Genomic DNA, 107,059 nt, shown 5'->3' on the forward strand with positions numbered 1-107,059 from the left:
CTCTAGCAGGGTAGGAAGCGGCACAGGGAGCCTGAGGCAGGTGTCCCCCCCAGCAGGGAGGGCTCCCCACCAGGACTGTGGTGGGGGTCCCGGGCTGGCGTCCGTTCACATCTGTTGCCCTCACTTCCGGTGGAGATGTACAGAGTGGCCCGTCCCAGTGACTAACCCAGCCTAGGTTTGCAAACCCCGCCGGGGGCTGCCAGTGGTCTGCAGGGGAGGCTAGGGCTCCTCTCACCTGCCGCCGGCCCAGCAAGGCCCAGGTGACGCGTTCACAGAAGTGGGTGTTTCAGACCAGAGGTCGATATGTGTGTGTGTGGTCAGCTTTTCCACTGCTGTGGCCAGACTAGCCGGCAGAATAACCTAGAGGAGGAAACGTGTTTCGGAGGTCTGTCCATGGTCAGCTGACACCGTATGCCTGGACTCAGGGTGATGCAGAGCGTCGTGGCACAGGAAGCAGACAGTGCCCTGCTCACCAGGTACAAAAGACCTGCCATGGCAGGACCTGCTCTGGCCAGTACACCTTACCTAAGCGAAGTGGCCACCTGGTTAATCCATGTCAGTGAATTAATCCACTCGTTAGGTCACATCCCTCGTTATCTAATTTCACCTCTGAAACTTCTCGAGTTGCCGCACACATGAACTTTTGGGGGACATCTCATGTCTAAGCCATAACCCTTCAACCCTAGCCCTCCAAAGCTCTTGCCCATCTCACAGTGCAGAACCCATGCAGTGTGTTGCCAAGAGGTTCCCCATATGCTGTTTTTTTTTTTAAATTTTTTATTTTTTTAGTTGTGGTGGACACAATACCTTTATTTATTTACCTATATGTGGTGCTGAGGAGCGAATCCAGGGCCACATGTGCTCTGCGGCTGAGCCCAGCCCAGCCCAAGATTCCCCTTACTCTTAACAGTCTCAGCGTTACCCCAATGTCAAATCCCAAACCTCCTCAGACTCAAACTCTCAGCACGAACCTCTTTAAAAGTTGAAGGACAAGTCACATGTGCCTAATATACAATGGCATAGAGTAAACCTCCATCCCGAAGGGGAGAAGCCAGGCATGGGGGGCTGGGATGGGACGAAGATTGAAACCAGCTGGTAAGCAAGTGTAGGGACAGCTGCACACCAGCCAGCTTCGCACCTGTGACCTGCTCCACTTCTCTCCAAGGTCGTGGGGTTTGTCCCTGTGGCCTTGGTGGTGGCCCATGTGACCTGTTTCCAGGTGGTTCCACAGCTTTGGTTTCCCTCCCACGTGTCCATGCATTGCCCTGTCAGCAGCAGCCACAGGACTCCGGTCCTCTGTGCTCTGCCTGGCCCCAGGCCTTCCTCTGAAGCTTGGTGGGAGCCTCCAGGACCCCTGCATCCAGCACCCTGTTTTCTTGCAGAACCAGCCACATGGTTCTGCAGTAGCCGGGACCCAGCTGCAGTGCCTGAGCACCTGGTGGCTGAGCATTGTGAGACACTTTCCTAGCTGCTCTGCAAGCAGGGCACCCCGCTGGTCTTTTCTCAAAGGAATTTTTACTTTCACACCTTTGAGCTTGAGGTGGATGTAGTCTTGCCACTTTCTGCCTGATGTTTCTGGGTGAAGTGCTCAGCTTCTCTGTAACCCCTCTAATGACCATAACAACTACATCTTCTTCAGCCCAGTTTTACTTGCACTTTTCTGGCCAAACTGCAAGTTTCTAAAACCCTTCTGCTCCTGATGACTGCAGTAAACATGGTTAAAAGTCACCAGCAATATCCAAGCCACCCCCTGAATGCTGGGCTACCTTGAAATTTCCTCTGTTAGTTCATCACTTTCTTTTTTTTTTTTAATACCAAGGATTGAACCCAGGGGCATCCAATCACCTAACCACATCTCCAACCTTTTTTTTTTTTTTTTTTTTTCCATTTAGAGACAGGGTCTTGCTAACTTGCTTAGGGCCCTGCTAAGTTTCTGGGGCTGGCTTTGAATTTGCGATCTTCCTGCCTCAGCCTCCTGAGCCACTGGGATGACAGGTATGTGCCACCACGTGTCAGTCCATCACTTTTAAATTCAATCTCACAGAAAGTTGGACATAAAATGTAGACAACTTATTTGCCAGAACATAATAGAGCTGTCCTCCTCTGAAACCTCATGAGCCCAGTCTTTACTGTCCATAGTCCTGTTGGCATTCTAACTTCTGAGCTTCCACCAGAATCACCCGTTAAGCTCTGTGTATAGCATTCCAAGATGGGACCTAGTGCCTGTGTGACTTTTTTTTCACTGCAACTTCTTCTCTGCTGTAGAATACATTTCTTTTTATTTGACAGTCTTTATTGAATCAGCACTAGGTACAATGAATACTAGAATACCTTAAAAGCAAACCCACCTTTGGAGCATAGCCAGGCTGACCAGGCAGCAGACTGGGCTTTCTGGAATGTTCCATTATGTGTTTCTGGTTGCGATGCAGGAACTTCGTGCTCCTTGCTGTCATTCAAGGTCCAGGGGGAAGGGCTTGAGTCATGGAGAAAGCAAAGACTTCAAAACAAGGTAGATGGACATTGTCCCAGCACGTATGATGAGAAACTTCTGTGCTAGGACTGAGGAGACCCGTGAAGTGCCAGGAAGGGACCTGAAGGAGTCCTTAAGTCTTGCCCACGGCTCCTTTGGTGGAGCATAAAGACAGAGCTGCTGCTGTGTTCCTCCCTCCCCCACACGCCTGCAACTTGATGGCTTCTCCCTCTTTAGTTTGGGGACTTCGCTGTTACATTAGCATGATACAAAAGAAGGTTTTCTAGTACAGTAGAGGCGGGAGGAGCATCAGGTGTATCCACAGTATCAAAGTCACATCTGCTGTCTGTTGCGTCCTCTGGCGTCCCTGAATTTGCTGCGCCCACAGGCCCCAGGCATCCGTCCCGTCCCTCTTGGCTCCCACAGTGCTTGACTTGGGTGGCTGAGCCGACACTTGGCAGTGCTGCTAAGAGGCACTGAGCTGTGGGCAGTCTTCTGCCAGCAAATGGCTTCCAGAGAAGGGCCGCGTGTCCAGCAGAGCCTGGGCCTTACAGGAACTATGTGCCCACCCTTCGCAACCTCCCCAGCTGTTTAACAGGGCAGAGGTGTACACATGTGTCCCCAGCGCAGGTTGTCAGCATTATCCTCAAGTCGTCCCCTGCGAGATGAGAGTCTGACTTATCACTGTATCACAATGTCCCAGAGCCAGAGAGAACAAGATGATGGTTCATTTGTCAGCCGCACCCAGGACAGCATGGCAGGGACGCTGATGGCCTGCCATGGGCCATGGCCATCTCTGCAGTCACCACTAGCCATGAGGTCAGAGCAGGGAGATGGACAGGGATGGCTAAGTGCCAGCTATAAGCGGAGAGGGCCAGGGCTTCCTCTTTGAAAGGCTACCTTCCCGGAAAGCTAGGGACTTTTAAAAACCTTGCCCCACATGACCGCCTGTGGTCAGGCCTTAGGGTGAAGAGAGGCTGCACAGCAGGCGCCGTCTGCTCTGGAGAGGAGGCTGGGAGGCGAGGCTGGTGGCCCTGCAGGCTCAGCCAGGCCGTCCTGGGTGTCTGCCCCCTGGAGGGCCCCCGAGGAGGGCGTGGGGCAGGTTCTGGGCCTGAGCCTGCTCACCACGTTGCCCTTCTTAGGGGTGACCTGTCGTGTGGATGCCCCTCGCCTGCGCTTCAGCCAGCAGGGATGATCTCTTGTACTCCTGAGTCTTGGGCGACTGGAACCGGGCCTTGTGTTCTGATTTGCCAGGTCTGACCATCCTGCTGTCTCCACTGGCAGATGGTCCAGGTCAGGATGACCAGGATGACCGGAAAGGCTGGTTGAGAAGAGCAATTAGGACCACCAAGTGTGGGACCAAGTGCAGGGCACCCCAGGACCTGGTTGGAGGGGAGGTTGGAGGGGAGGTCGGAGGGAGGTCAGAGGGGAGTGGGAAGCAGAACCCCCAGTTCTCTGCCCCCAACTTAAAATGCCAGTGTGAACAGCCTGATTTGGAGCCAGGGGCTGCCATGATGTGGGTAGGCAGAGTGGGCCTCCCCAGGGGTCGTGAGCCTCGACACAGGGCCAGTGAAAGTGGATAGACATCCTCGTGCTTTGAGAAGCGAGTGCCACAGCAGCACATTCCTCCTGGGCTTGGCTATCAGAGTCTCCCTGGGAACCAGGTCTCAGCCCACCCAGACCTACAGATGGGGTCTGCATCTGAGGGGGTCCCCAGCCACTGACACACGGGAACATGGCCGAACGCTCTCCTCAATCACCAATGTCACCAGCTTTCAGAACCAGCTAACCTGGGGACTCGCCTGGCACGTGAGGCCCTGGGTTCGAGCCCCAGCACCACATAAAACTAAATAAATAAAGGTTGCGTCCATCTAAAAATAAAGGCAAACACAACAACTAAGCCACCCAGCAGAGCCTGTGGTCCCGCTACCCACCTCCCGAGCCCTCCCTGTCCCCTGTCCTCCACACCTTAGCTCCTGGGGCCAGGCTGGCCCTGCACTGTGCTGGCATCTGCTGGGGACAAGTCTGACTCAAGGATCTCTGTTAAGAACTGTGAACTGTGCCCTATTTTCTCATGAACAGGTCAAAATGCTACTCGCAGCTGCCTGGCAGCCAATTAGTGACAATTACTGACATCCAGTGTGGAACAAACAGTCACACAACACAGGAACTGACTGAAGCTGGGGGTGGGTGGCGCACACCTGGGATCCCAGTGATTCTGAGGCCGAGGAAGGGGGATCTCAAATTCAAGGCCAGCCTCAGCAACTCAGTGAGACCCCGTCTCAAAATTAAGAAAGGGGGCTGGGGTAGTGGCCCAGTGTGTGGCACTGGGTTCCATCCTTAGCACTACATAAAACTAGCTAAATAAAGGTGCTATGTCCATCTACAACTAAAAATCATCAAAAAGAATTAAGAACAGTCGGGGGAGGTGGCTCAGTGAGAAGCCCCCCCAAACCCACGTTGAGCTTGGAGTTGCTCTTTTCCTCCCTTGCCTCATCATCAGTTCCATCCTGAACTGTCCACAGAAGCGTCCCTGCGCACCAGGGGCTGGGCCTGCCCGTGTTCTCTCTCCACAGCGGTCAGCACAGTCTTGATGACCACGCAGCCCCTGAACTGTTTGGGGACTTTTGCCCCAACCTTCCCAGGCCAGGCACAACCCGCTCCCCTGGACATAGACTGGCCCAATGTAAAGGGGGACTTCTGTCAACCAAGAGAAGGGAGCAGGTGTCACACCAGAGAGGTTGACAAGCCCCAAGGAGGCGTCCCTGCCCCATGGCTGCAGACCCCCGAGGCAGGCATCCCTTCCAGAGGCAGGCACACTGACCACTGTACCACTCAGGCATGGCTGACCCTGGGAGTGAGAGGGTTCTAGAAGAAACTTGACAGGTACCGCTGGGACTTCAGGACACAGCTCACGCGCCCCTCAAGCAGCCGAGCAGGTAGCCTGGCTTCCTGGGGAGTCGGCAAGGGCCACAGGGAACCCGTCCAGGTGGACACACTTCCTCCTCCCAAACAAGGGAAGGGCAGGTGGGTGCTGCCAGGGGAGGCTGGGGGTGGGAAACTGCAGTCACACCAGTTCCTGGGGGACTGAAAGATGTGGCTGTCCTCTCCATCCCCAGAGTTTCTCAAAAGCCCCGCGTGGCTCAGGACGGTCTCAGATTAGCTCCTGCATTAGACCCTATTACGCATTCATTCCCATCTGTATTATTTACATGGTGGGTTTTTTTTTTGGGGGGGGACCTGGAGATTAAATCCAGGGCCCTCAACCCCTACACCTCAGCCCTGTTTTAGATTTGATTTAGAGACAGGGCCTGAGTTGCTTAGGCCTCACTGTTGCTGAGGCTGGCTTTGAACTTGCCATCCTCCTGCCTCAGCCTCCCGAGTCCTGGGGTGACAGGCGTGGGCCACTGTGCCTGGCACTACATGCTGTTTGTTGTCCTTGGTACTGGGGAGAGAACCCCGGGCCCTTTACCACTGAGCTACCACCCAGCCCGTATTCGAGACAGGGGCTGACTAGGCTGCCCAGACTGGCCTACAACCCGCTCTCCTGCCTTGGCCAAGTGGCTGTGATGACAGGTGTGGCCACCATGCCAGCGCAGACAACTGTTATGGGAATGTCACCTTTTTACGTTTGCTGGTTTTTCTGCATCCTGGATGGAGATTTCATGAGCTCTGGACACATGTCCCCTCTCTGCACGGTTCCATGCTGCTTAGATGCCCAGTTTTCTCTCTCAGTAGAGCCTGTGTAGTGAGGGCTGCACAGTGGACAGGGCCCAGCGCCCCTTCCTGAAGGAAGGCCATCCCTCAGCTCACCATGCACACCACAGCCACCAGCAGCCGAGGGGAGGCCAGAGAGGGGCTCGTCAGCTGGCCCAGCATGGGAGAACCTGGGACGCGCTGATGGGAGCTGCTAAATGACGCGGTGCCTGTGTCCACTCACGTGGGAACTGAGGTCACACGGGGAAACCAAGAGGGGACTGGAGGGCAGCAGCACCAAGCTAGAGAACTGGCCTGGGCACTCTGACACCCCAGGCATGAGCTCTCCACGCAAGTGCACGTCTCCACTGCCACCTTCTAAAAGGCAGCTGTGTAGGACACAGTGCAGTGCACAGGGCCGAGTCCTGAGGGAAGAGGGCATCACGGTGGGAATAGCAGGAAGCCTGCACCTCGGATCTCGGCTAAGGGACATCGGGAGGCCCCACTGCGCTCTTGCTCTGATGCCCGCTCTGGGACCCAGTGGGACCCATCTGCTGGTTGGCATTCGCCTGGACGCCCCCCACCCCAAGGCCCATGAAGCAAGAACAAACCAAGGCCGGTCACACGGGAGGCAGCCGGTACCTCCCCACCCCACCCAGGGCCCACTTCCTGGAGTCCCCACCGTGCGTAAGCAGCACCACCACCAGGGAGTGCCGGGCTTTCACCCTGGGCTCGGGGGACGCCAGGTGTACACACGGCACCTTCTAGAAGCACCTATGATGGCCTCCTGTGGGAAGGGCAGGTACTGACCCTACTTTACAGACGAGGCCGAGACGCCCGGGTTAGCATCCTGTTCTGGTCACCTGAGGCTGCGGAGGGAAGCTCAGGAGGCCTGGCCTCTGCCAAGAGGACACCCGAGCAGACAACACAGGCAGAGTCCAGACAGACCACCGCGCTATTTAAAAGACCAATATTTTAATCTAGTTTCCCCATTTATACTAAATCATTAATACAGGTCACAAATTGCATTTATTTGTAGACATCTAGAAAACAATCCAAAGTGTAAACGCCTCTCTGTATAGATCTTATTAATAAACTTTATTTGGACAAGAGAACTTGTGCCTCGACAGTTCCAACAGCATGATTAAGACTGCAGCACTCCCAAGAGTGGTCACAGGTATGTACAGCATGTGAAGAAAAGTCGCCCCTCGGAGCTGACCATGATCAAGTTAAAAACCCCGACGTAACAATATGCGTGCTAAGAAATCTCCTTCAGTCATGACCAGCATGAGAAACTCCAGGACAGAGACATCAGCAAACGTCTGTAAGTGTGCACAGCAATATGCTGCATCTGAGTTAAAATCAGACTCCACTGCAGTGTCAGCCTCAGCCCTTGGGAGACCCGCCCACAGCCTCCTCCTCCTGCGCCCAGCGGGACTCTTGGCCCAGCGGCAGACAGCAATGCTGAAGGTCTTCCGCCTGGGTGCGCATGGCCTCTGGCTCCGAGGATCTCAGTGACCAGGGAGAGAGCAGCGCAGCTCTGGGGGAGCCAGTCCCGGCCACAGGGGAGACGCCTGCGGTTCAAGTGTCGTCAGTCAGGAAGACGAAGGAGTTAAGGCTTCGGTGACAGTTATAATCCTCTGAGAAGTTACTTCCCTTGAAGTCAAGATAGTCGTGTCTACTGGACTGCTCTTGACTCACCCTGCTCTCGGTGTGGGCCAGGCGCCTGCGGTGGAGTCTGCAAGGGGAGGGTCCATCCTCCCTCCCTCTGCCCCGCCCAGGGCGCAGCCTCGGGGAGGCAGGAGGACTCGGGCACCTAGTAGGTCGAGGAGGCTGTGCTCGTGGCGTCTTGGGAGACTTTGGTAGTGGCAGGGTGGGTGCTGGCAAAGTACTTGACGTCGCTGTCCTGGTCCATCTGCAGGGCCATGATGGTCTGCTCCACCGCTTCCTGGTAGCAGCTGGCAGAGGCCAGGAAGTACTCTGCAAGGACAGGCGGGCATCGACAGCCACCGTCAGCAAGGAGGAAGTCCAGCTACCACCAACAGGGCCTGCCTACCAGTGTCGCACAGGCCGTGTGACATGGGGCATCACATGTCCTTATGACATGGAGCATCTCATTTAGAGCAGCTGGGGAGGATGGGGCAGAGAGAAGTGAAGGGAGGGGGTCCAGGGGTAGGAAGGACAGCAGAGTGAATCAGACACTGGCACCTGTGTTCACTGACCACATGACCTGTGTGACTCTACAGCATGTTCCACCACAAGGAGAAGCTATACTCCATGTAGGTACAATGTGTCAAAATGCAGTCTACTGCTGGTTATGACTAATGACAACAAATTAGGGAAAAAAGGAGAAAAAGATCAGCTAAGGAATATGAAAACTAAGAAAGACATGAACACAATATGCCCTTTGTCATCCCAGCAGCTCAGGAGGCTGACGCAGGAGGATCTCAAGTTCAAAGCCAACCTTAGCAAAAGTGAGGCCCTAAACAACTCAGTGAGACCATCTCTAATAAATCAAATCCAAAATAGGGCTGGGGAGGTGGCTCAGGGGTCAAGTGCCCTTGAGTTCAATTCCCTCCCCCACCGCCCCAAAAACTGCTTTTTAGCCATTAAAACACTGCCAACACCCCCCCCCCCCCAACACACACACATTCTCTCTAAAAACCAAGCCAAACCCTTCTTCTCTAGCCATTTTATCCTTTTACATTTTTACGTGTGTGTGTGTGGGGGGCGGGGTGCAGTGTGTGGTACTGGGATTGAACCCAGGGGTGCTCTACACTAAGCTACATTCTCAACCCTTTTTTAAAAATTTTAATTTTTGAGACAGGGCCTGAGTTACTGGAGCTGGCCTCCAACAATGTGCCATCCTGCTGCCTCAGCCTCCTGAGTTGCTGGATTACAGGCGTGCACCACTGCATCCAGCTAGCCTGGCCCCACAGCCACACGGTGTGCACAGGCAGCAACTGGCACACAGCCACATGCCAGCACCCGCCCCCATCACTGTTTTCAGCTGTAAAAATGGTAAGTGCCCAAGATTAAAAATAAAAAAAAAAAAGCACAGAGCACTAATGAGGAGCCCGTTATGGCTGCGCCCCGTGCCCTGCTACCAGAGCACTCCTATACACGTGGGGCTCCTGGCCATCCTGAGCCTGGTGCTCGCTGCACGCTCCAGCCCTCTCCACCTACCCTTCTCCAGCAGAGTCTGTCTCAGGGTCTTGGCGAGCAGCACTCGGACATTGGGGACCCTGTCGTTCGCCAGGGTTAGCAAGTGTGGCATCAGGTGCACAGCAAACTGCTCCATGGGGAGGCAGTCGTCCTCGATGACAGTCTGGAGGAGGGCACAGGAGGGTGTCGGGGCAGGCTCTGGCGCACAGGGCGTGCGGGAGCGCATGGACGTGGGGTGCCCCACGGCGCAACAGCGTGCGTACTGTCACCAGGGAAGGTGCCCAGCTGGAAGTGAGGGAAGGACTGGCAGAGACCAGGAGCCACATAGAGGCCACTGGTGGGCTCTGTCCCCAGCAGTGAGGAGGCAGGGGTGAGGAAGATGGGGGTGGCCAGCCAGGGCGCCAGGCCGATCCCCAGGGGGCACCCCTGGGCCTGCTCACCTGGCAGACGAAGACAAAGGCTTGTCGCCCAGACCACTTGGGGCACCTGCCAAAATTCTCCACCAGCTCATTGATGAGGTCCACGCCGAAGGTCGGGGGTGTGGCCATATGCAGCTTCTTCACCATCTCGCTGACCTGCAGGGAGCACGGACAGTGAGGCCAGCCTCTGCTGAGAGCCGGGGAGCGGAATCTGCCAGGAAGCCAGGGCATGTACCCACCAGCTTGTAGGAGATCCAGCGGACCGAGGAGACCTTGTCCGCGCACAGACTCAGGGCTATGGGACGCAGGTAGTCGTAGACGTCCCGGGGACTGTACAGCTCCAGGAGCAAGGTCAGCTGCCTACAAAGACGGACATCAGGACATCAAGAGCCAGCCAATGTCCAGACACAGACGGCAAGTAAACACAGGCCACTCGTCTCAGACTGCACCACGGGACAGAGCCACGCCAGGGACACAGCAGGCCTCCCCACCCAGACCACCACAGCCTGTGGTCGCCAGGATGCACACTCCGCACCGCGGCTCGAGGTGATGTCTTCCCACAAAATGCCAGGAGCACAAAGCTGTGGAATTCTGGGCCCTCTGTCCTGTGGCTTGTTCCCATAGGTCCACACTGGAAGCATGGCCCCTAAGTGACAGTGATGAGGTGGCGGCACCTCTGGGAGGTGGCGCCAGGGGCAGGTGACCAGATCATGGTGCGCTGCCCCCACCAGTGGAGGCCCAATGTCTCGTGGGAATGGCCAGGTCTCCCTGGCCTGGTGAATTCCCAGAGGGTGGTCATCACAGGAGTGAGCCTGGCCCCTTGGCCTCTGGCTCAAATGGTGGCTCATTCCCTTGCTGTTCAGTGCCACGATGTGACAGAGCCAGGTAGCAGCACCCACCATTTACACTGACCAGCCTCCAGAATTCTGAGCACATAAACTTTCCTTTACACACTGGCCAGCATCCCGTGTTTTGTGACAGCTACACAGGACAGAGTAAGGCACATGAGGACTGAGAAAGCGCAAAGCCCTTCCCGGAGTATTTAGCTGGAGCCTGGCACATTTCCCATAGGATGAGCTGAGAAACCCCGTCAGCAAACACGTGTGCTCAGTAGGAAGTTCAGCAGAACAAGGGGTCTATTGTACTCCTGTCACAACAGGGGGCCACTATGCACCTGTTGGGACTCCAGCAGCCTCCAGGGAGTCCCCCCCGAAACTGCATATCCTGTCTGGGGGAACCTGAGGACCTCTAGGACATCAAAGAGCATTACTTCCCAGAATGACAAATGGGACACACCAATAGTCTGGCCTGCGTAACGTGTGGGTGGAAGAGGTGCCTGCTGCCACAGGTGAGACGAAGCAACCGGAAAGGCAGCCGGCTTCCCAGGCCAGGTGTGGGCTTACACAGTGGCTGGAAGGTGCCGGACACAGGTGCTTGCCTACTTATAAACTGTCGCCCACAGGGTCCTCTCCCCTGGGTCAGGAGGGAGGTCCCTCAGGTGTCAACAACACTGGGTGGCACAGGGCGCTCTGGGGCCTTTTCTCACATGTAGGGAAAGCCCCAGGCCCCTGAGGGAGGCCATGGGCATAGGCTCACAGGAAGCACTAGGGAGGGCAGGCACATGCTGTACCCCAGTGGGGGTGGGAAGCCTTCCTGAGCAAAGGCCCCTGGCTCACATCCAGCCAATGTCGCCTGCTGCAGGGAGAAGCCCCAGTTACCATGGGGTGGGGGTGGCATGCTAGCAAGAGGAGAGGCCAACGCCACGGAAGGGTGACATGCCACAGCGAGCCTGGGGGCCAGGGCGGCTTGCACCTCTCTCACAGCAGATGGAGCCCTGCACCCCAAGAAGTGCCCAAGGAACTGCCAGAGACCTGGCCCTGCTCCAAGCGGGAGAGAGGAGGGCAGCCCGACTTACTCAGCCAGCTCCGCACGGAAGCGCCAGTTCCTGCTGTTGTCGGTCACCAGGAACTCCTGCAGCTGGTACAGGTACTCTCTCCTCTTGTCAATGTGAAGGAGCTGCGCACAAAACACAGCGTCTCACTCACCAGGACGAGGAGAGGTGCTGCCCCTGGCCTGCTGCAGAGTGGACTCGAGTGTGGCTGCCAAGTGCTCTAGAGATGCAGGGCCCGCTGGCACCGTGTAGCAGAGGTCCTCGACTCGATTTCCCAAGTGACCCACTTGGCCTGCAGAGCCACTGTTGCTCTGGAAGAAGTCTTGGCTCCCTCGAGGCTGCAGCAGGCCTGCACTACCCTTGGGCTCCCCTCACATGCACCCCGAAACAGTGACTGCCCCCACATGTGTGACAAGGCCAGTGAACGCCCTGTCTCACAGAGTAGGTGCTTAATGAAGATTTGAGCAAAAAGATAAACGCACCCGACAACTGCTCTGCCCGTGCCTACGGGCCGACCGAGAGCAGACACCCGCCCCACAGGGGCACAGCCGGAGGACCGGTGGAGCCCGAGGAAACGCTGACGACACCTGTGGGCATTGCTAGAGCCCCCTGACCAGGAGTCATTCCCAAACTATCCCACGAGTGTTGTAGGACACGGGAGCGACCAGCTGTCAGCACTGCACAGAATGAGCCTTCACGCCAGCCGAGGAAGTGATGTGGAAGTGGGAGGAGAAGAAGGGCCAGAGCCGGGCCAAGCGGCTCTCCACCACCTTCCACATTTACAAGTACTGGACAATTCACTTCAATTTCAAAAGCAAACTCAATAATTCAGAGCAAAACAACTTCTTGTCTCCTGTCTCCTGAAAAAGCCCGACAGACAGGTGCCCATGCCCAGTGCACGGTGGGCTCGACGCACAGGCCTGCCCATAGACAGTTCCACACTCCAGCCCCCACAGCCCAGGCTCAGACAGACACGGGCCACGAGACGCCAAGTAAGTGAATTCTAAGTCCGCAGCCACACTGGAGAGCGCTTTGAAAGGGAGATGAAAGGACCACGCATCTTTTCTGGGGAAAAAGATGTCAAGACTTCAACAGCATCCGCTCAGCAATTTCTTGCTGATCCCAAGGGTGAAAGGTTCACAATGCAGGAATCGAACAGATGCCATGACCAGACACGTCACCAGCAATACAAGGGCCGACACCATGTCACCCTAAGGCAAAACATGGAAAATAACTGACAACTCACCCAGGAAGACCAGGTAGACATATGCCTGTGAAAGCCCCGGCTTAATCAGAATCAAGCTGCATGGCAACACCTAGACAAATCCAAACCAGGGGGTAACATGCAGAACACCTGGCTGGACTCTCACAAAATGTCAGTGGCACTGAGAAGTCATGTGACCAGGCACAGAGGCACCCGCCTGTCATCCAAGCAGCTTGGGGGGCCAAGGCAAGAGGATTCCAAGTTCAAGATCAGCCTCAGCAATTTAGCAAGGCCCTAAACAATTTCTTAAGACCCTCTCTCAAAATATAAATAAATACATGGCTGGGTTTGTGGCTAAGTGCCCCTGGGTGCAACCCTGGTACCCCACCAAAAAACAAAACAAAACAAAAAAATAGGGAAAATGTTTTGAGGAAGAGCTAAAACATTTAAATTCAACATGTGCTTCCTAGTTGGACTTTGAATTAAAGGGATAAAAGCTATAAAGGACATTATTGAAACAAAAAAATTTCAGTCTGCTCTGTATAAAATAGTCTAACAAAGTCAGTTTTTTTTCCCCAAAAGCAGGATTATAATTTCTTCCATATACAATTACTTTTCTAATTCAAACTACTTTAAGATGGGTGGTGGCAGAGGGGCTGGCCCTGGGTTCCATCCCCAGGACAACTAGTTCAAGGTGACAGTCTGAGAAGCAGGCCATCTATGAACCCAGGCCCCCACCCAGGACAGCAGAGGGCCAGTGTCAAAGGAGCATACACTCCTGGAAGGCCACAGAACACAAGCCCACGGTTCCTAAGAGGTTAAACGTGTATCTTATTCTACAACACCAAAAAAGAAAACGGTACATGTTTGTACACATTTGTTTAAAAATGAATGTTGGCATAAATTTGAATTAAAAAAATTAAATGACACGAGCAAACTTTATCAGAATGAGGCTTTTTTTCCCCCTCAAGTCACATCTTACCACCAACTCAGGGGTGTATTTCCTTATAAAGGAACACACAGAAATCCTGCTGATCACCAAAGACACAAAACATAAAACAAAATTTTAGATTTATATTGAAATTTCATTATGTTTTATGTGAAAAGTTTTAAAGTTACCTTCAGAAAATCATGCAAGTGTTTAAGGACACCTATCCTGACTTCATCAAGGTCTTTTAAAAATCCATTAAAAATTGGAACCAGATCCGCAGCTGTCAACTGATCGCCAAGAATAACCGCAAGTTCATGGATGGAGAATGCTAAGGTTCTTCGGACTTTCCACTGCAGAACAAAAGCTACGTTAGCAAGTTAAATACAAGTGCACAGTACTTTGAATATTAATCTCAAAATATAAGAGCAAACACATAATAGTAGAAATAATGGATGCTAAATTTTAAACGTCTATTATGAGAATTAAAAAATATATATTTTTTTTGCTTTCCATTTCCCTTTCATTTATGAAGAAAATGATGCTTGGGGGAATCCCTAATGGACCAGTTTTGCCACTCTGTGACCATTAGGTCCCTGATTTTCTGATGTCCACAGGACTCAAAGGCTACCTGGCTCCATCCCACTTGAATCTTCAGAAGTTGTTTCAAGTCTTAGATAAAAACCAATAAAATTTGTTTGTATGGAACTGACACCTTAAATACAAGAATAGGAAAATCTTTTGTGTACAGCCCTTGGAAAAGAACTCAACAGAAATCTCATTTGCTAGGAAACTAAGTTAAAAACATCTTTTCCTCCACATGGCCTTAATTTAAAAACTGACACTGTGACTTAAAACTTCACCTACAGAAGCATTTCCACCAACAGCTTCACAGCAGCCCCTACACTTGACTTATACCCATTCGCTCAGGTTCACACATAACAGGTGGAGGCAGAGATGTCTGATGAGGAGAGGGGACAGGCGGGCACAGGAGCCCCGGGAATGTTGTGGAATGGAGACCATCAACTCCAAGGCAGAGGACCTAGTACTCTATGGAGATGGGGCCCCTGTGGTTCCATTCAAATGAAGCCCTGCGATACACTCCAGAGGCCAGACGCTGGAATCCTGATGCAAAACACTCTCTGACATGACCTTTAAGCTCACCCATATAAGATTGACTGAAACAGAAACTCTCTAGGCTTTAAAAGCCAAAAAATGTGGGCCTTGTGTGTACAGGGTGCCTGGTCCCACCTCAGCCTCACCCACCTGCATGTCCGAGGCCAGGGTCTCATAGGTCTCTCGCAGGCAGTGCCAGTTCTGCCGGCCAAGGGTCAGGGCCACGCCCGGGAGGCTGTACGCACAGTGCTTAGCAATCTCAGTGTCAACCGTCTGTGCACGAGAGGGGTCCGTCATAGACAGATACTGATCTAGCAAAGCCTGAGGCACAACATCCTAATGAATAAAGAGGACAGTAACACATTTTGAGCATTTAAATGTACTTTCAGCAGTTTAGATATAAATCAGATAAAAATTACTTATTTTTTTTAAAGTACTTTTTTGGTTGTCAACGGACCTTTATTTTATATGTGGTGTTGAGAATCAAACCTAGGGCCTCACGTGTTAGGCAAGTGTTCTACCACGCCACTTTTAAACACCTGGATTTTAATGTTGAATTTTAGGCTATTAGTAATTGCAAAGAGATAAGAAACACATACTAAGGAAAACGTGTGTGTGTACAAAGCAAAACTAGAGCTAATTAAGATCTTAAACAATAAACAGCATAAAGACCAGTTAGAATTAATTACTAAATTTAAAAGCTAAGTTACAGATAAGGCCACACTGTGGTGGCCTGGGATGATCCTGCTTCTCTTGAGAGGTGAAAAGGGGTACCCGTGTGCTCACAGACCTGTGAAGGTCTGTGAGGGAACCTGGCGGGGATGGCCCTGGGGGAGGTTCCCTGCTGTGTGTCCTCGCCCAGCATGATCCCCCCAATCCCACCCAGCGGGGCTCACCTGCACTTTGGCCCGCCTCTCCTCCTCAGGGCTGAAGCCACTGCTGGTGCTCATGTCCGAGTCGTCATGGGCATAGTGAGGAGTGGAGTCCACGCACTGTTGGGAAACAGACATGCTTAGAGAGCCCTTCTCCTCCAAGTTGTCCTCATTAAAACCATTTTACTAGGCTACTTACCTCTCAAGGCTGCCATACAGATAGGAACACATATCAACTCTTGAGGTTTTTAAGAATCTCTACACATATGGCCTTGGGCTGGGTACAGCTCAGCTCCGTACAGAGCGCTTGCCTCGCACACCCAAGGCCCTGCTTGATCCCCAGCACCATGAGTACACACAAGCCCAGCCCTAGGCCCGTGAGAACCTCCTCTGCTTTAAAAGCAAGCTTGCTAAGAAGCTGCTCAATCTGTGAATGTTCACTCCAGGAAAATGAGAGTGATTAAAAAGTCCATCTGAGGGGCTGGGGCTGGGCTCAGTGGTAGAGCACTCTGCCTAGCTTGTGTGAGGCACTGGGTTCCCTCCTCGGGATCACATTGAAAAAAATCAATAAACAAATAAAATAAAGGTATTGTGTCCATCTACAACTAAAAAAAAAAAATACTTTTTAAAGAAGCAGATTTGAAAATAGTTTTGCAATGGACTAAATATTTTGAATTAGCTCATTCATAAAACAGTACTCCGAGTCTTCTTTCAGTCAACTGTTCGAGAAGCCACTGGGTGTCATATACAGTGTCTCTTCTGTTTGTTCTTGGCTCTTTAATATCTAATTCAGAAACATCTACTTTTAACCACAGAACTCCCCTTCACACAAAGCCAACAAATAAAAAACCATCTAAAATGCAGATATAGCACAGCAGTCAAAACTCCAACAAACAGTTGGCATTTCCCTCCAGAGCACTGGTGTTCTACAGATCTCTGACACACCAGACGTCACCCGACAAACACTAAAGCAAATGCACCAGAGCTCCAAGAACCTGCCGTCCCCAAAGAGTAAGAGCGCGCTTTCCTGAGCTTATCACTTGAGCCACTAGGACCTGGGGCCACTGGATTCTGGCAATGAGTGGCATGTTCCCTCTCTGCCTTTAAACCACCCAGGGAGAAGGGACAGAGCAACTGCCGCTGGCTGCTGGGGCTGTCGTGGGAGACCAGGGAAGGACCATGTGGATTCACAAGAGCGCAGTGACGACGAGGCTCATAACAGTACCCACCCTCACACTCGAGTCCAGACAATGCCACTGGCCCTCCGCAACGTGGCCTCAAGTCCCGATCTTCTCAGAACACTGTGTTGCTTGCTGCAGTGAAATGGTCCGACCAGAAACAAAGCACCTCTCCAAAAAGAAAAGGGAAGAGTTAATTATTCTTAATAAAGGGCTTTGTTTCCAGTAAGACTATTTCACTGCAGTGAGCTACGTTAGCATGAAGCCCACCATATGGCCCCAGGCAGGACTGGGGCACTCCCCAGGCATTCACTACAGCACAGCGTCACAAGGACAGGACGTGGACAGTCGCTTTTACTCTGTGCAAGACGACGTGGTAAACCGGCAGCCCCAGAACGTGCTAACTAGATGTGATTAGCCACAGCCATCCCCACCAAGGCCGCTGAGGCAAACCGCTGTCGCGCGGTCAACACCTCGTGGTTCGTTACCTCAACGGCATCGCAGATTAAAGGCACAGAATCATCTTGAGTTAGTTTACAATTTGGTAGCTCATTTATACCCGGTTCATCTTGCAGGTCACTTCTCTTTTCCACGCTGCCGGTCTCCTCGTGAGCATCCAGACAGGAAGCGCGCAGTGCGGCTGACAGCACTTCCACTTGTGCTGCAGGCAGAAGAGGGAGACAGTGAGCAGGGCGGGCTCTGGCGTGCTCCTCCACGGCACAGCACGTGGCACCATCAAAGGACGGATGCGTTTTTACACCGCATCAAAAAGCTGAAAAAAATGTCTACTATTATAAATCATTAGTCCGTCCAGAGGAGACCACTAATATGCTAATAGGCCTCCACGGGTCAGGCGCGCCACCCGCTACCGCATACCGCTCTGCATACGAGTCTGACATGAAAGGAGTCAGTCGAGAGAGTGGACCACCTCTGGTAGTGCGTGAGCCCACTGGCAGGACAGCAGCCCGCAGACTCTGCCAACGTTACAGCGGGCACTACACAGGCCCCTGCGCATGCTCCTCAGAACATTGAACACCTCTCCCATCTCATTCCGCTTCGCTCTGCTCTAGTTCTTCTTGACAATGAAAAAGCAGCCACATGTCCCAAGACCAGGGACCCTGTAGAAATGCTGTCTTCCTCGCAGCGAACCAAGAGGACAACTCAGCAGCAGTGGTTCTTCAACCTGGCGACCGCAGTGCCTCCCCTCAGCAAGGGATTCACAGCCAAGGAAAAGCATCCTCACTAACCCCCCCCCTCTCGCGAGGGTCAGCAAATGCACTGCTCAGCACCTACTCCAAGTAGCACTCCACTTGAATACAAAGTTCATGTTCAAAAAAATGATCAACAAGCACATGACATGGCCTGCTAGTGGGCTGCAGCACTTGGACAGTGCGCCCTGTCAGTACCTGGCAACGGGGATGCGAGGTGCGCTCAGAGGGAGCCCTGTTCTAGCAGGTTGTCATGGGCTAAGTTAATAAACCGTGGTGCTGACTCCTGCAAGTTCTGCGGGAGCATGCTCTCGCTCATTCTTCTCAGAATCTCAGTGGCAATTTGTAGGCTCTCTTTACAAACGTTTCTGTTCCTCCTGGCGTCTTTCAAGATTCCCCAGCTGAAGCACAACAGCAGCACAGCAGGCCACACCATATACCATTACACGGGTGGCCGCTGCCAAGTGAGGCAGGACATGCCTGGCCATTGCCAGCACCCTGGAAGTGAGTGTGACACCAGCCTCTTATGGAACATCCGACACAGGTCCCTTATCTAAGTGCTCTGCATCCTTCCCATTGTCATGTGCGTGTTGGTGCATTTTGTAAGTTTTTATGTTCATAAAAATGTAAATGAGTTACACTGTGAACTTACCTGTTTCAGAAAACTGAAATGGAACCTAGAGCTGCATCCTCAGAATTGAAGCTTAAATTCTCCAACCAGAGAAAAAGGCAGAATCTTCAGCTTCGCTACTGCTAGGATTTTAGGAGGATCTAAAGGGCCATGGTGAGGAACTTAAGGAGACTTTCACCCAGGCTTGCCTCTCACTCGCAGTGCAGACTGAAACCCCAGGACCCAGAATTAGGGACTCAGAACTAAGAGTCTGTGAGCAACACTGAAATCTATCTGTTGCTTGCTTTACCAAGAGTCTCAGGCTGCTGCTCTGAGAGACAGCTGCTGGAACGGTGTCTCTCCCCCCAGGACTCTGGAGTTACTACAGGGACAGCCGATTCAGTGTTATATGTCACCCACAGCCAACTACTGTCATTCCCAATGGAAATGATCACTCCAGACTATGAGGGTTTAGCTCATCTAACTCCAATGACAAACATAGAGCACTCCGAGAGGGGAACGGGGCCATTTAATCACACGCCCAGCAGGTTTTTAGGTGGCACGAACCATGAATCTATATAGAAACACAATCCCCAGAGACACATCAAAGAGATGGGGACCACCTGAAACCTTCAAACTTTGGTCTTTTCCTGAAGGGACCGGCACAGCTGAGCTAACCCTTCGGGATCTCCCACTCTCCACAACCATGCTGTGATCATTAGAAGTTCCTAAGGCCAACAGTAATTTACTGATTTTAAACAGTGAACAACACAGCTTTTCTGATAAACTCTCAATGGACCTAATTCTTCAGTTGGACCCAAACTAGAAAGAAATCAATAGCTTTGTGAGCAGATCTTATGCAGTGTGTGGACCTCATTGTGGCAGGTCCAGCCAAGGGAGGCATTCTGCTCAGTGGCTGCTCCCTGTTCTACCCTGGATCTGCCTAGCCACCCTTCAAGTCAGGTGTCTCACCATGTGGGATCTACACGGAGATCTTCCCACAAGGATCTATCTGCTCTAACCAATAAAGGGTTCCCACAAAACAGGACTCCCAATGTTATCTAAGAAAACACAGCTAAATGTCATACCCCAAATCCACAAAGCAGCAAAAAATATCCGTGCTCACAGGAAGGTAAGATGGACATCAGCGAGACCGTGAAGTGAAAGCTGCCTTAGAAGAAATCCACTAAATCTTGCTGTCCCCAGAGCACAGCTACAAGGAAAGAGATCAGATGGGACTGAAGCCGAGTGTCCATGAGTGTCCTGAAAGGGCTTCCCCGGCAGACAGTGGACAAGCTCTGTTGTGAGAGCCCCTACAAAGCCCAACAAGAAGAAATCCACGAGGCCACCAACTCCCAGGGTGTGCTCCCTGGTGAGAACTTTGTTTTCAATCTCAGATTAAGTTCTACCTTTGGAACACATCACTGTTTTCTGACAGTTTGAAGGAATGACTGCCCTACAAAGGCATAAGTAGAAAATAAAAAGCACCCCAAATTAACATCCATTCTTTTAAGGCATTATTTAACACAGAGTATATGTGCCCTCAGATCTCAACAAAATCAAGCACTCAAAAATTCTGCAGCCTGGAGTTGGGGTGCAGCTCAGTGGCTGAGCCTCTGTGCACTATCCAGCACACTCAGGCCCCAGTTCTACCCCCAGCACCACACCATCTGCTCCTCTGCCTCAAATCCCAGGATCGCTGTCTGGTTTGCAGCTGCCGTCTCCTAAGTCCTGATACAGTGACCATCTCAACAGGTGCTCGGTCAGTACTACTGAAGGAAGGACCAACCTGCCAAGGAAATATGTGCAGCAATCCTTGCCACAGTGGACAGAACAACATGATAACTGTTAATCTACCAGGTTACAGAGCTGAATTAGATTAGATCACAAGACAGTATCTACACTGAAATCTCTCAGCTGTAGCTTATAAAGTTACAATGTAATGTTAAGTCAAAAAGTACAGTATTAGCCATCTTCAGAAACGCGGGTCATAAGCTAGGCTCAGGAGGCTGAGGCAGGACAGTCACAAGTCCAAAGCCAGCCTCAGCAACTTAGTGAGACCCTGTCTCAAAAAAAAAAAAAAAAAAAGTGGGACAGGCCTGGGGTGTAGATCAGTGGTAGAGCTCCCCTGGGTTCAACCCCTAGGACCAAAAAAGAAAGGAAACAAAGCCATATCCTGGAAGGTGCATTTACCCAAGTCTTTTATTTTATTTTTTAAAAATATTTTCTTAGTTGTAGTTGGATACAATATCTTTATTTATTTTTATGTGGTGCTGAGGATCAAACCCAGTGCCTCACACGTGCGAGGTGGGTGCTCCACCACTGAGCTATAGCCCTAGCCCTTACACAAGTCTTTTATAAAAAGTGAACTATGGAAGAAGCTATTTTATTTGTTGAAAAATTAAAATTCATTCAACACTTCAATTAACAATTTAAAAGTGCCTGCGAGTGTATGAAAGCCAACAGGCACTGTGATAAAACAAGAACTCCCAGGACAGGCTTGAGGACCAGCTGGCAATTTTTTTTCATAAAAATGGAGTTTAAGAAAATGAAATATGAGGTACTGAAGTTTAATACTTTATCAAATTTAAGTGGGTAATTAATAAAAAAAGACAAATGAAAAGCAGGAGAGAGTGAAGGCACTGGTGGCTAGTCTGGGGTCTAATTCTGTGCTTGATTCTCACTGGGGTAGACAGGAAAGGAGGGGGACACAAGTGAGATCTGGGTCAGAATTTGTGTTTGGCAAACAAAATAAAATCCTCAGCCCTTGCTACATGGTGAAACTCCATAGCAGGAGCTGCGACTGAAGAAGGAAGCAAACAAAGTAAAGCTCCAAGGCTTCTGCGGAAATGACCTCCTGGGAGGGAAGACCATAGCACCCTGCTAACATTCAGTCTTCCGCTCATGCCGGTTTCAGAAAATAAGAGGAGTGAACTAGTGACATGCCACAGGGCTGATCCTGGTCAGACTCCAGGGCTCCGTGCCGACTTGGCAGCATTCTGGAAAGGGCAGAGCAGCACCCAGAGGGTGTGGAGGGAGCGAGACTCGCCGGGGTGTGGCGCTACCTGCCTGTGCTTCCCCATCTAACCCCATACAATCAAAAGCATGACTTTTACTGATAGAAATTACACCCCCATAACTCTTATAAAATAAATGTTAAAAAAAAGAAACTGATTACTTTTCAATTAATGTTCAACCACCAAGTTCAGGAGTTAGCCTTTAATCATATTCATTTTTCCCAAGTGTAAAATTATAATAGAAAGTTGCTTAAAAAAATCACAATAAATGAAAGTCAAATAAAGACAATTGCTAACTTGACCATGCCAATGCAATTTTCAAAGTTTGAACATAATGTTTTCTACATTTTAAAAGGATACTGATGCTATCATTTTATCTGCTTCAGAAATGGACATTTCTCAATATTGGGCAAACTGACAGTTTAGAAATTTTAGTTTTTGGAACAAACAGGGAAATAAAAAAATTCAGAAAGTAATATAAGATCCGAAGACTTGTACTTATGGGATCTTCCAAAATCACCTTTTGGTTTAAATAACATTTTGGCTTTCCCCAAAGGGCCCAGGAATCATCAGGAAGGCCATGTCTTCCCAGGGGCAGGGAGCGTGCCTCTTCCCTCACTGGCTGGACCCACTTGCTCCACCCTCTTCCTACATTCCAACAGGCAGGGCAACCGGCAGAGCAACAAACCCTGCATACTCCAATAAAGAACCTGGTGATGAGCCTACCTTACCTGAGAGCTTCGTAACAAAACAAAACAACAACAACAACAAAACCCAAACACATCTATTGATCTTAAAAGGAGGGAATTATTCTAGAAAAAGGTTTTGAAAAGTCACATTTTACATAAAGTTTTAGAATAAAGAAGTAACCTAACACCTGCATACCTTTAACATCTGGATCATCTATATGGGGCTCCAGGTTTTCTATCATTTCTTCAAGTTCCCTCCTGGTGGCCATGGTGATATTTGGAGAACATGACACAGGGACTTCGGGTGCTGCTTCTGGGCTTGGGCTTTTCCCAGAGTCCTGCTCTAGCTCCGTATCAAGGTCTATTTCAGGAAGAGGAGTCCTCCAGAAATGGAAGGAGTTGTACAACTCCTGATCTAAGAGAGTCGAATCCTGCGAGCTGGTGCCAGCCTCTGGCCGGAAGGTGGATTTGTAGTGACCAGGCTTTCTGTCATTCTCATTACTAGCTGCTTCCTGATGAAGTTCTGAGGACAAAGTACAAAGTAAAGAGCTGTCCGCTGGAACACTGATTTCACCTGGAGGTTTCCTGGATATTTCCGCAGCAGGACCTTCCAGCAAGTTTTCCAGGTTAATACTGGAATTAGTGACTCTGAGATCTGAAGGAACATCCTCTGGCCTGATTTGTACATCCTCTAGGACATCTTGATTTCTGATCCTTTTATTGTTTCATTTTGGGGGAAAAAACACAAACAAAAACATGAAAGTATAAATAAAACAATTACTGGAAAACAAATCCAAGAAAGATATTACATATAGCCTTTGACAAGTTAAATATTACAAATTATCATCCATACAGATTGAATTGTTCATGTCCATCACTTAGAATGCTTCTTTTTCCATTAGTTGTTCTTTGTTCAGAGATGTAAACACCTATTAAGCATAATTCTAGCTATTCAAGTACTACTAGTGGGAGAAGGTAACATTAAAGAATCCTGGGCACCAGGCACAGTGGCACACGCCTATAATCCCAGCAGCTTGGGAGGCTGAGACAGGAGGATCACAAGTTCAAAGCCACCCTCAGCAAAAGTGAGGTGGCTAAGCAACTCAGTGAGACCCTGTCTCTAAACAAAATACAAAATAGGCTGGGGATGTGGCTCAGTGGTCCAGTGCCCCCGAGTTCAATCCCTGGTAACCCCCCCAACAAAAAAATAATTCTAGGATTCTACAATACCATACTAATTTCAATAAGCAACTATAGAAATATAGGAAGAGGCAATTCCTACATGCATTTGATGATACACACGACTTTTAATTTATAGGATTTTTGGCATTATGTGTATTGCCACTCTGCTCCAATGACATGCTGAAAGCTGAGAATTAAAAGCTTTTTTGCTTACACAAAAAAAGAAAAAGAGCTTTATATAAATAGTAGAAAATGTACTTATTAACCGTCTCATGAGATATATAAATCTACTTAAGTGCAAACAAAGAATTATTTTTATTTTTTCCATAATTTCCATCTCTACTCCCAAATTTTTCCAAATGGAAGGCAAGATTTAACTGGTAAGCAAAATTAACAGTTTCCCAACTGAAGTCCACTAACTACTGCCATCTGTCATCTAAACCAAAGTGCTATCTTAAGTTTTACTATTTATTGCCTGTTTTATCTGTCTCAATTAAATTTAGTAAGCATTTACTGAGCACCTACTTAGAGTCAGGAAACAAAATGAGTTTTGAGGATCTGAATATTAATGTGATGTAGATCTTGCTCTTGAGATCATAGTTAGAAGCAAATAAAAGAAAGGATCAGCTGGACACTGTGGCAAATGCCTGTAATCCCAGAAGTTCGGGAGGCTGAGATAGGAGGATCTCAAGTTGGAGGCAAACCTCAGCAACTCAGGAAGACCCTGTCTCAAAATGAAAAACAAAAAGGGATGGGAGTGTAGCTCAGTGGTTAGGCATGCCTGGGTTCAATACCCAACACCAGGAAAAAAAAAAAAAGAAAAAAAATTAAAAAGATCAAATAAAGCAACAAGAGCCAGCTGTAAGCGGAGAAGCAGGCACACTTAGCACAGGAAGGGGCAGGGGAGGGCACCAGGAAGCCATGGAGGAAGCGGCAGGAGTACTGAGAAGAGCCAGTCAGTGCTTTTGAGACTAAGGAGGAAACGTCTTCAAAGAAAAACCGGCACACAAAGGCAGGAGCCGAGGAGAGGGGCAACAGCCAGGAAAACCACCAGACGGTTCTGACGTGGAGAGAGGAAACGGCGTTGGCAGGCTGAGGACGAGGACACTATCAGACACGTTCCTCTCCTAAGGCCACTCTCAAAGAAGGAGGTCAGAAGGACACAGTGACTCCAGACCTGCCCCCAAGTGATGATGTGTTCTAAGAAAGGTAGCATCTTTGGGGTGAGGGATGGATTAAACCCTAGGGCGGACTAATGGAGGAGAGCAGGACAGGGTGGATCAATGTGTGTGTGCATTTTTAAAGTGAAAAGGAGGGGGACAATAAGGGCATTTCCTTAGTACATCGTGCGCTTTTAAATACACACAGTGAAAGACATCCCAACAGGAGGCTAAGGGAACCCTGCAAAAGGAGGGTCAACACCACACAAGGTCATAGTTCAACAGCCACCACTAGCGTCCTCGTGAGGTAGTTAAATTCCCTTTCATCATACTGCTCACCAGGTTTTAAAAAACATATTTAAAAACACGACTATTGAAGATTTTTTAAAGAGAAAACAAAAATATATAAACGTTATCTGACCACACACCACACAATGATAGATTTTACATGTGGTATTTCTCTTCTGTTCTGTATCTATAAACAGCATGCACATGGAGCCCAGCTGTGTCACAACTGAAGAACCCGGACTGCCTGTTTTGAGCCGGTGCTGCTAACACATTGACATAAAGCCCCACAAGACTCCTTCCTTACTTCTACTGCATCAGCATGAGGGACCTGCCCAGACGAGCCATGAGATCCTTTCCTTCTCAAAAGAGCTTCTGAAGCTTGTGCTATTATTAAAAAACAAGCATGTGTGCTGAATGTGTTCTTTGGTCATTTTGTTCTTATTAAAATGTGTTTTTTTTTTCCTTTTGTTATTAAGAACTTTAGTAGGATAACTGGTGAAATCTGAATAAAGTCTACAGATTAGGTAATAGTGTTTTGTTAATTTCCTATGTTGGTCACTGAAATTATGTATTAATCGTATGTGTGTTTGTGTGTATTGGTTTTGGGGTTATTTTGGTACTGGGGATTGAACCCAGGGGCACTGAGCCACATCCCCAGCCCTTTTTATTTTGAGGCAGGGTCTCACTAAGTTGCTGAGGCTGGCTTTGAACTTGCGATCCTCCTGCCTAGCCTCCTGAGCCGGTGGGTTTACAAGCTTGTACCACTGTGCCCGGCAATGTGTGTGTTTTGAAAAAATACACAGTAAAGTGTTTAAGAGAAGTAAAAAGAATATCATGTCGAAATGAGTTCTAAAAATAACCAGCAGTAAGGCAAATATGGTAAAACATTAATATCCAGAGAATTTGGATGAAGGATATATGGGATTCTTTGTGGTATTTGTATAATTTTTCTGAAATCATTCAAAACAAATTTTAAAATTTATATTAACAGGATATTTTTCAGCAATTGAGACAGGGAGGAACAAACAGATAAACATAAAAAGCTCCTAATAAAAATGTCATTCAGAATGTGAAACTGTCCTAGGTCTAAAGTTCTCTGATCACTAAGATGAAATTTTAATATTCTCAACAACAAAATCAAATAAGGAACAACGGGCTGAACCATCTACTTGTCTAGCAAATGTAAACTGAACAGTGCATCCTAGAGAGACTAGGAGACACAGGAGTTTTCCCTAGTATTAAATCCTGGGAGGAATTATTGCGAATGCAGTATAAACTCCCTAAATTCCGTTTTTCCTAGCTGGGTAACAAAACCACACTGCTCAACGCCACAATTCTGACACGCTCACTTGCCAGACTTCTACATGCTACTAAACAAAACAAACATGGTTTTGAAAACTGAGGAGACTGCTTCTGCACCATGGAGGGAGGGTCCCAGTTCCCAAGAGACTTGGGTACAAAAGTACCAGAGGGTGGGGCAGGAATCCATCTCTAAAGAATTTTAAAATTTCTTTTCATGCTCATGTAAGTTTGCAAGTGATATCCTTAGAGTTCCTCAGCATGGGATATGGGGCCTGGAAAACTGTGAGACATCTGGTTAAGGAGCACTGGGTCCCACAGAAAGAGGAAGGAGAACACACCCTCCAGAACACACCTTCCAAAGACTGTGCTGTGCATACACTTCACTAACCGGAGTGAGTTCTAACATTAGAGAAATACTCTCAACGGCGCCAACAACAACCCGTCTCACGTTTACACAGCTGATCTTAAGCTAAACCAACACGTGGCAAAAGCAGTTAGGGAAGATTTCTGAGATCAAACCCATGTTTCCTTAGAACAATTCTTTCAAACTTTCCTCTGCACCAAATATGTACCAGCCCAGGGAAGGCACCAGCACAAAGGACAGACCACTCCACTGGAGGCTTGCAGCCACTATATGTAGGCGAACACATAGTTAAGATGCAATTAAAGCTTAGTGCTCCAGCGTACAAGCAGAGATATGGAAATCTGCTCTATAAGTGTGATGGAAAAAAAAATAAAGATGAGTACTCCAACTCCAGTGCTACTAACGGCAGATACACAAAGCTCTGAGTTTCCTGGGAAAGGTCAAAAAGGGGTTCTTGCTGGTTCTGAGCCTGGGGACAGTGTGCATCACGATGCTCACTCTGTTAGAAGAAGGTAAGGGGGACAGACGGTTTCCCACGCAGAGAGCAGCCAGCAAGAAAGCAGGGAGAAGCACCAGGACCCACTTCATTCACAGGACAACGAAACATAAAAGAATCCTGTATTACATACTTTTAAGCGTACATGTAAATGTTTAATTCTGCTCTGGAAGGAGACTTAACAGCACTTTCAGAGAAGCACAAATGCTTCAAAGAAGCCTGATGAGGTGAGTGAAAGACAAAGCCAATGAAGTCACACTTTAGTCATCAATGAGTCTTCACAGTACCATGTGGCAGTGAATGTTTCCAGAGCTACTACACAAAACACATTATTAAAAAAAAAAAAGAAAAAAAAAAAAGAAAAAACAGCATTGGAAAGAGGTCAATACTTCATAAGATGTTGTGTAAGAAATCTGGATTCTTCAAAGCCAGCCTCAGCCACTCAGTGAGGCCCTAAGCAACTTAAAAAAAATATTTAAAAGGGGATGTGGTTCAGTGCCCTTGGGTACAAAAAAAAAAAAAAAAAAGAAAAAGAAAGAAACAAAGAAACAAAGACGTCCGAATTCTCAGTAACCGAGAGAACTAAGTTCTATATTTCCATTTATAGCATGTGGATCACAGTAGGTGCTCAGTTAATATTTGTTTATTAATCTTAACGGCATAACAATTTTAAAAAGGCTTAAAAATAAGCCAGCACAGTATTTAAGGGGAGCAAGCAAGTTAATGGTTCTGAGACTTAATACTTCTCTACAGAGCTAGGAAGTCAAACTATGCAAAAGTATTTACATTATTTGACAGAACTCCCTCCTCAGCCAGGGGAGTCTCTTCTCTCCACCATACCATTACCATAATTTAACATCTAGCAATGCAGTGAAAAGCTGATGCTACAAGTAGTACTGACTTGACGATAAGACGTACCTCATGACAATGGAAGAAGAATCCATGAATTAAACTGTCTTTACATGGCTCTTCCAATAATGCCACATATTAGCAATCAGCAAACATGGCTGTGAGAGGCACAACAGCTGCTTTTATCAGCAAGAGTGCCCTGACACAGCCGAGGCACATGGCTGCAAAGGCAGAGCTGAGCAATGTGATAGGGAAGGACATTTACTAACTGGCCTCTCACAGGAAGTGTGCCCTCCAGCACTGGATGCAGGGGTGCATGCCGGTAATCCCAGCAGCTTGGGAGGCAGAGACAGGAGGATCGAGAGTTCAAAGCCAGCCTCAGCAAAAGCAAAGCACTAAGCAACTCAGTGAGACCCTGTCTATAAACAATAAATACAAAAAATGGGACTGGGGATGTGGCTCAATGGTTGAGCACCCCCAAGTTCAATCCCTACCACCAAAAAAGGAAAAAAAAACAAAGACAAAAAGAAAGAAAAAACAAAAGTGTGTTGTCCCACCCAATTCAATTTTTATAAATGCACACCTGCACTTACTAGACTCCTTCCAGATTTTAAAGTAAATGAAAGCTATGTAACAGTCTTCAGTACATTCAGGTCGACAGTGAGAGAGCTTGCAGTGGACATCTCCACCCCGTCAGTCATTTTGCCACACTCCTCCCAGAAGCTCTTTTCAAAAGAACGAACAGGCTTTGCATGCTAGGAGACAGGTTCAGAGTGATTTTTCTTCCTTTACCTCGGGTTTGTTTGGCTACTCAGCAGGACAGTAGGAGAACGGGCAAGAGGTAAAACAAGGCGGCAGAGAAGAAAGAAGAACTGCCAAAGCAAAACACCAAGAAAGCAACACCACAGTACCAAGACCTATAGAAGAAAAGGCCCGTTAGCACCATGACCAGGAAGACAGACCTGCGGTGACTCGGCCCACTGCAGGACTGCCTCCAGCACACCTCCCAGGCACCAGTGGGGCTGGGCAGCCCCCCAGCATATAGCATGATAAATTCTAAAAACTAAAACTCAATTGAGCTTTATAATGCAAAAAAAAAAAAAATCTTAATAAAAATCAAGAGTTGATTCTTTAAGATTTAAAAAATTGGTTAGCCTATTAGGCTAATACACTTAAAAACTGACAATCTAGTACTAAGTACACTAGTTTAGGATTAATCATTAAAATGCTTTCCCCTCAATTCAGAGTTTATAATTATTGCTCTGTTGTAAGAGAATCCAAGATCCATGAAAGGAAAAATAGTCAGAAATGGACTATATATCTAAAAAAAAAAAAGTATTCTGTATTTTTTTTTTACTTATTAGTTCTGGTTGGTCATATACCTTTATTTTACTTATTTATTTTTATGTGGTGCTGACGATTGAACCCAGCGCCTCGCATGTGCTAGGAGAGTACTCTACTGCTGAGCCACAACCCCAGCCTCAAAACAGATATACTCTTAAATTAGGTTTTACTCCTTGAAAACTCATTAAAAGAAACAAAAAGCAAACTCTTTATACTGCACAAGCATCATGCTATATATTCTAAATATCAACAGTTTACTAAGAAAATTATTTACTAAATAAACTTATTTAAAAATATTAAAATCTACCTTTTAGTTTTCTATGTGCCAGGTAAGCTAAGTGTGATATATACATCTTCTCATTTAATATGTACTAAACTGATGTTTAAATAATATAACAGATACATACACTTGAAATAAAACTATTATTTTTTTAGTAAATGCTCCAAAATGAATGTGTATTATAAAATATTGGAAATGATATTCACAAACAGTAAAACTGGAAAACAAAGTTTTAAAATCATACCTGTTTTTGTCTTCTACTGAAACATCTTCTGAACTTTTGTTTTCTTCTTTAAAATACTGGCCTGAGCTAGATGGATTAGCAAAAGTAGATATGAAAGGTCCCAGGGACTGAAAAGCTGCTTGGCGAACCTAGGAAAGAAACCAGGTGGTGAGCCATAGGAATGAGGAGGAGCTTCTGCCACAGGCACATCTGATGGCCTGCTTTCCCAGAGGATGAACTATAAAAATCACTCTTCAGCTAGGATTCTGAAATTTTGTAAATTAATTTATCCTTTTTACTTCCAGTTTCTTCTTTTCTATTCAAACCAAGATAATCTGAATATGAGAACCTATAAGATATTTGCGTAGAATAAGTCTTTAAAAAGTCTTGTTAAGGGGCTGGGTTGTGGCTCAGAAGTAGCACACTCTTCTGGCATGTGTGAGGCACTGATCCTCAGCACCACATTAAAAAAAAAAAGTAAATAAAGATATTGTATCCATCTACAACTAAAAAAAAATATATTTTTAAAAAGTCTTATTAAATTTTCAACAACAAAAAGAATAAAGAAAACCAAGAGTACCAAAAAAATTATAAAGTAATAACGTCAACAAAATGTAACAAATACATTTAATGTTTTCAGGTAGGAAAGGCTGTATAACTTGTTTACTACAAGGAGGCAGGACAGATGTTCCACAGCTGTATACAGACCCAGTAGAAGACAATACTGGGACACAGTCCACAAAGACCTGAAAGCAAACACTCGTGTTCTTTCACTACACGCTTATCAGTGCATTATGGCTGGGCTCACTCAGACATGACCACACGCGTGAACTTTCCTTTGCTCCAGGTCAGTCCTGGCACCTCCTTTTCCCCTACCCCCATTCCCGTCCGCTACTGTACTACACTTCTTCATGTCACTTGTGTGTGGGGTTACAGAATTTTACCTCATGGATTTCTGCATTATTTTTCAAAATCAGGATTTTTGAAAACACAACATTTGAAAAGAAGAGTTTCATGGGAGGAAGGATGGATGGACACAATCCAACAACGGCAATGCGACAGCAGAGGAGGCGTGTCATACCCTCAATGGCACCACAGACCCAACTCTCTCAGGATGGCATCCTTTTTCTAGAGAGTTTTCCAGAAGGTTTTGCAAGTTTTAAAGTGAGGACTGTATGATTATATGGATTTTACAAAGGCAAATAAATGTAAGGTATTTCTATTAGTATTTACGTACTTGGAGAACCCATACAAGAAAAGGGTTTATCTGGTTTTCCTAAAGGCTGGAATTATATGCTTCATGGGAAAATGTATGTGTATGTGTGTGTGTATGTGTGTGTGTGTGTGTGTGTGTGTGTGTGTGTGTGTGAGAGAGAGAACTCAGTGTGTTCCTCTTTGTAAGACAGTAAGCATTATTTCCATAAAAACATAAGATGTTATTTAAAAAATTATGTCAAGAGTTTACCTTTTCTGGATATTGTGAAATCTCTAAACTTGCTCTCAATAAATGTCACAGAAAATTTATTTAGTAATTTTAAAACTACCTACAAAGAAAAGGCCAGACCCAAAAGGTTTCTCCACCGAATTCTACCAAACATTTAAAGAATTAATACCAACTCTTCACAAACTTTCTGAAACAAAAAACAAACACAGAAGAGGAAGGACCATTTCTCCAACTTAAATTATAATAAAATTAAACAATGACATTATAAGAAACCTACAGACCAGTGTTTTTTTTACAATATGGATACAAAGCCCCTCAACATAACATTAGCAAATGAAATCCAGCAACACATCAAAAGTAGTATATAGCCAGGCATAAGGGTGCATGCCTGTCATCCCAGTGACTCAGTAGGCTGAGACAGGAGGATAGCAAGTTTGAGGCTAGACTCAGCAACTTAGACCCTTGCCTCAAAATTATAGAAAAAACAAAAATTTAAAAACTGGTGGGGGGAGCTGGGGTTGTGGCTCAATGATAGAATGTTCGCCTAGCACATATGAGGCCCTGCACTTGATCCTCAGCACCATATAAAAACAAACAAACAAATAAATAAATAAATAAAGGTATTATGTCCAACTGCAACTAATTAACTAACTACACACACACACACACACACACACACACAAATATATATATAGTTTTTATATATATATATAAACAAAACGGGGATTTAGCTCAGTGGGAAAGCACCCCTGGATTCATTCCCCAGTACAGGAGAAGAGGTGGGTTGTACATGCTACAACCAAGTGGTCATATCTGATCACATTTAACCTATTACTTATAGAACACAAGGTTCTAAAAAACAAAAATCAATGAATGTTATACATCATTGTCAAGTGAATGAAAACCAACATATTTTTATTTGTAAAGAAACACTGTACAGTTAAGAAAAGTGCGTTCTTTTCTTTTTTAAATATTTTTTCATTGTAGATGGATACAATACCTTTATTTTATTTATTTATTTTTATGCGGTGCTGAGGATCGAGCTCAGTGCCCCTCACATGCCAGGCAAGCGCTCTGCCACTGAACCACAGCTCCCGCCTGAAAAGCATATTCTTAATGTAGTAGTATTTTTATTGCCTACTCTTAGAAGTATGAATAACATTATAAATTGTTTCTTAAATTATAAAATCAAGTTTATTTAAAAACAGGCTCAAATATATTTTTTTACCAAAATGATAAAGCCATACCCAACGTGAAGGATCACTGATCAAATTAATAAACAGTGCTGACAATTTGGTCCGTCGGATCTCTTGACAGGTTGCGCAGGACACGGCCATGAAGCACTCGGCACACGCCTTCCGGACGCCCCACACATTGTCAGAGCAAAGCTGGAAAAACCTGGGCAGCTGCGCAAGAAGGGTAGGTTTTAGGCAAACTGAGGAGGGCGCTATGTCACTTTTCTCCCATTTTCTGCTTTCATAGTGTTTTAAACACTGGATTTTCTTAAAAAGTACCAATTTTTTAATATTAGTACTCAGTAGTTTTCAATAAATCACATCTAATTCATAACTGACTATGCAAACCCCAAAACACTCGACAAATGCAGCTATTATCTCAGGGCTTGTTCTGCACGATAGATCCTTCCAGAAATAAGCCACGTGAACCTGGAGCACACACATCTCACATACTACTGTCTAAAACTAATCTGTAGATTTAAGATGCCACCAAAATATTGGAGGACCATAATAAAATTAATTCAACGGAATAAACTAGAATTGATTTACTTCATAGAAATGGGAATGGTAACAATGAATTGAAGACTGTCACATGTATTTAAATTTTTAACAAACTATCCTTACCAAAACACAATTTAAATGCCCAGATTCTAGGAGGGAAGACATCTAAACTCAAAGTCATGATCATCTTCCTGGTTTACATTCATGGGATTGTGTTAATAAAATTTTGGGACAAATGCTTCCATTTCAAGTTTCACATGCTACTCTGTAACACACCATTTACTCTTCTATATTTGTGATACTTACCAACATTTCCTCAGTAGCTTGTTGGCCAACTACACTGCAGATATCTCCAAAATTGGCAGCACAGACCTGACAACAAAAGCATTGGTGACATTTCAATATACCGCAGACAGAGTTCCCTAAAAATAATCCATTAAATTTCACATATCAATATGTTAACCGGTAAAACTATGCATTCTTAAACAGAAAACAACTGACTGTAAAGGTACCTTCCGCACATGGAACATCCTGCAATCACAGCACATCTCACAGAACCTGGGGAGGATGAGACGTTCCGTAATGTCCTTCCCAACCATGGGCGCCATCTTGCACATTATCTATAAAGTAAGAAAAGACACACTGGAAGTATCTATAAAAAGAAAGACTTTCTCAGTTAAGTTTGATAACCAAAAAAAAAGAAATAATGTAAGGAAATATAAAATGATGTGACATCATTATACTGATTACATCATAAAGAATATTCAAAGCAAAAGATAATTCCAACCTATTTATCCAAAAGGAAACAGAAAAACAGGTATTAACCATTATTGATAAAATTAACCAACAAATACTAAATATACAATAATCCCACAGAAAATTTTAAAACTTTAATTTTCATCCATATTACTTCATCATTTGTTATTTAAATACCTAATCATTTTAATCTTTACAAGTGTAAAAAATAAAACACCCTACATTTTCCTAGTAAAAACAAGAGTGACTGTCCAACAGGGAGACTGTCCCGGCAGGACTGGGTGCTAAGCACCTGTGTGTTACTAAGGAAGGCTGAGAGGCAGCTCTCGTGCTGCCAAGCACTGTGTTCACAGAGGCTCCTGGATGCTGGACTCATCATGGTTCTGCAATGTGTGCTTCAAGGAAAGCCAGGACAGTCCCAATATGCATGTTTCAGTTGACACAGAACACCAACCAAAGTGAGGCCTGCTGATTCAAAAATGGGCTTTCTGGGCTGGGGCTGGGGCTCAGTGGTAGGGCGCTTGCCTACCATGTGTGAGGGACTGGGTTCGATCCTCAGCACCACATAAAAAAATAAGTAGATAAAATAACGATTTTTAAAAAAAGAAAGAAAATGAACTTTCCACTATAGAAGTTGACACAGAAAGAAACCTGATGGTCTATCATCATTTAGCAATGAAATCCCCTCTGACACTACAAACATGACAAAAAGTAAAAGGTAGATATTAGAAAGACAGAAAACTCTTTATTCATATGATAGTTGTCATGTATGACAACTATGCACCTCTGCCTAGACGGAAACAAGCACCACTCACACCACTTAAGGCGTGGTTTGTAGGACACATGTCAGAATACAAACATCTATTGTATTTCTTCTACAAATTACAAAGAATGACTGGGCACCTTTAAAACATCATCTTTCACAATGTTAAAAAGACATGAAATCTAACAAAATACAAGATCTTCTGCTGATAACTATATTGACCAGGTCCGATCAAATGCTTCAGTAAATTGACAGATCTATCATATTCATGGATTGTTAGGCTAGCAATTCTTCCCAAACTGATCTATATAAATTAATTCCTGTGTCAAAATCCCAATATCATCAGAACTGGAGATAATGCCTGCGACTCCTAGAGGCCATGGCCAGCTTTGTTTCTCAAACAAGAATCACCAACCCAAACTTTGGATAGAAACCCCAGGTTACACTGTATCACTACTCATCTAGGACAAATGAATTTGTTAGAATGAATCATTCCTAAAAGAGAATAACTGGGAGCCAGGAAATGTAAAACCTGACAACTAAGCAGGAGTGAGTGAGTCTGAAGAGGCCAGCGCAGGATTCCTACCAGTGCTGGAGACAGTCCTCAAATCATAATGATCTCCTGATTCTAGATCCCATCAAAAATCATAACTCAGTACACCCTGCTCATGTGAGCCAACAGTCACACCAAGACTGATGTCCTTCACTGAGGATCTCTGAAGGAAGGAAAAAAATGCTTTGGAATAGGTAGTGGTGGTTGTTGTGTGACACTGCGAATGTACTAAATGCTACTGCATTACACATGTACTAAATGCTACTGGTACTGCATTACATACTTTAAAATGATTGTTATGTGAATAAATATAATTGAGAAAAAATGAGTTCATTATTAGCTGGTGAGTATTTAAAAACAAAATAATGAGATGCAGCAACCACGGCATAGAAGTAGCACTAGCCAGGGATGGCATGCATCCCAGCCAAGGCCCGGGCAGGCTGTCCTTCCCTGAGGGGTAGGAGCCAACCACGTCCTTATAGAGTGCCTGGATAAGGGCTCCCAGCAAGGGAGGGCTCCCTGTGTTTCTTCCTTTACTCCTTTTTCTTTTTTTTTTAATTTAACTGCACTCTGTGATAACCATCTTATTTTCCCATTTGACACAACGAGTTTACGGTAACTTACTGCTTTACTGTATGAAGATACACCTGTTTCCTCAGTCATTATATGTCCCTTAGCAGTTGGCAGCTACTTTAACAATCATGTATTAAATGAGACAAAGCAGCCAAGGTCTGATGGGCACTCTACAGGTACCTCTGCCTAGACGGAAACGAGCACCACTTACAGCCACGGCCTCCGTCTTCACGTCGTCATTGCTGTCTGGGGCAGTCAGCTCTATCAGCACCGGGCATACTCTGGTCTCCACATCAAATCGCTCGATCAGCTCCTGCTCCAGCAGAGCCAGCAGCGCTGCCTGGCTTGTCTTCCTCACCTGGGCAAACCATAAAGACAAACATGTGCCTGATGTGACAAAACTTGACCACTCCACGTTTACAAATGTGAAGACTTCTCATAAACTTAAAGGAAGACATACTCGCAAAAAATTTTTTTAGCTATTTTCTTCAACTATTACAAAGACGATGTGATAGACTATGTTGTAACAGTGGAACACAAAAGCCATCCTTGTAAAGATGTCACAAAGGTGCACTGACAAACACCTGGGAAGGTACCAAGTGAGCACAAGTACTAGGCAGAAGGGCATTCAAGAGACCTAACGCACTTGTCTGACTCTCAACAATGTCTTATCTAAAATAACTGGGCATTTCTGAAACACAAATAATAAAATTAGGAAAAATAATCCAATGAAAACCCAGGCTGGGCTATTCTACATACATTAAGCTACATAAAATTCCTTTAAGATCAAATAAATGGAACTCTTACCTGATTATTCTGATCTGCAAGATATCTGACCACAATAGGTAGTAAGTATTTGGAAAAAGCATATGGTATGGAAGGGCGATTTTCTTGACAAAACAATGCAATATGAGGCACCTGTTCCATCAGCTCTGCTCGCACTGTTGGTTCTGTTGAAATAACAGCAAGGTGAACAAGTGAGCTGTCTTTGCACTTTCATCCTTAGCAAGGAAAGGACTTACAAAATCATCTTTTCACCCTGCAGTCCTCCAACCACCAGCAGGTCCACCGAGAATAAAGGAGGGATCTACCCAGACCCAGGTGCTACACTTCATAGCACGTACCAAGCATACAACAATTCCTTTCTTTTTCAGTACTGGGTATTGAACCCAGTGGTGTTCAAACACTGAGCCACATCCCTAGACCTTTGTATTTTTTATTCTGAGACATGGTCTTCTTGCTAAGTTGCTCAGGGCTTCAATAAATTGCTGAGGCTGGCCTTGAACTTGTGTTCCTCCTGCCTCAGCCTCCTGAGCCACCGGAATGACAGGCATGCGCCACTATGCCTGTTAGATTCCTACTCTTTCTGCACACTACACATAAACTCCAGATGAAATACAAGTTTCAAACCTGGGAGGGAAAAAAACTCAAAGGACTAAAAGATAATATTAGAAGAAACGTACAATCTTAAGGTGGAGAAGCAAACACTACCAAAGAACTAACTAAAAAATCAACTAATTCACTTTATAAAAACTTCATTACAGCCGAGTGCAATGGTACACACCTGTCATCCCAGTGACTTGGGAGGCTGAGGCAGGAGGATTGCAAATTCAAAGCCAGCCTCAGCAACTTAGTGAGGCTTTAAGCAACTAGAAAAGACCCTGATTCAAAATAAAATATTTTTAAAAAGGGCTGGGGATGGATGTGGCTCAGGGTTTAAGCATCCCTGAGTTCAATCCGGTACCCAAACCAACAACAATAAAACAAAGTTTGTTCTCTGTTTCCTAAAATATACAAAAATAAACACTGTATTTACATGATAAATACTGTACATGATAAACATGTCAAAAAGAGTAAATTACATGTGGAATATGAATCTAAGTATCAAAGGCAAAAAAAAAAAAAAGGTAAAGTTTCTGTATTAGATAACATAGGAAAATATTCTCATGACTTTGGAGTCAGGATAAGCTTCTCAAAGAGCACATAAATACAAAGCCCATAAAAAAGAACTTTTTCTTCCCCAGTACCCTGGATTGAACCCCAGGCCTCATGCAGGCGAGGCAAGTGCTCCCTCCACAAGCCTAGGACTTCTCTTCTTTAAGAGGCACCATTTAAGAGTAAAAGGTCAGCCAGAGTAGAAAAGATACCTCTAAGATACATAAATGGCCTAAGGATACATAATGGGTATAAAGAATTTCAGGGCTGGGGATGTGGCTTGTGTTAGAGCACTTGCCTAGCATGTATGAGGCTCTGGGTTCCATTCCCAGCACTGAAGGAAAAAAAAATTCACTTTATAAATCTATAAGGAAAAAATCTATAAGAAAAATCCTGCCAATTTAAATAAAGGGGAAGAGACTTTATATTACAAAAATCAAGGTGTCCAACTAGCCAGTAAGCACATAACCAGCACTCAACTTCACAGGTCACTAAAGAAATGCAAGTTAAAGCATGCCCTCACACACCCGAACTCTGCGCAAACAGGTGATGCTGCAGGCGCAGACGGAACACATGTCCAGGAATCTGTAGACAGCTATGCCACTCTGGAAAACACCAGGGCACTTCCATCAGGGTGAGGCTATGCATGTCTTATGATCCAGTGACTCCGTTTCTATGTACCCACGGAGATGTGTGCCTGTGTTCAAAGCAGCACCAACCTATTCTGGAGGCAACCCACGTGCCCACTCCAACCACAGTGGCACTTAGCTGCAGTGTACTCGCAGAGCACACCACTGGTTAAAAAAAATCCACAACAGTCACAAGCAGCAACATGGAGGAGCTTCAGAAACAGAGGCCAGACACAAAATAATCAATGCCCTTAGTGGTCAGATGGTGTCTACCTTTAGGAAAGTGGGCAAGACAGAAATTAGCAGGATACACTGAGGCAGTTTCTAGGGTACTAACAGTTTTTTTCTTTTGGTAGTGTGTTATTCTCGGTATTGAAAAAAACAACAACAACAAAAATCTGCTCTAAACGTGTTATTTCTAAAACCCTGGGCATGTGCGTTGGACTGGTCTGGATTCCAGATTCATACATGCAGGCACAGAATGAGAACTGCTGCTCCCCACCCAGTATAAACTTACTTATCTCATACACACAACACCACAGAATCAGTGCAGAGTGATTCCTAGCTGCTAAGGACCCTGGGCCTGGCAGCACAGCTCTGAACCACGAGTGACAATGCCACAATGAAGGTCAAACCACAGCACCAGATCCCTACAAAGACCCATTAATGATGAACTCACAATCAGAAACTATAAAAACGAAATGATCCCTCAATGGCAAAGCGATGAAGACACAACAGAAGGATAGTAGCACCAAGCACTGCAGCTACACAAGCAACCTGCAGAGGCCTTCACCATTTCAAACACTCGGCTAACATGATGAAAGGAAGTGTAACTGAAAAGAGAATGTAATCAATAGGACAAGAAAAACAGGGTCCTGAGAAGAAGTACCAAGTATCCTGAAAATGAGAAAATGGAATTAACAGCAATGAAACATTCCAATTGGACAGCAATTGGAAGAGACTCTGCTGAAAGAGTTGTCACAGTGCAGATGGGAGACAAAGGACTAAAAAGTCAAACAGTCAGAACCCATGGGAAAGCACACACTGAACTACGGAGAGTGTTACATCCTCAACCATGTGGAAAACACCTACGCAAACCAGAAATTAAAAACTAAAATCACACACACAAAACTAAGGGAGGCAGCCCGGGAAACACTCCCAGCACTACATCTTTTCTGACCACTTACCCAATTAGTGCTCCCTGCCCCCCACCCTTCCACCAGCTGGGCTCCAACTCCCTCTGAACAGCCTCCCCTGCTGGCTGCAGACTAGCAAGCTCCTCCTTGGGGACCAGGGGCTACCACCTCCACTTCTCAAAACTCTGCACCCCTTCCCCTCTCTGCATCTCAGCTTTCTATCAAAGCCAACACAACCCGTCTCAAAACTATTTCATTTCAGTGAAAATTACAACTAAAAATCACACTTAATGAGAGCCTCCTAACACCACCCTAAGGCAAGCACATAAGAACAATCTATACACAGATTATTAATAAGCTTAAAAATGTTCTTTCCACCCAATAAGACAATTTTTAAAATGTAATACTTATGTAAATAGTTAACATATCCTCATTAAGTAGAGCTCATCTAAAAATTAAAAGATGAGACTTTTAAGACACCAAAAAAGTTTGTCAGAAATTAAAAACGTATGTTGATAGCATAGTTTTTTTTTAAGTTTTAAAATTTACTTTTGGATTGTTTGTAAAATCAAATATAAAAACTACTTAAAACTAAGTATTTACTTAAAATGGTAAGCTTTATGTTATGTATATCTTATCACAATACAAAACATATTTTGAAAAATTTCAGCATCACTATTTTCTAAAGCTCGAATCAAATTCGCCTCTTGTGCAAACTCCTGTCTTTACCGTAAAATACACCAGCCTTAGTTTTACGAAGGGTATTTTACATTTGCCCAAAAATTTTACAGCACCTTCTATCTCTTTTAATTTATTCTAAATTATTTTTTAACATTTCATTAATTTAAAAATATTAAGACATGATGCAAAATAATATTCTTGGGGCTGGGGATGTGGCTCAAGTGGTAGCGCGCTCGCCTGGCATGCGTGCAGCCCGGGTTCGATCCTCAGCACCACATACAAACAAAGATGTTGTGTCCGCTGAAAACTAAAGAATAAATATTAAAAAAATTCTCTCTCTTTCTCAGAAAAAAAAAAAAAAAAGAGATGCACACTCCTGAAAAAAAAAAAATTCTTATTTTGAAAGTTAAGTAAATGGGTCCAGTATGAACTTTAGTAATGGACTTTTTTTCTTGTTACTGGTGGGTTTGATAATTTACTTAGGAAACCTTCTAACGAAATCTCATATCACTTTAACTTTTCCATTAGTTTTAGAAACACAAATTTGGTAAAAGAAACCTTTCTAGATAACCTATGTCTGTTTCCTCTGCATACACAAACATACCTGAGTCGTCAGCTAATCTGTTAATCCTTTCCAAGACAGCAATGCAATCTCTTTCATCATCACACACTTCCCTCAGTGTATCCAGCAGGCTCCGGGCCACCATTTGTCTACACAGAAAAAGAGAAGCACATAGTGTTCAGGCATCAATAGTTATTATTTAGAATCTTAAAAGACAGAATCCGTATGGTTTCAATAAGCAATTTTTTCTTACTACATTTTAAAACATATGAAACCTGTAATTTCCTAAGTGGTAAATACCAGTATTCATTTCATAGATGAGACTGAATATTTCCCAATATTTTTCATCTTTAACAGAATGGCAAATTTCTAAAGTCAACTGAAAATTCACTTCAGCTATCCTTCGATTATCCTAACAATAAGAAAATATATTCAGTCTTCATTACATAAAATAATATCTTTACTAGCATGGATTTTGTACATCTATGTTCAAAAATTTGGACAAGGACTTCTTCATTTCCCAGAAAAGTTTGGCGAAGCGGTCTGGACAGCACAGGTAGACAAAGCAAGTGCAAGAAAGAGTGCTCGCTGGCAGTCAGGGCTGGGCCGGTACCCTGAGTACCAACTGGCACAGAGCAGGCTACATGGTCTGGTGACGCTGACTCCCAGTAAGCAACCTGCAGGATTCCAGAGCATGCCAGCGGCAAGACGGTCTGGTCTTGGCAAAAAGCAAAGCAAGAGCACTGTGTGTGTCCCAGGATCAAGAGTAACACCTACAGCACAGGTCAGGACAATGTGATCGCTGCAGCCTGGTGGCTTGGACTGTGCACATTATACTGCAGGCTGGGTGTGCTGTCCTCCCTGCTGACACAACCCCCCCCCCTCCACTTTCAGGTTAATGGAAAGAAGGTGCACACACCTGTTGAACACGTTCTCACTTGCAGCATACTTGTCCAGTCTCCCCAGTGGCGTCAACATCTCATCTTGTGAGACAAAGTCCAGGGCTGAAGGTATAATAATCACATCAGACTCTGAGCTGTAGTCATCCACACCAACTATCAGAGACATCAGAAATACTCCTTACACACTCGGAAACCACAAGCACCCCTCACCTGTGTGCAGCATGCACACCGCTGGAGTGGTGAGGAGGATCCCAAGGGACCCTCGGCATCAAGCCAGCAGCACCAGGAGCTGAAGGGTGCCCCTTCTTTCTCCAGATGCCATCTCACTACCGCAGCCACAGGGAGCACAAGGCCAACAGCTACAGATCACGGGAGGGAACAGGGACCACAGGTGTAAGGACTTACATGCTCGATGGGAACATGTGTACTTGGAAGTGATACACACACAGTCAAACGGGATATGGTGGATTCCACAACGCCAAAGGTACAGCTGAGGACTTCGCTCACTAGAGGTAAGCTAAAACCAGCAGTGTACTTACTGTCACTAAACAAGTGCTCACTGAACAGCCTATGCCCAGAACCAGGTTTATGCTGAGGAAATGACCATGAAAACACCATAGCTTCTGCCCTCAAGCACTGATGTGCCACTGAGAAGACAACCTACTTTAAAATGCATCACAAAGAAGGCAGGTACTGACTGCAAGGCCAGAAACTGCTTACACTGCCAGAAGAGGAGGGAGAACCAGAAGAGAATGGATGAAACTAGCAGAAGGTAAGGGCTTCAAAGATACCAGGCAGACAGAATCTGAAGGCATGACTAACTGGCACCTCCCCATTGAATATGGTACTGTCACCTATCAGGTGTGATTCTTGTGCTATCAAAGTGGAGGAGCCAGACCACAGTTATGGCTGAGAAAAACAATATACAGAGGAAGACAACCAGCTCAAAAGGTGCCCTGCGGAACTGTAGCTGTAGAACAATTAGCCAGGACACCCAAGGCTCAACGAAGATTACTTTTTATTTTGTTTAGTTTCTAATATTTTAAAAAGAGAAAGATCTGAAACATGCTTATATGATAAAAGTAAATAGTCAACAAATAAATATAAATCCAAGTGCTGGGGAAAAGGGAATATAACTGATGGGAGAATCTTGAGGCTGGAGGAGATGGAAGCTCGAGATTCCAATAAGAGCTCCCAACACCAGGAGGTCAGGCCCTGCCTGAAGCACAAGCACTCCCAGACATCCCCCTCCACGGTGATTAACATCCTCCATTCCTGCCTGTCACCACCTCCGATGTGCTAGCTTGCCTTAACTTTCCGTCTGTCTCTGCAGAGCTAGATATGGGCTCCAGGAGGACAGGAATTTTCACCTTATTCACTGCTTTATCTCCAAGAATATTTCCTGGCACAAAGAAACACTTAAGCTTTTCTGCAACCAATCTGTTCATCACTCACAACCAGATTTTATCTTTGCTCCAGGTCTTTGCTCAGGAAAGCAAAAACACCACAACACGAGAAGCACTACAATGCTGCCACATGAGGAATAGAAAAGGCCTCTCATGTCCCAATTATACCCCACTGTCACTGCTCTGACTGGGTACACCCTCAGTGATGGAGTGCGGCCCATCGGTTCAATCCCCAGTATGGCCCAAAAAAGGCCTCTTTAAAATGTGAGTGAGTCCATGGAATGGGCCCATCTTGTGGCACTGTACTCTGAGCAGTGCACTAAAAGAACTATTCCACCCCCAAGAAAATGCCATCAGAAAGCCACTACAAAAGGCAGTACTGCCACTTCCAACTATTCCAGTTTGCTAAAATGAAGACAGCTTTTGTATTTAAAGAAACACCCAAACATGCTCTTCTACTTCTGACTAAGGTGGATCATCTAGGACCAAATTGACCCTAACACTTTAAATGGTTTAAACAAAACAACAACAACAAAAAAACTAGCCATAAGAAAATAGTTTTTGATATTTTTAATCAACCAGGGAAAAACCTCACTTTATTTATAGAACAAAGAATGACAGATTACTTATTGATAAGCCAGATGGCAGAGCAACAGACAACAGGCCAGGTGCAGTGGCGCACACCTATAATCCTAGCGGTTAGGGAGGCCGGGGCAGGAGGAGCACGGAGTTCAGAGCCAGCCTCAGCAACTTAGGAAGGCCCTAAGCAACTTAGTGAGACCCTGCCTCTAAATAAAATATGAAAAAAGGCTGGGGATGTGGCTCAGTGGTTAAGCACCTCTGGGTTCAATCCCTGATACCAAATATATATATATATAAATTACTAGACAATACCAACTTCCCCATTCTATACCCAACAAACAGAAACCTTTCAAATACAAAACTGACTCTTCTCAGACATGCAAAAGCTGATGTCCTCAATGACAGACATACACCATTAGACACATTTAAATTCTTTAAGCAAAAGGAAAATAATATCACAAGGAAATCTGGATCTACTTAAAGGAACAAAGAGTATCAGAAATGGTTAATATGTGGGTAAATAAAAAGCTTCTTTATTTTTGAAATCTCTTAAATTAAGATAAGCATTTAAGGCAAAAATATGTACTCTCAAGTAAACAGATAGAAATGCCCTGTGGAGCTCAAGGCCAGTGGAGGTAAAGCAGCTCCAGCAGGGGAAGGGCAGCAGGGGGGTGAAGCAGAGCGCCATTCGCCTCTGTGAAGAACAGTGCCCCGGGAAGGCAGACGGGCAAGTTAAGGACCTGTGCCAGTCACAAACTCCAAACAAAATCAACAAAGACAACAGCTAACCAGTCAATAACGACTGTAAAAACTCAACCCAAAAGAAAAAAAAGGATAAAGAAGCAAGAGAGGGACAAACAGGGGAGCAAGATGAGAGATTTAAGCCCAACCTTAGCATTAAGTGCAAATGGTCTAAATACCCCAATGAAAAAACAGTGATTGTCACACTGGGTTATGAATAACCCCTAACTGTGTTCATCATTACTTACGGTAAATTTTACACAGCTTCTGATCTGCAACTCACAGCAAAGTACCAGCATTACGAATCAGAGTTGTAAAGGCCACTCAGACACACTCATTCAGGTAAGTTTCCTCCTTTGTACCTAAGACTGTGGAGCCAGCATGACGTCAAAGGCACCTTTATGCAGGCTCTAGAATTCTATGACTATGACCAAATTGTTTCATCAGAGTCTCACATGTGTTAAAGACAAACATTAATAACACTGATTCTGGTCATAAGCCGGGGGGGGGGGGGGGGTGGCAGTGGGGAAGCCGCCTCCAGCAACCACTGTCAGCATCACTGTGTTTAAATGCAGATTCTGAGACCCACACACTGAGTGTGGCTTCACAATGAGGCCCTGAGCATTTATTTTTAATAAATACCCCATTAAATTCAAATGTGAACTGCTCAACTACATTTGAGAAACACACTCCTAGATGTAACAGAATCGTGCTTTGCTTCAACCTTTTTGTCACAGTCTGTCAATCATGGTTGACCACTCTTCTATACAGGAGCGTTCCACTCTGGCACAGACCCTGGTGACAAAGGTCTACTTCTACTTCCCGATACATTGCCCCTGCCAATATCCACAGAATCACAGAATCACCCTGGCTTGACATCCTTCCTGTCCTAGGTCAAGCTGACTAAGACTATGGACCTCATCCCTATGGAGTCCACAGGCTTTGATCACCACTGCTACAGAATGTACCTGTAAGTCTTACCCAGCCTCAATCAAACATCTGCCCCAGGTTACAAAGAGAAATTCAGAAATAAGCAATTAAAAAACTATCGTCACCACTGAAAAAACTCTGCAGCACACATGCCTTAAGGAAGGAAGGAAGCCCTGTGTAGCACAGAGGGAAGACACCATTTGCAGTAAGGTCCCTGCAGCTTATTCAAAGTACATGTTAATTTCAATGAATTAGAGATGCAGATTGCAATTTTAGGACTAATCTCTAAAACATGCAAGAAGTATAACTAGAAAGCCAACAGAGGAATTAAAATGAATACTGAGTTAGAGAAGGTTTCCAAGTCAAGACAATTCTTGGAAGATACACTAGAGCTTACCAAGCAGGACAGAGGGCAGGAGGAAAACATTCTAAACAGAGAAAGTCCAAGATAGAGTCGAGGAGAACCATTTCATGTTTGAAAAATTACAAGGAATTTGGTATAGATTTTTTTTTCTTTCTTTTTTAACATTCCCTATACAAGTTGGTATAGATTTTTTCTAAGCAACAACTTAACTAATGTCAACCTTTTTTGAGCAATAGACAATTCTGGATAACACATGTATTCAACTAAGATAAAATTTCACTAAAATCATCACTTTTTTCAGTTGCATTATTTTTATTTGTTCTTTTTAGTTACACAAGACAGTAGAATCTATTTTGATACATTAATACAAGCCTGAAGGATCTTGCTTGATATCTTATATCTTATTCTAACTAGGATCCTAGTCTTGTGGATATAAATGATGGTGATCCACTGTGGTGGATTCATATATGTACACAGGAAAGTTATCAGATTGATTCCATTGTCCTTCCTGATCCTAACTCCCCTCCCCTTCCCTTCAGCTCTTATTTTTTAAAAATTAAACAAAGATCATGTATTTTCCAAGCCAGATGACTGTCTTTCCACCACATTCCAAAAGGATTCCAGGCCTCATTTCCCAACACTCCTTTCCAATAGCCCTGCCAAGCAGCAGAGGGCGGAAGGCAGGACCTCAGGAAGGCCTGATTCCCCCACCACCCTCCCACCCCCGCGGAACACACACCATCAGCAGCACCACAGCTCTGCATGAGCCTGCCTCTTTCTCTCCCTTGCCAAACGTGTCCAGATAGATGACAAATTCAAACTGGTGCTATGCTCACTCAGTGAAAAATTTCAATCCACCATTCTTAAATCTTAAGAGTTCTTTTAGAAGATGGTTCCAATCCATTCTGTTAAAAGTGCCCAGAGCTGCGTCAACAAATCCACTTTCCTTCCTACCACACACACACTTTGTGTACTCCACAATGCCAAGTGGGGGAGAAGGGATGCCAGCTACCATGAGAACAAAGGAGAAAATGGGACACTTGCCCCATCTCACTAATAATGGTGCATGTGCTTAGGAGCAAGAGGAGCACGGGTGCCAAAGGGGTCTGCCCTCACAGCTTCAGTCCCTGCAGTCTCCTCATCTGGCATGACAGGCTTTTGTCCAACACTTACGGCTCTTACGTCTCACCTACTTCATCCACTATTTCTGACTCAACTACAGAAACAGTGCTACAGAGGTGACATGAAAAATGGGCACAGCACTCATGAACACTGCCATCTATGCTACACTTGGAGCAACAGAGGGCACGGGGCTTTTTTCTGTCACACTGAACTTATAGCCCAAGCTACTGGTCCTTGAAGCAACTGCGCAAAGGTGCCAAGACAGCTCTACTCTGCCCCGTTCTCTCTTGCTCCTATGTGTGGGTATGTGGGTGGGTGGGAGATGAACCTAAAAGTGCTCTATCTGTGAGCTACATTTTGGGTTGTCTTTTTTTTTGGTACTAAGGATTGAGCCCAGGGGTGCTTAACTGCTGAGCCAAATCTTCAGTCTCCTTTTATGTTTTATTTAGAGACAGGGTCTTGCTTGCGTTGCTAAGGGCCTCACTAAGTTGCTGAGGCTGACCTGAACCCATGATCCTCCTGCTTCAGCCTCCCAAGCTACTGGGATTACAGGAGTGCACCACAGTGCCCAACCTTTCTAAAAATGTTTTGAGACAGGGTCTTGAGAAGTTGCCAAGGCTGGTTCTGAACTTGTAATCCCTCTGTTTTGGCCTCCCAAACTGCTAGGATCCCTCTTATGTGAGTCTCTTCTCAAAATTATTATTCACCAAAGTTAGAAGTTCAAAAAAGCCCTTCCCATTCCCATCACATTATTTATATCAATACAATTTCCCAGTGCTTATAACCCTTAAAATGTGAAGTTAAAAACTGATGCTAAATATTGTCTCATTCTAAACAGTAAATCCTATTCATCTATCAATTCATAATTAATTTTTTAGAAATCTTATCCATTAGATGACTTTTCAATAAAATTTTGCTTTCAACAAAATTATGTGTAATTTGTATATGTTCTGGATGATCAACTTAGTAGTAATGGAAGCTTAATAAAAAGAAATTTTAAGTTCAATAGCTACAAGGACATTCAAATGTTAAATTTTCCTCTGTATACTTATTTTTGGTACAAATAAACATGGTAGGCAGTCACAAATCTCAGCCTAAGCAGATTAGGGTCAGAGTGTGAGTAGGTGGGAAGGGGTCAAGAAGAAAGAGAACAACGGGAGGTGGCAAAGCAGGGAGTGTGCTGGGGACGGTAAACAAGGTAGGCAGAAATGTGCCTGAACCCGCTCTGGAGTTTACATCCCGTTTCAAAGGGACACTACTGTTATTTTTACAATATCAATATTTGAAATACACTGAAAATTACATCCTTTGTGAATATAACCTTGGAAAATCCTGGGTATCAACTTGACAATGTATGTGTGACACAGAGTTTTCAGATGGTTTAGGAAACATGCGGTAATGTTTAGAGACCACTGTCCTAGGACAGCAAGTGCCTGCTCCACCCATCCCCAGGCGCTCCTCATGCCAACCCCACTCACTCCCACATTCCTGCACTCCCCAGCCCTCCATCCCACCCACTGGCCCAGTAGGACAGGCCTCCTCAAGCTCTCTCTCCTGCTGGCGTCAACTGCCTTCTGGCTTTGTGTGGTGTCATCCGTCCTGCTCTGGCTGCTCTAGCCTCTTCTGTTTAAATGTACCTATTACAAATACCTCACAGGACATTCCTACTCCAATTAAGACTTTTCCTCTGGGGCTGGGGATGTGGCTCAAGCGGTAGCGTGCTCGCCTAGCACGCGTGCGGCCGGGGTTCGATCCTCAGCACCACATACAAACAAAGATGTTGTATCTGCCGAAAACTAAAAAATAAATATTAAAATTTCTCTCTCTCTCTCTTTGAAAAAAAAAAAGACTTTCCCTCTGCATTCCTGCAGCCTTGAGAGCCCTTGAGGTTTACTTTGCCAGCCACAGCAGTGTTTAGTTTATTTTCTCTTTTTCTTCTGCCACCACTAACCCACTCCTCAACACAATTCCCTAAAAACCCCCAATTTAATGTTTATTACAAAGGCAGCAGATTCATTTAATATCAATGGAAGATGCCCACAGAGGTGCTGGGAGAGTCAGGGTCTCTCTAACACACTTTAACCCTCCTGTCACTCACAAGTGCATCAGCACATTATGCCTTTGACAAGTACCACACCGAAGGAAACCGAGGAATCTGTACACGTCACTTTCACCATGCTTGATCAGAACACCCTTTTATCCCCCACATAATGGCTGATGATATCCTATCAAACAGGAAAAGGTTGAGGTTCTGTCCTCCCCTTCAATTTTTTTGCCTTGATACTAATAAGACCACAATCAATCCATCAAATGTTCTCTTTCTGAAGTCTTTACAAATAAACACACCAAGAAATGAATAGGGAGGAAGGACAAGCTCTCCTGCAAAGCAGAAGGACTGGGGCAAGATTCACTGTAGGAACAGGGTAGTCCCCAGTGTTGGAACCTTCACAGGGGAGAAGGGTGGCATACATCACCTCAACATCGCCAGTAACAGAGAAGCAGACTTAGTGCCTCTGACCAAGGGAGACTACTGAGAAACAACTACAACACTTATACCTGTGCTGTCAAAAAGTGAAAAGAGGCACAGCCTAAATCAAATCTGGAGGAAACACATAAACCCAGTGGACTTCAAACGTATCAGTATGAGCCAGGCGTGGTGGCACAGGCCCGTCATCAGGCTCCTCAGGAGGCTGATGCAGGGGGACCTTAAGTTCAAGGCCAGCCAGGGCAACTGAGGGAAAACCTAAGACTGGGGATGTACTTCAGTGGAACAGTGCTCACCTAGCAAGCGAGGCCCTGGTGCCAACCCCTGGAACTGCCAAAATAAGTGAATACATTTTTAAAAAATTAAAATTTCATTATTTAAAATTAAGTTTATGGCCTTACCTAATGTGGCCAGAAAAAAACAAGATTCATTGAAGCAAATGTGTACTGAAAGTTCACTGTTTGCCGGGCAATGTGCTGTGGGTAAAATGAAACGCGGAGGCCTGGATTCTCCAGTATAGGGAGAGCAGGTAGATCTCGGACAGCAGGACAGCTGGCCTCCTGTTCTTGTGAATAAAGTCTGACCAGAAGACACGCAGGCTACTCATTTACATACTGCCCAGAGCTGCTCTGGCCATTCGGCAGATCTGAGTAGTTACAACAGAAACCATGTGGCCCACAAAACTGAACTATTCATTCTCTGTCCCTTTATAGAACTTTCCAACGCTGGTCTAGTGTTGTAGCAGAGACCCAATTGAGTCTTTGCTGGGGGAAGAAAAATTAATAGAAAAGACAAAAATGTGAAGACCAGTTCAGTCCTCACCAAACACAGCCTTAAGCAACAGGCATGTCAAATTTAGTTTGTACTTTGGAACAAATAATGTTTACTGGAATTCCTTCCTTCAAATATAAATGCTAAAAGTTACTAAATCCTTAGAAATTATCTTTATAAGTACAAAATTGTCCTTTATGTTCAATCTCACAAGTAAATTTATAGCAGGAATCTTTTTTTTTTTTTTTTTATTGAACTCAGGACACTTAACAACTGAGCCATATCCTTTTTATTTTTTTATTTTGAGACAGGACCTTGCTAAGTTGCTGAGGCTGGTCTTGAACTTGCGATCCTCCTGCCTCTGCCTCACAAAATAGTTTCCTGCGGTATAGTTTACCTCCTTGTCCAGATGTTCTGAAGTATGATTTAGTCAAATATTAAGTCGACCTCAGATCCAAAGTACTAAAAACAAACAAAAAAAAACTGGCCTATGTACTAAACCACACAGATTTCATTATTTCCCAAATAATACAGCCTAACAACTATTTACATAGCATTTACATTGTACTGGGCATCGTAAGTCATCTGGAAATGATTGAAGTCATACAGGAGGATGTGCACAGATAATGGGCAAATCTGGCATTTGATAAAAGGGGCCTGAGCATTCACAGACTTGGTATCCAAGGGGGTCCTGGAAACAATCCTGATAGATTCTGAGGGACAAACATACAATAAGTAAATATAAAGGGCAGTGGCATGTTTATTTTCCAACTGGTTACCAAGGTCATGTTTTCTAAACCTTGTGATACAGAAGTATGCAGCCTATCAAAGGCCTGTACGTGTGGATTTTACAAGCATGTCCTTCGTTCCCTTCAGAGAGAATGGTTTCCTTATAGTCTTAAAAATCCAATCATTTTGGTTACAAAGACTCTTTCTTCTTTACCTTTTTATTATTATTGTTCTGGAGATTGAACCGAGGGCACTTTATCATTGAGCTACATCCCCAGCCCTTTCTATTTTTTATTTTGAGACAGGGTCTTGCTAAGTTGCCAGGCTGGCCTTGAACTTGTGAACCTCCTGCATCAACCTCCCAGGTTTCTGGGGATTACAGGTATGTGCCACCACATAAACCCTTTCTTCCCTAGTAGTTCAAATATAAAATTTGAACTATTCAGGACCAAATTACCATCAATCCCCAATAAATAAAGTCTTGAAAAAAATGAGTTATTTCTACCAAAACAAATTTTATATTTAAAGAAAAGATGATAATGAATCTTAATTTAAATTCAGATCCTAGCAGTAACATTTTGGCATGATCACCCTACCTGCCTCTTCTTTCCCCTGAAAGTTCATGTTTGAGGGCTGAATGAAGCTGCAGCGTTGCGGGGTGGGTATGCACAGGATGCTGTACCTGCTGTGGTGGCTGATGAATAATTAATAATACTTATTCAAAAAGCCACTGTAACTCATCAAACTGAAAAACTAAAAGAGAAAAAAAACCACATCGAATCCTCTTAATAAACATAGAATAAAGTACTCAACAAAATCTAACACCCATTCCTACTTTCCTTAAGCTACAACAAAGTCAGGGAAACTTCTCAGCCTAATAAAGGACCTCTGTGATAAAACAATAAATTAAAACAGAAAACTCAAAACTTCTGCTCTTCTAACTGCACCATTAAAACAATGAAAAGACAAGTCGCAGATATGGAACTTGTCTGAGTATCTGAGAAAGGGCTTGTATCTGGATATATTAACAACTCTAAAACTTGGGAAGGTGTTCCAACAAAACCAGGAGCTAAAGATGTGGAAAGGCACTTTACCAAAGCAACAGACAGCAAATGAGCACATGAGAAGACAGGCATCATTAGCCATTAATGAGAAGCAAATTCAAACCTCAAAGAAACCTTGCACTGAGCAGAAGGGCTGGAATGAAGGCTGCCGGAGAGAGCGGCCAGGGAGGGAGGACCTGCACACACTGCCCTGCGGATGGAACCTGGCGTAACCATCATGGAAACAGTCGGACAACTTCCTAAGATACTCCTGGATACAAACCCAAGAGAAGGAACACACACATCTACGTAAAAAACTGGACATGAAATGTGTACAGCAGCTTGATCTGTAATAGTCAAAAACCAGAGCCAATCCAAAATCCATCAACATTTCATGACATAAAACAGCTGGGGAACATTAAGCACCTTGTTCAGGATTATAAGAGATTACACAGCAGGGCCAGAATGTGACTCCCAGGTCTAAAGGTCTAAAAAGCCAGTGCCTTTTCCTTCCACAGACCCAGACTGCGATAGCGCCACAATTACTGCCTGGAAGACGCTCACCGCCAATCTTGGTATCAATCAGGCCAGCCATCAAGCTTGTTCCCAAGTCCAGGGAGCTAAGAAGCCAAGACACTGAAGACAGCAGAGTCAGGACACGACTGTGGGAGGAAGAACGGTCAGGTAATCAGCCCACTCAAGGACCTCTGCTGAAAGCAGGCAGGTACCAGGCCCTCCTAAGAAGCTATAAGGAATACTGATCTTTCACTGCGCAGGTCCAAAAGCCATGTGTCAACCTCCTTTGTGCGTCCGACATTACATTTGGGTCATTCTCAGATACAAGGGAAAAGCAAAGCAAAATTCTAGCTCAAGCTGAGGGACTTCTAACCCATAGCTGACAGCAAAAATTCTTCACCATCAAGAGAAAAAAAATCCATTTACAGCAATTAAAAAAAAAAAAAAAAAGATGTAGCCAGGTAAGCTGGTACATGCCTGTAACCCTAGCTACCTGGGAGGCTGAGATGGGAAGATCACAATTTAGCAAATCCCTGACTCAAAATAAAAATTAAAAAGGACTGGGGATATGTTGTAGCTCAACAGTAGAGCACCCCTGGGTTCAATTCTCAATACTGCAAAATAAAAGAAAAAAAGAAGAAAGGTTAATGTAAATGTAGATATAAGGTAATATCAGTTTAATTAAAAAAAATACAAATTCTCTGTTTTGATGAAAGACTGAGGCAAAAGAACCAGAAATAATAAACCAGTAACCAAAGAAATGTGGCGACTTCTGAACTTCACCTACAAGATTGATCATTCACAGGTAAGAACAAAAACTCTACGTTTAGTTTCGGTATTTTCTTTGTTGTTTTTGGTTATATAGCTACAAACCCATGTATAGTTATAAAAGTTTCCCCCCCCCACACTTTTTTAAAAATTTTATGTCAGGAATTATTTATTAGCCCTTTAAAGCATCATTAATGATTTTATACACAGATGGCCACCACTAAACCATTTTTAAATTTTTTTTTTAGGTGAAGATGAACCCAATAACTTTATTTATTTTTATGTGGTTCTGAGGAAGGAACCCAGTGCCTCACATGGGAAAGGCAAGTGCTCTACCACTTGAGCCTAGCTCCAGCCCCCACCACCACTAGACCATTTTTAGAGCACTCTTTCCTAGGCCATCAATCATGTTACCTCTAAGACTTCTCCTGTCTCATCTTTTAGCAGCAAACAAAACATGTCACCAAGTCTCATTGCTCACTCTCTCAAATCCCTGCTTAAGAATACCTAAACATCATCATGCTCAAGAGCACCTCTGGGAGTTTTGGTGATTCTCTGGCCACTACTGGACACAGTTACGTTTTTCTACTTCTCAGCTCCCCCAGTGGCAAGGACTGTAGGAAGTTTTTTGGAACTGTTTTCTAAAAGTAGCTGGAGGGCTAGCCAGGCACACTGGCGCAGGCCTGTAATCCCAGGGACTCAGGAGGCTGAGACAGGAGGATCATAAGTTCAAAAGCCAGCCTCAGCAACTTGGCGAGGCCCTAAGCAACTCAGTGAGACCCTGTCTCTAAATAAAATACAAAAAGAGAATGGGATATGACTCTGGTTGAGTGCCCCTGAGTTCAATCCCTGGGGGGGTGCAAGGAGTAGCTAGAGGGCTAAAGACCAGGCACTGGATCAGAGCAGTGACCTTCAGTAATTTGTCATTACTGAAGGTAATGACCACGGGATTTGTCATTCCTGTACTCCAACATTGCCCTCAAACAAGAAAATCAGAGCAATATAAAGAGATTCCAAAACTTCAACAATAAAACAGTCTGTGGGATGGCATGTTCCATAATACAGCTTCAAAAGCTCATCAACATCATGCCTAGTTACTCTAACATAAAAGTTAAGAAGGACTAAATAAGCTGTATTATTCCCAACCTCCATCGACTCTCTTCTCTCTAGGTAACTAAACTAAACCCCACACAGCACCTTGGAATACTTCATAAGGGCCTTTAAAATATGGCCTCAAGCAAACTGCCTATGTGATAGGTTTGGGCTGCTCAATGTTGTAAAATGTGAAACTTGAGAAGAGATAATATTTTAGATACAATATTTAAAATCAGAAGGCCTGGATTACAATCATCGGAATTTAGGAGTTTTGTTCCTTGAGAAAATATTGTAGTCCCTTTGGGTATTAATTGACGTATTTACCAATATTAGAATACCACAGTCTATACATCACAAGATGGCGGGAAAAAATAATCTGTGCTTGAAAGTCTCCATAACTACTAAGTGTTAATACGACCATTCTTCTAAAGTTTTAATTTTAATCAGACTCCTTTAATGAGATTATTTTATAAACATCAGCTCATCAAATCTTACTGTATGTTAAGTCCTAGCTCTATCACTTTAGACATCTAGCAACTTCAATATAAACTGAAATTGAATTTTGAAAAGCTGACAATAGAAATTTGAGTATCTTTTCTTAAAAGTCTATCTACAAATTTGTATTGCTTCCTATTATTCAAGGAACAAAAATCATAAAAATGACATTTTATTCAACATTGAAATTTGCTGAGACATGTACTTAAATGAAGTCTCTGGCCTGCTTTCACTTTGAAATTCAAAGTACATTTCATGATACAGTACTGAAAATAATCACTTTAGGGTTTTGGGTTTTTTGTTTTGTTTTGTTTTGTTTTGTTTTGTTTTGTTTCATTTGTTGTTTTTCTTCGGTGCTAAGAACTGAATACCCAGGGTCTCAAGCATGGTAGGCTAGTGCTCTACCACTGAGCCATACCCTCAGTGAAAAATATCACTTTTCAACTTAAAAAAAACTTAATTTTACTATGCCTAATGATAATATTACTTAACCTTTATGGCTTTTTGGAGGCTGGGGATATAGTTCAGTGGTACAGCATTTGCCTACACCTGTGAGGTGGAGTTCCATTTCCAGTACCACCAAACCACAAAAAAACAAAACAAAACTTCATGGCTTTTTGCTATATAATACAATACATCCATTTTTTGCTTCTTAGGATTGGGGGACTTTTTTCTTCACAGCTATCAACCAAGCCAGTCTTTAACCAACCCTCTTCCCCACTCCAGACTTTAGAGACTTTAGAAACAAATCAAAACACCTGACCTGAGGCTAACTCAGGCCTAGCAATGCTTCCCCTGTCAAGATCTGGACTCCACCATGTCCTTTTGAGATCCACAGCTACAGTGACCTGTACAACAGAAGTGTTCTCTTCCACTTGCATTTAAGGCAGGTGACCAGGCTCTAGAACTGGATCAGACAATCATTTCTTTCCAATTGAAGGGTCAACTTAGACCAGGCCTGGCTGGATGGAAGAGTGAAACACATGCTACCTTGGAGGCTGGCCTCCCCGCTGGCACTGGCGGAGAGAAACTCACCCACGGGCTCGAAGCCAACTCCACTCTCCGCCTCTGCTTTCTATGGCTCCTCTGGGTTCCCAAGCTGTTTTATCCCCTTACCAACCATCGTGCCCTCTATGTAGACACTATGGCCTCTTTCTATCCCTTCACAACAGGAGGCAAGGAGTCCTGTAAACCGCCTTAGGCTCAAAGATCCTCTGCCCCTGAGTATTCTGGGTAAAGGTATTACCTGTAAGAACTTTAGCAACTGAGAAAAATGAGCAATTTCTCTAAAACAATTTTCAACACAATTGTAAATATGCAAATAATTGGTGCCTTCCAACAAATACCTAAATTTTTATCCTGAATTAAAGTGAACATAAAACAGAACCTAAAAAAAGTTCAGTAAAAGCTGTGGCAGCATTTATATCAATTCTGTTAAGTTTGACATCAGTAACTCCTTCTCTGCTTTTCCTCTATGCTAACCTTGCTCTTTACTCAGAATGGCAAACACAAGAGTCGCTATTTACCCAGGTAGTTCTAAGTGCCAAAGGCGTTAAGTCCAGTCCTGTCATGAGGACTCTTACAAAGTAGGGGATATTTATCATGCCCACTTACAAGAGTGAAATCTAAGTACAGTGAGGTTGCCTGAGCTGCCCAGTCTGCCCAAAGTAGCACAGCTCAGACTGCAACAAGGCTGTCCGGCTCTAGTCTGTGTGGTCACTGCACAGCCTCTGGGGCCTTCCTGACAACTGTTTGTAAACCACTAGGGGCTCAGGCCGTGGCCATCCTGTTCAGGGCCCATGTTTCCCAGGACAGCCTTCCCCTCTAGGCCAGGCGGAACTGCACCTCATCCTTCAAAGGGTGCATGACCATGACCCCTGAGGTCAAATGAACACTGGGAAGTTCTCGCTAGTGTCTGTCTTAAATACCTGTTGAATGAATGAATCTTTCACTTATAAGGTTTCAACACGAGACTAAAAAGCCCTGTCTTGAGGCAACATAACGCGGGCCCCCTCTCCAGTCCCCACCTTGCATGATACCTGAGAGCATATCTGCCTGGGCTCACCCGCAGGTGAGTGACCAGGGAGAACAGCACCGGGACGGGTCCCTCCGCTCCCTGTAAGAGGCCATCAGGGAAAGGCCCACCCACCAGCGGCTTAGCACGGGATGTTCGGATAGGATTCCCTTTCTTCAAAAAAAAAAAAAAAAAAAAAAAAAACCAACTCTTTGCTGGGGTCTCTCTAGACCGTAAAGCTCTCCCTTACCGCACTTTGACAACCAGAGACTCAGGAGCCACGGCTAACGGAGGCCAGGGAAGCCCAGGAAGGGCAGGGCCGACCCGGGCACCGAGGGCGCGGCAGGACGGCGACCTCTTTGGCCTCGGTGCGGGCGCGGCCTCGGGGACCCGCACGGCGACGCCGGGCGTCCCCTGGCCCCCATCTGTCGCGGACCTCGACGGCAACTAGAACGCCCTGCGACAGCGCGGCCGGCCCTTCTTTGTCCCCGCTGTCATCAATCCGGACACGTCGCGCGGCTCGGAGAGCAAGAAGGGCGGCGGCGCCCTCGGCCGGCTCCGCCGTGGCCCGGAAGCCGCGTCGGGACCCGGACCCTCCCCACACGGAAAGCCACCCTCAAGCCCGAGCCCTGAGGGGACGGCGACCGGGCCAGGCCGCGCTGCGGGCGACAGGGCCAGGCCGCGCTCCAGGCCCGGCCCAGGCTGAGGCGGCGGCGGCGGGGAGGCGGCGCCGGCCGCGGCGGACGGAAGCGAGCGCGGCGTCTCCCGTCTCCCGCCGCCGCCCCGGCGTCCCAGTCCCCCGCGGTCCCCGCGTCCCCGCCGCCGTCCCCGCCACCCCACGTCCCCCCGCGTCCCCTCCCGCCCGCCGGCCGCCCGCCGCGCTCCCCGTCCCCGCGGGCCGCGCCACTCACACGCGTCCGCGTCCTCCGGCAGGTCCTCCTGGAGCAGCGAGAGGTCTGCGAGGAGAGAGAAGCCGGTCAGCGCCGCCCGCCGCCCGCCCCCGGCCGCGGCCCCGGGACCCGCCCGCCCGCCGGCACGTACCCGCCATCTTGCTCGCTCCGCGGCCGCCCGGGGCCCGCGACGCGGCGGCGCGAGCCGGAGCCGGTGGGCGCGGGCAGCCAGGCGGCGGCGGGGACGGCGCGCGGGGCGGGCTCGGGCTCGGGACGCCGCGCCGCCGCCTCCCGCCCGCTCGCGCTTGTGTGCGCGCTCCCGCTCGCTCGCTCCCGCCGGCGGCGGCGCGCACCCTTGGCCTGGCAGCGCGCGCACAGCTGCGAGCGCGCGAGCTGCCGCCCGGCGTGCGCGCCCTCCGCCCGCTGCCCCGCGCCCCGCCGCGCGGGCTTTGTTGGGTCACGGCCGCGCCGTCCCTGGGCCCTGCGGCGGCTCCCGGGCGGCTTCGGTCTGCGGGCCGAGGAGGCGCCGCCCTGTTAGTCCTCCCCCGACTCCTCCGCCAGCCGGCCCCTCCCCGCGGAGCCCCTCCCCGGCCACCCCAGCTCCCTGCCCTCCGGAGCCCCCTTCCTCGGTCTCCCTACTGAGCCTGGGTCCTTGAGGCCCTGCCGCACGCGTCCGCCAGGCCTGCGGGAGAGCGCAGGCGTGCTGCCCAGTGCTGCCCGTGGGCCCCGCGAACCTGCTCACCTCTGCTGTCCCGGGGATGCGCATGCATGGAGCTGTGATTCGCTTTTTTTTTTTTTTTTTTGGTCTTTTAAGTCATTTTGGCAGCACTTTCTCAGCTGAAACCTGTGTCCTACACTTTATTATTTTTAAAGGAGCTAAGCTAAGCGACTGGCTTACACTTAGTGGCACAAAGTAGGCTAAAGCCAGGTTTGCTGACTCCTTTTCACTGCCCTTTCTTTGACTCTAGTCTAAATCCGGCTCCGGAGGTTTCCAAAATGGTACTCCGCCAGAGTGGGGCACAAAACCCTGCCCGCCCTTCAGGGGGCCTTTTCTCTTAAAAGAGAGAATTCTAAATCATCAGTGTGCGCTTTTCTGCACTGTAGCCTTAACTAAGGACAGTGCATTGGCATTTAGTGGCATTGAGGCATCAGATACTAAGGAACCAGATCCTCCGAAATGCATAAAAATCTAATAAAAAAGGGGTTCCGCACAGCTATTTCAAAAGATTTCCTCTCAGCTGTCGCAAGATAGAACACAGATTGTATGGTATAAAAGTTCAGAGTGATAAAAATGAAAATGGACTCAACTCCAAGTACAGAATAATTAAAATTAAAGGCCAAACTTTCATATTTCTCTCCTTCCTTACAGAATGCCCTTATTGAATTCAGCTGACGCTAACTCAAAATGGCAAGGACTTGGAAATTCAGGAACTGTCCACAGCAGCCAGCGGAGGAGGACTCAATTCCTGAGAGTTCTCTGCTACCTAGGAGAGGCCAGGGAGAAAGAGAGGCCACCTGGCTCTTGACACTACCTAGTGATCTTGCATAACACAAACTCCACAGCCTACTCTGCTTCAGCCACTAGGTGGTCAGGAGACCACCACACAGTCTTGATATTCTCCCCAGCTAAGCCAGACTTAGAATTCTCAGTGATCAAGAGAAAATAGAAACTCTGTGCCAAGTGCTAGCCCAGGATGAGGGGTGGCTGGCTCTGCTGTGGGAGCTAGGCCTCAGCAAGTCTGGCCTTGGTGACCTCCAGTAAGGGGGCAGCAAAGGCAGAAAACAGGGGTTACTTCCCTGTCCCTTGAAAGCTCTGTGTTCCATTGCCATCCTAGCTGAGTCGCGCAGTGCCATAGGTCCCTGACCCAGTGTGGTTAGTAATATCAGTGAGTTCAGCACACGCCCTCTCACTCTTTACTGCTTTCTCACAGATAAATGGCTTTATCTCTATAACATGTACTTTATTCCTTCCTTATAAAAATTATATTTGAGCTGGGCACAGTAGCACACACCTGTAATCCCTGGGGGTTTAGGAGGCTGAAACAGGAGGATTGCAGGTTCAAAGCCAGTTTTAGCAACTTAGCAAGGCCTTAATTAACTCAAGGAGATCCTGTCTCTAAATAAAATAGAAAAAAGGGCTGGGGATATGGCTCAGTGGTGAAGTGTTCCTGAGTTCAATCCCCAGTACCAAAAAAAAAAAAAAAAATTACATTTAAGCAAATAATAGCAATCATTATCCTGTGTACCTTTAACCTAGTTTCACATACAGTGTAGTCAACAGTGTTATCGCATGCCCTGTTTTGTTAATGGTCAGGGCACAGTATGAGGTTGAAATTCTTTTCTTTCTTTCTTTCTTTTTTTTTTTTTTTTTTCTAATACTAGGATCAAACTCAAGGGTGCTCTACCACTGAGATACACTCCCAGCCCTTTCTTTTTCTTTTTTTTTTTTTCCCAAGGGGTACCAGATTTTGCCAAGTTGCCCCGGCTGGCTTTGAACTTGAGATCCTCCTGCCTCAGCCTCCCAAGCCCCTAGGTTACAGGAATTCTTACCCTGCTCTGACATAGAAATCTGTAAAGTAGGGAGAGTGTCATAAGTAAATTTTTTTTTAAATGTATTATCTGGGCTGGGGTTATGACTCAGCAGTACAGCGCTTGCCTAGCACGTTAGAGGCCCTGGGTTCGATCCTCAGCACCACGTAAAATAAATAAAATAAAGGTATTGTGTCCAACAACAACTAACAAATATTTTTTAAAAATGTATTGGGGCTGGGGCTGTGGCTCAGCGGTAGAGCGCTCGTCTCGCACACACGGGACCCTGGGTTCGACCCTCAGCACCACATAAAAAAATAAATGAGTGAAATAAAGGCATGATGTCCAAGTATAAAATCTATAAAATATTTTTAAAAAATATATTATCTAATTCTGTGGCCAGTAAGCCCTGATTTTTTTTTAAAAGAGAGAGAGAGAGAGAGAATTTTTTAATATCTATTTTTAGTTTTCGGCAGACACAACATCTTTATTTTATTTGTATGTGGTGCTGAGGATTGAACCCAGTGCCCCCCGCATGCCAGGCGAGTGCGTTACCACTTGAGCCACATCCCCAACCCAAGGCCTGAATTTTTAAGAATAAGTCCTCTTCCAAATGACAGTAAAACTCTGATTAGCTGCCCAGGAGACTTACAATTAGAAATTAGATCTTCAAACACAACATACAAAGGAGTACGACCTGCTAGAACCTCGACTGTAGACCAAATATCAAGCAGAATAAACGCTTGTTCTTATCTACCTTGGTGAGTACACGATAAGCATCAAGGGAAGACCTTGTTAATCAGCAACAAAACCCACCTGACACGGTAGGACACTTATCCCACATATCAATTTCAGTATCAGTGATGAAGCATTCGTTTTTTTCCTTCAGAATAGTCATTCCTGAAGCTGAAAATATTTAAAAGGCAGAGCTGTGTTTTAAATAGTAAGAAAATTAATCTGGGGGCTGGGGATGTGGCTCAAGCGGTAGCGAGCTAGCCTGGCATGCGTGCGGCCCGGGTTCGATCCTCCAGCACCACATACAAAGATGTTGTGTCTGCCAATAACTAATAAATAAATAAATATTTAAAAAAGAAAATTAATCTGAAAATGGAGAAATGGATAAAAATGGTTTTTGAACAATGTTTTTGACACTCATTTTTATTTACCTCTGTTTTTTGGAGCAGGTTGCTGTGGTGGCCCTCATAGGCTGCCATTGCCAAGTAGGAAAGAGCACTTCTTACAAAACCAGCCACCAGCCAAAAAAATAAAATAAATGAAATAAAAGTAGTCGCCCTCTCTTACCTAGCGCCACCTCTATGTCTTCATGAACTGTGTGAAGGTAAATATCTACTCGAAGTTTTCTTATCCTCTCCCCTCTGCTTCTTCTGGCCCCTGTCACAAAAAGCCCAGGTCAAGAGGATGTTCCAGAATGAAATCTGTCTTTCCTCAAGCTTTCAAGTTTGGCTTTGATTTTCAAGACATTTGATCTCTTTTTATTCACATCAGCTGAAGATACATTTGCTTCCACTATCAAGAAGAGGAAGGAAGGTGGGGGCAGGAGGTGCAGGGTGAAGAAAGAGAGGAAGGAAGGGAGAAAAGGAAAGGAAGGGAAAGAAGAGAGGGGAAAATAGTTAAGGAATTGAACTCCGTCCGCTTCCCTAGGGGACCTGCCCATCTGTTTCCCTAGGGGACCTGCTTCTTCTCTGCTTACCGGCCCTAGAAGCTGCCTGTAATTTCAGCAGGACACCAGGCCTGTCCCTTGGTGGGCAGCCTTGTTCCAGGTTGCGCTAAACAAAGCAGCACATCCTGCCAGGAAACCACAGCTGTGAACTGAGTGTGGAGGAGCGTGAGCACTCACCACCATGGGGATGCTCTAGTGCTCTCCACAATGTTCCAGGTTCGTGGAGACAGAGGATTCTCCCCTGAGGAAATTCGTGGCCACCCCAGCCTAGGTACCTGTATCCCCTACGGTTTGTTCCACACATTTAATCTCATTAGGAAAACCAAGTCGTGTAAGCAGTGGGCGTTGCATGGGCTACCTCTCCACACATCCCTCAGGATTCAGAAAGCACCAGTGGAAGAGCTCCCACCAGGCCTGGTAGAGTATGTGCTGAGGAAATGTTTATTATTTGGAATCCCAATGGATGAGTCAGGTTGAGCCAGCAAAAGAAATGATGCATGCTCAAAGCCATGGAGCTCTGTGGTCAGACCAAGCCTCACCCCAGGTTCTCCACACACTAAGGCACTCCAGGCTTGGGACCCAGGGACTTTGCTTCTATTCCAGTTTCACTTCAGTGTGCCTGGTCCTAGATCCTTCCTCTGGTAAGAAGAGGTCCAGCATGAGGTATATATAATGGGTAAACAAGAGAGCTAGGACATTTTCTTAACTTCTTATTTTGAAATTATTACAGGTTTATAGGAAGTTGCAAAAATGTACCCGGAAGTTCGGTGTGTCCCCTTTGCCCAGTTCCCCCACTTGAAATGTGGCACATTTGGAATATTTTTGAGGGGGGCGTAGAGGTATTATGCTAAGTGCTTTTGTGTATTTTCTGTCTTAACTAATGACACCTGAGAAGCAGATTTTGCTATTAACATTTTTTACATAGAGGAAGCCAAGGCCCAAAAAAGCATTTTGACAAAGGTCAGGTAACAGGTAGGGGAGTTCCCAGTGCTGCAGTCCTGGCTGTGGTCTTGTTGAGGACCACCCGTCAATCGTCCCTCAGCCAGCTTCCCGGGTGTCCAGAGCCTCCTCCTCCCGGGAGGGACCTGGTGTCTCTCTCTCCAGAAGCACTGCCCACGCTTCCAGCAGCACACTAGCAACTTTCTAGCAAGTCATTTGCAGTCTATTCAGGCCAGGGATGCAGATTTATCTTTTCTGAGTGATAACGGCTCACCGTACCCAGTGAACATCCTGAGCCTTCACCCCAATCTCCCACCAAAGGCCCTTGGCTGGTGTAACCACGGTTTGCCGCATTTCATTTTCCTGCCCAGACCTCAGCCATGTTTTTGGATTTTAGGAAGATATTTTGGTGTTCCTGTTTGGGGTTATGGAGGGATTCTACATCTTTGTAAACTTACTCTTTTCTGGTTTTTCCTGTTGTAAAAATATATGCTCTGAGAAAATCCAGAAAGTATATAGAAAAACTTAAATCCCCCATAATCTCCAAATTCAGAGATTATACTCAAGAACATTAGCGTAACTTTGCCTCCTTTTTAAAGTTTCACAGATTTACGTGTATCATATGTGATGCTGCATTCTGCATACGGGGTAAAAATGGGAGTTCATAACCCACTTGAATCAAAGTATGAAATATGATATGTCAAGAACTATGTAATGTTTTGAACAACCAACAATAAAAATTAAAGAAAAAAATAAAAATAAAAATAAAAAATAAAAAAATAAAGTTTCACAGATTTACATGTATCATATTTGTATATGATCATATGTATCACATTTATATATACACACATACATATCATACATATATATATCATACACATACATACATATATACATACATATGTATCATATTTATATATGTATATATAAAATTTTAATTTATATACATATAAAAATTTTTGAGATATAAATCACCCTCTTAAAGTACACAATTCACCGGGTTTTAGAATATTCAGAGTGGAACAACCATCACATATGAGAACATTTTCATTACCTTAATACATTTTAAAATTCTATTTACCACCGAGTATTGACATGTAGGCAATCAATCAACCTTTAAAAGAGATAGGTATCACAAGCGGTCCTTCCACTGCCACTCACACCCGCGTCACAGTCAGCGACTTGTCTCCGTTGGCTGGACTGCTTTGAGTGCTCCATGCAAACATTCAGATGGTGTGTAGTGGCTTGTCACATGGCTCCTGTGTTCCAGGTGGTAGCATGAGTCAGCCATCTCCTCCTTATTGAGGAATCACGTTCTATTGTCTGGCTGTCTCACTTTTCATTTATCCACCCATCAGTTGGTGGGAATTTGGACGGGTGGATCATTATAGCTATGACTATCGTGTGATGACTAGTAAACACCCACCTACGAGGTTTTTTGTGGATGTCATCTTTCAGTTCTCTTGGGCTTATACCTAGGAGTGGAGTTGCTGGATTTTTTGGCAACTCTGTCTTTAACAGAGGAAATGCCAACTATTGTCCAAAGTAGTACACCATTTTATGTTCCCATCAGCAGTGTGTGAGGGTCCGATCTCCTCATGTCTTCTTACATGAAATGTGCCTCTTCCATAGCTATGCTGTCATTGAGAAACATGTCACGTCACAGAAGACATGATTGTGGGTAGAGAAAACACAGTAGCCTACTGCAGACTGTTGAAAAATCAGAGGCAAATTTAGCAAAGTTGCTGGACATAAGGTCAATTGTACGTCCACAATATAAACAACCAATAATTACAAGCAGAATTTTAAAATGTAATGCTATTAACAATAGTATGTGATGGTTGTTCCACTCTGAATATTCTAAAACCCACTGAATTGTGTACTTTAAGTGGGTAAATTTATGGTGATTTATATCTCAAAGCTGTTAAAATTTTTATATATACATTTCATAAATTCATTCATCCTTGGAATGAACCTGATGAAAGATATGAAGGACCATTGCATAAAAACTGTGAAATATTAGTGAGAGAAATTAATTAAGTTCTTAAATAAAATATAAGTCTACATGAAGGCTCTGGATTAGAAATCTCAACTTTTTAAAAGATGTTAATTGTCCTCCAAATTGATTAGTAGATTCAGTTCATCCTGTTCAAACCATGGGCAGTTTTCTTATAGGTATGAATGTCAACTATCTGGCCCTGACTGGACCTGTGGAAACACAAGGGCCAGGCAATAGAGGCCAAAGCAGCCAATGGTCTTGAAGGACAGCAGAGCGGGAGGAGTTCACCTTACAGGATGGCTGGACTTCAAGAAAGCCACAGCAATTGAGAGGGTCCAGTATTTGAGTGAACATAAACCAATGGACCAATAAAACAGAGTGAAGAATCCAGACGTAGGCTCACGTGCATATGGATACGTGACTTAGGACAGTAGTGGCAATGCAGAATAGCAAGAAAAAATCGTAAGCAGCCCTGTGGAGCCATGTGAGCAATCAGGCTGGTCAAGTGGAGCACTATATGAGAAAAAGGGAAAGGAAACTCGATCCCCACCTTACTCCCCATAGGAACCCAACTCCAGATGAATGGAGATACAAGCTTGAAAGGTCAGACAGTGAAACTTCACAAGTTAATATAAGAAGATCGTGTCTTGGCTTCAGAGGTAGAGAAGTTTTCTGTTTTTTTTTTTTTTTTTTTTTTTTTTTTTTTGTATTTCTTCTTTTTTGGTACCAGGGATTGAATGCAGGAATGTTTGACCATGGACCCACATCCACATTTTTTCATTATTATTTTTTATTTTGAGACAGGGTCTCACTAAGTTGCTTAGGGTCTTTCTAAATTTCTGAGGCTGGCTTTGAACTTGTGATCCATCTGCTCAGCCTCCTGAGCTGCTGGGATTACAAGCATGTGCCACCATGCCTGGTGAGAACAATTTTTTAAACAGGCATATGACAGACCATGAAGGAAAAAGATAAATTGATTAAAATTAGGAATTCTGTTATCCAGACACACTATTTTAGAGAATGAAAACACTCACTCTGAAGTTGAAATTACTTGTCATGCATATAACTAAAAAAGTTTATATTCAGAATATAAAATACTATAAATCAATAAGAATAGGACAGACAATCCAACAAGCCAGTGGGACCTCATAAAAGAGAACGTCTGCATGACTAACAGGCGTATGAAAGATGCCCAACCACACCTCCATCAGGGACATGTGTATTAAAACCAGGATGAGGTGCCATATGCACCCACCAAAATAGCAAAATATTTTTAAAAATCCTCACATACAAAGTATCGTGAGGATGTGGAATCTGTCAGTTTTCTCTTGTTTTTGTAATGGAATACAAACTTAAAGCTTCAAGTGGATTTTTTTTTTTTTTTTTTTTTTTTTTTTTACAGTTCTTTGGATCAGAAGTCAATGGCAGGTCTCCCTGGGCTGTGTCAAGATGGCGGCAAAGCTGGGCTCCTTTCTGGAGGCCTGGGAAAGAATCCCTTGCATTGCCTTCTCCAGCTTCTAGAAACATTTATCTTTGGCTCACAGCTCCTTCCTTTGCCTTCATGGCCAGCCACCTTGCATCTCTGACCATTCCTCCAGTCACATCTCTGACTCTCTTCTTCCTCTCTCTGCCACTCTTCAGGACATTTATGATTACATTGGCCCATCCATACAAACCAGGATACTCTCCCCATTACTAGATCATTAATCATGATGCAAAGTCCCTTAGGCCACATAAGGTAATACATTCTCAGGCTCTGGGGATTAGGACTTGGACATCCTTGAGGGATATTATATTCTGCCTGCCTTATAGAACAACACAGCTTTCATGCAATGCTCTTGGGAGTGTAAATTGGTACAACCTATTTAGAAAACATTAGGCAATACCTCCTAAAGCCAAACACGTGCAGAACTTTGTGGAGAATGGGGACTTGGATCATGGTTTCTGACCACCTGGTGGCTGCATTTGCACTGGGAACTTCCTGTGCAAAGTGCAGGTCAAGATTGCCCAGTTGCTATGGTGACACCTAGCCTGAGGAGGCTCTGTACAAAGGCATGGAGCTGTATCAGTCTGGACCTTGAGCTCCAGCACCAGCTGCTGGGGATAGAGATTTGGGGGCTTAATAAGATAACCACAGTGTCTTACAAGTGACCACTACTTTCAAGGCTGTCTGCTTTGCAAAAACTTTCCCACAAATAAACTTTTGATGATAAAACCTATATAATAAACATGATAAGCTCTCTCTGGGTCACTGTTCCAGAGGACCAAGTCCCACCTGGTCCCAGCTTTCTCTATATATACATGTTTGTTTTTCTCAATCCCCCATCGCCCCTTACCGGTCCCAGAATTAATGGTCATGGAAGAACCTATGATCCAGAACTTCTGCTTCAAAAAATATGTACACATCACCATTATTTGTAAAAGACCCCAGAACTTCTGCTTCAAAAAATATGTACACATCACCATTATTTGTAAAAGACCCCAGACTAGAAAAAAATCCAAGTGTTCATCAACATGTTGAATGGATAAATAAAGTTGGGCGATATTCATATTGTGGAATACTACATATCAATGAAAATGAACAAACTACTGCCGCACTCTAGAAAGCCAACCTTACTAACTGAAGCCAGACACTGGAAAATATTTTCTGATTGATTCCGTCTGCTCAAAATTTTAAAACAGGCAGACTGAGTCCTCAGTACTCATAGCCTAGACATTACCTTGGGGAGAAGTAATGGTCAGAAGGGACCCAAGAAGAGCCCCTGAGTGTTGGTAACGGGAAATCACATGGGAAGTTGCTGAGGCCAGAGTTAGAGCCACTGCCCCCAGGACCTCCAGCACCATGTGGTCAGAGAAGACTTCAAGCACAGTGCACCTTCCAGCAAAGCCTAGAAGAACCTTACCAGGATCCTGATGATAACTCAGGGTCCTGCCCTTCTGGATGGAACCAAGTTCCTGGTACCTGACTATGTCAACAAGTTCATTGAGGTAGTCAGAAGATACTTATGGCACTGTGTGGCCCAGGAGAGACAGCTGGTGAGCATCCATGCCCATCTCCAGGTGTGCTGACCTGAGAGGGATGAGGGCGGGTTCTGCACTCGTTGCACCAGCATAGGACCAGGACCACGCATCTGAAGTCGTGAGCCTCACTAAGGGAACAGGATGTCACCGCCTGAGGCTGACAGTCCCTGTACTCACAGGCCATCGGGACAGTTGAGCTCCACCTAGAATTTTAGGAGTTGTTTTTGTATTTCAAATAGAAAAATGTCACTCCGGGCTGGGGATGTGGCTCAAGCGGTACCGCTCTCGCCTGGCATGCGTGTGGCCCGGGTTCGATCCTCAGCACCACATACAAACAAAGATGTTGTGTCCACCAAAAACTAAAAAATAAATATTAATCCTTTCTTTCTCTCTCTCTCTCTCTCTCTCTCTAAAAAAAAATCATTAAAAAAAAGAAAGAAAGAAAAATGTCACTCCAAAGGCGCACACTCAGGTCAGGCTGGGTGGCACTCTCCCGTAAGCCCAGCTACTTGTGAGGCTGAGGCAGGAGGGTTGCAAGTTCAAGGACAGAGTAGGCAACTTAGCAAGACCCTGTCTCAAAATAAAGTGAAGAGGGCTGGGATGTGGCTCAGTGGTGGAGCACCCCTGGGTTCAGTCCCTCATACTGCAAATAAATAAATAGAATTTTCCTTTTCCAGAAAAATGTATGATAATATATAAGCCAGCACCAGTGCCTAAGAGTTCAGATATTCTGAGTTTTTTCTTTATCATCTTTAGGGAAAAAAATGAATAAGAGGTGGAGGAGGAAGAAAGAAGAAAAAGAAAAAGAAGAAGAAGAAAAATATGTTTATCTGAATTATATGTTCATTTAAAAAGTATTTTTAGTTGTAGATGGACACGATACCTTTATTTTTTTTGTAATGTAATTTTATTTTTATTTTATTTTATTTTTAAAATTTTATTACTTTTATTGGTTGTTCACAACATTACAAAGCTCTTGATATATCATATTTCATACATTAGATTGAAGTGGGTTATGAACCCCCAATTTTACCCCAAATGCAGATTGCAGAATCACGTCGGTTACACATCCACAATTTTACATAATGCCCTATTAGTAATTGTTGTATTCTGCTACCTTTCCTATCCCCTACTATCCCTCCTCCCCTCCTCTCCCATCTTCTCTCTCTACCCCATCTACTGTAATTCATTTCTCTCCTTGTTTATTTTCCCATTCCCCTCACAACCTCTTATATGTAATTTTGTATAGCAATGAGGGTCTCCCTTCATTTTCATGCAATTTCCCTTTTCTCTCCCTTTCCCTCCCATCTCATGTCTCTGTTTAATGTTAATCTTTTCTTCCTGCTCTTCCTCCCTGCTCAGTTCATAGTTGCTCTCATTATATCAAAGAAGATATTTGGTATTTGTTTTTTAGGGATTGGCTAGCTTCACTAAGCATAATCTGCTCTAGTGCCATCCATTTCCCTGCAAATTCTATGATTTTGTCATTTTTTATTGCTGCATAGTACTCCATTGTGTATAGATGCCACATTTTTTAATCCATTCATCTATTGAAGGGCATCTGGGTTGGTTCCACAGTCTAGCTATTGTGAATTGTGCTGCTATGAACATCGATGTGGCAGTATCCCTGTAGCATGCTCTTTTAAGGTCTTCAATGTATACCTTTATTTTATTTATTTATTTTTATGTATGCTGAGGATCGAACCCAGTGCCTCACATGTGCTAGGCGAGCGCTCTGCCACTGAGCCACACCCCCAGCCCCTGAATTATTTTTTATTTAATAATTACTGCACTTGTTCTCTAGGTGAGGTAAAGTTTACCTAAGGATGGACAGAGGACAGATGGGATTCACCTGTTCTCAGAGCGCTCCTCCCCGTCTTTTTACTGTTCCAGAATAAAATTATGCTCTGGTGAGGGATGCCATGGCATTTGGCTGCAGGATTGCAATATTCAGCTTCTGCTTCAGCTGAGTTTGGATCTTTCTTAGCACTGTTATTTTTAAGATTTCATCACTTGGAGACAAGAGATGTAGCTGGTGGTAGATCACTTGCCTAGTGTGTGAGGCCCTGCGTTCCATCCCCAATCCCATAACATAAGTAAACAAATAATGCATGATTTGGCCCTGATACATATTCTGTACACTGCTCAGATCATGTGTGGACATAGAAGAATTAGATATGTCCAATGATTATATTGGATAAACATAGTACGTATATGCTCATTTATATACACATCACATTACCTATAGCTTCTTTGTATTTCTCCTAAATAATCCCCAAATCAATGTGGGTTGATAAAGGACTCTAGCCTGAGGTGAGATGAAAACACACACACACACACACCTTCAGAACTATAAGAAGTGAGTTCCCTTTAATGACAGTAAAAATTTCTTACTTTTGGCCAGCCAAGGACTTGAGTAGAAATTTCTCCAAAGAAAACATACATATGGTCAAAAGGCTCAGTACCATTTATTAGGGATCCAAATCAAAACCACAACGAGCTATCACATATCCATCAGGGTAGCTATATTTTTAATATTTTTATTAGTTGTTGATGGACCTTTATTTATTTACTTATATGTGGTGTTGAGAATGGAACCCAGGGCCTCACACATGCCAGGCAAGCGCTCTGCCACTGAGCCACAATCCCAGGATAGCTATTATTAAAAACAAACAAACAAATGGAAAATAATGAGCATTTGGGAAGATGTGAAAAGATTGTAAACCTAGTGCACTTTTGGTGGGAATGGGAGGGGTCAGGCCCGTGGGTCCTCAAAAACCCAAGCACAGAATCTGCACTGGAGCCAGCACTCTGGGTATGCACCCTCAGGGACTGAGAGCCAGCTCTCTTACACACCTGGGCACCGAGTTCATAGGGGGCACTGTGAATGGAGAGCAGATGCGTTCAATACGCACAGCGCAGTGCTGTCCAGCATAGAGAGGGGACTCTGATGCACATGCCACTGGTGAGCCTTGAGGTCATTATGCTAGGGACCTGAGCCAGACCCCAGAGGACCCACAGTGGGCTAGGGAGGGAGCTCACAGTAGAGTGTGTGCTTGGCTGGGGTGTGACCCCAGCCCACAACGACAACCACAACTAGTTGATGATTCCACTTCTGAGGGGTCCTGAGGGTGGTCAGATCCGTGGATGTGGAGTGGGACTGTTCCATGGGTGGCGTCTCAGCGGGGACGGTGGAGAGGTCCTGGAGGTGACTGAGGCGGCTGCACAGCCATGTGCATGAGCCACGTGCCCTTGAGCTCTGCACTTACAAATTTTGAAAACGGCAAGTGTCATGCTATATACGTTTTTACCACAGTTAAGTGCTTCTTCTGTATTTTAAAAATCCGTAGGTAGGAATCACGTTTATCTGACTACAACTTGCAGACATAGAGAGGGGGGAAAGAACATCGACGGGGCGTCTGACCTCACAGGAACTGTGTCCCTGACGCGTTACAGCAGACAGTGAAGAGAGCCTCCTGGGACGCGCAACACCTGCAGCAGCTTAGCGCTGGCGCCAGGGCCCAGGACATGCAGGCTACTGCTGCTGATCCTGGCCTGGAAACTGGGGAGGCTTCAGGGTCAAAAACTGAGCCACATGCATTTGACCCGACAGCCTGACCACTCAGGGGTGAGAAGCGGCTAAATCAGAAATGGCTGGGAGACGGCTGAGGAAAGCAAGCCTTTCCACATCTGTGGTTCATGCCAATGCTGCATCGACTGTGTGACTTTCCGTGGTCCTGGAAACACAGAAGATACTGAGTTCATTCTTGCAACAGAGATAGGGTGTTGTAAGGAAAAAGGGTCTCCTCAAGAACCATGATTAGCATGCCTAGGACCTCATCAAGGGGTCAGCATTCTGAAAGGCTTCTGCTTATTAACTATGGTCCTGTGTTCAGGTGTGGCCCATCTCAGGGCTGAACAGAGCTGCTCAGTCCATCCAACTGAGGGAGCATGCAGAGCACCTAATGCGACTCTCAGGCTGTCAGTGTCTGGGGGAGCAGTGCTGGGCTGAGCATTTTAGGGACATGTGAGTTCCTGCAGGCCAGTAGCCCACCCCCTACTTGGCCCTTCGGTGTCTCCTGGCTTCCCTAATCTTCATCCCCTGGAGTCTTCCTCTCTTGCTTAGCTCCCGAGGAGGCTGTTCTCCTGTCTACACAGGCCTCTGGACACAGGCCTCAACCACCTAACCCTAACCCCCACAGGCCCAGGCCCCACTTGTCCCATGGAGAGGGTGTAGCTTCAGCCTTGATATGGAGCACCAGCACTCACTGGAGACCCTGGAGGCCACCGACAAACCTTCACCTCTATCTTGTTTTATTCTCCGCAAGTCCTGGCCTTCCGTGGAGGCAAATGTCCAAGGAACCAGGCTCATGGCGTATGCATGCTCTCATTCAGAAGGGTATTCATTGAGTGCCTTCCATAAGCTCTGGCACTGGGCTTCCATGGGGAGAAAAGGTGCTGACGGAGCTTACAGTGGGAGACAATGAAGATAAAGAAGACGAGTGCTGGTGGAGGGAGCAGTGCGGACCTGAGCAGAGAGAGCCACGCTCTTCTCCGATCCTGAGAGAAGGTCCCTGCGGCATCTCCAGGGGAGTTGTGAGTGCAGGTGTCAGAGGCCATGTCCACCTGGGGAAAGGTCTTGGTGCTTGCCTCAGCTCTCTGCAGGTGGTGGGCTTGTGAGCACAGAGCATCACACCCCTGACACCTCCCTCTACTTGGTGACTCCTGAGTGGCCAGAGTGTGCCCCCCTCCGTGCCAAGCCCACGGTCAGCTCAGTGTCTGTCTGGAGCTCACTGGTAGTGGGCACTTCATTCTGCAGCTTTCTCATAAGATCTTTCTGAAACCTGCTAGGGTCAGCGTCATTAGTAACCAAGCAAGTGTCCATCAGTGAGGCAAAGACTAGGGTTGCCTCGTTGGCAAATGAGACAACTGAAACAGGTCCCATGAGCCTGGCCTGACAGCTCAGCAGCTGGAGCTGGCCACTGCTCCAGAGCCATGCAATCTGGTCACACAGGATCTCTGTCTCTCCCCATCAACAAACGACACTCAAAATACCCACCGATCAGGGTCCCCCCAGGTACAACTCAGATGCCAACCCAGGGCAGCAGCTGCAGCAAAAAGTTTCTAGAGCTTTCTGGAGCCCCAGTTCCCCAGAGTTTCTGAACAGGGACAAGGGAGGTGAAGGAGGACTGCAATCCTGACTCAGACCAGCAAGTGGGTGAAGTCAGGAAAGGTCCCAGAGGCCACCGTGAAAGGTGCCTGGAGTCACATCTTCATTTTGTCAATGTGTGTTGCAAAAACCAACTTCCTGTGTGGCCACGGGCAGCAGGGAAGGTTTTCGTGACCCTGAAAGGTGTGGCGATTTCTCCCCTCTAGTAGGTGTCCTCTACTCAATCAGTTCTGGCAGGACCCGCATGGAGCTTTGGATCCCACAGGTTGAGGGCTCAGGCCCAGAGACTCTGTCCACACACACTGTGTCTGCCACCCCAGGCCCCAGGCTGCTTTACCTCTGCTTTTGACCAGTTATGACTTGGGGTTCCCACAACCCCTACCTGGGCTCCATTAGTTTGCGGGCGTGGGTTTCAGAACTCAGGGGAATCTGTTTTCTGGCTTATTAAAAGGATGCTGCAGGGCTGAGGAGGTGGCTGAGAGCTTGCCCAGCAGCCTGAGGCTCTGGGTCCTGCCCTAGGTACAGGGGTGTCCAGGGGAGATGGTAGAAAGAGACAGATGAAGACATGCACAGGTGACGTGTAGAAGGCACGGTGGCCCTCTCCAGGTGAGCCACCCCCAGCGACCTCCACTGGTTCAGTCCTCTGGAAGGGCTCCAGACCCTGTCCTTTGGGGTTTTTATGGATGGGCCAATTGCAACCGACTGGTGGGGAGGCCAGCAAGACCCATCTACTCCTGGCAGAGGGTGGAACCCTTCTGCAGTGGGGAAGGTTCTAGGACCTCCTGTCAGACAAGGTTGTTTATGGCCAGATAAAGGCAGGGGAAGAGTAGTTTCTTTTCTTTCTGGTACTAGGATGTGAACCCAGGGATGCTTTAACACTGAGCTATATCCCAGCCTTTTTTATTTCTTTAGACAGGGTCTTACTAAGTTGCTGACTCTGGCCTTGAACTTGGGAGTCCTCCTGCTGGGATTACAGATGTGTACCACCCACCTGGCCAAGATTAGAGTTACAAGCCAAGAACCCGGGAATGTACACATCATACTATGACCACCACCCTATACAGCTTGATGTGGGGGCATGCTGAGCTGATCTACAAGAGCCAACAGGGCGGCCCACGAAAGCACAAGCTGTAGACCTTACTTCCTTCATCTACAAAATGGGAACGGTATGGGTAGCAGGCCGCTGTGATAGTTAGATGACTCCTTTTCTAAACAGTGACGTGGTACCTGACACATGCTAAGCACTCAGTAGATCTTCTTTGCCCCCACCCATCGCCCTGCTGGCCCCGGGCTTGAGTCCTACACCGTCATTATGGTGTCTCACCCTAATGTGAGTGCTGCTGGAACACAGGGGTGCACCTAAGTCAGCAAGGCTGCTGTTGGGGTGCAGCTCCATCACCTCATGATTTACATGTTCATTTTTTGGATACTGGGGATTGAACTCAGGAGAGTTTTGTCACTGAGCTACATGGCCAGCCCTTTATCTAACTATTTTATTTTGAGACAGGGCTTCGCTAAGTTGCTGAGATGGACTTGAACTTGGGATCCTCCTGCCTCAGCCTCTCAAGTAGCTGGGATGACAGGCCTGCAACTTTGTGCAGGGGACCTCATTAGTTATTGCTGGACACTACTATAAAAAACATTTAATAAACATAATTCCTGAGTTCAGAACTACCAAGTGCCCAACAAAGGAATACTCTTTTTTTTTTTTTCATTTTGTAGTTGTTAAAGCGTCTTTAGAAGTGATCTGTTATTCCATAGTCTTAGGAGATGAGGGTGGGGGTCAGCTCCACTCCGCCATCAGGGGCAGAAGCTTTGCATGGTGGGCGCTTGCACTTAGCCAAACCATGGGCTGTTGCAGATTCAGGATCAAAATGCAAGTCTCCTGACTCAGTTAGAAGTTTTAAAGTAGGTGGTTTATTTCAAGGTACATACAAACATTTAAAAATAGGCATTTGGGCAAATTGAAGATAAAAGGAACCTAATAAACCGGGTGTGGTGGCACATTCCTGTCATCTCAACGACATGGGAGGCTGAGGCAGGAGGATTGCAAGTTAAAGGCCAGGCCAGCCTCAGTAACTTAGTGAGACGCTGTCTTAAAATAAAAAATTAAAAGAGCTGTGGAAGAGCACCCTTGGCTTCAATTCCCACATATACACACCCTGATAAATCTTGAATTTTAAACAATCCTCATCATTTCAATTTCACTTTCAATCTGTGCTGAACATGGCTCAGCTGAGCATCTGTTTAGTAGCGTGATCCCCCACTGTTATTCTACACAACCATTTCCGTTGTTAGCTAACCTGAGATTTCTTTTAGTGGGATTTAGAAGGACACGGAGGTCCTGTGTCCTTCGTCGGCCTCTGGGTTTATCTCTGGGGAGTCCAGGACCGTCAGAAAGAACTGATTCCTTTCAAACACATCTCAGTTATGTCAAGAACACGGACGGACACACTGTCACGTTATTCTGAAAGCCATTGAGAGGCTCCCTCAGCTCTGCTCCTGCACCTGAAAAGTATGCACTGGAGCTTGTGGGCTTATGTTTCTGTGTGTTTCTTGTTGATCTGTGGCCACTGTCACTAACTGTCCTAGTCTGTTGGCCTTGGCCTAAACACAAGAATGTTGGGAAGATTTCTATAGCATCCTTCTTCAGTTGTGTTAGTTGACTAAAGAGGTGATTTTTATTTAAGGACATGACATATTTCCAACAGTATCATATTGGGAATAGTCTATAATTGATGAGCTTGAGCTCACCAGGAATTTAACGGACTGCCTGGGTTAGGGGCGGAGCTGCCGCTGAGCCACTGGCATACCCAGAATGCACGGCTCTCCAGCTGCAGTGAGCAGGTCTTTTTCTGGAGGGTGTCTAAAGCTCAGACTGCTCCTGCGGGCCTGGGGTAGGGCCTGGGAATTTGCATTTCCAGCAAGTTCCTAGGGACACTGACATTGCTGGTTCAGAGGTCACACCTTGGAGACCCTGCCATACATGAAGCTTGTGGAGAAAGTATGGGATCATCTCAAAAGTCTGCATTAAATAACAATGCTCCTCTTCTGTTAAATAACTGTTAAATAACAGTTCCTCTCCTTTAAAAAAAATAAGTTGTAGATGGACACAATACCTTTATTTTGTTTATTTTTATGTAGTGCTGAGGATCGAACCCAGGGCCTCACATGTGCCAGGCAAGGGCTCTACCACTGAGCTACAACCTCAGCCCACAGTTCCTCTTCTTAAGTAGAACATACATTACCACTCAATGACAAGGTTCTAGAAATAGAAGTGGTGGCATCGACATATTTTCAAAATTTTGTGTAATAGGAATCTATTATTATTTCCCTAGAAGACGCCTTTGTATTAAAAGAAAAGTGGGCAACAGATCAGGACGTCCCTGTTGGAATCCCTGCTAAGCAGCTAACTGGACCAGGCTGGGAGAAGCTCCAGGATCTGGCCAGGGCATACTGGGCAAGTCCTTCTCCCTCCCACCCAGTGACAGTGGGACAGTATCACAGTCAAGAACACAATGGGGGGCAAAGACAGTGATGGAGGTACAGGAGGCCCGACCACTGGGAGCCCCCATGGATGCCTGCAATCTTGGACAGGAGGGATCCCTGCATATAGAGTACTGGGTTTCCTCCCCTGATTTTTTAAAACAACAACTTCTCCTGAATTAACATGAAATGAACATCTTCCATCTCAGGTTGACTCCATCCTTAGAAGTAAAATGGCAATGTATTTCTATTAAAAAAAACAACATTTATAAAGGTACAATTAAGGAGAAAGACATGGAAGCCCAAATCCTTAAATTCTAGCATTATATTTTCAGCAAATTCTTTTGAAAAGCAGTCAATTCAGCTGATTGGAGCACACTTCTACTGAGGCCAGACTGCACATTTTATCCGTTGTAGGGTTTGCACTAAGCTGTGCTACCGAGTCCTCTTACCCCACACAGCTGCCAGTCCCTGGAGGTGCAGATGAGCACCTGGGGCTTCTGTGCAAATCAACCATGAATGTCTGGAGAAAGGACCCAAGTTCCTTTTTGAGGCAGATTAGCAGCACTTTGTTTTTAATTCCTTTATTTCCTTTAATTCCAACTGATCAGGAAGTAAGTACTGTTTTAGAATCATCAGTAGGTCATCCAGAATTACAGATCAAACAGCAAGAGGTAGAAAGCTCTTTGATGGAATCTATAGAAGCACTAACACCTGCCACAGCACGCCCACAGTCTTTATTAATAATCCATTTCCTGGCTTTTCCCGTCCCAAACCAAATAAATCACTGACAAAGCTAAATGGATAATTATTACCAGTAATACTTACCTACGGAGAAATTGGAGTGACAGATTAAAAAGAACATGTTTAACCTGAGTGTAATTCAAGTTGTGAAATCTAACTTCCAGTTTACTGGGAATACAGGGGATGGAGGAGCAAGTTAAACAGAATCTCAGGGAAGCAGAGGATTCTAGAAGGTGAGGTCAATGTCAACATCAAAAGCAAGAAAAGGAGATCAAAAGAAAACTTCAAAAACTTTAAATCACCACATTTAAGGAATGGTCCTTACTAAGGTGTGGATGCTAATGGGCTCCCGAAGGTCTGTGCATGGAAGGCTGGCCTTGGCACTATTGGGAGGTGTGGGGGGGTGCTTTAGGAGGCCGGGGCCTGGTGGGAGGAAGCCCAGTCACTGGGGGCGTGGCCAGGTTCCTGGGGGCGTGGCTTGAAGGGGCTTTCCCAACTCCAGCCCTAGCTTCTGCTTCCCAGCTGCCCAGTCAGCTTTGCTCTATCCACACAGCCTGCCATGATGTTCTACCTCACCAGGTCCAGAAAAGCAAGGGAGCCAACCAACCGTGGGCCGCAACCAAGAGCCAAAATCAACTTTTCCTCTTTTTAAGTTGATTTTCCTCAGGTGGTGGTTACAGTAATGGAAAACTAATGCAATTCTTAAGATGGTTTTGGTTTGCACCACCAGCTGTCAAAGATGATTTTGGCACAACTGGAGAAATTTGAATATAGGATGGGTATTAGTTGAGTGAGGAATTACTAGGTTTGCTGTGACATTGCTCCTATTATGGTGGTGTAAGAAAATGCGCTTATTTTTCAGAGATACATTCTGAGTATTTAAGAGTAAAACAATATGTCTAGAATATATGGTTTTTCAGAAAAAGGCATGAATCAAATATATTGACTGTTAACTATGAAACCTAAGTCATGGGTACATTTCATTACATTCTCTCTATCTGATGTTTATAATTTTTTTTTAAAGTAAGAGGTTGGAAGTAAGACTTTATGTTCAAGCAGTTTTCTTGCTTTCTCAGTTATAAACTTCATTAATCTGAGCAAGTCATTTCAGTTCTCTGAGCCTCTGATTCTTTGTAAATTGTGATGCTTACAATAAATGCAAAATTGTGTGAAGATTCAGGAAGCTGTTTGGGGAGTGCTTCTCACATTGGCAAAGTATGTGTTTTTCCTCCTTGTTTATCTAGACAGCTTTTTAAGTCTTAAAGTAAATACTAGAGTGTGAAGCGGGGGTTGGAGGGACAGCTCAGGGCAGGTGCTCTGGCCTGGTGGGTGGGAAACTGGGGTTTGACCCCCCAGCACTGTAGAGCAAACAAGCAAACAAACACGGAGGAAGAGAAACTCCAGAGTGCAGAGACCCATTATCTCTCAAAGTAAAGTAGGCGCATATATTAGTGTTCCCCAGGAAGCAGTTATCGGGATGAGTAGACAGGTAGGTAGGTAGGTAGACCAGTTTGTTTTAAGGAATTGGGCCACACGTTTGTGGAGGCTGGCAAGGGTGAATCTGCAGGTGTGGAGGCTGGAGACACAGGAGACAAGGGGCATCGGTGCAGTCCAGAGGCATCATCTGGCAGCAGGAGGCCAGGGTTTGTCCATTAAGGTCTTCAGCTGGTTGGACAAGGCTTATCCACTTTACAGAGGGTCACTTGATGTGGGAGTTAATCTCATCTAAAAATGTGTTCACAGAAACGTCTGAAATCACATGTGACCACGGATCTGAGCACATGGCCTGTTGAGGTTAACATGAAGTTAACATCGTGGTGCTTGGTAGACACTTGGTGGCGGGTGAGGTAGCTGGGGTTTGCTTCACTCTGGAGAACTCTGTGCAGTTGCACTAACATGACTGGCCTTTGATTCATTGATGTGACAGCCTTCCAACCAGCAAAAAGTATTTTAGGGGCTTAAAAATCCATTTTTAATTAATAAGAATTAATTTTATTGCTGTCTTTAACTTTTTATGTAAAATTTAGCCTCAAAGAGAATGGGTAAGTTCCTTATGCTCCATGATAACATGAATATAAGGACCATGGGAACAAGGATCTTTCTGTCCTTGGACTGCTGTAGCCCTGGCAACGAGGGCCCTGCCTGGCAGAGGCTGGGCACCAAGGAAATGTCAATGAATGAACGAATTCACAGAAAGGGACTTTGCAGATACAGAAAGCCCATTTATGAGAGTGTGATTAGGATGTCACATGTGTCTCTTCTATGACACAATTTGGCATCGGGCCACATGCATGGAAGAAATTCCATTTCTGTTCAGTCTGAAACATTCCACTTCTTGCCTGGACATTGGCAGATCAGACTTATTAAAGTAGCCATTGGTAGGTAAAATACAAAGACCGTGTTCAGATGTCTTGGGGTGGAATCTTTCCTATGGATTGACGTGCTAGACTAACATAACTGCTACCACTGAGACCTCTCAGAGGAGCTGGCCTTAGGGATCATCAGTGGGTACCATATTGGGTGCAGGGCTGGCTCCCCAAAGATCCACCTGACCGCCCTTCAGGGCACCAGGCCCCCAAAGTGCCATCATGTGGTCGCATGCCTTTGAATCCTGGAGGGATTTTAAGTTTCCAGAATTCTCAAAATGTCAGCCACCTCAAGGGGTAAAACTGGTATGTGAATGAATATCTGGGCGGAATCGACTCTTCCATCCACCATCACTTGGCTGGGTGTCCATGGGCTTCTGCTTGGTGGTGGCTATTTCATGTTCTGATCACTTGGAAATATCCACAATCCATCCTGCCCTTGTGACCAGAGAACACACACCTGGCAAGAGCCACTGGGTTAGTGCTTAGAGTTTTCTTCTTCCCCATTATACACTTGGTTAGATTTGGAAATAATCCCATCATTTTCACATTTATGAAAGAAGAAAAAGTCCTGAGCTCCTGATGCTCAGGATGAGTCAGGGTGATGGAAGGCCAGCTCTTCATGGCGACAGGGGTGCACATGCCATGTTTATACCGTGCAGAAGACCACTTCAGCAATGAAGGACGCATACAGGCTCTTCAGAGATATAGTACTTCCACAAAACCAGATGGCTTTACTGGTCAGAGCCAACATGACCAAGAAACGTTTATGTAAATAAATAGTTGCATTGTTAGATTGTGATAGAATATTTTCACCTGGGCAGACATTATACAGTGACTTGTAATTTAAAAAAAATAAAAATTAAGTCCAAACCTGCAGGAATAGCTGATTGTCCTCAATCAGGCTATTGAACTCTGCTGTGACTGTATCTACTTCACAATCCTGGGGTTCAAGTCGTAACCTCAGGACCATGCACAACAGCCGGATTTTTGACAGGTAAAATACATCAGTCGGGTTCTTCAGTTGAGATTCTACAATAATATGCTAGTTTAAAAGTCTCTCAAGACACAAATGGTTGAATAGTGGTAGAGCCCTGTTCCCCTAGAAAATAATTTCCATTCCGTAGACCTATTGGTTGGTCCCAGAGATGCTGGGAACCCGTGAGTCGAAGTGAGAGCCCTTTCCCTGGAGCATCTAGAAGCAAGGTGCCCCCCATCATCCCGGGCAGCGTCTCCTGTGATTACTGGAGTGAGAGCCAAGTGGACCCCATATCACTTGTTCCAGCATAGGGGAGCCAGACCTGGGCATTAGCACCCCTGTTTGTCCTAAGGGACTTGAAAAGACATGGGGGAAACTGGGAGAGGTAATGATGTGTGGGAAGTGTGGTTACACGCATGGAAATTTTCATGAATCAGCCAAAATTATATTACAGTTCAAGCAGTTTTCTTGTGTTTATATTGTAAATCAAATCAAACCTATTAAAAAGTTTTCTCATGGGCTGGGGTTGAGGCTCAGTGACAGGGAGCTTTCCTTGCATATGTGAGGCACTGGATTTGATCCTCAGCACCACATAAAAATAAATAAACAAAATAAAGATATTGTGACCTTGTATAACCAAAAGAATATTTAAAAAAAAAGTTTTCCTGAGGAGACTGAGACCCTTCCCCTTCCTCTGTGTTGAACTCTGTGGTGTCTTATTGCCCTTTTATGACAGAACACACACTCTGTGCTATGTGCTCAAGGTGCATCTATGAAGCAATTATGCTCATTAATTAGTGTGATTAACATCATTGCTGGGCAGAAACCCAACTCTTTTCTCATCTAAGCGATTCTCTTTTGTTTGGAGAAATTATGCATTCCAGAACTCTAATAGATCACTCACAGAATTATGTGTCCATCCTAAACCAAAAAATCAATGACTTTTTAAAAAAAAATTTCAAACAATTTTATTGCAGAAGCTGTCCTTGCTATGTTCAAACTTGCCAGAGCCTTAGGCATTTGAGGTCCCCTCCTGCCCTTTGAAGTTATTTTCTTATATTTCTTTTTTTTAAAAAAAATTTTAGTTGTAGAGGGACAGAATGCCTTTATTTTATTTGTTTATTTTTATGTGGTGCTGAGGATGGCTCTGAGTGCCTCACACATGCTAGGCAAGAATGCTACCATTGAACTACGGCCTCGGCCCCTTTCATACTTCTTTTTATACCAAGTTTTTGCTCTGATGGAATGGATCTCCTACAAACCTACTCTGTTTCCTGACAATTCACCTCACTGAACACAGATTCGAACCATGTTGGCCTCTTGGTATAGACACCAAGCTCTCGGTGGCCTCTTCCAAGTGACCATTGTTTCTCACTAACCAGCTCCCAGCCTCTGCTTCCAGACTTTGGGGCCAATGATGTCAGAACTGAACTTGCTGGTAGTTACCTAGGTAACTTCAAGACTCCCATCTTTTGGAATGTTAAAAAATGGAAGGTCCTCATAAAAGATTGTCTCAAATGACAGATCAAGAAATTAGGCAAGATATGACAGTCTCCATCTCTGTAAAGTAAAACCCAGGCATTCTCACAGATAATGGGCTGGCACCAAAATTCTGTAACTTGGGACACTATAAACAAGTCACTTATACCTTACATAAAAGAATATTAACTCTTGTCCCTGAAAGTGCATGTCTGGCATTTAATAATGGTTTCCTGGTCTGCCCTCTGCCTGGAATTGTTTTCTTCTGTCTATTGTACTTGCTTATGCATCTTGATCTCTTTTAAACACTGTTTGGTGATGATTTTTTTTTTTTTTTGTCCTGTTGCCTGAGTCTCATGGATAACTGCAGTGTGTCGCGACCCCCTTGCCCGCAAGGAAGACGCAACAACAGGAATCTTCTTTCAGCCGTTTATTCAGGTCCTTGATATTTCTTCTTCTTCTTCGGATGCCTCTCCCAGCCTTAATAAAGCATCTCAAGCCCCAATGCGAAGCTGCCACGTGGAGCTTTCTCATAGGGTGTTAAAAAACCATGCGCCAACTCTCCCAAATAAGGAGTTGTTTGTTACAGACCACAGCGGAGCCAGCGCCATCTTGTAATGGCGACCACAGTCCGCAGAAACGGCTCACCACAGTTCCCCCTTTTGTTTTCCAAAAACAATACAGGCGAGAGTAGAGGTCCTATCCCACTGTGCAGAAGTGGCTGCATAGTATGGCTCAGCCCCAAGGAGGGCCCTTCCCCAGATCTGAGGCCATATCAGCCGACGCCTTTTTTCGTGGGACGGGGCGTGGACGCGTCTAACCCGCATGCAATAGGACATGCTCTCCTTGAGGTCCACTTCAAGGATCACTCAAGTGCAGTGCCTTGCCTCGCATCCTGTATCGTGATGATGGTGGACGAAGGGGGATGGCTGAGGCTGAACTGTGGCTGTATAGAAATACGACGACAAACAAGTTGGCAACACCCTAAAAGAAAGGCACGGGTCTTAAGGCGATAGAAAAGCACTAGTGTGGAAACCCATCTGCGTGCAATGGCAGTAAAGCCGGCAGAGTGCAAGGGCTTTCCAATACTAAGAGAATAACAAAGAAAGACATGTCGATCCCAGTGCAATGTTCATAAAACTTGGGGTGCAACGACCATGTCAAAGATTTACTGTTTAATCTGCGCAAGCCAGACTTGAGGTGAGATGCCATTTTCTAAAGCTGCAAGAGCTTGTATGATCATAGCTTTATCTGGACCAATTTCCGGCCAAATATTCGCCAATGATACGGGAGGCATTCCTGGAATCATAAAATCATGAACCGGCATCGGCATTGGCCAAGCCCGTGCCGATGCCCACCACTGCATTGGTGTCGTCCATGTCATCGGCACCAGCACCAGAGCCAGAGCACTCAGCAGAATGAAGATCCTCATCACGGGGTTGCTGTGGTATTTCTTGTTGCTGAGTAGCTGGCGTCAAGACTCTTCTTGTCAGGCGTTCAGGGACCCACAATGGTTCCGTGCGATCCTGGGAAAAAACACATACAGATCCTCGTGCCCATGTCAGCACGGGGTCGGGGCCGTTCCATTGGCCCGTAAGAACATCTTTCCACTTAACATAGCCAATCACAGAGGGCTGAGGGGACACATGTCTATCGGCCGCAGAGCGACCGTGAATATCCAAATTCAAAAAATTAATGGTAAAGAGAGCTAAGGACAGGCGTTCTTTAGGAGTATGTTCAGCTCCTATTCCCCCCTTTTGTTTTTGTAAAGTTTCCTTTAAGGTGCGATGAGCACGCTCAACAGTAGGCTGCCGCATAGTGGCAAGCACACATAATTGGAAAGGTTTATCACTCTGGAGCCTGCATAAAGTAGCATGTTGTATAGCTTCTTCTACTGTCATAAGGGCCGCTCTAGCCTCTTTAGTGAGGCTACGAGGGGAAGTAAGATCTGGATCACCCCTAAGAGTAGCATACAAAGGCTGTAGCATAACATTAGAAATATGTAAATATCCTCGTATCCAATTAATATCTCCCAGCAGTTTTTGATAATCATTTAGAGTTTGGAGATCCTGAGTTCGTATGGTGATTTTTTGTGGTCGTAATTTGCCATACCCAATTGTTGCTCCCAAATACTTAATAGAATCCCCTGTTTGAACCTTTTCAGGTGCAATATATTAGCAAATCTACCTTGCCCCAAAAGCATGTCCTTATCCCAATGAGGATGTCCCGCCGCATGGTTTTGGGCGGCCTGTTCTATTGCGCCCTCTAACACAAATGTTCTCCAGTCCAAATATTTACCTGGGGAAACACAAGCCCGAACAAGGCTAGCCCAATCAGAGGGAGTCATACAGTATCTAGACAGACTCTCCACCTGAGTTAGTGTGAAGGCGGCATCCACCCCATAAGTGCGCACAGACTCCGCCAGGGTCTTCACAATTTTAAAATCTAAAGGCTCATGGAATCTTCCCCTATTATCGTCCTGAAAAACTGGATAAGCAAGACCCATCTCAGCGTGAACAGCCTTCCATGTTTGAGCATGGAAAGCTCTCCCCGAAACACCCCCACCATACGGCGGTGGATCCGGAGGATCACATTTCTTGAGCCCCTGCTTATCTTTGCTCCCTTCTCCTACAGCTAAACTCCCTAGCTGGCGAGACAGCCTCCCAAGCTCCTCCTCCTCATTCTCCTCTTCCTCTGACCCACTTTCACATGGAGGTGTGCGCAGCGCACTGAGATCTGGATACAATCGCCTCTTCCCCTGTTTCACGCTCCGCACACTTCCATCCTCCCGAGATACCTCACTTCCTGCCGTCTCTGATTTCTCCTCATGTAATTGTTCTAGAACTTCCTGTCCTTTAGTAAGTGCGTCATGACATCTGTCCTCTGTGAGGCAACTACGGACTATTCTCCAAAGGGGTATCACCCCGCCCTCTAATATGCCCTGCTCAGAAGCAAAGTCAAGATCTTTGCCTAATTTATCCCAACTAGGTATGGTAAGGCTGCCCGAAAATGCAAACCACGGTGCAGCAATATCTATCTTCTGTAAAAATCTCTGTAAAGTACGATGCTTCACTTCCAGGCCCTTGGAACGTAACAGGCCATCTAGGGCCAGGAGAAGCGGACTTGAAGATGCGGCACCCATGACACAACAACAAAAGAAACACAGAAAACAAAAGACACAGACGACAAAAGAAACACAGAAAACAAAAGTGAAAGTACACATTGCAGCTGCAATAAAATATGAGGCTCTCTCTTTCTTTGTAGAGGAGCTGACCCCGCTTTGGTCGCGGATCCCACTTACTGGGACTATCCCCGCTTTGGTCGCGGGTCCCACTTACCTGGGACTATCCGGTGCACCACCCCTGACGACTGAAAGTTCTGGTTCCCGGGTTTCGGCACCACTTGTCGCGACCCCCTTGCCCGCAAGGAAGACGCAACAACAGGAATCTTCTTTCAGCCGTTTATTCAGGTCCTTGATATTTCTTCTTCTTCCTTTCGGATGCCTCTCCCAGCCTTAATAAAGCATCTCAAGCCCCAATGCGAAGCTGCCACGTGGAGCTTTCTCATAGGGTGTTAAAAAACCATGCGCCAACTCTCCCAAATAAGGAGTTGTTTGTTACAGACCACAGCGGAGCCAGCGCCATCTTGTAATGGCGACCACAGTCCGCAGAAACGGCTCACCACAGCAGTGCAGACGTCTTCTGGGGCATTCCTCGTGCCCACCTGTCAGGAGAAGGTATGGGCCTGGCTCTGAGTGCCAGGAACGTCCAGCCTGTCGGGAGCAGTACTGCAGGCCTTTGGCATGTGACTCAGGCCACACGAGTCACACTCGGGCAATCTCAAGGTCCAGAGCAAATAATACGAACAGGCAAGGATTCTTATCAGAAAGTCAAACTCGAGGCAGCTCAGAGTTGGCAACAAGCAATCAATCACTAGGCCGGAGAGGCTGAAGGAACCACCAGGAACTGAGGGGAGGCCGCCACAGCCATCTCAGGAGCCTTTGGCTCTGACCAATGGCAATTTGGGCGAATGTAAAGAACTAATCCTAGGACTGTCCATCACATCGCGATACCCTAACACCAAACTCCTCCCAGGCCAAGGGCTCAACAAGAAATGCACAATCCTGGCTGCTGCTCCATGTTGTTACGGTTTAGATGCGAGGTATCTCCTGGAAAGCTCACGTTAGGTAATGCAGGAATGTTCACAGGAGAAATGATTTGATCATAAGAGCCATAACCTGGTAAGTGGATTAATCCATTTGATGGGTTAATGATCCATTTGGTGGGTCAACAATTTGAAAGGATTGCTGGATGGTAACGGGTGGGGTTCAGCTGGAGGAAGTAGGTCACTCCAAGTGTGCCCTTTGGGATTATATTTTTTTCCTGGATCCTCCCACTTTTCCCTTCTCTTTCTGTTTCCTGGTTGCCATGAGCTGAGCAGCTTGCCTCCATCAAACCCTTCCACCATGATGTTCTGTGTCACTTCAGGCCTAAAACCACGGAGTCGGCCAACCATGAACCCAGACCTCTGAAACCAGGAGCCCGAATAAACTTTTCCTCCCTAAGTTGTTCTTGTTAGGTATTTTGGTACAGCTATAAAAAGGTGACTAATGATTTGGGTGGACATGGAGAAACAGGAATTTCCTGTCCCTCTGTGTGCCATATCTCAGACGTGACGCCTGGCACCTTAGTGCTCATGGTCACCCTGTGGGGAAGGACTGTGTCCAGTGATAGTAAACTGAGGAGAAAAACGGAAACTTGGGGAGGCCGAGTAGCTTGATCGGGGTTGCAGAGTCAGTGAGAGTTGGCGCAAGATGTCACTCCCATCTGTCGGACTCCAAAGCCTTCCCTGGCTTTCACCAGAGGAGCCCGTCAGGGTGATGGGAAACGAGGAGGCCCTCCAGCCTCCACTCCAGAGTGTAGGTGAAGCCTGGGTCCCCTCGTGGGCCTTCCTGCACCCCCATCACCCCTGTTCCCTGCTTGGCATCAACCGTGAGCAGCCGCGATCTTGAGACCCCCTCAAGCTTTCAGCCGACTCTCTCCTGTGGAAATGTGGGAGTTGTCCTGGTGCGAGCGCATCAGCACTGACGGACACCAGCCCTGACCCAGGCCTGGCACAGCCCGGGGTGGGGGAGGCAGGAGCTGTCGGGCCTTCTTGTCCCCATTAGATTTCCCAGGGACACTTTCTGGGTCACCAACTTGTAGCCCCTGGAGTGCTATTCATGCAATCTGAACTGGATAGTTGTTTGTCTAGCTCTTATCTTGTTAGAAATGTGTGGAATTTCTTTTTAACAAGTGCCATTATGTTTCAGAACAGTCTGAAATGAAAGAATGCCCTGGTGGGCACAGAGCCAGAGTGACCCTGCCCTGGGGCCTGAGCTTGGCGGTGCCCCCTAGCCATGCAATCTGTACCCAGACCCAAGGATCAGGAGGTGGATTGTGGGAGACCAACTTTAAACGTGACTGAGTACACTCCCTGGCTGGGTGCTGAGGCGCTCAGTCACAGAAATGTGGCAGAACTTTTCCCACCCTTCTTGGGTGCAAGGGTCGGTGTCTCGTGCATGAGTGTGTCTTGCTACAGCCCCATGAATGAAGCTACCTTCAGCTGTTCCTTTGTAATATAACCCCTTGCCCTGTTTAGGATAGAATCTTCCATGGAAGTGCCTTGTGTGTGTCCCTTCTCTTACTGTGCCCTTGGGTGTGGCCTACCCAGGTGTCAGTCAACCTGCTGACAGTGGACATCATGAAGATAGACTCAGCCCCCTGAAACCTGACCCCTTGCCTCATTTGAACAGCTTCTCCTCAATAAAAGGGGTCAGTGCATGCTCTGGCTCTCTCTCTTTCTGCAGACCCTTAAGGTCAGAGGAGCCATCACAGCGACCCCAAAGAAAAAGGTATCTGTGTCTCTTGTGTGGTTATTTTGTGCAGCCCAGTTAGCCCAGTTCAACTGGAGTGACCCCTGAGCTTTTTAGTCGTGAGAACAGAAACCCGGCAGTGGATGTCTTTGGGGCCACACACCATATTAGAGACCCAGTGGATTCCACATTTAATGAGACCTAGGGCAAAAGTTGTCTCAGGGATGGAGGGACTGGCTTAAGAAAAGCATGCAGGTGGCCCTGTCCTGTGAGGTGAGTTTGGCTAAGCACGCTGGGGATGGCCCTCCGGCTCACACCCTCAGTTTCCAGCCAGGTTCTGTGGGGTCCAGGTTCCTGATTGTCCAAAGAGCGCTGTTTGACCTCAGGGGAAGCCCGATCCTCAGTGCTGCCCCTTGGATGAGAGACTGAAGGACATGCACTTTTTTCTGAGTGCTGTTGGCCCAGGACACCTGGTCTTGTCCTCCACTGGGACACAGGCTCACCTGCAGCTTATCAGACCACGTGGTCCATGATGTGGCCTCAGTGTCCCACACAAACAAGCCTCTGGCACTTGACTGGCATCCCAGATGCCCAGGCCAAGGATAGGTTCTGAAGGTGGGAGAGGACTTGGAGAACATCTTGGTTTTCAGATCATCTCATAAAAGATTTTGAAAATGAGGCCTTAGGTGATGAGTGCCTTCAAAAGACAGAAGGTAGAGCCAGAGACCAGACTGGTGCCAGGACTTTGAGAGGCCAAACAGAACTTACCTGACTTTATTTCTCAAAGATCACAGGTAATATCTGTAATTCTTTTAGAAGAGTAGAAATGGCCTCACTAAGTTTCCCAGCTGGCCTTGAACTTGCCATCCTCCTGCCTCGGCCTCCACATAGTTGACATGACAGGCAAGTACCACCATGCCTGGTGAGAGTAGCTGTTTTTATTTTTATTTATTTATTTTTCTTTTGAGAGAGAGAGAGAGAGAGAGAGAGAGAGAGAGAGAGAGAGAATGGGAATGATTTTTTTTTTGTAGATGGACACAACACAATGCCTTTTTTTTTAATGTGGTGCTGAGAATTGAACCCAGGTCCCGCCTGTCCTAGGCGAGCACTCTACTGTTGAGTTACAATCCCAGCCCTATTTTTATTTTTTGGTACTGGAGATGGAGCCTAGGGCCTCTCACATGCTAGGCAAGTGCCAACCACTGAAATACATCCCCAGACCTCGAGTAGCTGTTTTTATAAGAAGGCCAGTGTTGCCTATGTGTCACCAGACCAGAGTCCCACAATAACAAAAGAAGGAAAGTCCTTTGTTCCCAAAGCACACACAGGGTAAGATGTGGGAAAACAAAATAAAGCAACAGTGTAGATAATAGGTTCCAAATAAGCTATCTTTGTGTGCTTGGGCCAAGTTGAGGGGGGTGGTAGGTCTGAATTATTCCTGGATGTGGTAGTGGGGCCCAAAAGGGTGCATCCCCCAGGTCTTGGCATGAGGTGGGGTTATAAGAGCCGTGGCACCCTGGCATGGTCCCAGCCTGCTGGTGCCAGGAAACAGTGGCAATAGACCTCTTCCTGGAGGAGGGAGCATCCAGGACTCTCCCCGGCCCCCTTGCCTGTGCTGTATGGAGACCCATTCCCTCACTTGTGCACAGGGCCAACACATGCACAGCAATCACCTGCTCTGGGAGTCGCTGGGAAGAATGGAGACAGGCACTCATACTCAGGGAACACTGTAAGGAGTGTTCTGAGCAGTAGAAAGTTCAGGCCGTCACTCTCGGCCAGCCTGGCTACGGAGGACACACAGAGGCACATGCAGCCCGGTGGTGCAGTGAGTAGGCCTGGCTCTGCAGGACAGCCTCCTGAGCAACGCAGAGAGGAGGCAGACCCTGGGACAGCCGCCTCCGCACAGGTCACCTTGTGCCCCCACCTGGGCCTCCACGCAGCAGGGCCTTCACTGCCGCTATGGCGCCCAGCAGGGTCAACAGCCCAGGTTTTCCAGGGAGCTGAGGGTTATTTGGCCGTCCCTTGAGAACTGCTGTCCTAACTCAGGCTCCTGGTGACTGGAGTCCATCCTCCTCTGTCCAGCTGAGGTGGGGGTGTGGGAAGTAATTCCCTATTGAACAATTATATTTGTGAATGAACTCGATTTTTTTTTCCAGTGGTGGGAACTGAAGAGGGGGCACTCCATCACTAAGCCATGTGCTCAGTCCACTTTAGTTTTAGTGTTTATTTTGAGACAGGACCTCACTAACTTGCTTAGGGTCTTGGCTAGTTGCCCCAGCTGACCTTGAACTCACGATCCTCCTGCCTTAGCCTCCCGAGGTGCTGCGATGACAGACGTGGGCCGGGTGCTGGGCACCTGGTGACGTTTCTGAAGAGTCAATCAGCGTTAGGACTTCCCCTTTTTAGATTGTGCATTGGATGTCCCATGTCCTCTCTTTCAGGGGAGGGCAGTATGATTAGCAGCTGTCTGTCAGGTGGTCCTGCCACAGTGCCTTGTGAGCCAGCGAGTGCCGCGCAGAGAGATGTGCTTCCTGACTAAGAATTCCAATGACAGATGCATCTTTAATTCGTGAAAGCCAGTCCTCATTGACCGGTGACTCATTTCTGCATTAAATGATACAAAAACGAATCCTGACACAAGGGTGTCAGGCAAGGAAATCATGCAGGCGACTGATTGGGTTTCACATTGTTTGACCTCAATATTCGAATTCATTGCCCCACAAACCCCATTTATGGTCGGGGTTGCTCTGTGGCCACTGCTTCCCTTCCTATTTCATCTGGTCCCTTTCTCCCTCTTTAGGGTGACTCTCAAAACAGCTCCTCTGTTCCTCGGATCAGCAACATGATTTGGAATTTTAGGTTTAGTAAATTCGAGGGTCCTTATGCGCCTCACTACGGAGACCAGAGAGTGAGCTGTTCCCATGGAGACCTCTGTCAGTCCTCCCCGGCTGCAGTCGCTACCCTGTTTCTGTGCTGGCACAGATCGGGCATTGCACGTGGGCACATTAAGCTCCTCGCTGAAGGCCTGTGGTGCCTGAGATGCTGACTAGCCCACATCCACGTGCCAGAGGGCTCCGGGCCTTGGCACGGGAGGAGGAGGTAAATCCTCCGCTGCGGCCTCAGCCCCAGGTTCCTGGGGGCGGCTGGAGTGGAGCTGGGCATCCCATGACACGTAAGCTTCTCAGGGGTCTCGGGCCTGGCCCAGAGGGAGAGCCTCCTCCCAGGGTTCAGACAGAAGTTTCTGGTAAGCTGGTTACCAGGAATGGCATCCCCGTTGGGTCTTGGTTATATCAGAGTTCTCAGTCTTCTGGGAATTTCCTTTGACTTTAAAAACTATCAAGACATTAATCAAAATTCGCAGAAACTAGTTCTTTCTTGCTCATCCAAGTCTCATATCTTACACTGTTGACGAATTGGACCCATTTCAGCCATCGCTTATAAAGGGCTTTCACAGTTCCTGTTCCTTTAGAGATTTTAAACTGCTAGTGTAATTATAATAGAATTGCTTTTTGGCATGGGGCACATCTCAAACTTTAGTGACACAAACCCTTTTCAAGTTTCCTAATGCCTAATCAAACATGAAAATTTATTCATATTTCTTTTCAGTATGATAATAGCATAAAAGCTCAGTGAAATTTTCACTGTCACAAATGAAATCAAACCGAGCCACACATTCTAAATGTAAATTACTATACTAACCCTCTGACTCTAACAAAGCATTTATTGAAAACCTTTTAAGTATATAAAATTTAAACTCAGATTCCCTAACATAAAAATGCATTTATTAAACTTATTACATTTTTGAAAATGTTCTTATGTTTAATTCAAAGCCCACTGTGGAGATGGCCCATTAACAGGAGAGCCTGTTAGTCAGATGGCTGGACTAACCCATCCGTGTAGCCACTTGGAGGTTCCCTGGTCACCTCTTCACCTCGGTCATGGAGCGTTGCGGTCTCAGCATGCGTTTTGGAGGGAAAACACCTCCTTGCTTCTGAGGAGGTACTTGGAGGGGACACCAGGGACTGGCAGGCTGAGTGTGTTCTCTGTGCCTTTGGCCGAGGACGTACTCCCCTGAAGACGGCCACCTGGAGACTCAGGCCCAGGTCTGGACTTTTCCTCTCAGTGCAGGCGTGTGGATTGTGAACTAACCTGATTTTGGACCCAGAGAATTATAGGAGGGCTTAAATTTTTCAGAATCACGTATATTTTATTTTGAAATAGTTTGAAGCGTGTCCACAGAAGTGGTGCTGCCACTGCAAACTGGGGTCCTTGAACATGGCCTCAATCCATGCCTGGGGGTGGGCGGGGAGCATGGGAAAGACAGGGAAGGGGCGTCATGAGGGACTCACTGGCAAACCTGCCTTCTAGGGGAGGGTGGCCACTCAAAATCTCGCAGAAGGGAGAGTGGGGGGGCCCATTCCCCAGTGAGCGGCCCTGAGAAGTAGCCCATCTGGATTCTGTGGGGGAGGCCCGTGAAGTCAGGAATTTACCCAATAAGTGGTCAGCATTAGTCAGGGTAAAGAGTACGCTGCTATAACAAAAGGCCAAGCCCAGAGTGGCTCATCAGAAATAAAGGGTTATGACACTTTGTGCCGGCCCAGGCTCCTCCCTGTGGCTTCTCCCCATCCCTGGGGCTTCTCCCCATCCCTGGGGCTTCTCCCCATCCCTGGGGCTTCTCCCCATCCCTAGGGCTTCCCTGATCTCCAAAGACATACACTGGATGGGAAAGAAATGTGCAACTCTCTCTTACCCCATTTCCTGCTGCCACCACAGAACATTACAGATGGGGTCAATGACAAATGGGGCTCACAGTCCCAGAGGCCAGAGACCAGGAGCGGCTGCAGCTGTGCCTGGCAGGAGCTTTGTGCTTCACCACATCACTGCAGAAGGTGACCAAGCCTGAGGCAGGAGACCTGCCCTTTCATCAGGAGCCCCTCCCTCCCTCCATAACCAACCACTCCTTCCGATCAGCACCCATCAGTTCCTGGGGACAAAGCCCTCTCCCACTCACCCTACAGGTACAGGGCCCTGTTCCCCTACAGTGCAATGGAAGCTCAATTTTAGTTTTGGAGAGACATTTGGAGAACAGCGACTCTGTTTGTATTGATGGTCCCTGCGTTTGCGAATGATCACCAGGTGGGACTGGCAGGGCTCCTGGATTCCTCACCTAAGGAAGTGGTGATCCTGCACCAATCACAAGGGTCTTCCATACCATTTACATCCCGCCCACCCCCCTGGCGTGGTGAAGGCCAGCACTGTGCAACTATGGTAGTTATCACTCTCCAAGGAGTACATGCCCCTAAAGATTCTAAGGCACCCACGTTAGGTCACAGTCCTCGTGTGCCTGTTCAAGGGAAGAACAAAGAGCAGAAGTCCAGGCGAGCAATTTCCTCTTAAGCAAGGAGACGGAAGTTGCTCACTGCTTAGTCACTGAGCAGCTGAGTCACTGGGCCACACCTGTCCTCCAGGGTACTGGAAACTAGGTCTCTGTCTGGGCAGCCCTGGGCTCCGCTTGACTGTGACTGTGGGAGAAGGATCGGCAACTGGCAGTCTCCACCCCAAGACGCTACTTACCAGGGCTGGTGATCTGGGGAGGGTGTGCGATCACCGCAGCGCACGAGGACCTGCTCCAGGGTGAGCAGGGCTGACTGGGCTGGGCAGCATCTTGTCCTTAGTTGCCCAGGCTTGGGGCAGTCTGCTGGGAAACCTGGCGCTGGGTTTCAGCGGGTGCTGAGCCTGCCCCAGGCAAACCTGTAAGGTGCTGGGCCTGGAAACGGCTGTGTGACCAGGGTGTGGAGGGCATTTCACTGGGTTTTGGAGAAGAATGCTGAAGGCACTGGTGCCCGGAGCCCCAAGTCATGCCTTTGCCAGATACTGGGTGGCACTGGAGTCCTACGGGGTGGCACTGGAGTCCTACGGGGTGCCACGAGCATGTTGCCACTTTCCCAGGGAGTCACTGACTGTCCCAGCAAAGGCCTCTCCTCTAGGGGGAGGGGACAGTGGCTACTCGTGGGCATCTATGGCCACAAGGACAGCTGTCCCAACTCCTCCCCTCCACAAGCTCACAGCAGTTACAGAAGGGACCAAAGGATGCGGTGGGAAGAAGTGAGAATGTGTCTGTCGGGGGAATAACAGAGGTGGAATAAAACCCGAGTGGCTGGATTACTCAGGAATTAGGGAAAGTTCCTTTGCCAGGTTGTTGGAGAGCATTGTCGTGTGACTCTGGGTCAGAGGAGAACTGATATCTTTGAGCATGGGAAGCTCACATCCATGCCGGCTAGGCCTGGGGCGAGCTCTGCATCCATGAGAAGGCTCAGAGAGGGGAACAGTGGAGAGGGAGGGACAGCCTCGAAGTGTGGCCGGTGCTAATCTCACCGTATGTTCTTGGTGCCGGGTCTGTTTCCTTTTGCTAATAACTGAATCCCGCAGACCAGGATGTGAAGCTACCAAGGAATAGAGCAAGTCGTATAGAGGAGATGTTTGTTTGGGCTCCTAGTTCCTGTCCGAGGTCGAGGGTGGCATCTGCCATGGCCCCCTTGCTGGCAGAGTCCCAAGGCGAGGCAGAGCACCGTGTGGGTGAGGCGGGGCATGCCGGAGAGCTTGCCAACGGGCCTTGCAGGGCCCCACCGTGGAGATGGCCCATCCACGCGTTGGCCTGTTAGTAGATGGCTGGACTCCCCCGCCCATGAGCCACTTGGGGGCCCCGGGTCCCACCTCTTCACATCTGTCATGGAGGGATGCAGTTTCAGCATGCGTTTTAGAGGGGCCCACCCTGCTCCAGAGTCTTGGGAACAACCCAAGGTGGCAGAAATGCAGTCACCCCAGGCCCCTTCCTGCCCCCCATCTGGCCTGGACCCCCGAGTTGGTAGCTCTCCTCACGGGGCAGCGCCTAGAGGCAGAGGGAGAGCTTTGGTCTGCGACCCCAGGAGGAGGCTGGGACCATGTCCACGGCACAGGCAGTGTGGGTATCGATGACTTTGGGGGCCGCGGATGTGAAGCTACCAAGGAATAGAGAGGGGGGGGATTTGGAAAATGAAGAGGAATTAGGAAAGGGCAGGGCAGGGTTGGGCTCAGTGGCAGAGCACTCACCTGGCGTGTGGGGGGCGCTGGGTTCCATCTTCAGCACCACCTAAAAAAAAAACAAATAAAATTAAGGTGTTGTGTCCATCAACAGCTAAAAAAACAAATAAATAAAAAGGAAAAGGAAGGAAAAGGTGGGCTTGTGGGGAGGATGGGGCTTCGCCTGGCGAAGGTCCAGGGACAGAGGTCTGTGCAGGGAGACGGGTTGCAAAGGGGTGTGCTGGCCAGGAGCCAGCCTGATGTCCACCTTGTCACCTTCCCCAGTGTCCCCAAGCTCTGCACTACGGGAGTTTCAGTACTGGGGACCGACCCCAAGGCACTGTGGGTGTGTGAGACACGCCTGCTGCCCTGGGGACAAGAGACCCAGAGCGGGGACATGGCCTCCACCATCCTGTCCCCTCTGGTTGAGAGGCCCCTCAGAGGGGCTAAAGCAGCAGAGGTGTCCACTCAGCAGCTCTAGAGGGTCCCCTAACTCAGTCCTCGGGACCTCCCCCCACAGACCCACCCAGCAGCCCCAGGACACCCCTGCGGGCTGCACAGGAGTCCTCACAAGGCTCCGCAGGGGAAAGCAAGGCCTCGCTCCTGGGAGACAGGGGTCCTCGGGCCACATCTAGGCGCCCAACGTATGCAAATCCATCCAGAAATTCTAGTTTGGGAAAAGTTATAAATAGGTTTCTCATGAACACTTGAGGAAAAAATGCACAAGTGGGGCACACCCGCCGCCCGAGGCCTCGAGACGGGCTGGGAGGACGTTCTTGGCTGGCACCACTGCAGTGGGAGGAGCTGAGTTCAGCTTCATGCTGGGCAGGAAACAGCTCAGCTTCCGTATTAAAGAGTGTATTCTCCAGAGGCCCAGGCAGGAGGATCACATGTTGGAGGCCAGCCTCGACAATATAGCGAGACCCTGTCTCAAAATAAAAATTTTAAAAAGGGGGTGCTGGGAAGGTACTGTGGTGGTAGAGTACCCCTGTGTTCAATCCTGAGTACCACAACAATTTTAAAAAGTCATAATATCCTCACTTGGCAACACACACACTACATGTGCTTCCTAGATGAGAAAGCCCTGAGTTTAATATTCTTCCTCATTTATGGTATTTGGCTTATTTAAGTGTGTAATTGTGAAATTTTTTTCCCTTTTTTTTCCTGTACTAGGGATTTAACCCAGGGGGCTCTACCAAACTGCACCCCAAGTCACATTTTATTTTTATGACAGGTGCTGAGGCTGGCCTCTAACTCACATCCTCCCACTTCAGGCTCTGGACCTAATACATTTAAAATTTACTATATGATTGTAGAATCATGTCGACTCAATGGGAAAGGCAGATCACTCATTAATTATGTTATGATGATTGATAAATTAAAGAACTAAGTGTTAAAAATAACCACAGAAAAAGCTGGAAAATTTTATCAAAATACCGAGAAGGGTGGAGCTCTCAGAAGCTCTGAGGTGCAGGCGAAATCGCAAGGAAAGGTTTGTAAATGGTCATGTGATGGTGATCAATTCCCAAGTTTCAAACCATCCTGTTTTCTCAAGTACCTATGAAGGAAAGCCTAGCACCTTGTGGCTCGCTGAGACTCCTCTTCTCACTCAGAGACCCGGGGCGTGGGACAGGAGCAAGTGGGCGGGCGCACAGAGGAATGCACCGCAGTCTTCAGGATGGGTGAGACACAGAACGGCCCTCTGAGCTGTTTCTAGACGTACAGTTCGGTGACACCGAGTTCGTCCATACGGCTGCACAGCCCACCAGATGGCACTACCCCAAATGTGAATGGTCATCTGCTTTTTTTTTTTTTTTTTTTTTTGGTACTTGGATTGAACCCAGGGACATTTAAGCACTGAGCCACCCCCAGCCCTTTTAATTTTTATTGTGAGACTGGGTCTCACTGAGTTGTTTAGGGACTCAATTGTTGCGGAGGCTGGCTTTGAACTGGTGATCCTCCTGCCTCAGCCTCCTCAGCCGCTGGGCCCAGCACCCATCTGCTTTTCTGACAACCCCTAGGGGCCACCTAAGTGGACTCAGCACTGAGGGTTTGAGACCGGCTGGCTCACTCAGCCTGCTCTCCCCAAGCCGTGTCCATGATATAGGGGTCACCCTTTCCTTCCTCTTGGAGGCTGACAGCATTCCAGGTGAGTACACCCCCTTTGCTCACCCGTGATCCCCTGGGGGAGACATTCACCTTCAGGGTCTTGTGAGGCCCCCCGTCCCCACGGTGTGACTCACCACCAGAGCCAGCCCACTGCGCCCTTTGCTCTTCTGAAGGTGGAGGTTACTGTATGTCCCCTTTCCTTTCTCCTCTTTGTTCTTGGATGTGATCTTGACGATATCAGAACATTGATGCAGGGTCTTGGCAGAATGGGGAGCACCATCCTGCCTTTGACCCTGGCAGTGAAGAGAGGGCTTCATGAGTCCACTATCACAGGCAGCTGTGTCCCCCTGGGAGAGAGGGCTGTGTGGGAAGTTCAGGTGCAGAGACAAGGGGACCTGTGGACAGAGGGGAGAAGGGGTACACCATGAAATATGGAGGCCTTCTCAAGCCTGTGTCTAGCGGCCATGTCTGGACTAAGATTTTGCTAAAATTGGTTAGTTTTCATTTCTTTTGGAAATTTAAAATGTGTACTAGGATTTGAACCTGGGACCTTGTACTAAACACCACTACTTTTTTGATTTTATTTATTTATTTATTTATTTATTTATTTATTTATTTATTTATTTATTGGTACCAGGGATTGAACCCAGGGATGCTTAACCACTGAGCCTCATCCCCCGACATTTTTATCTTGAGAGAGGGTCTCGCTAAGTTGCTGAGGCTGGCCCCCAACTTTTGATCCTCCTGCTTCAGCCTCCCAAGCCACAGGGATCAGAGGCGTGTGCCACCGCGCCTGGCTATATCTGTCATCTTAAACTCAGGATGGAGAGAACCAGTGTGAAAAGGAGCCTCACCCAAACAGAGGCCTTGGGTATGGGGAGACGGCCCCTAGGTCCCAGAGTGACCTTTTAATAGTGTCTTGACTGTCTGGAGGCTTTGACCACAGAGGATTTATGCTGGGAGATTTGGGCTATGGTATCTCCTCTGCCTCCAGAAAGGCCTGGAGACTCAAGGTGGAGACTCGACCCATGTGGTTGCAGTAAAGGCCTGGGCACTGCTGGTTGTGGCAAGCCTCCTGGTTGCCAGGACCCCATGCATCATCACATCCTGGCTGGGAAGAGTTTGCACCACACACAACAAACAGAGAGTGGCCAGAAGCTCGGTAGGTGCCCCTCCCTCTGTGCCCCATGCACCTCTGCCCTTGGTGGCTGTGACCCTGTCCCTTTCTCTGCAGTGAACCCTCTGATGAGCAGAACAGCTTTCAGTGAATTCTTTGAAGTCCTGCTGGCAAATCATCAAACCAAGGATAGGGCGATAGGGCCCCTTTCTGTTGCTAAAACAGAACACCTGAGGCTGTTTAATCTTAAAGGAAAAGAGGTCTGTTGAGCTCACAGTTCTGGAAGCTGGAAGTTCAAGGTCTGGTAGTTGCATCCAGTGAGGGCCTCGTGCTGCTTCAGGAAGTAGAAGGGAAGCCGAGGATTGGCACAGAAGAGAAGGAGGGGACGAAGGAGCAGACCTGTCACAACACCTGCTCTCAGGAGAGCTAACCCCTTCCCAAGGGAACACATGGAGGCTTTTGAGAAAGCCATTAACCCCCCTAAAGGCCCAGCCTCTGGATGTCGCTAGCAACCAAATCTCAGCAGGAGTCTGGGCAGGGCCAATCACAGCCAGCCCTCCCCAGCCTTGCAGGCACCAGAAGTAAGGCAGAGCTGTGGTGAAGGGGCCAGAAGCCTGTGCCCCACTCTGGGAGCTGACTCCGAGGAGGAAGTCCCCTGCCAGGCCATGGTCAGAGCTGCCCAACTCCTCCCCTTCCTGGGCTCTGTCTTCCTCTGATTCTGCAGTTGCCAACATCTTTCCAATAAACCATTTACATTTTTTAAACAGCTGTCCCCGGTGGGATTCTGTTAATAGTAATTTCAACTATTCTAAACTGCTGTGGAAGAAGGAGCAGATGCTGTAGAGGGACTTGGTGGGGAATCCAAGCAGCAGACTCCATGGAGGATTTCTCTAAAGGATAAATAAGACAGTTGAGGAGAAGAGGGGCTGGGAAGAAAGAAGAGGCCTACGTTTGCTAGGGTACTGATTTATTTATTTATTTAGTGTACCAGGGATTAAACCCAGGGGCTCTCAACCATTGGCCCCCTTTTTTATGTTTGATTGTGACTCGCTAAGTTGCTTAGGATCTCGAAGTTGCTGAGACTGGCTTTGAACTTGCAATCCTCCTGCCTCAACCTCCCGAGCAGCTGGGATTAATTATAAGGCATGCGCCATAGGGCCTGGCTGCTAAGGCACTGATTCTTTATTCTAAAATGGATATCTACAGGGAAAGGGCCAGACATTTATGTGCTCACGAGGTGGAGATGGACATGAGATGGATGTCATGTACATGGAAGAAGGTCTTGCGTGTGGAACAGAACAAGAGCTTCCTGTGCCCCCCCAACAGCTGTCAACATCTGGCCATCCTGCTTCCCCTGTACGCCACACCCATCCCCCTCCAGCTCACATCCCGAGGCCACTCCAGAACACAGTGTTCTGTCCAGAATGTTTTTGTGTGTATTTCTAAGAAATGAGAATTGTTCTTTTGTTTCAAAGCATAACCACAATACTTTACCTTAAAAAACAAAAATTTCTTTCATATTAGTAAACACAGAGTGAACATCGTGACTCATGTCTATTTTTCAATTCACATTAAATAGCTCATAGTTTTTACCTCTTTTTAAAAGTTGTTTTTATTTGTTCTTTTTCGACACACATGACAGTAGGCTGTGTTCTGATGTATTGTGTGTACATGGAATAGGTTTTACCTCTTCCTTTTATTTTTGTATCTTTTTCCTCTTACATCACACAGCTTGGTTTCTAATAAAATTAACATAATTGACATAATGATCTCATAGAAAGACAGGTGGATGGCTGGATGAGTGGACGGGTGGGTAGTGGACAGACAGGCAGACAGTGTGTGCACCCATGAAGGCACAGACGGGAGCTGAATGAGGTGTCAACCTGACTAGGCAAAGCCAGCTCCTAGAATCCATCCCAGTGGTCTCTGGTCAGGGGCACACACGGGGCTTGGGGAAGCTGCGAGGTGGCCTGAAGACGCAGATGTGCCCTCTGTGGGTGTGCGGATGGTGCAGTATCTGGCAGCACAGCCCTTAGGGCCTGTGGGGTTTCTGCCCCGGTTGGGGGCCACCCTGCTCTGCCCCAGTTCGCAGGCGCCTCTCCTTCTGGGCCACCTGAGGGCCCAGAGCCAGGTCCTCACTGTGCACCTTCCTGTGGTCAATTGCTAGTGGTCAGTCTCTCCAGTGCATCTGGACGGGTGCTGTGCGCAAAGCTCCTGCGTGTGTGCGTCTGTGTGCATGAATGATCCCAACAGCACTAACACCTGTCTGACGGCTCCCTCCTCTCACACCGGTTTCAGATTTTCCCTGACTGACATAGTTTGCTTTTCTCTCCTATGAGATTTAGACTCGGTTTACTTTTTTTCAAGTACATGTGTGCTAATGAATAATTAAGAATCAGTGTACTTTTAAAACTTGTTAACATTTCATCAGCTACATCAGTATTGATTAATGATTTCTTAGAAAATTATCTATGCCATACATATCACATTTTTCTTTGTACAAATCTCACATTGTTAACTGTCATACTTCCCAATGAAGTTCGTGCTGATTCTTCTCTTTTTTTCGGTGTATTTCCCACAAATTGTCCGTTTTCTTCAGAGAGTCATTTGTTTTGTCTATCAAATGCATTGTTTCATGTTTCCTAATTTGTCCCCTTTTACTTTTGGGGGTGGGGTACAGGGGATTGAACTCAGGGACACTGGACCACTGAGCCACATACCCAGCCCTGTTTTGTATTTTATTTAGAGACAGGGTCTCCTGAGTTGTTTAGCGCCTCACTTTTGCTGAGGCTGGCTTTGAACTCACAATCCTCCTGCCTCCGCCTCCTGAGCTGCTGGGATGACAGGCGTGAGCCACTGCGCCCACTTTTGCTTTTGCTTCTCCAATTTTTCCTTTTGATTTCTTTAGGGAAAAAGGAATTAGAAGAGAAGGGACCGTGCGTGAGAAATATCTGTCTTCAACGTAAAGGAAAGGTCTTTTCTTCATCCTTTCATTGAATTGTTTTTAATGTTTTCTAGAAAAATGAAAATATCCTTTTAACAGGGAAGTAAGAACTCATTCCAGACACAAGTACTATCTGAGTTTGAGGACTGCTTTTCTGGAACATTCCAGAGCTGACGTGGCAGGCGCTGGCTCCTCCCTGGCTCTTGTCACCGCCTGGCTGGCTTCCCTTCTGAGGGCTCTGGTGGGACAGTGGCTCCCTGGACTGGGGTTAATTATTCACAGGTGTGATCCTGGCACCGCCCTCTCTCTCTGAGTCTTCAGAACCCTGAACCACGCCCTGGTGAGGGCACGCAGTTCACCAGCACCCAGGAAAGGTGTTCAGATACTAACAGCAGGAGCCGGGCCAGATGGCATCTTGTGGCCTCCAGAGGGGGGACCTGCTGCCCTGATGCACTTCTCTGTGCAGCAAGGTCACCTCACCAGAAAGGACACGCCCATGCCGAGGAGGACACTTCCTCAATCCAGCCAGCAGGCCCACGGGGCGCTCCAGCTCAGGGCTACTGCCATCTAGCGACTGAGGCTGGAAACCACCCCGCTCTGATCCAGCCCCTTTGCAAAGGAAGAGCAGCAGGAGTGCCCAAGGACACGGGGTCAGGGAAAGAGGATTCCGGTCCACACCCCCAGCCCCTGCCCTTCCCATAGGGCCCACGGGCCTGAAGGCACAGCACCCGTCAATACCATTTTCGGAGGATAAAGGGAACAACATGTAGTGCATGCAGTGAATCCTGTAGTGGATGTGGACTAGGGGAATCCTGTAGTGGATGTGGACTAGGCTTCTGGGGACTTTGAACTTAGACTCTTCAGCACCTCAACAGTGATGGGTCCTTGGGTTCCCAGGATCGAATGAGAAAGCAAGCAGAGTCTCTAAAGGCTTTAGGCACTTTTATATCATCTCAGGAAGCCAACAGGCTGGTGGCAGTGTTTCTACCCAAGAAATGTCCAGAGGCAGCAATCAAAGGAGCCACATTCCCACCCTTAAAAAAATAAAAATTAAGTTGTAGATGGGCACAATATCTTAATTTTATTCACTCTTATTTATTCTTTAATATGGTGCTGAGCTGGACTTCACGGCACCCCCACCCCTCATCTCAGGACCAAGTGCTGCCCAGGCTTTATCACATTGTACAATGTTAAGAAACAGGTCACTTTCCCCACAAAACAGAATACTCAGCAGACCTGAGATAAAGATGATGGCGCAGCTGAAGATCTGGTCCAAGGGCTGGTGGGCATTTTGGACCCGGGAGTTTTCTTCCTTGAAAATAATGGACAAGACCAAGGGCTACCAAAATGTGTGGGAAGATCAGAGTCCAGCCAAAGATGGAAATGCCCGAGGTTAAGCAGGAGGCAGGTGCTGCCTGGGGTGAGGAGGAGTGGGATGCAGGCCTGGGGGCTTGTGCCCAGAGCGGCTCACCCTGGTGCCTCAAAAGAATTTGCTCCTGACTGATGGATTGGTGGACAGTATGGGTGCCTGAGTGTGACACTGGACAAAACATGGGTGGCTTGTTCTTGGTGCAGGGGTGGACAGTGGATTTGGCAGATGTGGCACCATTTGTTTATCTTCTTACCTGCTGACGGAACTTCAGCAAATACAAACAGAGTCGTGAGCACATGCTCTCTTTTCTCTTGGTATCCAGGAATGCCTGGGTCACAGGGAGTGAACATTTAAGTTTTGTTTTTCTGGTGCTGGGCATTGAACCTAGGGCTGGCCACTGAGTCACAATCCTAGTCCCCTAAGATTTTAAAGACACGGCTATGCTCCTGTCCAAAGGAGTGCTAGCACTTTTCCACCCATAGGACTTGAGGGCTCCAGTTGCTACATGTGATCAACACTTTGAGTGACCTTTATTTATTTTTGTATTAGGGACTGAACCAGGGACACTTAACTACTGAGCCACATTCCCACCCTTTTTTTTTTAAATTTTTTAAAGTTGTAGATGGACACAATACTTTAATTTTATTCACTTTTATTTATTTTTTAATATGCTGCTGAGGATCAAACCAGCGCCTCACAGGTGCAAGGCAAGTGCTCTACCACTGAGCCACAACCTCAGCCTGCCCCACCCCCAGCCCTTTTGTTTATTTCTATTTTGAGCAGGGTCTGGCTAAGTTGCTTAGGACCTTGCTAAATGGCTGGTCGTGAACTCGAGATCCTCCTGCTCAGCCTCCCGAGCTGCTAGGATTACAGGCCTGTGCCACCATGCCCAGCCAATGTCCAGTCTTAATGTCAGCCGTTCCAATAGGTGAGAAGTGATATCCTATTTTAATTTTCTTTTCCTTAATGTAGTGATGTTGAATATCTTTTCATGTCTTATTTGCTATTCAGATATTTTTAGGGAATGTTCAGGTCTTTTGCCCATTGAAAGATGGTCTGAGCGTTCTTTATACATTCTACATAGAAATCATTTCTCAGATATACAATTTGCAAAATATTTTCTCCCAGTCTGTATTTCCCTTTTTATTCAATTAACAATGTCTTTTGAGTAAGAAAAGTTTTAAATGAGTTCTAATTTATTGATTTTTTTCTTTAGTAGGTCATGCTTTGGGTATATCTAAAAAAAATGATTAACCTATAGTTACATGGATTTTCTTCTATTTTTCTAGAAGTTAATAATTTTAGCTTTTGTGTTTAGTAGGTATGATTCATTTTCTCTCCCTATTTTTTTAATTGTATTTGGACACAATACCTTTATTTCATTTATTTATTTTTATGTGGTGTTGAGGCTCATCCCAGCACCTCACACGTGCTAGGCGAGCGCTCTACCACTGAGTCACAACCCCAGCCCGTACCCCATATGGTGTGAGGCATAGACAAACTTCCTCCCCCACCCCCCATATGGATATTCAGTTGTTCAATATCATTTGCTGAAAAGATCATTTTCTCCTTAGAATTGCTTTTGTGTCTCTGAAAGTGTCAGTTGTCAGTGTATGTGTTGGTCTATTTCTGGACTCTGTGTATTCTGTTGAACTATTTCTGTCTCCTTCCACCATGTGCTATTTTATTTCTAGGGGGCACAGCTGTCTTCAAATAAAGCAGTGTTCGTCCATCCATGGGCTTTCCATGTCGTTCTGGCTAGATAGGTTCTTTGCATTTCCATATGTATTTTAGAATCATTTTGTCAATTTTTACCAAAAAGCCTACTGGGATTTTGGTTGATTAGGATTATGTTCAATCTACAAATCAACTTGGGGAGGACTGACACCTTACAAATATTGAATGTTCCCGCCCACAGTCTTTTAGTCCTCATTTCATTTAGGTCTTCATTTCTCTTGTCACTGTTGTGTATTTTCATCATACATCTTCTGTTATATTCATCAATGAGCATTTAACAGCTTTTGATGTATATGATATTTTAAAATTTTAATTTTTAGCTATCTGGTGCTGATACAAAGAATAATAGATTTTTAAATATCGATCTTGCATCTTGCAAACTTATTAACTTACTAGTTCTAGTAGATTCATTCTGATTCTCTACGTAGACAGAGTGTAAAGAAAGAATTTTGCCGTTTTTTTTTTTCCAAATCTGGATGTTGTTTTATTTATGTGTATTTTTATTTTGTATTTTTTGTATTTTTTCCACTATCATGCTGGCTTAAGTCTCAAAAAATCTCCATAGGCTTGAATAGAAGTGGTGAAAGTGGGGATCCTTATCTTGACCCTAATCTTGGGGGAGAGGCATTTGGTTTTTTGCCTCTTGGCCTAATATTAGCCATAGGTTTCTGTGGAAGTCTTTCCTCAGGCTGGGGCCGCTCCTGTGTTCCCAGCTCACTGGGCGTTTGTAGGAGTGCTGGGAGGCATCGCTGCTTACAGGTAGACTGACAGTCCAGTGTGAAATGGGTTGGTTGGACTTTTCGTGTTCTATGATCTCTACTGATTCTCATTTACTTGTTCTTCCAACTGTGGAGAGAGGGTTGTTGAAATTGCTGACACTCATGGTAGACTCGTCTATTTCTCATTGCTATTCTTTCCATTTTTATCTCATCTTTAGGCTCTGTGGTGGTGTGCCTCCAGATTTAGTCTGATTCTTTCCTCTTCATTAACTGACTCCTTTATCACTACAAGATGAACCTCTTTATCCCTGTCAGTATTTTGTGAAATCTGTTTTGTCTGATATCAATACAGCCACTCCATCCTTTCTCTTGATTGGCCCGGTGTCTTTCCCCTTTATTTTCATTTTATTCTTTATGGTTTTAGATTTAAAGTGTTTCTTGCATACAGAATATCATTTTTTAACATCCCAATCTGAACATCTCTGCCCTTTGAATTAGAGTGTTTAGACAATTTACATTTAATGTGATTACCCAAGTGTTTTCACTAGACCTATCATTTGTTTTCTCTTTGACCCATTTTCCTTTCTTTTCCCTCTCTTCTGCCTTCCCTGGATTCGTTGTTCTCTATGATTCCTGGTTACCTGCTTTGATGGTTCCTTAGCTGCGACCCTTTGTGGCTATTTCCTGGTTGACCAGGTTTCTAGTCCATGTCTCTGAGTGATGGGTCCCCCTCATCTGCCAGTGTGCCACGCTGTCCGTCTCCCACTTCTGACCTCTTGGCCTCTGAGCCGTCGCCGACATGCATTTGCTCTCATACTTGTTACACTCACTGCAATACATTATTATTTTTTGTTTAAATGTCCATCATCTTTAAAATCTATTTAAATAATAAGAAACATAATGTACATTTGCCTACAAAATAAACCACATCTTGCGCTATTCATTCTTTTGTGTAGAGATTTTGACCCAGTATCATTCTTTTAAACTTAAAAAGGCTTTTTATTATGGAAAATTTCAGAGACAACAAAGGAACAGTGCAGTGAGCTCCCACGTACTTACACCCCCCACCCCGCTTCTGCAATCCTAACGTCTCTGCCCCCTTTCTATTTTCTAGCATGTGCACGTTTTACACATTAAAATAAATAGAATGAATCATGAAAATAAATGGCACAGCCCTGCATGCCCTAGGGGCAGGCCCATGGTGCCACGCACAGGCCCACGGCCTGGGAATCTTCTCGACTAGTGGGCACTGCTTCCTTCTGCTGGACTCTGTGGGCAACCCTGGGTGTTGGGTGATCGTGGTACCCTCCAGCCTCTGTGTGGCTGAGCACATCTGTCCCCTTCACTGTTAAGGGCATCGCCGGGAACGGAGCTTTGTATTTAACAATCCCTCCCTTTCAGTATGTTAAACAGGGACAGGAATGGCTCAGGGTCCACGGGACCTCACTGGCAGGTTTTCTTCAGTGTTTCCTGGTTTATGGCCTGACGACATCTTCAGAGACTCAGTGGTGACTGTTCTGTCCTGCTCACCAGTTTGGTGGTTCTCCTAGGGCTGGGTCCATGTAGTGCCTCCTGGCCCCTCCTGGATGTCATCCCCTCTGTGCGTTTAAAACTGCCTCTGGTTGCCCTGGGCTTCTTTTGTTACAGCGTATGCTACAACGTTTTCAGGTTCAGGGACCTTTTCCTCTGTGACGTCTCATCTGCCCTTCACCCTAGACAGCACATTTTTCACTTCGGACGTTGCAATTTTACCCTGTAGAAGCAGGACTCGCCGCCTCTGCTATCTTCCCAGTCTCCACCTTTGTGAATACAGCAATGCAGCTATGACACCTTCCTTAGTGACTCTGTCTTCCCATCTAACGTCTGCATCAGTTGGGTCCCTGTGAGGTGATTTTTCTCTGCATCATAGCTGGCATTTCCCCAGTGCTTGGCTCAGCCAGTAATTTTTTAAAAATATTTTTTAGTTGTAGTTGGACACAATACCTTTATTTATTTATTTATTTATTGCATATGTGGTGCTGAGGATCGAACCCAGGGCCTCTCACATTAGGTAGGCAAACACTCTACCGCTGAGTCCCAGCCCCAGCCCCAACCAGTAAGTTTTGATTGGACACCAGACTCTATGAGTTTTGGGTGCTGGACTTTTTTTTGCTGTAGATACTTTTGCACATGGTGGAACACAG

At 46.3% G+C, this 107,059-nt stretch overlaps 1 protein-coding gene across 6 annotated transcripts; it reads right to left on the reverse strand.

The window, feature by feature from the left end:
* Positions 1 to 7,249: 7,249 nt before the first annotated feature.
* Positions 7,250 to 57,855, reverse strand: PPP4R1 (protein phosphatase 4 regulatory subunit 1). 6 transcript variants are annotated; one of them, XM_081263573.1, is made up of 20 exons: positions 57,724 to 57,855; positions 57,594 to 57,638; positions 41,639 to 41,723; positions 40,762 to 40,868; positions 36,584 to 36,726; positions 35,988 to 36,134; positions 33,644 to 33,751; positions 33,438 to 33,503; positions 32,643 to 32,801; positions 29,973 to 30,100; positions 22,660 to 23,177; positions 17,428 to 17,600; positions 15,786 to 15,881; positions 15,040 to 15,225; positions 13,965 to 14,126; positions 11,666 to 11,766; positions 9,990 to 10,110; positions 9,772 to 9,906; positions 9,353 to 9,494; positions 7,250 to 8,146 (listed from the first exon to the last, which is right to left on the reverse strand). In XM_081263573.1, exons 1-20 carry the CDS (start codon positions 57,728 to 57,730, stop codon positions 7,983 to 7,985), a joined length of 2,793 nt encoding a protein of 930 aa, XP_081119699.1. In that variant the 5' UTR covers positions 57,731 to 57,855; the 3' UTR covers positions 7,250 to 7,982. The 6 variants fall into 6 exon arrangements, with proteins under 6 accessions (XP_081119699.1, XP_081119698.1, XP_081119703.1 ...); XM_081263572.1 differs by having other exon boundaries at positions 41,639 to 41,774; XM_081263577.1 differs by lacking the exon at positions 41,639 to 41,723 and having other exon boundaries at positions 57,724 to 57,805.
* Between the last annotated feature and the right edge of the window lie 49,204 nt (positions 57,856 to 107,059).

This window comes from Spermophilus citellus (assembly GCF_964194105.1).
Source record: "Spermophilus citellus genome assembly, chromosome: 12".
NCBI classification, from domain to species: domain Eukaryota; kingdom Metazoa; phylum Chordata; class Mammalia; order Rodentia; family Sciuridae; genus Spermophilus; species Spermophilus citellus.

Coding starts and splice junctions, on each gene's coding strand:
- PPP4R1 (XM_081263572.1), bottom strand. Junction 36,727..40,761: donor CAGATTAGCTGACGACTCAG/GTATGTTTGTGT, acceptor TTATTTCAACAG/AACCAACAGTGCGAGCAGAG. Junction 32,802..33,437: donor AAGCTACTGAGGAAATGTTG/GTAAGTATCACA, acceptor CTTCTTGCGCAG/CTGCCCAGGTTTTTCCAGCT.